Genomic DNA, 142,877 nt, shown 5'->3' with positions numbered 1-142,877 from the left:
AAAAATATGCACCTGGGTGGTTTATCAAAGCAGGGGAGCGGTGGGGGTTGGCAATAATGCTCTGTAGATGCTGCCTTCAATGATTTCCTATCTAAGGCTTGTCCCTTTGTCTTTTTGGAAGACTTCCAGACACTGCTCTCATTTTTCTGTAAAGCCTCCAGCTCATGTTTTATGCCCTCTTTTAATTCCTTCTCTGATGTGTCCGGCTGCTTCAAGTCTTAATTCCAACTGCAAAGTTCATGGGTCTTGTTGTAGACCTTGTCTGTGATTTCTTTAGGTCTTTTTGCAACTCAAATCAAACCATTTTAATATCTCCATCTTTTTTTAATTCTCAGTTCATTGACACCATCAGCTCACAATCCCTTTGCCAGGATTGCTTTTCTGCCTGATTCCAGGGTAGTTCCTCCTAACCTAGGCAGCACTGGGAGTTCTGCTTGCTTGTGTTAAGAAAAGTAGATGGCAGAATCAGGGATTTCACTGATGTGATCACACTCCATAAAGAGAAAACTTGTTCTACAAACACGTCTGGACTCAGAGTGGCAAGATATGATTTCTTAGCTATTTCTATCTCCCATTCCCAAGCAGCACTCCAGCCTCTCTCAGGATCACATTACAAATGCTTCCCTCTGGCTGTCTTTAGCTGAACGCTGCCCTTTTTGCCTACTTTTCTGGTGATCTGGCTTTATTTTTCATGTCATGGTTCTACCACGGGTAACACCCGGTCACTGGTTACCTGCTCTCAGTGAAACCTCTCTGCCCGCACAGCTTCCCTCCCTCCAGCCCTGCCTGCTGTCCACCATTTCATCAATGGATTGTTTTGTTTCACTTGTCATATACCTACAACAAGCTTCACCATTTCTTAGAAGTAATGTATAGATGATTCATGCTGATTTGTGTTATGAGTAAGCCTAGGAAGTGTCCCTGGGTGAGCAGTACCCTTGCCATCAAACAGCTGCTACCCAACACAGCTTCTTTCCTACCTCATCAAAAAGGGAGAACTGGAGGATACTCTTACTCAAAGGTAGCAGTGGTCTCATTGCCTTTTCTCAGCCATCCTGGAAGAGTTTCTACCCCCACTTCCTTTCTGAAGTTTTCAAGGGTCTGAAATGGAAATAATCTGTGGCCAGATGTAAACGAGATGAGGGATGGAGATACAGCAGAGAGGAGGTGTGAGGATGAATTCACGAATCATTGTTTGTGATGTCCATGCCAGCTTTCAAGGAAATCTTGTATCCCAGCCTTCGCAGACACAGGCTGTGTTTGAACTGTCGGGGTCCCGCCTGTCATGGGGCATGGCTGGTGGGGAATGCAATGGGAAAGACACTCACTTCTCAGGGGCAGACTGTCAGGCAACGGAATAACATGGGCACCTTCCATGACAAGCCACTTCTGTTGGGCCACCCTGTGCCCACCACCTTCAAGGGTCACCTAATGCTTCTCCTCATGACCTGCAGCAGAGTTTGGGCTTGCGTGGGTCTTGCAAGCCCCAAGCAATCTCTGCCCCCTTACCTTGGGCAGCAGCACCAGCTCCCAGCTCTTCCCCAAGGCTATGTGCATGCAATTCTGGAGTCTCAAATGAGACACTGTCCTCCCCATCCTCCTACTACCTCCCACCAAGGTGGGACCCCAAATCCATGTCCTACACTTGTGCCCCTCACTACTCCTAAAAGGTAGGAGCACATCTTCTCATCACCATCCTCACTTCTCACCTTCTGACTACTATACTTCTTGCTTAAGCTTCTGAACTCAACCTATCCTTCTCCACCTGATACTTAAATACCTGCAAAGGTCTAGGCAGCAGCACCAGCTCTGGACTCTGTCAAGGCACCAGCTTTCACTGGAGATAAAAGGCACTTGCCCCACAGCATCTGTAAGAGCCTGTATCAGAGCCAGCAGCATCCTTTGCCCCTAGCTTTAGATATGCTGCTCTGAAGCGCTTTGGGTCAGTTAGGGACCAGTTTGAGACACCCTGCTTCCCAGCAACCTATTTTTAAGTCTTTCGAAGATAAATATATTCCCAGATGTACATAGTTTTTACAATACCTGCATTTTTGCTTTACCCTATACCCTTTTCCTACTATCCCAAAAGATTGAAAGTTGACTGCTACTGTCCTGGGAAAACAGAAGCTGACTGCAGACCAGTTAGAACCCAGTTTTATTTTTCTTCCGAGCCATCCGCAAAAAAGCATTGAGTTTTGCATGGCTGCAAGAGTACCAGAAAAACAGTATCAGATGCATAAAGATCTCAAACACCCCTCTTGCACACACATAGGCACACACATACACACCCAGAGCAGAGACCGGGCGGAACAATAAAAAGCTCTGTAGAAATATTTGTTTTCAACTAGAAGCTATAGCTCAGCTCTGCACTGACTTACAGGAAGGTTGCCTGTGCTGCCTCTCTGCAGGGGCCTGTGAAACGTTGCCTGTAGCAGCCAAGCAGGCTGATAAAACCCTGGCAGCTCCTGCAGGGTTGGAAGGACACAGCACAGAGCTTCTCGCAGCCCGCCAGCACCACCGCTCCGTATTGACATTGGCAGGGCTGCATGGGTCCGTCAGAGGGAAACTGATGACATCATGCAGCCTTCATCCTTCCAGGGTGACCCACATCAAAGGCAATTTAATCACTGCCCAGAGGAATGGACATTCTGTAACACACAATGAATCACGTTCTGAAGTCCTTGGAGGTCAGACACAGCTCCTGGCAAACCCAGAGGAGGAAGGTGATGTGGGTGACAGCCCTTTACAGCAGATCCCAGAGAAACTGTAACTTTGGTGATGAACTAGCCCCCTCAAAGGTTTACCCCTTGCATAATGTAATGGCTGGCTAATGTGGGGTTATCAGTAGCTCTGATACACACATCATGGTTATCCAAAGTGTTAACACAGCTCAGGAAGGAAAATCTTATCGTAAATATTCTTGGTCAAAAATTATTAAGACAGTTAAATCAGTCAAAGATCCAGGTTGTCTGATTTAGCTGAGCACAGCTTGGTACCACAACAATGCTCTAGGCTGCCTTTCTAGTCTTATGAATCCAGGTCTTCTGAGCAAAATCATGATCCTTCAGACATGCTTTCACCAGCAGCCATTGTTCCCTTGCTCTCCTTGCTTCAGCAGTACTGTGCACTAGAAAGGGATGATGAAGGATTGCTAAGACAAGACCTTGAAGGCTGTATGCTACAGTCAGTGAATATCTACACTGTTTATCAGCATCTTGCAGCAAGCTCACTTAGCAAGGCCAGAAGATTTGGCCTAGTGGCTTTAAAACAGGTAAGGAAACCAAAAACTTTGGCCAGATATAGCCATAAAAGCTCACGACTTTTTCATGTTTTTGTTAATAAAGAACATGTGTTTGAAAAGGTTATCTAGTACTGATGAAGTTAAAGGTTGCCTAACCCCTGCTCTAGAAGAATTGTATAATGTTTAATTGTATCTCAAGGCTAACTTGAAGTTATACACAGCCATTTAAAGACTGTTCATTGTTGACCACTTTTACACATATCAATTTTTACTAAAATGTTTACACACACACACTGTCATGTATACCTATACTAATAATGTATTATTTATGATTGGATAACAAAAAAACTACAAATTAAAATGTTATGAGACTCCCTTGTCTGTCTGGATCTTTAAAGTATTAATTAAAACAACCTGCAAAATCTCCAAAATATGCAGGGAAATATAGTATCCCTAAAGTTGAGTCTTATTACTCACTCCTAAGCCTGTTCAGAAAACCAGGAGTCTAATTCATGCGAAACATGAAGGTCGTCAAATTTCAGTTCTCTGTAGAATGAAATCAAAATACAACCTTCTCCATGAAAGTTGCCATGAGAAAACAGACTCACAAGACATCTGGTGGCCCCACAGAGTGACCTGGACTCTCTAGTTTGGCTGAGGGACTTGAATCTGAGCCTCTGGTATCCCAAGCTCTCTCCAAGGAAAGGTGAAATTCCTTCTGGATGTGAGAAACTTACTCAGCAGCTTCATTTAGGTACTGCTGTGTTTTAGCAAAATGTTCCACAATGATATTTTTTGATGACTCTGTGATTGTGTGAAGCATTTCACATTAAAAGCCTTGTTCAGCTGGTTCAGCAAATGCTTTATTCTGGTTAGTTCTTTAGATGAACTCATTGGAGTCATGCCTTTTCTGTCCATGGGTACCTCTACCTCCACTGCAGTACATCTCTGGGAGGAAAGATCATAAACACAGGAGAGACACAATGAGAGTTTCTGAATGTCTGAAATAAACTGAATGTGTGTGGGAATCTCTTAGGATCTAGGTGGATCTGCCTGCCAGCGCATCTAACCCTCTCAAGTCCAGCCTCTGTAAGGCCAAGGACATGGTTCATGGCCATGTACTGCCACTGTGGGCCTCCAAGCCCCACCAGCTGAAGGCATTCTGGATTCTCAGCATCTGACAAAATGTAATCTTGCAGGTACTTCAATATATTGAACATAGTAAAGAGCAGGACATTTGTGAACAGCTGCTTGGGGGACACAGGTGAGTGGAGACTTTGGTTTTTGGGGTTTTTTCATGAGTATATTGCAGCTGCTGGCAGGTCTCTGTTCACAATTGACAAAAGAGCAGAGGAAAACAGAGATTGTTGCTTACAGAGGGGAGGAGGTGTGTGTCTGCATCTGTAAGTGGTTGGGAATCCAGAGATTATTCACCACAGCTGCAAGCTTCATCATGGGCAACTTCAGCAGGAAGAGTTATCCTACTTGCCAAAAAGATCATCTCAGAGTGTTTAGTTGTCCCTTGCTGTACTGAGCAAAGCAGAAATGTCATAATTTCTTTGATCAACGGTTCAAAGGAGTACTTGAAATGCTGAGGTTGTTCGCAAACTCATTTTCAGCTGAACCTAAAGAAGGTAAGGGCAGAGTTTGTTCAGAACTGATAGTTACCATGTAGTGATTCACTCTCCTAAAAAGCTTCCAGACAGAAAAGTGACGATTTTCTCTAAAAACCTGCCAAGTCACAGCTCCTCTAAGTCAAGTGAGAGAGCTGTCATCTGCATAAACCTCTTTGGAAGTCCTTCTGTGTGTGAAGAGGGTTTTTTTCTGGTGTGAATCTGACCAAATCAGAGCATTGCAACTGTTCAGCAGACTCACTCAAATTCCTCTGGCCATCTTGAAGGCAAAGCTGTTGGTTTGAGAGGAGCTAGGGACAGATTTCCCATTGACATCACTTTCCCGGCTGTGAGAGGAAACCACAATGTCTTTATTGTTCAGGTGTTTAATGCAGTCTGAGCAGTCAGTAATAAAAAATAATGACTCTGTGTATGTATTGCAGACCAAAATCCAGTGATATGCAATTCTGCGCAGTCCTCAGGCTCCCTCCATGTGCTGCTGTCAAAGTCATGCACCTCTGCTGTGTAATTCTAAAATATGCCTTTTTTCTATGAACTATAATTGCCTGTGTCTTTTCCTGAAGATGGTGAGAAGATTTCTCCTATTTACTGCAGGGTTCACCTCTCTAAGGACCTCCACAGAAAGTGAACATTACGAAACAAGAATCCAGGATTATGCTACCTCCAGGGACTCCAAATCACACCTACCTGCCACCTTCACTGAAATACCTTCTCAGAGCTCATGTCTTTTACTGCCACTGCTAGTGGGAATCCCTCCAGCCTTTCTTCTTTGCTGTGTGATTTAGCCAGCTTTTTTAGAAAGGCAGGTTTGCAAAAAGAGGTACTTCTGAGGGCATGCCCACACTCCTGGTTAGACCTAGACCCAGTCCTAAGGCTTGCAGACAGGACTATCCATATTGCGTGATTTGGTCTACTGTGGGACTGGCCCCACAGTGTATCTATCACTGACCCAGCTGGCCATGCGCTAGACAATGACCAGCACTGTGCCAGGAATCCCTCTGCAGTCCTGGAAAACCACCTCAGCTCCCTTTTGGAGATCCACTGAATACGATGTATGATCACTTTTTGACACAGTAAGTAGGATTTAATTACCTCAGCACTGGTGTTTAAGGCTATTTGAGATGCCCAGCCAGTCTCACCTGGCCCTGAGCAGCTGGAGAGCACAATCTCCCATAAACCCTCTCCCCATCAACCACCAGCAGATGTCTTGGTGTGTCAGGACTTCTCAAATGGCACTAGACACCTGCGGCTGAGAAACTGCACTGAGCTGGTTGGTGCCTTCACTAGGAGACTCCCAAGGCGGGGTTAGATCACACATCTAAATGCTTAAATAGAGACTTGTGGTTTAAGGCTGGGCTACTCACTTTCTAAAAGGGTTTGGAAGCGATTTTGTTGTCTGACTTAATTTGTAAATACAGAAAGTAGCGAGTGCATTGGCTTATGTATGTGAATGCATATTTTGTTCTCTGCATGTGTGTCTGTCAGTGAGTGTGTGTGTACTGGTCCCAGCACAGATGGCACTCAACAAGCATCAAAAGCAGGTGGAGATAGTGCAGGTCTGGTTTGGCTCAAGATCTAGATCTTAATTCCTTCGAAGTCAGGAGGTGTCGGGATCTGAGATTTTGCAGCAGACAGAGCCCTGCAAACCTCACCTTTACCTGCTCCCTTCTGCTGCCTCCCACCGTGGAGCAGCAGACAAAGGCAGGCAAAGACAACTTTGCCAACTGGGCACAACCATGCATGAGGGGAAAATTCCTCTCTGGTCCCTGCAGTGGACTTCGTATATATGCTGGTGCAAGAGGTCTACTTACCTCAATCTATGCTTACTCAGCTCCAAGTGTAATTAATTGACATAAAATTATCCAGCCATTTTTCAAATCCCGATCCATTGTTTGCGTCAGTGACCTCCTGTACTACCAAATTCCACAGGTTGACTACATACTGTGTGAAGTAATATTTTTATCCATTTACTAGCCATTAATTTCTGGCCTTTGGGAAATCTGAAATATGTACGATCATGTGAAGGATTTTGAGTCATTCATACTTGAGTGTTTTGTGAAACACATTTGCTCGTTTAACTAACTCCCAAGCTCATTTGGCCCTGACTTGAGCACCATGCAAGACAAATCAGCCCAGAAAGCAAGAGGAATAGCAAGAAGCAAGCTGCCAGCTGTTAGATGAGCAAATGGGGAGCTACAGAGATTCCCGGAGCCAAATTCTTATCTTATTTATGCTCGCATAAATCTAAAGTAACTGCATTGAATTATTCTGGATTTACCCTTCTGTAAAAGAGATCAGAACCTGACACTTGCTTTGGAAACTTTCTTCCTTCAATTTCCATTCTTCCTAGAAATAGAATGAGACACCATTGTGCCACAGCTTTTTCAAATATTTCTTTACAGAAAAGGATCAAATAACCAACAGTTCGCAGGGGAAAAAAAAAAAAATCTCTTGCAAAACTTTCAATAATCAAAATAAATCTCACAGTTTTACAAATCCAGAGGTTGCAATGCCAGGAGACCTAGCCAGAATTAAAGTTTTAAGTGTCCTTTGTTTCTTTGGCCCCTACAGCTATAAAGTCCAGTTGTGGGTCTCAGTTGATCCTAGCCGTGGAGCTGCATTTGATCAGTGGGAAACACAGAGAGCAGGAACCGAGATGTTGCAGATGAAAGGGAAAGAGTGGCAGGCAGGTTTGAATGTGCACTATAAATTCAAATGCTCACTTGTTTTTCACTTTTTCCCCTCTTCTCATTGTCCCTTACAATCATATCACAAGGCTGCTGAGAGAGAGAGAACTGAAACTCAAATGTTGCAACAGAAACACAGAGCAGGCTGTACAGCTGAGTTATGTAATTACATGTTGTTACAAACCAGACTGTCCTGAAAAGAGTATAACTGCTTCCCTCACTTCTAGTAAAGCCCCCAGCTCCATTTTTCTAACACATACTCTTTTATTGCCAAGGCATTTTACACAGGACATGCCTGACTTGCAAAAGTAGTCCTGAAAAGTTTCTTAAATGATTACCTTGCAAAACATTCTGGGACGTTTAATTGAAATGGCATCACCCTGTTTTAAAACATCGTAGTGTTAAATAAACTTGACCTGTAGCACCAAAGCACTCATTTTTCTCCAGCTGCGTCATACCCTTGAAATGCATATGTACGTATATAACACCCTGACTTCTCCAGCTGAAAGACAAACGCAAGGCCCCAGTTAAAAATATCGACGTCCCCACCTTTCCTCTTGCCACAGAGACTAATGGAGGAAGAGACTCTAAGAAAGAAGTGGCTTGATCTTAATTACCCATGGAAAATGAGACTGAATGAGAGGTATTTTAGGCATACACTCGTGCTGTGAGTCCAGTTCCCAGTTCTGCAGTTACAGAGCTCGCCTGGCTGTCAGCTCTGCACCGGGGAGAGGGAGGGCAGGAGTGGGGCAGAGGGGTCACGCTGAGAGCATCCCTGTGCGCCAGGGCCATGGGCAGCATGGGAGAAGTCTCCTGGCAAGACACCAGGCAAGCCAGAAGCACTCACCATCGGACAGCCAACATGCGCGTGGCCTCCACCTCGCCCGGCCCCTGACTGGGGCTGCAGAGGTCTTGAGATGCCTGCAAAGAGCCCTGTTGCAGCTATCAAAAAGCTTGGTAGGGCAGCGTCTCTTATCCCTTCCCCCTCTCCAGACGCTGCCAGCCATCCCTGCTTTGGGTGCACTTTTCTGAGGTCAGAATTAAAGAAGAGGAAGGTGCAGCTCAGCGCAGCTACCCAAATCACATAACTGTGCTGTGAGGACCAATAAAACTATTAGCTGCTGGCATCAAGCCAAGAATCCATTAATGACAGACTGGTATCTCTCCAGGAATGTAAAATGTTCTACTAAATAAACATTAAAAGCAGGAAGCATTCAACTTCTGTCACTAGGTAAAACTCCACTGTGATTCTATCCCAGGGAGGGATAGCCAGAGGTGAGCAAGAATATTTTGCTTCACTGATAAAAAAACTACTTAGTACCAGGAGGAGCTGGTGAGATGTGTTTTATAGTGCCTTACAAAGTGTGATGAATGAAGAGTGATGCTTTCATGGGATCAACACACTGATGATACGAAGAGAAAGGAAGGCAGTGGTCTGTGCAGGCAAAAGGCTCCATCATGCAGGATGATACTCAGAAATAAGCTCATTAAGTTTTCTACCTTTCTCTGGGTGTATAAGCAGAACCGAGAATGAATGAAAGTAGAAAGTTTGCTAAAAGCCTGTTAGGTTGGTTTTTCTTTTTTTCATCTGAGGATCACTGCAGTGTGCTTGCAATGTTACACGTGGGGATCACGATGAACAAAATATACAAGTTAACGTTCCCTTTCTCCAGCACATGAAATGTCCAATACCAGGTGGCCCATGGGATTTCACACAGAAACTGGAGCCTGTGGTGGCAATACCAAGTGCAGTCTTAGCACTGGCCAGGGGAGACCCAGTCCCAGGAGTCCCACCAGGTGCTTCATACCCTGCACAGCTCTGTCTCCAGAGAGCCCACAGAGCAGAGCTTCCCTTGCCCTGCAGCCTGGGAAACAAGCTGTCCGTTTGACAACTGGTATCGCAAATGCAGCCTCTTCTATCCAGGTCTGCCCAGAGAAGGGACCCCTTTGGTGATTTCAGAGCCCAAAACTCTTAGATTCTCAGCCCTGATCTGAAACTACTCCTGAATCCTTGACAAAGCTTCTCGGGTCTCTGGTTCCCATCCTCTGTAGAACAAACATCTTCGAAATCATCTTTTACACCAGTCAGGGTCTTGGTCTTCCCATGCAAACCTGAAATTAGAGACTGCACAGAAACTGGTCTGAGGTTGAAGCAGGTGGATGTGGTCTCACCAACAGGCTGTGTATTAAAGTCACCTGCTGCACACTGACATCCAGCCTCCAAAGCCAGTCTGAGGAGCATGCTTAAGACACAAGAATGCAGAAGGAGCCACTCTGCAAGGGGGGAATGCAGCCTGCCATCCCCAAAGGCAGTTTGCTACTGCAAGCGGTGAGGGTAGCAGCTGCTGTTTGAACAGAGGTCAAGGAGCAGTGGCTTGGGAGGCTATTTGTAAGGGGACAGCAGGGAAAGGACTCAGTGAGGGAGAAGCACAAAGACTAGATAGTCCTCTGGCTATTGAGGTGGGACCATCCAGAGCTACAAGATGCAGACCATTTTGGTGCATTTTGGTCTAGAGGCAGGGGTTAGTTAGCTGAATGCTGACATTCAGTGCTTGAAATTTTACTCCCCCATTTGCTCTCTGCTGGATTTTACACAGGATGCTCATCTGCATGAACATGTACCAGTTGGCTTGACTACAGCTACATGCAGGAAGAAAATGGTTTTGAGCCAGATCCTCAGCTGCAGTAAATCAAGCAGCTGTGGACTCAAGCCAACAGAGACCATGCGTGAGATCTCCCAGTTTCTCCTCTCAAACTGTTATATTAAACTAAACACAAGATTCAGAAGCTCCCTATCTTTGCCTTGCTTTTGCACTCTGACATTTTGTCTGACTTCACGTGCCAGGATGAATACAAGAAAGGTGATTACACGAGAGTTGCATCCAAATTGTCAATGACTCATCCGCTCAGAAAACTACCCCTGTAAAGGAAATACAGGGATTGTTTTCACCTCTCACTCTTTTAGGAAAGCAGCAGCATAATCCATGCGGTCTTGCATGGATATCATCTCTGGAAGATCTTTGTAATTCTATCCCCAGTGTGCAAGATCTAAGAGCCTGCCCTGTAGGTACGAGGGATCTGGGCAGCCCTGCCCAGGGGCCATTTCTCTTGAAGAGGTGCTGCTACCCCACAGGGCACTGCTCACATGGAATCACCTAATGCTGGGATGAGAAAGCCAAGACACAGCAGTCCCTCTCTTTCTGAAGCTTCTGCAGGACACCGCTGCTCTCCATGTCACCTCAAACCACCTGAAGGCTGCTGCCAGTGGTAGTCTTTGCAGAGCTTGGTGGACTCTGTGGGGTGTTGGTAGGAGGTGTGTTGTTGCTGCCCTTTCCACGTGCACACCGGAGTGGAAGGGGCTGCTATATAACCGATTCCAGCAACACAAAAGGATCCCCTGGCACCATGGGCACCTTCCACTGGTCAGCAAGCCAAATAACAAGGTGTTTTTCAATAAGCATCCACAAGTGCCAAGTAGCCTTTGCAGCATTGGAAGTCTCATACCTGGGAATCAGAAAGGAGCCATGAGTGCTTCAGCCCACAACCACAGCCACCCAGTGAGGGCACCCCCCTCACCTGCTGAGCCCAGAAGGTCACCCCACACTCCAGCCCTTTGGGACTGGTTAAACTGGCTTTTATGCCCTTTTGAGAGCTTCTCTGGTAGGATGCACGAAAAACACCACCTATAAGTGGCTCACAGACAGCATCAGACCCCTTGGCTCAGATTCCTTCTGGACTCCTCCTTCAGTGAGGAAAGTGTTGTAGATGAAAAAGAAAAAGATCTTGGTTTTCTCCCCCAACAGCTTACAAATGCTACAGAAGCATGTATTGGCCTGGACTTCCTAAATCCATAGAGATAATTCCTGCATACAGCCCATTTAACAAATAGATGAGCAATGGCTGTGGCATCTGAAGGTGATGGGTGGCTTGCTGCTCTGCAGCACTCAGGGGAAACTCTTTGGTTTTCACATTTGGGCCAAACTGTTACTTTTGTGTGACCTTTCAAAATCAGAGGAACTTTCTGTGAAATACACAGGCAGCCAAATATTTAGGTCTGCAGAGTTACTGTGGGCCATTATTTACTTATCACAAACACATAGCTCAGGAGAGACAGAGCTGTCCAAATTTTGGCTTGCATGTCAACTCTTCACCTTAATGTACTTTATCTATCATTAAAAAGCAATACTGTTTTTCTCCAAGAGCTTAGTCAGAGGCCATTTTTGGTAGGAATAGCTATCCAGCTCCATCATTCTAAGGTATTGAGCAGGGCTTTCCTACAGCATCTACATGCCCTAATTCCACATAGTTCTCTCCCTGTAAAAGCAGCAATTCTTTCTGTCACCACACCACTGAGCACTATTGCACCATAAGGGTTATTGAAATCAAAGCTTGTTTGCTCACTGGGTCAGTAACAGCACATTTTCTCCATGCACAACACTTACTTCCCCACCCAACACAGATGACATTAACCCCCCATAGAGGGCCATGGAAAGACTTGCCACCAATTGAGCCTAGCACAGGCCTTCAGACAAGACTTGTCTGCTGGCCCTCACCACAACCATGTGTTTCACCCCCCAGGAACCTCCTCCAGGTGAATGGTTTCATGCTTGGTCCTAAAAGGTTAAAATTGTTTAAGATGTCTTAACTTCCTTAACACCAAGGAACAAATCTAACGCCAGTTGTTGCTGGTTCATTTTTGGGATGCCTGATGTTCTGAGCATCAGAGCTTCTAAAAACCAATTACCTTTTAAAGTGTACTTCAAGCTGGGAACTCAGAAGCAGAAGACCCTAAAATTGCTTTTGTTCCTGGCCTCAGTTACTCAGGGTTGTGCATAGCTGCAAGCACTCAGAGTTAACCCTTTGCTGTGTAGTATACTTTGGACAGCTTCTAGAAGCCATTTTATTCACAGTGTCACTTCACTGCCATGTGAGTGTTAGATGCATTCACCACACTTTTGAACAAGGATTGCTCTTCCTCAGCAGTTGCTTTCCTCACTTTCAAGCAGATGCTGTTTGCAGAGCTCAGACCTGCTTCGTTGTTCTGGCACATGAGCCATCATCTTCACATGGAACATCTGCCATCTCAGAGAAGTGACATTCTCACTTCCTTCCAGCTTCTCCTCACTCTGAATGGGCAGCAGAGGTATCCGCTGTAAGGCCAGGAGAGGGACATGGCAATGAGCTCTTTGAACTCCCTCCACTGGAGCAAGAGACTCTCACAGTGACTAGACACAATGGAGAGCCGCAACCGCTCACCCCCAGCTACCCCTGGGCCCCCATGGAGACCCTGCAGGCATTGCCCAGTGGCGAGTCTGAGCCAAAACCTGGAGCAGAGTGTTCATTAATGACGAATGCTGTGCCTTTTCTGCTCACTCGGCATTCATGAACAGCTCCGTCCCTCACACACCTCTGAACACCATCACTGCTCTTGCGTTCTGATTTCAAATATCCAGAACTGGGGCTGTGCTGCTGAGCCACTGCTGCTCACATAAGTGACATTACATCTCTCCTCCCGGCACAAATAACAGCAAGTCCAAAGCTTGAGAATTCTGCAGTTTCCTTTCTACCTGCTCTTTTTCATATTTGTTTAAACTTTACATTTATATATATTTATATACATTTAAAAAATTTGTTATTTTTAATAAAATTAACGTTTTAAAATCCAATGGGTTTGCTGCCCATGGCACCTAAACTTTGCCATACTTGTGCACAAAGGGGACCAGAATGTAACTGTGCTGAATCTGTTCCAAATTGCAACATGTATTGACAGAAAACGTGTTGCAATTTCCACGCTCTCCATGCAGGACAATGTCTGTCTTTGTTTTGTTGTTTTCATGCCTTATTGCAATGTGAAAAACCTTTTAGAAATATTCAGTATAAATACAGCATTTGCCACATCGAGATACATCACAGGCTATCTGCAAGAGGGAAATACCGAGCTGCTCCAGAGGTCTCCGCCGCAGGATCCACCTATGCTTGCCCTCAGGTCACATACATATTTCTCTGCTTCCCACAGCCTTCTAGGAGGAATCTCTTTGAATCTGTGAAAACAAGGGATGGGTTGCACCATGTAAGCTGTGTCAGGTTAGGTCAAGAAGGAGCCATCAGCACACTTGGGAAAAGCCAGTGTGTGGCCGAGCATGGTGCCGGGTGGCTCAGCTGTGCCAGGAAGGTGGGTGCCCAGCATGGGAAGGCACCGTCCCTGCTCCCGTGGCCACCATCACTTCCTGGAGAGCCCCACAGTGCACCAGGGACCAGCTCATTTACCTGCACCTAGTTCCTGCGGTGCTGAGACCATGGGGTCTCAGAGCATCCCCGCTGCCCCAGCAGCTCCTGCTGCAGAGGGGAACAGCCACCAATTTTGCAAAGAATGAAAAACCCAACACCAGTCTGGGATGAGGAGGGTTGCCGTGTGCCGGAAAATGTCACTTTGTTTATAAAAAATAACTTCAAGTTTTTAGAGCTTTGTCTTTTCTTATTTTGCTTGGTGCTTGGTATTGAAAAAATGGAGAAGGCAGAGATGAAAAGCCACAGAAAGTGGTATTTTACCTCCATCCTTGGAAAAGCTTCTTTAATATCAACGACAATTTTTTTCACAGATATTTTTCCCAAATAAAAATCCCTTTTATTGTCCTTAGAAATCTGCCTTTTCCAATGGGAGGAAAGAGTTTTGCAGCATGAAAATTGTAGCCAGAAAAAATGAGAAAACAAAAAAAAGGCAATGGGGAAAACGTTTTTTTTGCACAGTAGAGACAGCCTCCACCTTCACTATCAGCATTTTGCCAGGTTAGTCATGGTTGGGGGGTGGATTGATCTAACAGAATTTCAAGGGTGCAGTTCTCCTGAAGAAAATGCAATTTTTTGTAGCTGTGACAGTGATGAGAGATGGGATCTGGGCATAGGAAGGGGTGACTAATGTAGACAAAGCCACAGCTGGGAGAGGGAGAGGAAGGAGGAACAAGCTGATCTCTAAGGGAGCTGAGGGACTGTGCTCTGAGAAACCACAACATCCAGACTGGTAAGTGGCTGCACAAGTTCTTGAAAGTAAAATTAAGTGCAAAAGAAACAGTCTGCAAAAGAAAAGAGGAAAAAGTGTGAGAGGGGAGTGTTGTTAGCCTGAGCAAAGGAGAAGGATGGTTATTTACTAGCTGTGCTTGGCTGGGATGGAGCAGGGCGATGTCAGAGCCTGGATGGGTGCAGGAGAGCAGAGACTGTGATCAGCAGGCAGGGAACGCAGCATTGAAAACGATGGATCACTCCAGGGCAATAGCCTATATTTGCTTCATTATTTAAAAGTAGGCTGAGGCAGGTAATTACTCATGAATCTGACCACAAGGTATTTAGCAGTTGAACCACAGAAGAAACTGCACGCACAGGCTACCTCTGCCTGGCAGGAGGCATAAGTTGATGATTAATACAGCTGAAGTCATTTACAGCTCACCTCTCCATGGGCCCATTTTCCGTAAGGAATAGGTCTGTCACATACAGCTCAGCTCCTGTCAGCTTAGGGATGCTGTGAAATGATGCCCACACCTTGCAAGGTCATACAGGAGCCAGGCGGAACAGCAGCCCCCCACCCAAAGACACCAATCACTCCCGTCCCACCACTCATTGTGTCCAAGCAAGGCTGAACAAGAGGGTGGGTGCTGCAGCCTTGGGGATCCCATGAGTCAGGGGCTGGTGCCTGGAAGAAGTGCTGCACCCTGAGGCAGTATGGGCTTCGTTTCCCCTGGGGATGGGAAAGGAGAAAGCATGGCCATGCCAGGCCAAAGTCACAACCCTGCAAAGTGATGCAGCCTGTTTGCATATACTGGCTTCTCAACATATACTTGGGGGTGCAGATCTCAGCAATAACTTCCTTTTCAGATGTACTTTGCCTGTTGTGACAACAGGAGGCTTAGTTTTGAACAACACTATGAAAACAGTGAGATAGATGGAAGTATTAGCTGATACTCAATACCAGGAATGACCTGTCTTTCGTGCCCTCTCACTGTTCTGGTAGAAGCCTACCAGAATGCAGGACACATGTTTTCCAACTCAATAGCAGGTATACAGCTGGAGAAATGTGTTTCCCTGAATTATGGCCATATGCTATATATCCCACTTCAACATATCATATCATGTTCCATCTGCACAGAATTTGACACTGCATAAAACAATCTGCTTTGAATTTGAATGCATATACTTCCTCGCACAAAACAAAACCCTCTCGCTAAGCTATGAGTCTAAATGCCCTGGAGTCTCTGGTGAAACTTGTGCCACAAGCAGAAAAGATCTGAACCAAAGTTATAGGAGGAGAAGACATCACTACTGGGCTGTGTCATCTGAAGTAAACTCCATCTTTGCACCAAGGAGCTTGTCCTTGATTGCTAAGAATGGGCAGAGCAGAACCCGGAGCAAGAAATATAAGCAGACATGCTAGGACCACCAAGCTGTACAAAGCATGATATGTATGAGTACATCATTTGGGCTTTCTCTAAGCTGCCATAGCCCTTACACATCTTTAATGGTGAAAACAGTGAAATAGCTAGACAGCAGATGTCTCAGCAATTTCTAATACTATAGCACTGAGAAGTATAGAAAAATACAGAAAATTTTCATGCATGTTGAAGACAGCTTCTCCTTGCACAGGACAATTGCTATGACAAGTCAATCAGGGAACACAGGGTGTTTCTTGTGGTTTTTCAAGAAAATGTGAATGCTTTCAAATTGTTTGCCACACTTCTAATGGCGCCAGGGTGATCCCATCTGCCTCACCCCCTCAGGCATTCACTCTCTTCTAAGGCCCATTCCTCCTTAGAAAGAAATGTGAAGTCAGAAATACTTGTGAATTCCTTAAATTGTGAACACTCTTTCTTCTTTATTTCCTCTTTCTCTCTCAAAAACTTTCTTTCAGACTTGCTATAGCTGCTTTTTGTTTGATGGCTCTGCTGCCTGTTTCATCAGTGATGAATTTGCTTGCACTGCTGCCCAGCAGACCAGCCTTTGGCAGAGGTACATCCCAGGTTAAACAGGTTTTTAGACTCTAGTCTAAAAGAACAAAAGGAAACAGCAACTGACCGATAGTGAAGGGTCAGTATAACCTCAACACTATTAATGAGAAGAATCTGCTCATAGGGTATTGACAAAAAGGGACAGGAGTACATTTTACAGAATTCCAGTTCTGGATGGTGATAGTAATTTATTTCACTCTAAATTAACAGAATAAAGCAACTAACATTTGGAAGCCTGTGTCATATTGGATGCTGATCTTCTCCACTAGTGAAAGACATATGTGAAGGGGCTGATTACCAGGTACGCTGTATTCAGTTCACTAAATACATGGGCCTGAAGACAAATCCCAGAAACACTTTCCCTCAGGTTTGCAAGGTTTCTGGTTCAAGAAGGAGCAGAGCTTTCTATTGCTTTCATCTAGTTGATCACAATAAGGACAAAACTCTCCAGAAATCCTCATCTGAATCAAAATGAAAAGTAAATGATAAACAGAACAGCAATGCCAGATTAAAACTCTTGAGGACACAAAACCCAGTCTTTGAAAAGTATTTGGGAATCAGCTGCAGGACACAGCAGTGCTGGCTGCAGAATATCTGCTGAGAAGTGGAGATAACTGGTTTTAGGCAGATTGAGGTTTGGGACTTTACTGGCCAACATCAGCATCTACAGGAGATCATGCCTGGTGAATTCACAGAAGCCCATCAAAACTGCACATTGTTGTCATGCCATGAGCCATTGTCTGGTTTATGATGTCAACAAGAGACTCTCATCCAGCACAGGACTGCACCGGAGTGGGAGCAAACAAAGGGTCTCTCTCATTCTGAAGCATTCAGCTGGCTGTATTAAACTGAATGCCTTACATAAAGTTATGGGAGACATTTATTCCACTCTGCTCAGACTAATGACATCCCAGCAGGACTACTGCTCAGTTTAGGTGCCACAAAAGGCATTGCAGTAAATCCGCCTTTTCTCATTTTAAGAGCAAAATTCAGGCTTGCATTTCTCAAGGAAGTTAATTGCAGATGAGTGCATAACAGTTTTCAGGAGTACCATGGCATTTTAGGAGTACCATGGCAATTCTCCTTGGTCTCAGGCAGTTTGTGATGAAAAGAACTCAGGCGCTGTGTGCACTTCATGCAGAGTCCCTGGGAGGTCCACTCCTTCCTCTTTTGATAGCAAAGAACCAAGTAAGGCTCATCCTGGTAGACATATTTGAAAATATTTCTCGGATCATGGAGAGAAAGAAAGCAGAGAAGGACTGGTCTGTGGACCATGAGCTGTCCAGTCTTACCTACATCTCTGTCACGCCCAGATATATTTACTTCCCAGGCCTTGTTAGTCAGTCTATGATCAGCAGACCACCAATGGTCCAGAAGACACCAGAAAATAATCTGCAAAAATATAACCCCTAAAACTGGATGCAGATCTTTGCCTGAGCCTTCATCAATCCAATGCACTATGGAGTATTTCTGTCATTTAATAACCCAGTTGTCACATTCTGGAATATCCTGGGCAACAGTATCATTTATTATGTCATATTCATAATTCATTCCAGTTTCTTTATTGCAGAACCATTAATCTAGCCAGATTTACATTTTATGCTTGAGGTTATCCTTCCTCAGGTGTAATATTTTGCACTTGTTGCTATTACATTTCACTGTACTTAAGTCAAGCTGCTCCTTTAATGTAGCAAGATCATTTGGAAACCCATTTTCTTAAGTGCTTGAGTTACATTTCACTCTTATCAAAGCAGAACATTCGACTAGTTGGATATGATTTGTTCTGGATAAATTCACACTGGATGTACTTGAATTTTCTGCAGTAGTTCTCAAAGTATTTGAGATATCTGAGACAGGTTGGCTGATCTGTAATTTTTGGTTACTCATTTCTTCTGTGTGTTCTTAAATACGCTTGTTAATATTTCATAAATCACTGTGGTTAGTTCTTTAATTATATCAGAGCAAATGTCCCCAGGACTTCCTGCTCTGAGTACATGCACCTTATTCAAATATTCCTTCTTTTCTGCGGCCTGCATTGCAGTTCCCTTGCTAGCTCTGTGTTCAGCCTCTCACATCAGGTGTCCTCTCCTTGCAAAGAAGCTGTTTTACACTTCAGCCTGCTCTGTTATTTGCCCTTTGTTTACCATCTCTATGAAGTGATAATCCTTTTCCTTATTCTTCCTTTACTTTTCTGGTCCATTTTGCATTCTTTATACTTCAGCCCTTCTCTTTTACTTTTTCTAGTACAGTGCCTTGGCTCAATTTTTGTATGATGGGTTTTAGATAAAAAATTTAACCAAGTGGCTCATGACTCAGACTTCCTGATTTCTTACAATGCTGTCCTCCTTGCCAGCAGGACAGCTTCCTACAGGACCTTTAAATAAGGACTTACTTCTTCCAAACTGCCTGTTTCCTTAAGCTCCTTTCGGCTCCTCCCTGCAGCACCTTCCCTATCAATTCCCCAACATGATGAAGTCTGCCTTACAAGAGGCATTTGGTCTTGCCCTCCTTCTCTCAAGCCTCCTTTTCAACAGATGCATGAGTTCAAATTGTCTTCTAGCAAGTTTCTCTTTATTAGTTATGTCTATCATAGCTTATCTAGCCATGTCTCTTGTAACTGCTTCCACTCTTCAAAACAAAAAGCTGTTCCAATAGATTCCAAAAACTTGAGGAACTGTCTGTGCTGTGCTGTTGGTTTGGGGGTTTTGTTGTTTTCTGTTTGTTTGTTTTTCTTACAGCAGATATCTGTTAGATAAAGTCCTCTTTTACCACTACCTCGTATCCTCAGGATACTCCCAGTAGTTGCTCAAAAAACATGACATTGGCCTCCTTCTCCTCATTAAGTAATCTTTAGTAGAGCTTTACAGTACCTCTCAATTTTATCTCAAACAGCTCTGTCTCTCCCCTTTCTGGCCTTCTACACATTCCCAATATACCACAAAATACTCTTCCTTTTTTTCCTGCCTGTCCTTCCTACACAAATTATTCTCTTTCTGCTAATATTGAAGTGCTGCAATTTATTCCACTGAGTCTCTGTGGTGCTGATTAAACTGTAGCTTTTGTTGTGTCCCAAGACTTCCAGTTCTTCCTGTTTATTCTCCATACTCTCAGCATTAGTGCAAAAGACATCTCAGATGTTTGGCAGTGTGCCCTTACGTTATCCCTTTTGTTCTTCTATGGCCCTCCTGCAATTTCCCACTTCCACTGTAGAAATGAGTTGTCAACCAGACCTTCAGTTTTCTTATTCACCTGAGGTCTTTCCTGCCCACCCAGTCAAAAACTGGTGTCCTAGGAGTCTTCTCACTCATTCTTCTCTAGTAATAAAATTCTCATGCTCTGAAAAACAATGTTTCTTCACTGATTAGACAATGCTCCATAGAAATTATCATAAAGGTCTTTTCCAACCTAAATGATTTGGTGATTCTATCAAGAGTCTCCTAAGGGTCTTCCTAAAAAATGGTGCAGTAACTTGTTACTAGGAAAGTGGTCCTGTGGGATGAAAGTCCCCGATCCAATTTCAGACTTCTCAGTTCCAGAGAGAGGGCTGACAGCATTCATGTTTAAACAAATGCTAGATTTGTCAAAATGCTAGCACATGGGCAAACACAGGGTCCAATACTCTGCATCAGGCTGATGTTGTGCAAAATTAGCTCCAGTTAAAACCTTGGGAGCACCTTTTCTAACTCCCAACAGTATGATACACTAAATAGGAATGTATATTAACTACAACAGTGGTACTTTTCAAGGCTGCGGTCATCAAGGAATAGGGAGATGATGAGCATAGCAGGGACAATATGTTGACTCTCCTCCCTCACAATTATGAACAGCTGGAACATCCTCAGTTTACAATAGGTCTGACACTGCAAAGAAACAAGAACAAATATTTGGAAACCTGATCATATAATATAGGTCAATGCTGACAAGAGGACCCCACTTGAGGGGAGGATACTCCTTTATAGCACATGGCTCCTATGTGAGAGAACAAATTTCATGCCATTGAAATCTTCTGTCCTGCTGCCCAGCCTCTGAATGATTGACAAGGGTGAAGTTCAGCCACTTGACTTCCTCAAAGCTTCAGATGTGCTTCTAAAGTGAAGATTAAGAGGTTATGAAGGAAGATGTTTCATATGATGTGATCAACTCTGTCCCTCAGCTGATATTTGAGGTTAAACATTGAGGTGTTAAAAATAAACATGATTAATTCATACATTTCAGTAAATAGACCAACCTCTCATCTGCACGGAGATAATGAAAAAGAAGAGTGGACCTACTCTTCACTGGGAGGGTGTCCAGCATTTTACCACAATATCCATTTTCAGAAATACACCCTTCCAAATCAATCAATGTAAAAGGGAGTCTGTGGTCCAAAAAGCAGCAGTATTTACAAAGCTAGGGCTTAAGCTCCATGCTACTTTTTTCATTCACATATTCAGAATTTAATTATTCCAATGTACATCTATACTTCAAAGAGGAGCCAGTGGTTTTCTTGCATTTGAGCAGCAGAGCCAGTGCGATGAACTGTGTAACGTCTGTTGATACATATCACACCATGAGCCAGACCGACTTCAGCTGTCTTCTGTCCGCTGGTGTCTATTCCCACTACTTCATAGATTCTGCTCCCTCTTCTGGCCAGCAGCATAACAAAAGAAATCATTTCCCCTTTTTAAATATGATTTTGAGCATGGGGAGTTGAGAAATGGAAAAGAAAATTCATATTACTTTGGCAGGACAGGGAGATCTGAGCTGTGCATCCACTGAATTTCCATATTTGGGTTTCTCTGTAACAAAGGCTTGCAGTATTTGTGGTAAAAGCTGAAAAAATAATTACTGGTATTTTTCATTCAGTTTACTGGTTAGCTCTTGGGGGCAGGGTGGGAGAAAGGAAAGAAGGGGCAAGGAAGGAAAGACCGTCCATCAGCTTTGCTGTATCTTTTCACTTCCCCTGCTCGGCATTGTACTGCTCCTTGTCGGTTTTGTACAAAAGAATATTGCAGACCTAAATAAGGAAATGAGCAGAGATCCCATCCTTAGGAAGAGCAGACTTGCCAAAATGGGCTCAGATAATGTTATATTAGCTGTAGCATCCAGAGCATGCACTCAGAAAGCCAGTGTTCCCTCTCTTTCACAAAGTAAAATCCAAAAGGTTTGCCTCCAAAGCAGATACTGCAGATCCTTACTATTTTTGCCTTTCTTCAGCTCCTCTCACTTCCCTTGGAAGCTAACAAGCACATATCAGACTTTTAGGACAAATGGCTTTCAAACCTTTTCTGGCCATTAAAGAGGTCACCAAAAAATCAGCTAATGTAGGAGAAGGTACAAACTGCTCTACACTGTACATCCAAGACAGCAATATCTTCTCTGTTGCCTCTTTGAGGACTTCCTTTGAGGAAAGATTTCTTAGGCCTCTCACAGTTGAACTTTGTCTGATGAAGCTCCCTAAAGCCACATCTGAGGCAGAGCAGAAAGGATGGCTCAGTGACAGACCAGCTTGCTACCAAGCATGCAATGTACATTCTTGCAATAGAAGGGATACTGGTTTTTACATGGAAAGGAAATTGCATTGAAAATCTCGGTGCATGTTTTTAGTGAAAGCATTGTCTGTACATATGATAATTCATTTGCTCACCAGGCAGCAAAATAAAGAGATGATTCACTCAGTGTTCACTTCCAGTGGATGGCATCTTATGGATCCTGATTACCATTTCTCAGAGAGCGTACTGCAGCCTGCTGGGCATCATCTGCTCGCTGCTTTCCTTCATAGAGAGGGAGCTTGATCCATAGCAGAAGACTGAACCAGTGTGGTCAGAGCAGCAACCAAAGTTCACACCAGTCCAAACAGTAAACCCAGCTTTAAAACTAAAGCTCTTTTTAAAGCTGCAGTTTCTGAATCTACTATTAGTCATGAACTTGAAACACTAGTAAGTATTAAAACGAAATATTCCTCTGGCACTTGTACCAACTCTAAAGCTGGAGTCTTCTAAAGGTCTCTCAGCTGCTGCTGTTCAAACACTTGGGCACGATTCTGCAATCCTTTGTTCAAGCACCAGTTCAAGGGGGTGAAAGTTGGCCAGGGAAAACTGTGTGATCAGATCTTGTGATAAGGTTAAAAATCCCACTTTCCATGAAAAGAACCTTGTTTTCAACACATTCCACAAGGTGAGCATCTCTTTCAGCCCTTCTGCATATAAGATGAGGAGCTTTTTTTTTCAAGAGCCCCCACACTGCCTGCACCACCTTCTCCACATGCACTGCTGTGAGGGAGGAGAGGGATCCTTCTCTTACTGAAACAGCTACTTATTGAATAGTTCTTCATTATCTAAGAGATAGCCAGGAAATATTTAATAAATATATTACCCATTGCATCAAAATAAATATCATTTATAAAACATTCATTGTCTTTTGCTCATCATCATCATACAGTGTATATAAATGTGCCCAGTACAGATGAAATTTACAAAGGTTTGACTGAATTTTTCCCCTTAATGCATTCTCCCACTTACAGTAATCATTGCATGAAATGCAGATAAACATAATGCAGCTTTGTGCCACCAGCATATACCAAAGACAAAACTAAAGATCTTGTGAAAGCACAAAAAGTCTTCAGATAGGAGGAATGGTTTCAGGTACGTCTCAAAGTGGCACTTGCTCCAACTCAACTCTGCAGCATTTTGGAACTGGAGCCAATGTTTACTTGAGAACTCAGCATTACTTAACCAAATAATAAAACATATAAAAGCAAGCTGACTTTTTGGAAAAAAAAAATGTTTAATAATACAGTAATAGTTGTAGTATCGTCCAGTAAAGGTGTATTGTAAAAATGTTCTGAATATTAATTTACCTCAGATAACTTTATAGTTGTAAATACTTGCATTATAGTGAGGTAGACAGTAAAAAAAAAAAGTTCTTTTCTCCATTATTAGCACAGAATTTAAATCTTGTAATAATATCTTAAGGAAATGATAATGTTAAGTAAGGATGAAATATTTGATTAATGCTTAATTCTGTACAACTCAAATATAAACTTTTAAAAATATTAGAAATTATAACATTTCGAGTGCATATAATGTTTTGTACATTAAAAAAAAAGAAATGCATGTTGTTCATCTCCATTTTGCACTTTTCAGTCTGTTTAAATAAACAAATATTTACAACTTTTATATGAACAACAGTGCATCCAAAGCAAAATGTGCATTTTAAATTATTGCTCCTGGTCGAGTCTTTTTATTAGCATTTTATATTATTATTCTCTTCTCTTTCTTTAATTTTTTTTTTTCCACCAGTTTGTAGCTCTGCAAAACCAGATAAGACAACTCTAGAAATCAGTGGGGAAAAGCCTGAAACTACGAACATAATAGTTACATTAAGAAAGGGCTAGGCATGCTTCGAAGTGCACTTTCCTCAGGTGAAGCCGCAGCTGAGATCAAAGGTGGGAAAGAAACAGGAATCTTACATAGAACACCTTTTCCAGCACAACATTCGTGTATAATACTGCTGCAGGTTGCAAGGGCTGCCGAGCTAGAGCTACCTAGAGACCTGGCAACGGCATCCTTGCGCTGTTCCTGAAATCCGAGGGAGTTTCCTTTCCAATTCACCCAGGTTGTGCTTTCTGTAACACTTCGCTCTTCACAGTTTTTCATTGCTGTCTTAAAATAAAACCTAACTGGTAACTACAATCTTGAGCAACTTTTTTTTTTTTTTTTTTTTAACTTTTCTCTTTCTTTTTTTTCCTTTGGGGGTGGGGGCCGGAGGCTATTTCTGGCTGGTAAGCTTGCAGGAATGTGAAAGAGAGAGGGCAGAAATGAAGCAGCCCTCTTCAGAGCAACTTCAGAGAAAGGGCTCGGTCTGCTCCCTCTCCCTCCCCCGACTCTTTTTGTACTTGTTAAATTGCCTTCACCTTTGGAGGGAAAAGGACAGATCGCCAGATAAACCCCGGGAGACGGAGGGAGGGAGGGAGGGGGGAAGCGGGGAAGGGACCCGGCGGGGCCTGGCCGCCTGCCCTGCCCGCTCTCGCTTCCCCACATGGCAGCCAAGGGCAGACGCTGCCCGACGCCCGCCGCCACCGCGGGAACCGGCGCCCACCCGTCCCCTGCGCGCCGGGCCCGCTCCCGGCGGGCGCGGGCCGTCCCCGCTCGCCACCGCCGGCGTTTCTCCGCCACACGCAGCCCCGAGGGGTGTCCCGCCCGCTACCTGCAGCCGCAGGACTCCACCACCATGTCCTCGTACTGCTTGTACACCACGTTGTTGCCCGCGTCGATGTAGAGGATGCTGATGGGAGTCAATTTAGTGGGGACGCAGCAGCTGGGCGGCGTGGAGCCGGGGTCCATGGAGTTCATGAGGGTCTGAATGATGGCGTGGTTCGTGGGCTCCAGGTGGGAGCGCAGAGGGAAGTCGCAGACCCCCTCGCAGTGGTGGGCCTCATACTCCAGCGGGGCGATAATCCAGTCGTCCCAGCCCAGCTCCTTGAAGTTGACGTGCAGCGGCTTTTTGCTGCAGCGCAGGCGGGACTTCTTGCCGTGCCGCTTCCCGTGCCGGCTGGCGAAGGCGGTGCGCCGCTGGCGCCGGGGCGGCGGGCGGCGGGCAGCGGGCGGCGGCGGCGCGCCCAGCTCGGCGCGCAGCTCCCCGAGCAGGCTCCGCCGCCGGGCGCGGGTGAAGACCACCAGCAACGCCCGCTCCTGCGGCGGCCGCGGCCGGCGCCCAAAGCCCAGGCCCCGCAGGTCCAGCCAGCGCGGTGACCCGCGGCCCGTCGAGGCCCGCAGCTCCAGGCACAGCCGCTTCGAGGGCCGTTGCTCCCGCAGGCCCTGCCGCACGTTGAAGACCTCCCAGCCGGCGGCCGGGGCCGCCCGTGGGTCCAGGGCGCGGGAGTCCAGCGGCCGCGGCGACAGGCAGGGGAAGAGCTGCATGTGCAAGGGGGCGGCGGGCGGCGGGCGGGCGCGGGAGGCCCGGCGGAAGAGCCGCAGCTCGGCCCCCACCAGCTCCTCCGTCTCCGAGAGGGTCGATACATCAAACACATACTGCTGCCGCCTCAAGGGAGCGGGCGAGAGATCGTCTGCGAGATAAAAAATAATTACAGTCAGTTGCGCTCAGGGGGGATCTGCCGAGAGGTCTCCGAGGGCAGCCCCCGCCCGCCAAACCCCCGGCCACCCGCCGGGGCAGCCCCGGTCCGGGACCAAGGGCTCAACCGGGAGCCGGGGCTGAGTCGAGCCCGGGTGAGGGAGAGGAGAATGAGAAAGAAGAAGGAGAAGGAGAAGCAGAAGGAGAAGGAGAAGGAGGAATCCAGAGAAAAGAAGAAAGAGAAGGAAGAATTCAGAGAAAAAGAAGAAAAAGAAAGGAAGAAGAAAGGGGAAGTATGAAGGAGAACAAGAACACTAAGAACAAGAAGAAAGAAAAAAGAGAAAGAAGGAAGGAGGAGAATGAGAAGAAGAGGAAGAAGATGGAAGAGAGAAGAGGTATGGAAAGACCCGCACCAGATATAAGACCGTTCTCCCACACCAGAGGCAGTCCCTGCTCCATGCATATCTTCTGCCCATCAGCCGCGCCACCAGTGTGGGACCGGCAATGTTTGTGTGCTCGTGTACATTACGCACACACACACAAATATATACACATATATATTCTCCTCCAAGAGAAAAACCTGGACTCCTTTTTTGACACATTGGTGTACGCAGTGCAGCGCAGAAAGCAAACCAGATTCCCCTGAGCTGCTTTCCAATAAAATGTTTACAACCCTGCAAATACAAAAATTCCCAAAGCCCCTGGGTTTCCCCAGAAGCTAGTAAAGCTTGTGTAGATCTCAATAGTAAAAGTGTCACTGGAGCCTCTGTTCAGCAGCCCATGGCCGCTTTTCCAAGCTCAGCCCGCTCCAGGAGTAGAAACGGAGACTAAATCCCCCTGTTATTTATTGATATCAAAGGTCATTGCGATTCTTAATCAGTGTATTGCACAACCTCGGCTCTACCTGACATGTCTGGGGGAACCTCCTGCGGGGCAGGAGGGACAGAGGGATGATTTACGCAAACCAAGACCTTCAGACGCTCCACGGCAATGTAAAAATCAGTGCGGATTAATGTGCAGTTCATCAGAGCAGATTAGCATGCTCGAAAGCCGCGCTGCCTCGCTGCGCGTTCCCCCAGACGCCAAGGGGGAGATGGAGCATGGAGTTCAGCAGGGCCAGAGGGAATTGCTCTGCAAAAGACCTGCCCCGCAGCCAGGCCACCGGACCCACGGAGGAGCCCGTCCGCCGGCCGAGCTCATCCCCCCTGCCCGCGCCGCTTCCCCGGACCCCGCCACACCGGGCACCCCAGGCTGCAGAGCTGGGTGCCCGACGGGCCCCGCACCCCTGCCCTGCCCGCGGGGCGAGGAGGCCGGAGCACGGCCCCCGCCTCTCCCAGGCAGGTCGGTTCGGGAGAGGGAGCTCACGGGTAGAAGTACCCCCCTCCTCTGCCCGGGCCTGAAAATGGGTCAGACCCTCCAGGCATCCCTGGGAATGTGGACCCGGGACTGCCGCCTCCCGGCCCCCGCCTCCCGCCTCGGGCTCGGCGGTTTCCTTCCCTGACGAGAAGCACAGAGCCGGGAGCGAGAGTCAGTACCCCGGTCACTCATCCTTCTCGGTGGGGGCGGGGGAAGTCTGTAAAAAACATACACACAGCCCGAAAAATGTCGTCACAGCCCCAGGTGAAGACAGCAGCTGCTCTATCGAGGTGCTGGAAGAAAAGTGAAATCCAGCGGGAGCTGCCCAAACGCGCTGGACCGTCTCGGCAGCGCTGCACAGACGGAGCAGTTTGGCCTATGGTCGCTTGTGGATTTGGGGGTGTTTTCCCTCTTGCACATGCTTGAGCCGGTGGGCCCGGGAGCTGGGTTGTGGAAGGAGGGTCCGGGAGCTCAGGAGAGCTCTGGAGCCATTGCCTCCTTCTTCGGGGGGGCTTCATACAGAAGGGATGTGCATCCCTCTGGCAAAACCACTTGTTCCTTCTTCTCTTCTCCTTTGGCTTTCCCTGAGCCCAGCGTTTGCCAGACGCCCGGGCACCCAACACGGCGGAGACCTTCCTCCAATGGCTCCAGCGACCGTCGAAGAAAGCAAATCAGCGCCTCCTCTGCCCCTACCTCCTGCTTTGGGGTGTTGGCAGATCCCGGCCTGGGCACAGCTCCACTTTTAAGCCATCTCTTTTCTGGAGGGAAGCGGGGGGTGTCAGGCTTGGCTTCAGAGAGATGCTCGCCCTCTTTTGCTCTCCCTGACGCTATGGGATGGAGGTGGGGAGCGCTGCCTCCAGCTCACTGTCCCTCCGGGGCAAAACCCACGCCCCTTCTCCTTCCCGTCCTATTCCTGGCCGGTACCCCCGGCCCTGGGGACCTCGCATCTCTGCCGGGGTGCAGGAGCCGGGTCACTGTCCGGCAGCCCAAGCTTTCGGGGAAAGAGAGGACAGCCCTTTCCCGGGGAATGGGGGACACAGAGGTGGCAGCGAATTCCCCCCCAGGGAACCCCACACACAGGCGGGCGGCTGTGAGGCAGTCCCTTCGGGGGTGGCATCCCGGCGTGCGAGCTAGAAGGGAGAGAAGAGGGCAGACGCTGAAAACCCGGGGGTCCCCGCTGCTGAAGGGGTTTATAAAGGGTCTGCAGACCCCTGTCATGCGGCGGGAGAGGAGGCGGGGATGGGGGGGCTGTAAGAACCAGCTCCGGTCCTGCGGGTGCCAAGGGCTTTCTCACGGGGGTGCACCCCCCAGCAGCATCCTCCGAAGCTCCAGCTTGGCGAAGGTTGAAAGCGCCTTACGACGACTCCGGCTGGCTCAGTGGCATGGCACGCTGGGGACACAGCCGAATAGCAGAGAAATGTGGCCCCGGGCAAGCGGGTCCCAATGCCGGGTTCAGGCAGCATGACTCTGCGCTGGAAAACTCCCAGTGCAGCTGCCGGCTCCCGCTCCTCTCTCCGAAAAAGGGGCAGGGCTGCTGGTTGTTTCAAATAAGCAGCTTTGAATCCGATCAGATAAAAGCTATTTATTCGCTCTCGTAACTTAATAATTCCAGATGAATACATAATCCTAAACCAGTACTGGCTCGCTCCCAGCGCAGTCGCGAGGGTGGGAAAAGCAGCGGAGGGCGGGGAGGGAAAGCGGTACCTCCGGAGCTCCGCAAGCCGGGGAGATCCCGGTCTGGTTTGGGGACCCTTTGTTCCAGCCAAACTGCCGCCCTCCCGGTGCACAAAGAACGGCAGCGGCGGCAGCGTGGGGACACCCGAGCTGCCCCCTGCTCTCCGGGAGAGGAGCACACGCGCATCGGGGCTTGTCCTCTTCAGTTTTCCTTCAGATCCAAAGAGCGGCTGGGGTGAAACCCAGGGCTTCTCACAGCCAGCTCGAGATCTGCCTTTCCTCGGGCCGGTTGAGGCTGTCATTACGGTTATTCCCACTACCGAAATACTCGGAGAGAGAAGCAAAGTCATGTCACATCCAGCCCGGCTGGGGAAAGCCACATTGCGGGAAATGCACCGGAAAGGTGTGTTTATATTTGTAACGTTAATTTAGATGAATGTTAGTTACGCGGTAAGTATTAGTTTTACTTCGACTCTCCGTTGTTTATTTTTTTCGGGAGAAGATAAGAGTTGGACGGAGCGGGAGAAGAAGGGAGTAGATCTACCTGGCGTTTAAGCGTGTGTCAGCGGTGGAGGACGAGGGAAGCCCTGCTCCGCTTTGCACTTCCAAAAGCGCCCGGGCAGCCGGCGAGCCCTACGCAACCCGGGCCGAGCCGGGCCAAGCCGAGCAGAGGCCCCCCCTTCTCCCTCCTCTCGCCTTCTCCCCCCGCTTCCCTCCGCTGTGCGGTGGCGGCGTGTTTATCATCTCCACGGCAAATGAATGGCTTGGCTGGTACGTTTCTCTGTGCGAAGCCTCTCCCGCTGTCGGGGCTCGGTTTCTCGCCGGCAGCTGGGGCTTTGAGGCTAGCCGGGGGTTAACGAAGGCTACACGAAGTTTCCCTTTTCATGGCAGATCAGGTACTGGGCTCCCTGCCAATTCATCAGGGCTCAGATCTTAACTTTACATCACTGCAAATTATACCCAAACCACATTCAAGAAGAATTTTCCCATTCCCAAATTCTCTTTCAAGCCATATTTAAACTCGCAAACCAAAAGCATATTTGCAGTTTAAAGACCCTTCGCAGGCGCTCGCTGAACAATAATCTGGAAATTAAAACACATATCCCCGCTAATTGCGAGCGGCTGCCCACACGTTGTCTGCGGAGGCGCAAGGCTGACAGGTATTTCTTTCGGAGCATTACCCGAGCTTTGGAAGCAAGGGGCTGACTCTCCATGTGTGGTACTTCTCCGGGTTTCAGTACCGCATCTCACAGCGCCTGCCTCGCCGCGGTTTTTTATTACACGGAGTGATTAGATTTGAATGTTTTGTTCGCCTCGCTATAGAGTAACCGGGAAAGACCACACCTTCCTCGGACGCCTTCCCAGTCCTGCCAAAACCCCAGCGGGCTGATGGAGGGCTGCTTCCATCATTATTTTCTTTTGCTTTAAATTCTTTTCCCGCCGGAGCGGGGAGGCACCTGGCTGCGATACACCTTTGATCACTGCTTCCCCCTCCCTGCGCGTAAGGCTGCCTGCCCTCGTCCCGCTCCCGGCTCGCCGCCTCTGACGGCCGCTTCTTCCCACCGCCTCCCCGGTTCTCACAAGCGACGCTCGGCCCTCGGGCGCAGAGGAACCGCGGCAACACCCGCGGGGCATCCCGCGAGGCTCCGGGCCCCTCGTCTATCCTCATCGCCCAGGGAGATGCGCCGAGGCGGAGAGGGGCTTCCCCAGAGAGGTTCTACCTGCTGTAACAGACATTAACAGAGCCCTCTTCTCTTTCTCCGTTTGCGGCGGCTTCGCTACCCGAAATATTTCTATCGAGGAGAAATCATTCCTCCAAAATTATTCGCGTTGAGAAAATCGGACTGAATATTCCCAGCGCTCGGAGCTAAGAAATGGAGTGAGGGGACGCTTTGGAGGATATTTCTGAGCGAGGTATGTGGAATACAGCAACACAACATGCAGCTCTAGCCACACTAGCAAGGACTGAAACGCCTCCTTTCACTCATAAACCAGACTTTGTGCACGGAAGGACGCTCGACCTCGCTTCCAGCCTGACCCGAAATCGCAAGGAAAGCAGCGTTTCTGTGATAATCTGCTTTTCTTTTTTCTATAGGACTACGAAGCGAGGAGGGGATCAAGGAGGGCGAGTGAATGTCCAACACCGGGCTGGCCCCGGGCGGCCGCTCGGCTCCCGGTCGGGGCCAGCCCAGGCTGCGGCACGGCATCGCCCCGCGGGCGGCTGAAACTAAACAGCTCCGAAGCGGAAAGCTTGGCCCTACCGTCCTCAAAACCAACCAACCAAAAAACAATATTTAATAATAGTAATAGTAATAGCAATAATAAAAATAAGCGTGATCTTTCCGCAAGCCAGGCAGAGGGGCTTCTGGATTTAAAAACTAAAATTAAAAAATCAGGATCGGGTCCCAAAAGAGCCACCGCAATGGCTTGAGGAGTTTTAATGACTCTTCCCGTTAGCAGAGCGGCTCCGCGGCCGCGCACCGCCCCGCCGAGCTCCGCGGGCTGCGTCCCCCAGCGCTCTGCCTGTCCCTGACCGCCCTCCCCGCTGCGCAACCCCCGCGCAAAAGATCCCAAACAAAATAATAACCACACCCCACCCCCTCCGAAAACCCCACTATTGAACGGGAAGAGACGAGGGGCCGCGGATCCCTTTCCTCCCGCTCCGCTCCCTCCCGCAGCTCCCGCAGCTCGGGGGATGAAACCCCAATGCCCCTCAAGATCCCCCCGGCTCAGCAGCGCGGAGCCGCAGCCCGCTCCCGGCGCCGCCTAGCCCCGCGCTGCCGGCTCCGCGGGCGCGGAAACTCCGCCGGGCCGGGCCGGGCCGGGCCGAGCCGCTCGGTCCTTCCCCAGGAGCCGGGCGGGGATGAGAAGCGGCTGCTCGCAGCCGCGCTCCGGCCGTCTGGTCTGCATTAGTGTTTTTATAAGGGGCTCAAACAAATCGAATACAAGGTCACCAAATAATTAACAGTTGTGAATTCCCTCCTTCCCAATTAAAATACTTCCCTGCTTATATTTCATTTTCCTTCTGCCAACGACAACACTGCCTGGGCAAATGCACTGCGCAGATTACACTACACTGCAGCTTTCGGTCCACCCAGAAACCCGCTGTTTTGCATAAACATGTTGCACTAGATGAACTTCAAGTGGGATTTACGCTCTTTTCTTCTCCCACATGCACAGCCGGGCCGTTTCCAGCTTCTGCACACGGGATCCCCTCCTTTCGTCCTGCCCCCCCTCTTCACCCCATCGCGACCCTAATGGCAAGAGCGAAATAACAACGGCCGGACCCCTGCCCGTCTAAACCAGCTGCCTCTCGACTGGAACACGAAACGGCACAAAGAAAAAGGGAACGGAAAAAGGAGACAGTCTAGACCCAATTCGATTTCCCCGTCCCTTAGGCGCGGAGCTCAACTCTCTGCATACGGGAGCCCGACGCGGTACCGCGGCTGCGGGCAGCTCCGCAGATGCGGAGGGCAAAGGCCCTTGAGGCATCCTCTTCCCACGGGAGATCCTTTTGAAAATCGCGCTCCCTCGCATCCCGGTTATTTCTTTTTTTGTTTTCGGTTTGTCCGGTTTCTTGCTAGCTGTGGATTTGCTTGTTTATAGCTCCCTTCTCCCTCTCGCTCTCTATTTTCTCCCCCCTGCCTGGTGGAGTCCTTGCAGCTCCTAATTGTCCTGCCTTACTGTGGAGCTCCAATGCTGGGGGTCCTGAGGCCAGCGAGAGCACCATCTGCGTTTTAATGAGTTACTTCATGTGCCAACAGTAATTTTCCTACATTCAGCTAGGTCCTGTCTGATCTTGCGACCGTAACAAGGGGGAGCGAGTGGGGGGCGGGAGGGGGTGTCGAAGGCGGAATCGCAAATCCTTTCCTCCCTTTCTGCATCCTTTTTCTACCGATGGGGGGGGGGGGGAATAATATATATATATAACGCAGCAGTGAGGCTTTCCTCCTTCTCGAGCTGCCCTGAAAGAGATCATACTAGCTCCAAGCGGGAAGGAAAGCAAGGAGCGGCGGGGAAGGCCGGTGCTGGTGCCGGTGCCCGCACCCTCCGCCTCCGAGGGCGCTGGGCCGGGCTGCCCCGGGGCCGCTGCGGGCAGAATCCGGCGGCCGCGCTACGTCTCCCGCGGGATGCTCCCACGGACACGCAGGCGCAGCAGCCCACGCCGTGCTGGAAGGGTATTTCTCCTCAAGCAGGACTAAAGGCTGCTTCGTGCTCCTCTCGGGGCTGCTGTCCCCCCGAAATCCTGCGCTGAAGTATGCCGTGCGGGCAGGGCAGGAGGGACGTCCACCACTGCCTCCCCCGGTCCTGCCGCTTAGGTAAAGAGCAGCCCATCTAATTGGGTTAATTTGGGCGGCTATATTGTCTGCAAATGAATTGACAGAAACTCCCCCTCCCCTTCCCCGCTTTCCCTGAGCAAAGACTGTTCATCATCAGCACAACTCCAGCTCGCCAATTAACTGGGCTAGGAGCCCACGGGGAGGTGGGCAGTAAAATAGCTACCACTTCAGAGGAACGGAAGCTCTCTTGAAGTTTTTTGGTGATGTGCCATTGGCTGGTCCGCTTCATTATGGGAGACTAGACAATATTTGATATGTTATGACATGAACACTCAATTAGATCACTGAGTTGAAATACTCCAATCAGTGGCTTGATGCTAAGCAACCCTCAGAAGGTCCAGCAGAAGGTCACAGCCTGTGACACATCAAATCAAAATCAATGGGGGAAAGTGAGGCTTTTCCTTAATCAAACCAGGACTTCTGTTAGCAAATCACTTCCCCCGGAGTAGAATCTCCCATGCAGCGAGATGAGCTAAATTTGTTAAATTAACTGTCTTTCTTCTCGTTATCAAGAATAAGATGATCTTGAGCGCGGCTCTAGTTCCCCGCGGCTCGCAGAATTAGCACCCCGTTTCCTTTCCGGGGGGAACGCGGGCCAGCTCCTTCTGACGGCTGAACTTTGGGAACCCTATTGCTAGAAAGCGAGACCTCTTCCCCCCACCCCTTCGTTTAACAGAGACGAAGAAAAACAACCTCCACACGGCGAAGGCGGAAAGCGAACCCCCGTGCCCCCTCTCCCCTCGGACGATCGCTGGGCGCTCCCGACCGCGGGCACCCACTGTGGGGGCTTCCATGCATCCCCCCGAGCCCCGAGGACCGCGACGTGCACCGGGGCGGGAGGGGAGAGCCCTGCCGCGCTCCCTCCGCTGCGAGGAACCCCGTCGAGCCGGGGATGGCCATGGGGCTCTGGGTCCGGGGAGGGGGAGGAGAAGCTCCGGTTGGGGGGGAAAACGGAGGCGGGTGGCTGGGGTTCGGTTAGGGGAGCGAGCGGCTCCTGGAGTTCCGGGGAGCCGTGCGGTTTTCCCGGAGCTGCATTTGCCATAAAACGGCTGGAAGCCGGAAGGTCGGCGTGACCCCCACTCCGGGTCCCGGGGGGAAGCCGCTGCCAGCCGCCGGCAGGTACACGGGCAGGGTCCCGCGTGGGGGGTTGGGGAGGTGGGCGGAGGGGAGGGTCTTCAGATATGGAAGAGTGGGAGAAGGAAAGAATGCACAGCATACATTGAGAACCTGTTAATTAGTCTGTCCTTAGTGGCTCACAAACCAGGGTAATGAGTAAGAAATAAAAAGGAGAAAAAAGGGGAAAGGGAAATGTTCCTCTGGATCGCCGAGAAACCTCCACCCGCTGCCCCGGTACAAGCGATAAAACAACGAGAGAAAAACAAAGAAGGACCCCGGCCGGGGATGCAGGTCGCGGCAGCCCCGCGGCACCGATGCTGCCCGGGTAGAGCGGGGGCAAGGCCAGGGGCCCGACCGGCCCCGGGCTCCGTCGCCCCCCCCTTCCTCTGCCCCCCTCCGCGGGCCCGGGGGAGCAGCCCCCTGCCAGTCCCGGCCGGGAAGGGTGAGGACCAGCCCCGCTGAGGACCCGGCTCAACGGACGCAGGATGCAGCCCCGAAGCAGTCGGCGGGTGCGGGCCGCCCAGCGGAGCCCGAGTCCGGGATTTACCTGGGCTCTGGGCTGCCTCCCCGCCAGCGGAGCCGGCTGCGTCCCAGCCCCAGCGCTTCCAAACGGGGCTGGTGCTCTTCCAGGTAAACCGATAAAGCGACCCTAGGAGAGAGCAGCTTGAGGCAGCAAATGTTTGCCCTCGGTCAGTTTGAACTTTCTATTTGCCTTACAGCTGCAGCGATAAGAGTGATCCTTTCTCCGACAGACGGAAAGAAACCAGAAGAGCGATTTTTTTTTTTCTTTTCTCCCCCGAGGTTGCATTTACACCCAAAACGCGCCTGCAAAGCTGGGGAGTGTTTCCCACCATCCCGTGACAACTCGGGGAAGAACACGCGTGTTTCTCGCACGCAGCAATTACGGCCTCCGCGGTGCGGGTGTAGCGCCGCGGGGCAGTTCGCGGTGCTACACCCGCACCGCGGGTTCGCTCTCAGTAAAAACAACGCGATGCTGTAATTTACCGAAAGATCCACTTTTCTGCGATACCGAGGGGGTAGGAAACACCAGTGACCAGTGCAGCGCGCTCCCCACCTCCCCAGCACCAGGCTCCGCGGGACGGCAGCCTCTCACCGCGGAACGCTGCGGGAAGGGGCGCCCGTAGCCCGTTGAGGGGCGTGAGGGAGGGTGGGGGGCAGAACTTACCTAGTCCCCTGTCTACAAAACTAGTGATGGTGTTGGCGGATTTGGACGACTGAAAAAAGCTGGCGTTGATGCCCAATTTCTCTGCGATGGAGTAAGTCCTGAACAGAGACAGCATGTACTCGTGGGGTTCCGCCCGTGGGAGCGCCCGGCCCACGGCGTGTCCCCCTTGCCGCGGGCGGTTCTCCCGTGGGGACCGCGGCACCCTGCGGCCCCGTCCGCCTTTGGAGAAGGCGGCGAGCTCCGAGGCGGCGGGGAGGGAAGCCGGGAGGCAGCAAGGTAAATCCCAGAGGAGGCTGGCTAGCAAGGCAGCGGAGAGCAAGGCCCGGCGTGCATTCATAGCGAGAGGCGGCGGCTGTGGGGAGGAAGAGGAGGGCGGCCCGACGTGCGGCTCCGGCGGCCCACGGAGCGGCGCGGGGACTGCGCGGCGGCGCGGCGCGGAGCGGGGACTGCACCCGGGCGGGCTCGGCCCGGAGCAGCCCGCCCCGCCCCATGGGTACCGCCCCGCCGCGGACCGCCCCGTGGGGGCACCCAGCCCGCCCCGCGGGGCGGGACACCCCGCCGACGGGTGCTCGAGGGTCTCCTTGCTCCCTCTTCGCTGCGGACTCCGCGCTGGAAGTGGACATGAAAGCCGGGGGGAGATGCTGCCCCTCTTGCTGCAACCCTTCGGGTACCACTCCTCGTCAACTGACCGATGCTTTGGCGTGTTCGGGTGTCCCTTGGGTGCTGCAGTGTCGGGTGAGGGCAGACTCATGCAATGCTAATGGTCTTACTTGAGACCCTCCATGTTCCCTCGGCTATGTGCGCAAGAGCTTGACAGAAAGCAGGAGTCTTGCAAGAAGGAGAATCTGGTGGAAAGTATGGGTCTCACCTTGGAATGCTCCAGGGCCCAGCTAGTGGGCAGCCTTGGGGCATAGCCAGAAACCGTTCACATTCTCTCAAAATCTGCACAGCCACCAAGAGGGGACCAGCCTGAGAGAAGCATATTCCAGGCTGGGGCCTAGGAAAATGCAGTGCAGGGCAGGCAGTGCTGGCAAGATAAGCAGGATGGGGCAGGAAGGAAAGGCTCCTCAGAGTGGGGACAATATCTTTCTTGCACTGGTCATGCAAAAGGCAGCAATGGAGCAGAAGCAGGAGGATTCACCTTTTCATTTGGCTTTTCAGAGGTGCATCCTCTCATATAAGACTGGTGTCATATCTCCAAATGGTTTCATTCAACCACCTATCTGGGGTTCACAGCCATGGGCAAAACATGGTAACAGGCATGCGCTACCCTACCTGTCCTGTTCCCTCCTTGCTTCTTCCTGACCTCCTCATCCTCCTCCACTTCCTTACTTGCTTTCTTCTGCTCTGTGCTGAGTTTCCCTCCTCTCCTGATCTCCTATTCTCCACTTCTTCCTACCTCTCCACTGGTGGATTTTCCTCTCATTCCACCAAGAGATGCTGCAGCCTGAAGATTGTGCATGTTTAGCAGTGAAAGCTCGGTCTATAGCAAATAACGGGCATCTGGCTTCCAGTCCATGTTGAATCTGACATCTCCTCTATCAACAGCTGTTCTTCGTGTCATGGCCATGCAGTCATACGCTGAATTATTTTGTCTTTTTCTTCCTCCTTCTAATTTTCCACCAAGAGAGGACGACTTATACCTGGGCTTTTGACACCACTCCCGGTGCAACACACACATTGGTGGGATATGGCAGACACAGCTAGGGCATATGGAGCCAGCATCTATCCTGGTAGGTCCCAGTTTGCTTATTGGGAGCTCAGTCCCACCCTACTCCCCACCTCTTGGGGAAAGATGTTAGGGGAGATGAGGACCACGAGGATCACATTCAAAGTAAGTGAGGGACTCAGGTTCCAAGTGACCCAGGCTGCATTGCCACTAGGGAAGGAGGTAACTTTAAGGCAGGGGCTCATGCACTGCACCACAACACTCCACACATGGCTCTGGCGCGGTTTTGGCCCACACCAGCTAACATTTTGCCAGCCAGTGCCCAGGCCTGTTACAAGTTATGGCTTGTGCCAGGGGCCATCCCCAGACAGCCATTTGGATATGACCATATGGATGTGGGACACGTGGTATAGCTTGGATTAGAGAACAGGCCCACCATTGCCTTAGCTTCTTTTTGGTAGCATAGATGCGTTGTGAGGTCCTGGCAGATGAACGGGGCTTACAAAAGAGTATCAGTGACAGTGCAGAAATGAGGCAAGTGTTCTGCAAAACCAATTCCCACATTGTTCCATAATGGTTTTCCACCCCCTTTTATTTATTGTCCCCTGGTTTCACAGATGCCCTCCTGAGCATTCCCCTCCCTTTTCATCAGCTGCTTTTTGCTCTGGGACCTTTCCCCCTCCTCCTGTCCCTTTGGTTTCACTTTTCTGATGCTTCACTTTTGTTACTTCTGCTCCCCTTTACCACTCCCATCCTTTCTGCTCTGTACTTAGCATTTTGGCTATTTTTTCTTGCCATGACCCAGTTCCTTCCAGAGCCTTATCATCACTTTTTTTGTTTCCTTCTGCCCCTTTTGTGCCCTCTTCACTTATTCCACGCTCCTGCTTGCTATCTCCAATCAGCTGCCCAGCTCCAGTTTCTTCTCCGCCAACTTCTGCCCAACCCTAGTCCCCCAGGCTTTCTTTTCTCTCCTGCTGCATTTCATTGTCCTATTTTCCTTTTCTAATATTGTTTTCACTTCCCACATCCCCTCCTTGCGATCACCAGTGCTGCTGTTGCACGGCTGCCCTTTCCCACTCCCACCCCGCTGATTTCCAGGGTCCCCTCATCGCTCCCGGAGTGTCTGTTCCCTTCCTGTCTTTGTCTCTCAGTCTGTCTCTCCTCTTCCCTCTTTGTTCTCAGCTTTTTCTGCCCTTGGCCTCCTCCTCTCCCAAGAGAAAGTGGTTTCATACTAATGCAAAGCTGCAAGGGTCGAGTGGTCTCGAGAGCAACTTCCATCAGCCCTATTTCATTTCTACCTGCTGCTTTTGCACATTTTAACTCATTCTCTAAAATTGACTCGGACGGCTTCTTTCCACTCTCGCTTGTCTATCAGGAGCCTGACCCAAAGCCCTCTGCAGCCAACAGGGCTTTCCCCTGTCTCCAGCGACCTTTCAGGCAGCACAGAGGCTCGGGAGGCACAATACCTAGTTGTTATCACCCCTAAACAGTGATGCACACCAGATGATAGCCTACACAGGTAGTAGCAACAGCCATAAAATAGACAGTGCTGCTTTTCTGCCTGTTCCTCACAGAACAGAAGCGAAGAGCAGAAGAGCCAATGGGGCCTCATTAGGCCCCATTGCTTCCCTTGCCATTTCAGAAGACAATGCCATTGTTCAACACAGCTAATTGCCAGGACAGTCACTTAAGAGAATGACAAAGCATAGGGAACTGAGAAGATGCAGCAATCATTGTGCCTTATGCAGCTACACAGCTACATCACTGCGAGAGACTTGAATACATCAAACCGTCTTCAGAAGTTTTGGTTTGGATGGGCACTGGCAAAACTGCATGGAATCACACCTGGGAACCACAGGCAGGAGCGGGCACTTTGCTGGGCGGCAGGACAATGAATCAGCGCCTGTGAAACATTTGGGATCCTGGCTTCAGAGCTCAGCAAAGAGCGTAATAACAGCAACAACAATAAGTAGAGTAAAATAATAGAAGCCACGAAAAAAAGAATAGCATTTTTTAAAATTATTTCCTTTCCGGTTTTCTTAACAATAAAAGTTGGCCAGATTTCCATTCAGAATTGCATTATAAATATTTTGTAACAATTTTTTTTTTTTTTTATTTCAAATGTGTTTCTCTAAACTAAAGCAATTTGGAGACTGGAAAACTGCAGTTTTAAAGCCAGTTTAATTCATTTTCTAGCACTAGCACACACAGTTTTCACATCCTACAAATATTTTCCTTTCTGTGAATTTTCTATTCTGGGCAAAAGAAAAATCATCAGAGGCAAATTTGAAAGCCAGGAGACAGGCAAAATCAAACGTATTTCCCCTCCTCTCCCTCTAGAAGTTTAATGGAAATTTCTCTTGTTATAACCATAAAATGAACAGCAATGTTGAGGGCTAGTGTCAAAGGTTAAAATTCATCCCTGCACAAATGGTCAAGACAAGGCCTAAGCATCACTTGTTTCACTTCTGGTTTGTGGCCTTATAGAAGACTTATGGTTGTGCATAAGTGGTATTAGTAAAGAGCTGACCGGTTTTTAGACAGTTCTTCTTAATATCTTTAATATTTTTACAGCTAAATTGTGGCTTATTTTAACATGAATGATTGATTGCAGGGGTTTTATTTCTATGAAACAAAATCATTCTTTATTGAGTAGAAAATGTACCCACTCAAAGTATGGGCTTCTTCCCCCTTTACCACAAAAAGCTCCAAAAAGGCTGTGGTCACACCACGTAATTAGGGAGTAGGAAATCCTACTGGCAGAGCAGTTAGCACAACATTTTCTGACATGCCTGTGCAATCCATATGTGCTGGTTTTCAGCAAAACACCAGCCTCCACAAGCCTTGGGTTTGAAAATGTGTCTTGTCTCTCAAAGGCCCCAAATCTGAGGCATTAAACTCCGATCACTTTTAGCTTCAATGATTTTTAGCACCTCTGCTTCCTTGCTGCAGTACTCCTGAAAAGGTTGGGGTTTGGTGATCCGTACTAGCAGGAATATTTGTTTTCAGAAGATAGTTTTTGACACAGAAGCTGATTCCCATTCCCCAGATGTACTTCCCTCATGGATAACATTCTAACTCCTCTCCCTGCCTCCTTCCTGGTTGGGATACTCTGCTCTCAGCTGAGAGCATCCTCAGGGACAGAGCACCAAGATCCCTTCTCTGCTGTCTGCATCCTGGACCATTGCATTGGCCAAATACAGATTTTTTTTGTGTTTAATACAGCAAACCACCATTTTTTTTCTCAACATATGTATTTCATCCTGCCCGCTCTCCAAACTGTTAACATAAACCTCAAAAGCCTAAGAAGACAAAGAATTTTAACTGTCAAAGCTATGGTATGTGAACTAACAGGAGGTGAAGGAGAATACCCAAATAAATAGGCTTGTTTGAGGAGAGTCTGAACCAGCTCCCACGTTGTGATCCTCCAACGAATGTTCTGTTTTGCTTTCCAAGCATCCTGCAAGGGATCTGCGCCTCTCCCAGCTCCCCATGGCCCGCAGGGCTCTTCCAGGCGAATCCCCCTTGCTCCAACTCAGTGGATGCTTGTGCAGCCCCACAGCATGGGGATGGGCTTTCCCATTTCTCGTCCTTTCACTCCTGCTTTTGGCAGTTGGTCTTTTCACAAGAAAAGTCAGAAGAAGTAGCAGGGCTAACCCTACGTACCACTGTTGTTTTTTACAGTGTTTTATTTTGCCATGAACCAGTGGCAATGTTGCTTCTCTGCAAACTCTCTGCATTTTTGTCACTGTCTTAGATTAGAACCATATTGTGTCTCACTCACAGTTAAAAACTTAATATATGGGCACGAAGAGTGAAGCCTCTCCTGCATTTTTGGTGCGTCAAAACACATTCCCCGACATTGGGGAAAAAAACTGTGGTATGTAGAGCAGGAGAAAGCGAAGGGGTTTGCACGAGCAGTTCTGCTTTCATTCACTCTGGAGTAGAAAATTAAAATGATGTAGGAAATTGTCCTTCCTGTTTAGGATAGATTTGGTTTTGAAAAATTACTGTGAACTTTGTAAACATTAAAATAGAAGCAATAAAGATGTGAAATTTCACACAGGGGATCTACAATGTTTGCATAATTATAAGCATATGGTTACTTTACATGAGGTCTCTGTTATACTTTTATTTACTAGCGCTTGGGGAAAACAGAGGTTCTCAAATTCAGTGTTTACTTACATGTATAGGGAATGTCACAGTCCCCATTAACCTGTCATAATCTGTATTTCTGTCTCAGAGCTCCAGCTATATAAACTGATCCCCCAGTTATACCATCATTTCTAATTCGTTCAGCTACACTGCTAACTCAGACAATTTCTGTCGTTCCTGAATAATGTATATCCTGCTGCTAGCAGCAGGATGGGAACAGCTTACCATCTCGGTGCCTGCTCATTTCAGCTTTTGGGGGCTGAAAGTGAAAGGCTGTTACTTTGATGCAGTTTTCTCTCTTCTGAGGAGTTTGGTGGCACTTGAATTTATTGTTTTCTTTTAAGTCTGACTTTTAGTCTGTGAACTCAGCCCCGGAGGATACCAGTATTTCTTCTTCCTCTGTGCAGAGTATCCACAATTCCTAATTTTGTAGGGCACAAAAGGACCTCAACCCCAACTCTCTCCGTTTGTGGGCTGAATAATACTGTTTGTTGCCTTTAATACTTAGTGGCCATATGTCTAGGGCTGCTCTTTGCTTCAGTGCAGTGAGTGCAGGAGCTCATATATGCATAGTAACTTCTGATCTTAGGAAATAATTTCCAGACATTTGTTGCACTTTTACACTATACAGAAGCACACTTACAGTTTTCATAAACTAAATTTAACTCTAGGTTTTCAGGTTTTTTTAGCGGGAGTGAGTACCTCAGCTCAGGCTTTCAGTTTTGGCTTTGCTCAGGCTGGGGCTATGAACAATGCTCACTGTCATGAATGATCACGAACACAAGTTCTGCCTGGAGACGGACAGGGACATACAGCAAATTCCTGTTTAAAAAAGATTAATTTGTACAAAGTGCTGCATCATCACAGTTTGGCCTAACACCATGAAGGAATTTATTTGCATCCTTTTATTTTACAATTCCTTTCTCGCTCCTCTCACTTCCCTTGCTTCCCTTTTGTCACTCCAGCACTGCATGGGCACTTCGAGCACAGCAGCTGGGTTTCCTCACAGGCCTTGAGATTACTTTAAGGCATCTCAGTTACTGTCCAGTTACCATTGTCAAGATGCAGGTGAGCAGCTTACCTGACACCCCAAAGATGTGGGTACCAATCTCATCCATATTCACACTACCCCAGGAGTGTCACTCTTTCTCTCCTTGATGCTGTTTCTACCTCATTCCTTGTTTCAACTGCAAACTCCTCAGGACAGGGGCTGCTTCCCACCATAACACTGATAGTTAGGTTTTTTCTTAGTAGGGAAGATTTATTTTTTCCTTGGTTTAATCCAGTCCAAAGCAACCTGCCAGTGCCACCCCTGCTGAGACCATGGGTGTCGTTGACTGCCTTCCTAGGCAAGGACCTGCAGCCATTTCCACTAAAGAAACCCCTTTAGGAGTCTTGTTGCATGCAGACCCAAACCAGGGGGTACAGAGTAGCCTCTGGCAAAGGAAACCAACTCCTGAGAAGGCCAAAATTCATGTTGACCCTTGTCAATGCTGTAGAGTCGGAAGGAGCCATGCTGCAATAGTGCTCAGGCTGGGGACATTCCCTGGTTTATGGAGGTTATGCCTGAAGACAGTGGCAGAGAAAGGGGACGCACGGACTGAACTGTGTGACAGCTGTCATGTTAGTTGCACTTTTCCCCCCGTTCTTTTTTGTTGTTGTTGCTGGATTTATTAAGAAGGGAGTGAAACGTGTAGCGAGGAAGAAGAAGCAATCAAGGAAGGAGGGGAAAATGCAGGCTGGCAGTGGTTTTATATCAGAAGGTTAGTTGTTGGCTGGATCTTCCCTACTAAACAGAGTGGCACCCTCAGTGTGAATTCAGCTCCATCTCAGAAAACATCCCCACAACTGCTATTGATCCCTTCCCTTTGCATTCTATTTTTGCATTTTAAAATCTCTGCAATGTGAAAAAGCCAGTTTCCTACCCCTGGTACAATGTGAGAGACAAGCACAGTGAAGGGAAGCAGCTCACTTTCCCTGAGGAAACTGTTAAAGTGTTTCTCCCAGGGGCCAGTGCTGCGGCACACAGACCCATGCCGCGGAGAGCTTCCCTGGCACACAGATGTGCAATGCTCGACCCGAGCCAGTCGTGGTGTCCACATCCTTTCTTAGACCCAAATTAACTCCGTTATTTTGCTGAGTAAAAGATGATTAAAGAAGCAGTCTGATGTTATCATTAGAGGCTTCCTAGTAAACTGTGACTATAAATACTGGCACAGGGAGGATAAAACTTCCTCAAACTAAGCATGTTAGCAGCTAACGTTTCCTTAAACATTGTCCACAAAATGCATTGGCTGACCAAAATGTTTATCAGTGCTACCTCTTAGGAAACCAAACCGGTTTATTTTCAGTTCCTCTGACTGCTTTATATTTAGTTCAGTAATGTGGTTACCTTTTACATAAAACTTCATCATAAAATAGATTCCCCAGACGATTTTCAACACCACAAAGGCAAGAGAGTAATATAGAGGAATGCCGAGGCTGAAATAGAAGAATTCATCAGTCAGAGCACAGGAAAAACCTCTCACCCATAGTATATTTTGGTTCTTTTGCAGCTTAACCATAATTCTGGATTCCTTTATTTGGAACACTTGTTCTGGGATTAATTAAATCAGCTGGTCTGATCCTTGAGCTACTGATGTGTATACTTATTCTTTCTCAATGTAGGGTGGGCTTTTCCCATACACAGGAGCACTGGTAGCAAGCCAGAGCAATGCCAGTGTGCGTAGCAAGCAAAGAGCTCTACAGCAGAAGTGGATGTCAGAGTCACTCCTCTCCCTCAATGCCAACACTGCCCTGGCACAGGGAATCACACCCCTGTCCCTCCTACCACCACATGTGCAGGGCAGCTGGCATGGGCAAACGCCAGCAAGGCAGGAGTGATCCGGGATTGATGGCAGACTAAATGTGTTAGTGCATTTAGAAGCAGAAAATGTGGGCATTGCTTTTGTCCTGGCTATTTTATCTATGCCAATCGAGCAACAAAAAAGTCCTTTAGGAAAGCCAAGCTGAAACTGTGCAAACAGTGTAGATAGCAACCCCCATGCTTGCTGCGGATGAAACGGAGAATGAATGTGCAATACTTTGGGAGGTGCTGGGTTGCCTCTGAATTTCCAAAGTCCAGAGAGATTTATTCACTCTGGGCCTGAGCCCAAAGCCGTCCGCAGGCAAGAGGAGTCTTGGCTGGGGCAGAGGGCTGAACTTTTTTGTGGTAAGGCTGGACTGTGGTGATCAGAAAAGAGCTGCTTCTGCTCAGCCCGCATCTCCTTCACACGGGGAAACACACGAATGGTGTTCTTACTGATGTTAATGGGAATTATGGTTGCAGATCCACTTCCTTATGTGCCAAGTTATCCCCCAGGTGACAGCCCGGGTGTGTGTATACAAATTAGTTCTTAAAGCTGCACACATTTCTTCTCTTTATAAAAGAAGACCAGGCACTCTGTAAGTGCTTAGAACAGGCTGTCTGAAAGGTGTTTTATTAACTAAAGTTGGGGAAGAAAATGAAACTGAAAAGAATACAACTGCATATTAAACTACATGAAGTGCTCGTGACAACTGGAGATCTCAGTATCATAAAATTTTAACAGCTGAATGTAATCAATGGGGATTTTCCATTTTTCCTTTTTGTTAAGAAAGAAAGAGAGAGAAGGTGCTGGTGGTGGTGGGGAGAAGCTTCATTTTACTCGAGCAAGCTCTTTATCCAGCTCAGTTTTCTTTGCTTAGTATCAGAAGTTGTCTTTACTTCTCTATAAATCTCAGCACTGCCTGTGCTCTGCTGACACCGTCCCTTTCTCAGGGCAGGGATTCCACAGCAGGAGGTGTTCAATATCCCCAACAGCAGCATGACAAGGAATGGAAACAGGAGAAATGCACGTTACAGGGAGACTTCCCCAGTGTGTATACAGTTTTCAGTACTTACCAAATAATTAATTGATATCAAATGTTGGCTCAAAATTCACCAAGACTCATTTGTGCCTGAAATCCCACAGTAGCTCTTCAGCAAAAGGACCAAGTTCCCTGGTAAGTAAATAGAAACACTTTATTGTTTGGCTGGGCATCTTCTATTTCATCACATCTAATCACAGCCTGGGCTTTCCCTTATATACATTTCTTTTGCTCTATTCTTTGTAATGTCAATGCTTGCTAAAGAAATATTTTATAGACTGAACTTTATCAGAGCTATAAAAAAGGAGAGCATTGGCCAAAAATAATATAATGGGCTTTTTTAAAAAAATAAAAATTAATGCATATGTTTAGAAAACAAGTCCAGAATTGTATATGACTTACTGGAATCACATTCCTTGATAGTTCCATCGAGGACCGCCTTACTCATTCAAGGAGTAATAGGATATTACTCAGCATAAGCAAGTTTGATGGCTCTCAGTCTGACTTGTGTGGCTTTGCTCAGGCAGCCTTACAGACAAGTATGTTTCCTCAGTTTGTTGTTATTTCTGTGCCTGTTAAAATGCAAACCAACTCCAAACTTTTGACTTCACCTTTCAGCGGTTACACGTGAATGTTTGTTTACTAAATAACTTTGTTTTTCATTTACTAGTGCCTCATGAAGCCTACAACAGCATCCACGCCTTTAAAGAAAACATGCTGCTCTCTCTGCATTTTCAGCCCGTCCAAACCCCACTTGTCTCTGAAGTCACAGGTTTTCCAGAGCAGAGGTTGGGTTCTGGATAAACTCCTAAGCAGTTCTGAGAACTGTGGATGGGCTTTGCCTCTCCCAAGGGACTCAGTGCTGTGTGCTCATACCGGGGCTCAGAGCAAGGCAGGACGGAGCGCTGAAGCTGCAAAAAGCAGATGTCAGCCCGTGGAATTTTCACCTTCAATCTTCCAGTTCCTTCAGCAGGTCATCCTGAATCTTGTTTTCCATGTTTCTCCCACAAAAGCAATTTGGAAACACCTGCAGGAGGGCCAAAACAAACAGCAGATGCTGATTGGAAAATGTCATGGGCTGCCCTTTGCCCAGGTGCCTGGAAAGGGAGCAGGAGACCTGGCAGTGCCCAAAGCAGTGAGCTGTGGAAAAAAACGTTGGTGGGCACCAAAATGCTGGCTGGCCTCAGCCAAAGTGCTGGCTGCAGCAAGCTAGGACAGGGATCTGATCTCTGAATTTGGGGGAATGTGTCTGGATTGTGATGGACTTCTGAACTGTGTGCTGGCTTCAATACCAAATGACTCTGGCTTCAAGTGAGATGTTACTAAATGACATCGTGAAGCTGCTGCAAGTGTCTTGGGCAGAGATGGAGCTCAGAGCCAACAGCACACGAGGATCACGAGGAAGAGCCAGGAAACGTGCTGCCTGTAGAAGACCAGTTCATAGCAGGAAAACCACAGTCGTTGAACTATGTGATGTATTTTAGAGGCTAGTATGAGGCACTGGGCAGTGAGGAGGCTTTTGTTTCTCTTCACAGAGAAATTGGTACCCCAGAGGGTCCTGGGGAAAATCACTGTGTTCCTCCATGCATCTCTCAAAATGGACTCACAGAACCCAAGTGATAAACCCAGGCAGCCTGTCAATGCACCCTCCTGGGGGATGTGTTCTGTTGAAAATAAGGATCATTCACTGTGAGAGTGGTGAGTTACTGGCACAGGTTGCCCAGAGAAGCTGTGGCTGCCCCATCCCTGGCAGTGTTCAAGGCCAGGTTGGACAGGGCTTTGAGGACCCTGATCTAGTGGAAGGTGTCCCTGCCCGTGGCTGGGGATTGGAACTAGATGAGCTTTAAGGTCCCTTCCAACTCAAACCAGTCTGGGATTCCTTTCCTTTCCTTCCCTTTCCTTTCCTTCCCTTTACTTTCCTTCCATTTACTTTCCTTTCCTTTCCCTTTCTTTTCCCTTTCCTTTCGCTTTCTTCTTCCCTTTCCTTTCCCTTTCTTTTCCTTCTTTCTCTTCCCTTCCCTGCCGCCGGACCCCCGCCCCCTAGCTCCAGCCCCGCTCCCGAGCTGCCGGGCCGTGGCCTGGGCGATGGCGCCACCTGGCGACCAGAGAGCGCCGCGCCGCCGCCCTGCCGCGGGGCCGAACCGGGCCCTGGGTGCGCGGGGGGACCCGGGGCAGCCCCCGCTGCCGCCCCGCCGGTGCCGTGAGCCCGCTCATCCAGATCCACCCCCCTCGGCACGGGCGGGGACACCTCCCACTAGACAAGGTTGCTCAAGGCACCGTCCAACCAGGCCTTGAACACTGACAGATGGGGCAGCCACAGCTTCTCTGGGCAACCTGTGGCAGCGCCTCAGCACCCTCGCAGGGAAGAATTTCTCCCTAAATTCTAATCTCAGTCTCCCTTCTTTCAGTTTAAAATCACTCCACCTTACCCTACCACTACATGCCCTTGTAAAAAGTCTTGTTTGTATTTCCTGGGATGGGGCTGTATATGGGGCTGTACCACTGAAGCACCCCAGCTTCATGGAAATCTCTTACCTCCTTTCTGTGTTCATTTGCTCTGTGTACTCAGAGAAGCAGCTCACAGACTGTTTTGCCCATGTGGTGCTTGCCTTGCATGCTACAAGGATCAAGCAAGGATGACGGCAGAGATATGAAGCAGTTACAGAGAGCTTCCAAGGTGAGGAAACAAGAAGGTAAAAGTTGAAATGGCAGGCATCCAACCTGGAAATCACACAAGCCATTCACAGTGCAGGTAAATGCAGGGAGCTTTTCTCACAGTAATGAAGATGAGAGATGCAGGGTTATGAAAAATTAAGTTATTTTCCTGCATTTGGCGTAAGTCCTGAAATACTAAAGAGTTTGGGAAACAGCAGCTCAGTATGTGCTGGTCAACAAGCATCATCAGCCTGATGGGTGAAACAGCTACTCAAGGGATTCCTGTGGCCTTTGCTGCAGGTGCTCTTGCAGAGAACACAGACTTTCTGAGGATTCATGAATTTTTGTCAAAGGGCAGTTTATAAACCCTGCAAGAACTCTGCTAGAGATTACAGGCTCAAAAAGGCACACTGCAAGATGATAAAGCCAGTGTGAGATTCAGGAGCAGCTCTGTAACACGTACAGACCTGAAACCCATCAGCACATGGTCTCATGAAGCTGTGCTAGAGCCAAAACCCTGCCTTGTGTGTAACTCACCAGTGTCAGAAACACCACTTGTGCTTCCAGATTACTCTTCGTTGAGGGTGTAAAATGCTAAACTCTAAATAGTGGCAGAATCACTTATACTCAGTTTTGTCACCCCTGCAATGACTTCCAACAAACCACCAAGAGGCTTGGCATGTCAAACAGGCAAGCTGATGTCCAATAGAACCTGTCTGTCCACAGGAACCATGAGATACACAGGCTCAGCATCCTAATGGTCTTCAGGGTGACGCGTATGGCTCTGCACCTCTGCTCATGGGGCCAGGACTCAGGTGCAGGAGAGGTGACCCTGTGGCACCCAAGCCCTGCAGGTTCCTGCTTTCCATTCCATGGAAACATTTCTTCTTGATGTAGAATGGCCTTTTAATGATTTTTTTTTTCTAATATTCACATGCATTTTGTCCTTTCAACTCACTGATCAATGTAGCAGCCTGCTCTCTATTTTGATAATGTGTTTGCACATGAACTTAATCTTCCTATCAGATGTTGAGAGCTGCAGAGGCACTTGGGAAGCTCTCGGCTCACATGTGCTGCACCTTCTCCTTGAGGAATTCCCAGGCTTTCAGCTCCAGCCTGTGATCTCTGTAAACCCTTGTCTGTGATGTCTGAATATTTGCAATACCTCTCATTGTTCAAGTTATAGCACCGCCCAAGTGCGAGGGTCGGCTTGCCTTTCACCAGCAGAGATGTGCAGGGCTTCCTCCAGCAAACCTTCCTCACCTCCCCAAGCTCTCCTGCACACACCCGCATGCTGTCAGGCAAGGGTGGGGGCAGGAAATCATGGTCCCCTCAGCAGTCAATGGAAATCTTTCCATCAGCCTTTGCTGAGTTCACGCCATGTCTTCCATGCAGACGTCTCACCCTGCTGCCCCCTGCAATGCTTGGGCAGTGTCCCAGCTTGGCCCCTGACCAGGACTTTGGCTTCTCCTTGTTGTAAGCTGCATCACTGTGTGGTGGATGCAGCCGTGGCCAGGAGGCAAGAGCCAAACTTACTTGGCGCTGGTGTCCTACTATGTCAGTCACCAGCCACCTCTGTTAGAACCAAAGAGCTGTGGACCTTGAAGGAGTTTGTGAGGGGGAGCAGAAAGGCATCGCTCTTAAACATACTCATGAGAAAGATCAAGTCTTCAAGTTGTGTATGGACCACTTGGTGCTTTGTAAGCTTTGGCACAAGAAAGGGGAGAGCCTGGGAGTTCCACTGAAAGAAAAAAGCCCATGGTACATAAATAAGATTTAAGACTAATGGAGCTGTAAGAGCAATAATTGTAGAACTACATGCTGGTAAATTTTTATCACACAATAATACATATGGCACCAGCAGAAAGAGTCTCTGATTTCTTTGCTTAAGCATATAAAGTACCACACATTTATAAAAGCAACCATTCCTGTTCTGTTATGCTGTTTGGAATATGTTTGAAAAGCACATTAAAGTGTGGGGAAGTGTCCAAAAAAGTTGGATCAGTCTGGTTTATGACTGACAGGAAAGGCCAAGCAATTATCTGAACTCCTGATGGGACAATTTTGTTCAGATGTATTTTGGAGTCAGGAGGCAAGGATTTCATCAGAGAGAGTTCTTCAGCTTATGAAACATACAATGTGTCCAAAACAAGGTCTGAAGTTGATTAGACATAAGTATTCAAAAGGAAATGATTTACATGTCAGCCCTGGATGTATTGTCCTCTCAGTAAGATGTGACCCAGCAAGGCTGAGATAACTTACTTATGAAATAGGACTTGTGGACCCAGCTAGGCAATTCTTTTTTTTTTTTCATTATAGTGCTTTGCAGAGAATTAGTATATAAATCTTCATGAACCAGGTGAAAATACAGGAACAGTTCCTCAGCTGGTGTAAATCAGCATAACTCCACCAACTGTGCTGGTTTACATTAGCACAAAACCAGGGCCACGGTTTCTAAATCGGCTGAAAGGCTTTGCTGTGTTTGGATGTTATTTGTCAGGTGCTTTGAAGGAGGCATTTTGAAGCATTTTTACTCCATTTCTAAGTAACTACCATGAACAAATGACAGGTTCATGGACTTTTGGGAAGCTCCTGTAAAATGATGCCAGTGTGATTGCGCTCAGCATTCGGGTTGCCGCCCAGCTGTGCCACACGTGTGCAGCTTTGTCACAGGCTGGGTCTGCTCAGGGACAGATGCCAAAGGCAAAAGAGGTGGCTCACTTGCCACATGGGGCTTTGCCATGGTGAACACATAGGGGCACCTGCACTTTGCACTAGTAGGCAGCAAGAGGATGAGGTTTTTGTCTGGTGCAGCACTTCTCTCTTTATCACCTGAAGCCATACAGTCTGAGTGCCGTCATAGGGAAAGATCACATAGAAGATATTAAAAAAAAAAAATTTCCTGCATTTTCTTCTTGTCTTTTTCCTATTACTTTTGTTTTGTTTTGGTTTATTTTATTTTGTTTTGTTGTATTTGGTCGAGGTTTTTTTTGTATTTCAGTAGACAAAGCAGCCTATTTGCAAGTGTTTTATCCTTGGCATGTTTGAATGTTGTTTTTTATTTCTATCCCTTTTCCATTTTTGTCTTCAAATTCTGGCATGCACGTAGTTTGCTGCAAAAGACAGAGAATAGATATTTTAAAACTCAAACGGATTCACTTTTACAAGCTTTCTTCTTCCAGGCGAGATCCCTTTCTCACACCTTCTTAGAGGGCTTTGCAAAGGTCCCTCATGTTTTTAGCAAGACAGGCTTGATGTCTCTGGAAGATTTATTATGAGTCACAACTTAATCAAGGAACCAGGAAGGATTCATTTTTCATGCAACTTGTACAGCATCATCACCTGAGAGACTCAGCACTAGTAAATCTTGCTGGCATACATTGAAGGGTGATCCCAAATTTTCAGAGACTCTCCAAATGCAAACTGAAGGGATACACTGCTTTATGTCTCCTTCCAAGCCAAAAAGAAATATGTTTGGGAAATAAGCCCTTCAGATGGTAATTTAATTTGCGGCAGATGTGCCCAACAGCTATGACATCATGCTAAAGCAGGTCTTTTCTCCTCCTCCACCCCTCCACCCCCAGCTTTACAGGAAAGATATGGAACGTAAAGGGATTTATCAGGTGTCTTATCATAAATGTGCTTTATATCCTGAAGTGCCTCTGTGAGCTGGTTCTCATAGGTAAAACCAGCTGTTAGCTTTGAGTCAGGACAAATAAACAGAAAAAAAACCCCAAAAAGATTGTGCACAGGAAAGAAAGAATTTCCACTAGCGATCATGAATGTTGTGGGAAAAAAAGAATAAAATAAAATATACGTATCCTTTGTGTTTAAGCATGTGATTTCTTTCACTGTCAGAACTGTAGGTGAATTTGCTTTCATTTGAAACTGAATTCAGCTCTGGATTTAGCAGGAAGCAGTGCTGCTCACAGGGAACCTGCAGAGACCATCTTCAACTGGTAAATCAGGCTCCATCTGTTTCATCATTGGCAGCTCTGCCCGGGCAGCCAACACAAATGTGAAGTAATGCTGCCTGTCGTGGTGGTTTTGGCTCTCTGAACACCTGTCCTGAAAACCTCTACCTACCACCAAATTAACATCAATTAACAGTTACCATCATGCCTGAGGGGCGCATGGATGAAAGAAGTTAGGTGCCACGGTCCTGGGAAGTGCCCAAAGAATGTAGGTAACTCCCAGGGGAAGAAAACCCTGGAGACTAAATCGCAGCCTAGGATCTAGGTGGATTTTTGAGTCTCAAGTCCCAATTTAGTTGAGTTTCAGGTGGCCTAGATCTTGCCCCTGTTTCACACCAGAAGGATTGTATTAGAAGGAAGACACATGGTGCTTTGAGACGTAGCAGGCATAAAGGGATTTTGTAGCATGTACATCCTTCTGACAAAAATACAGAGATCTCATGGCATAGGGCAGCTTGTAAGGAGGAACATGTAAGATGCCCCATCGCTTTAACCAGTGCTTGTGCCCCACCACACTGAATGTGTTCCCATCACATGGTGGAAAATCCCTGTGCTTTCACCATCCAAACCTCACATGTTTTATTGGGTAAGGGGGAAAAGCGCCTACCCCAAGGAGAAGGGCTGCTGGGACAAGGAGTATTTCTCATCACTATGTGATGCTTCCTGGGAGAACAGAATGGCCATACTGGTGTTAAGAGGGGCAGGGGAAGTTCTTCATGTCCATAAATAATAAATACCTGTTTAAATGAACAAAGAGGAAGGAAAAATGCTAAACGAAATAAATAAATATAAAAAGCAAACTGCAGCACTTGGTCTTTTTACTCTTTAGATATCTGCAGCCAGCAATGCTCATGATGAGTGCCAGGAATACGAAAAGGTTGACAAAGGGTGAGCACCAGCAGCCTCAATCTTTTCACACTTGTTGCTGCTGAATCATACATAACTCCACATAACTCCATATAGTCCCATCTGGGGCTGTGTGAGTCATTGCCAAGATAGTGACACCTTTGGGCCAGCATAAACTTTCAGAACATGGAGAGCTGCAATGACCATTCTGAGGGAACTGGGGGGGCAGAATTTATCTAAACATGACAGAAATATGTGTATCTGGAAAAAAAAAAATTAAAAAAAAAAAAGAAAGCTATCAGGGTAAAATTAATTCTTAGTGCAGGCATTTAGATCTTGGCTTTGTGAAAACTGTTTCAAGCCGATGCCTTTCCTTTGGTGGGTCAGCAGGCCAAATCCAATGATAAATACAAAACTCTGAGATCATTATCCCCTTCTTGGATTTTAACTGATGAAAAGCTTCATTCTGTTTGGCTGGGCTGTGGTCCAAAGCCCAGTGACCACCCTGCTGCAGCAAACCCCTGAATTCTTGAAAAACTAAAACATCACTTATGCTTTTCCTGATCAGAAACAGATAAAAGTCCGCTGTGTCTCTATCTTTAATTGCTCATGCCCTTACAATTGTCTTTCTCTAGGCTTGATAAAATGTTCTTGCAGTTGAAGGGTGAAGCAGCTGTGGCAGTTGGTGCCAGCAGAGATTTCACTACTTGAAAGCAGGGAAGACTGGCTGCTGGCCAGGCAGTGTGTGGGCAAAGCTGCCCAAAGCCCCACAGCGGGCTGGGGTTGTGCTGCTGGATGAGCAGGAGCTGGGACACCCACCTCTGCTTTTTGAACCCAAAATCAGGGTTGAGAACATCATCTTCACTGGTGTTAGCAACATTGGCTGGATCCTGGTTAAAGTTGTGTTTTGCTTCTGCAGGTTTTATTCTGGGGTATGAGTTCAGTACATTTTCTGAACTGTCTTAAACACTGATTTCCAGTGGTCCTGTATGTTTAAGCTGCAACATTTTAACGTTAAACCCCACCTTACTTCTGACTTTAAGTGAGGGTGAGCATTTCAGGACAAAAAGTAACCCTAACCCCTTAAACCTATCCACCTTCACTGCAGTAGGTGAAACTTGCTATCCACAAGAATTCCCAAGCATATTATGGCAAATTTCCCCAGCCTTTCTGCAGCTGTGCTGGCAGGGGGCCAGCAGGCTAAAGGCAGTATCAAATTGAATGTAAAGGTGCAATATACATAGCCCAGAGCTACCAGCACAAAAGGCTCTGCCACAGATCCTGTGACTGCAGAGGCTGCTGCGGCACCCAGTGCACACCCAGCCCTGGGCAACTAAAACGTGTATTAAAAATTATTTGCCTCTTCCCTTATGATGAATAACAAGATCCTGTCACTCCTCGAGCATCTCCTTCAAGCTTGTGCCTGAGGAGCACAGCCAGCCTTCTCCCATGCTTTCCCAGGAGAATGGCTCTCCTTCCTCTAGGGGATACTCCACTGAAGGTGGCTTCCCTAAGCCTTCCTTCCCTGTGGCAATCAAGTTCTTGGTCTGGGTAAAACAACGCCTTGCCATTTCCTGAACTCACTGTGAGGGCTGCATGGAAATGTTAATCCTGTCTTGAATCGATGAGGATTACTTTTACCTTGAAATGACAACAGTGTGACATCCCTCAGCTTTTCCAGGGCAGTGGGTGTTGCTGCTCTCACTGCTAGCTACCAGAGGTTTGGGTTTTGGTTTGGAGGGGGCTATGGATGAACCCAGGTGCAGATGCAGGATGAGGGAAGGAGCCTTGGGACAGACTGCTGCCTGTGCAGGATGCTGCCTTGCTCTCCTCCTCCACTCTTAGCTGTTTCCTTGGGTGCTTGGTAGTAGCATTACAGGCTCATGAACATTACAGATGCCAGCATTTATAAGCAGTAAGAAACACTGAATTTAACAATGGGTGTTTTTACAGTTTTAAAATAGCAATTGCCAAAAGCTTTCCTGACCCCAACTGATGCTTTGCAACTGGTTGGGCAGGGGTCCTCCTCACAGCCTAGCATGGCATCACCAAGGCAAATCTCATTCGAAAGAACAAAGATGTTTCCTCTCTTTTGGTGACAGGCAGGGAGCAGCAACATGTACCTTGACTACAGTGGGACATTTAAATGCATCCCCCATGATGTTCTCGTATGGTCAGCTAAGGAAATACAGGCCAGATGAAATCGTTAGTGAGTGGGTGCACAAGTGATTGAAAAACGTGTTGAACCTATCATGGTTTGACATCAAACTGAAAATTCATTTCTAATGGGGTCACCCAGGGTCTGTCTGGGGCCTGTTTCTGTTTGATATTTTCATTAGTAACTCGGATAATGGAATAACGTATGCTTATAAAATCAGCCCATCATACTAAGCCAGGAGGATTGCAAGCACATCGGGGCCCAGGATTAAAATTCAAAATAGCTATGAAAAATCAGAGAGGTTTTCCAGAATCAACAAGTGGAACCAAAGTGAGACATGAGAAAAGTGCAAGGAAGTCAAAAGGACTGGTATTGAAACAGGGGGTGACTGACCAGACGGCAGAAGGGACCTGGGAGCAAGCGCAGACTGACAACAGTGACACCCATGAGTGCATGCCCGGGGACAGGAAAGCCAAGGGCTGGGAACTTCTCAGCTTGAGTGCTGTGTCCAGCATTGGGCATTGTCTTGAAGGCAAGCATATTGCTTTGTACATCAAGCCAATTGTACACCAGTAACTCAATGTCTTGCTATTTCTTTACCATTTTTCGGTGTGATACCAGGAACACCCTGAGACACCGACAACAGTGTTAAGAGGTTTGTAAAACCTGACCTGTGAGGAGAGGTCAAAAGAGCTTGGAGTTGTTTAGTCTAGTGAAGAGAAGATGGATGGGTCTAGAGAGAGCAGCCTTCAAAGATTACTGTAAAGAGGATGAAAATTTATTGCCTTGATGTCCACTGAGAGTGGGACAAGGAATAATAGGTTTAACTGGTAGGAAAGGAGGTTTAGGTTAGATATTAGGACAAACTTCCAAATTATAATCAAGAATAAGCTCAAGAGCAAGCTACTTTTGTGGGCTGGGGGAGTGCAGCCATTAGAGTGTTTTAAGAACAGATTAGATGAACATCTGTCAGAGTCACTTTATTACAGCTTGTCTCACCTCAGCACCACAGAATAAGCCACATGGCCTACCTTGCAGGGATGCTTTATCTTTCCCTCCAGTAATTTGCTGGATTTTTTGCAGGAGCTGAGGGAGTTGTGTCGGTAGCTCTTGGTCTGCTGCTTCGGAAGCAGAGCAGCTCTGGCAGGAGGAAAACCCAAACATCTACCTGGGACGTGAGTAACATGAGCATGTGGTGGCTGGTACATACACAGGCATTAGCCAGAGTTGCATGTCTTTGCTTATAGAGCAAGACATTGCAGAGCTCCACTTAAATTCAAGCTGTCCTTGAGCTTCCTCGCTCAGTTGGATCCTTCCTTTACACATGTCCTAAAGCACCTGAAGGCAACAACGAAGTTCTTCTGTGAAGCCTCATTCCTATGTGTTCAAGCGGGTTTGGTACTCAGAGGTGGCTCTCACAAGAACCATCGAACACCACAGCACTGAGGTTATAAACTGAGTCTCCATGACACAGTTCCTAACTAAAGAACTAAAACATAAAACATCAAAGCTGCAAATGGCAAAGGCAAGTGTACTGCTTTGTACGTTAAACCAATTGTAGATCAGTAACTCATTGTCTTCCTGTTTCCCTACCTTTTTTCAATGTCATACAGCCTGTGATAAAACACGCTTTAAAAAGCAGATGGTTAAACAAGATGTGCAATCTGCTTACTATCATATCTTCTGCCCCAGGCTGTGAATCAGTGCCTCTTCACTGCGACAGCACAAGATTATTTGAGTATATAGGTTTGTGTTCTAGGAAACAGTAAGAATTGTCTACTCAATGATAAATAATTGCTTTTTCTTTAGAAGCACTTGTTCTCACCTCCTCGTACTGAATATTTTTAGTACTAGCAAAGTATCTTCTTTTCAGCTCCTTTGAGACATCTGCTCTCCATATGGTGCACTTGCCTCTGCTTCCACAGCCTTTTCTGGGAAGGAGACTCTGATATGACAAATTGGAATTATTTCCAGGTCTTCAAACACTTCACTAGTTCCTGACTCATGTAATTGAGCCTAAAAAATTCTGCACAATTGTACATGTTTTAATCCCTCTTGCCTACCTAATTTTTGTCATATTGCTTCTGCTGTCAGCAAGCTGCCCTTAAGACATCAACATGAGGTTGTCAGCAGCAGAAAGCCACTTAGGGGCCAGCACTGGTGCTGAGCCCACCTAGGGGACATCAACCCACTGAGCCATCCTGCTCCTCTGCTCCTCAAAGGAAACCCACTGGAAGCAGCATAGTCACCTCATCTGAGCTGTGACAGTGGGGATTCTGGCACAGGAGCACATCCTTTATGAGCATCCATGTCAGCTCCTTAGCTCTGCGACTCATGCAAGAAAAATGGGGCTATCCTATTGCTATGGACCATGCTGTTTGCTTTCTTTGATTCCTAAACCTCATTATGTAGTCACACAGAAAGGGAACAGCATTTTTTCTTCCTTTGGTTTGGCAGCAAATGCCAGAGGATGGATCAAGAGCTAAAAAAATAATCATTCACGCTTGTGTGTTGTGCGTATATCTATAGTTACCCTCTTATTCCCCATTGTAGCCTGTGATGTGTGTGTACTCTCTGACCTTGCACTATAAACCACATGGACTATTCAAATATATTTCCTCAAGCCTTACTATAGGAACTGTCAGTCTGAATTTTTCTAGAAACTGTTGCAGTACAAACAGACACAAAGCTCTGTCAAGTAATTCATCCCTCAACAACATGATATTGCAAGTAACAGCAAAGGAAAAAAGCTCAGCTGACATTTTAAGGCAAAGACCTTCTTAGAGAATTAGTGGACTTCACTGAATATTGGTGCCTCTGACTTGTACTGTTTCCATATTTTAATAACACTCTAAGCACCTATTCTCCTTCTGCACTTACAGAGATTGGGGAAGTGTCACACCAGCCAATCTGAAGAAAGCTGTGTGCATGGGGAAGAGCAGAACCAGCACCCTGCTGAGCTGCAGAGAAGTGGGGAGCACTCCATATCAGTGGACTCCCATTATGCTGATCCACCAGCATGCTGCTCATCTTAGGTTATACTGAATGAGCTGTGATTTCATCTCAGAAATCTAATGATTTAACTATCCACATAGTATTTTTCCCCAAGATCTATAGCTAAAACTCCAAGGATATAATACGTGGCCCTGAGAAATGCCTCTATCCATACTATCTTTTCTATGGTAAATATTAAATCCTTCTTAATTACAAATAAAAGAAGTCAACTGTTTTGGCAGCGGAGTGCCCCATACAAAGTACGAGAGAAAAGAAAAGTACTCCAGATCCTACTGAAAATACTATGGACAAAATAAAACAGAGTAACCCTGTTGAAAAATAAAACCTGAAGAAAAACTACCAATGAATTTCTTAGAATTTTTGGTTAGTGAGAAACTAACCTACCTGTCTTTTTTGTCTTTTAAGTAAGATATATGGAACAAAGATTTTGTTTCTTGCAAATTAAAATAATATGTGGTCTTACTTTCTCTTTTGAGGTAGCTCGGAAATCTGTGTTTTATGAAGATGCAAATAAACTTTGCATATGAAGCAGCAGATAGGGCACATTCAGCAAGCATATTACCACTTAGCTTCTGCATATAAGACTGTTTCTGCAGCTAAACCATATGAAATGTTTTAGTAATTCATTGCATCATTAAGGACCTAAAGGGGAAAGACGTGTCAAACTGAGTACACTGCTTTATCTCAACTCTTCCTACATCCAAGGTTACAGCAGGACAGTTCAGCGACATGTTCCCAAACACTGAGCCACTGCCAACATTTTCTTAATGGGATTAAATTGTGCCTTGTTACTGTACAAAGACACATTTTAAGTATGCTTGGCCATTTATTCCATGTATGATTCTCTTTGGCTGAATTATTATCCTAGATTTGTGAATAGTAAAGTCTTTATTTCATTACTTGCTGTAATTCTTTTAAAATTTATCCTATTATTGATAGAGATATTAATAGAATAGAGAAGCAAGATGGATCATTTCTGTTAGTATCTTTATCAATAATTAAATAATTATTAGAAGTACAGCATCTTGATGTACGTACAACTAAAAAATAATAACATTAACTTGACATACAACTGTCCAGAGGGACTATGCTGAGATGACGCCCTGCCTTGCAGAACCAGAAGGAGGGATTTACAGATGGCAGCAATACTAACCACAGCTTAAACAAGGCACACGCTGATCAAGCACAGGGCTCAGAGGCTGGGATGGGGAGGGCACTTCTGCCAAACTGCCTTCTGTCTTTCTGCTGCAAGCAAAAGAGCAGCAGGGATTGTCACTTCAAACAAAGTCACCCCTGGGCTGTGACACAGGCAGCAGCCACAGTCACAGCAGATTAAATATGCTGAAAATATTTCTGGTTGCTGCAAATTCTAAATTAAGTTGTAACTACAAGGCAGTTGTCCCTCCTCTGAAGCTGACCAGAGAAACGTCTACACACTCAGGTCTACCAGGCTCCTTTCCTGTCAGCTCACCCCTCTCGCATGGAAACAGCAGTTCAGGCACCCAGCCTAGCGCAGCACAGGCTGATTTCACAGCAAGCCCAGCACCAGAGTCCTGCACTTGTCCAAGCACAGCAGAAACACATCCTCTGCTACTAAGACTGTTTTCAAGGTCTCATATGGAACAGTTTGCTGACTTGAGCCCCCATAACAAGAGTTTGCAGACGGAGGAGACTGTTCCCTGCTCCACCACTTCACTGCAATAGCTTTGCAATGGTACCTTGTCCTCAGGTCAGGACCAGCACCTGGCACGGGCAGAAACATCCAGCTTGACACAGGAGAGAGTGAGTCCCTGCTGCAGAGCAGTGAGACTTCAGTCAGGTTGAGCAAACCATGCAAGCGTTGCCTGCCGCAGAGGAGGGGAGAAAACAGAAAACTGTAATTAGATGTATTGTATGTAGATGTAATCTCCAGGCAGGTGACATCCATGCAGGACCCCAACCAGCAGGGCTGGAGACCTCTGTGTGCCCACAGCAGGTGGCTTGCTAGATAGCAGCAGCATGCTAAAGCCTTACAATCGCTGCAATCTGTATTAATGTGGACACAAGCTCTTAATGTAGAGTTAACCATCGTAAAATGTGTTCTACAGGAATTTTTGAGAACTCAACACTTGCTATGAACATAGCATGGCTGGGACCCTAAACCACTTGGTTCCTGCAATTGTTCAGCAGTTGAAGTCTTTCACTTACTTAAACATTGATTTATTAAAGACTTGATTCTGATCTTATTTCACAACCATGTAATTTTACTGCTATGACGTTATCCCAAATGACTTTCAAATACAATGCATAAATGTGGAAAAATTAGGATTGCCAAAAGGTGCATGGGCAGAACATTCATATATTTGATTTTGATGCTGAAGACCATAAGCCTGGTCTCCCCTTATGAAGACTGGTAGAAATCAGAATGAGTATCTTCATGGAATCATAGAATGGGTAGAGCTGGAAGGGACCTTAAAGATAATCTAGCTCCAACTCTCCTGCCATGGGCAGGGACACCCTCCACTAGATCAGGTTGCTCAAAGCCCCGTCCAACATGGCCTTAAGCACTTCCAGTTTATTGCATTAATGTTGGTAAATATTAAGACAATGACATTTCACAGATCAATGTTTTCTGTCTTTCATTTTCATTTTCTTCTAAAAACCTTGCCATTTGTGTGTATAATCACCAAGGGTGAGCACTGGTGACTAACTGCTTCATAATGAAGCAGAGTTGCTCAGCTCCTTCCCACAAAGGATCTGAGACAACACTACCAAGGTCTGCACCTCTAACAAGATCTGCACCACTTCCAGTGCAAAACCCACCATTGGTAGAATTAAAGTAAATTTATAGCAAAAATTAAAACATTTATATTTTAACATCTCCAGACTTTATTAGGTGTTCTTTATACAGTCATCTGGTATGTTTAAAGAGTGAGCAATCATATAAAAGGAAATATGGTCATAACTGATTGAAGTAGTAAAACCCTGAAACTAAATAACATCTCATAACTCATTACACAGCATATATTAGATTTCATTACATCAGTATATGACTTAGTAGTAAATTCTCCTGTTGGTCATAAACCTCTAAAGTGTTGTCATCCTGAAAAATGAAATTAAAAAAGAGAAGAAGACAATGCCAGGAGGCTCCAGTCGTGCTCATACTGTTACAGCACAGCCCCACCTTGTGTCAGGGTGTGCTGGCCTTTGTGGGCGACGCTGCAGATGGGCAACGTGCTTCTCTCCACTGCTGCCATCATGTCCTGATGAAATCACCCCTCGACACAGGGGACTGGCATTGCCAGGGGCTCATTTTTGTGCAGCCGACCTGCTGCTGAGCTCATTATCTCTGTGTGCTGATGAAGCCACACCTGTATCCAGCACTGGGCAGCTCCTGCGAGGGTGATGGCCAAGCATACCCTCCCAGTGTGCACCCTGCTCCACACTGGAGGTCAGCAACCCCACTGGGCTGGTGCTAGTAAAGCAGCGATGGGCCAGCAACAGAAGCCAGAACCCTGGGCCTGCAGCTGTGTTCCCTCTGCTCCTGCAGCACCTCGGAGCATTAGCTGGTAGGGCTGTCACTTGGAGGGGTCACTGCCTTGCCCTCTGCCAGAGGCTGTGTCACTGCCAGCGGCATGGCACTGCTTCCAGTTTCCACCTGCGATCATTCACAGCCTGGCATGCTGCTGTGAGCTGATGAAGGCGATCTGGTAGCTCTGCTGGGTGCTGCGGGAAGCTGGATGGACACCACTACTTGCCACTTCAGGAGGGGGCAGACACCCAAGAGTCAGGGCATGGCATGGCTGGAGTCTGGTGGGACTGTAGGTGTTGGAAGGGACCTCGGAGAGGCAGCTCACCAACGCTGGTGATCTGAGCATGCCCCACGAGGCCAGTGCCCTGCTCATGGGTGCAAGGGATAGCACCCACCCTTGGGGAGGAGAAGAGCTGGGGTTCATTCCTGACACAAGCTCACCATGCCCACAGCTTCTCTATGCTATGAGCTGCACAAAACCACACCTTTTTGCTGGGGACAGACTCTGGTGAGTGTTTGAGCCACCTAGCTACAGCACCAGGGACCTGCTCCTCACCTTCTTGCAGCTCCCACAGTCTTGAACTCTTGCTGGGCTGCAGCACAGCACTGACACCTCATCTGAGGCTTCATCCTCCAGCTGCACAGCCCAGGTCCAAGCAGGGGACCAGCCCTGGGGCCAGCTAGGTTGTTTCCCCCTCAGGGCCAGCAGAGCTGCAGCTTTTCCCCAGGTCCTCCTCCCTGTTTGAGTGCCAGGGCTGGCACCTCCTGCCTCAAGACCTGCTAGTGAGATGGGAGCAGATCCCTCACCTCAAGCTGGAAGAGGCTGCCAACATGATTTCTGAGCTGCTCCTTACTGGGGGAACTTGTCCCCTCCATGCAGATGCCTGAGCTCAGGCATAAGGTAGGGTCTGAGTCATGTCCACCACACCAGCCTGGCAAAGCCAGGCATAAGCAGAGGCTGCTGTGGCTCTGTGTGTCAGCTATGAACAGTGAATCTTCTCTTCATTCCTCAAAAAGCTTTCTTTTGTTAATATTTTTTCCTTTGAGAATTAACCTCTCCTCCTTCATTTGACAGTTTATAATTACCCAGAGCAACTGATCGGCAACTGTGCCATTTGCAACATCTGGGAGATCTTAAAGCAGATCCCAGTCCAAGCTCACTGATGTAATTGTTTTGCTGGGTGAAGGATGATAACTCTCCCCACGTGTGTTTATACTCCTTCAAAATAATCCAATGGGTTTTTTTGAAGCTCACTTATGTCAACACGTGCTTTATTGTGTCTTATGTGTTCTTTAAGTGTTGGCTAGAGAAGTCCCCTTTCAAAGCATACCTCCTCATGTTCTTTTTGAAGTAGGTTGTTGAATCATCATGAAGTATCAAGGCTTTAATGGCAGTTTTGGAGGTGTCCAGCCACTCCACTGGGTTTGACATACACATGAGAAGCTAAGTACAAAAATTCATTAAAGGGATCCCCCAAAGCTCCAGGCGTGGAGGTGTCTACATCCCTCCTCTCCATGAGAAACAGCAAGAGCCTGTGACCAGGTAAGAACAAGCCTGCACAAAGCCCAGCACTTTTTGCTCCAAGTTCTGCACCAAGAACCAGCTCTGGGGAATATCTACACACCTACAAGTTGTCCAGTGGAAGATGCACTCCCAGCAGAAGATGCCCTCAAGACATGGGCTACAGATGGGGTGGATAATGGTGCTCTTTGGTGTAAGCCAGATGAGCCTGGGCTATCATATGCAAACATTAAACTGCAGAACTAAACATCTAATCTGTCATAATTACATCATTAGTCTTATAATGGGAATAGCAGCCTCTCCATAAGACACTTCTGAAGGGAAATATGCATTCTAACTTTTCCCCTGGAATGTCTTTTATTCTGTTTGGGTTAGGTTTGGGGTTTTTTTTGGTTGGTTGGGGTTTTTTGTTGTGTTTTTTAAATAAAGCACCTCTGGTTACTCCCAGTGCAGCCCTAGGTCCTGACTTTGCCCTGCTACAGCCTAAGCACTCCTAGGCAGGGATGCCTGTCTCCATAAAGCTCTGAAATGCTGATCTCACCCCTCCTATGGTACCTCAGCTTTTGCAAAGCACAGAGCAGAGCCGAGCCAAAACTTCACCTGGCAGCAGAATACATTTTGCTTTTTCTCAGAGCCACCTCCATGCTGCTCTGACAGCCTCATGAGCTTCAGCAAGGCAGGCCGGGTGCCGAGCATTGCTGGAGGCATGCTTATACACCCATGGAAAAACTAAAGGAGTTTTCTTCCATCTTCTTCAGGGTGAGAGACTGTAGCTGAGGAACATGTAGGATTTGGAGAATTTTTAGTTAATTGAAGTAAACCAAACATATCTAGCTGCTTTTATGACTATTTCATAATAGTATCTTTTTAAGATAATACTCCACCAGGGAACACAACTTGCAGACAAAAAAGGCCTCTGAAGTGCCTTGAAGAGATCTGAGCTTTGGACTCTGAACTCAGCTGCTTATAAACAATCATTTCAATCTGCTAGGCCGCAGCGGGAGTATGAGGCTTCATAAAAGGGCTTAGGTGTTGTAATACCGAGCGCAGCAGTGCTTAACTCCATGTCTCGCTATCCAGCCTTCCCATGCAATCCAGAAGATTTAGACACAAAGAACCAGATCCGCACAGGCCAGTGGGGAACCGCTTTAGGAACTGCTGAGGAGAGCACAGCCCAGCTGTGCTGAGGTACCTCTTTCTGATCAAGTTTCAAGCCCCAGATCCCTTCCCAGAGCAGGAACTGAAGCAGCACACTCTCATAAAACAGCAACAGCAATTCCAGCACTTGTTCGGGGTTTGGAGGAGAAAGATCCAGTGCTCCTCTTTAGCTGCAGAGATGTGAGCACCCCAAACCCAGACCTGCCCTGTAGTTGTAGCTTAGGTTACACTTACGATTCAGTTCAGTGGATGATATCTAAAAATTCTTTAGGGAAAACTTAATCTTCAGTGACTGCCATGAACTTGGGGTTCCCAAAGTTAGGACACATGGGTGTCACCCTCTGCAGTGGCCTGCAAAGCATCTTGGCCTCTGCCAAACCACCATATAGCTGTCTTTCCACACCATCCTACTCGGTGGTCCCACTTCCCCAAAATGTGTTTAACCACATGTTTTTCTCCGCACCACCCCCCCCACCCCGTAGCCATCTTTGGTCCGCATATAAATGCCCCAACCTCACCTCATCCTCACCATGCAGCCCCAAAGCAGGCAAACAGGATTGAGGTTAACTTATTTTCCCTCCACTTCTTCCAAATCCCTGCACATGGTTTCCTAACTTTGGGTCTACCCAAATCCCTCACCCACTCTGTGTTCCTCGCTCCAGCCCTTGGCTTATTTCCTTGGTCCAAGTGCCAGGGCTTGTTCAGGACTCGGGTACTGCAGGAGAGAGCTGAGCAGGGAAGAAATCACGAGTGAAGACAGTTAGCTGGTGAGCAGTAATTTCCCAAGCAGGCAAGCGCCTCTCGGCAGGGGGAGTCAGGCATTGCCCTTATTTTGAAGCAGCCTAGAAAACAGCTCTAACCAACTTACTCAAGTCACAGTCTCTCCATTAATTACACCTTTCAAAAGCAGAACAGCATCAGCCAAAGGGACTAAGAGCCCCACTTGCACTCCAGGAAAGATGATAATTGGAACTAAAGCATTCACAGAGCAGGGAACTGTGAATCCACACCTTTCTGGAAAAAAAAAAAAAAAAAATAAAGGAAGAATTGAGCACACCGCTTGTTGGCATAAGCTGGCATTAAGTTACCAGCGAGCAGAAGGCATTGAGGGCTCCTTCTCCAGAGATGCCATAAGAACACCCACCATGCAAGGGAAGCAGAAGTGCACGTCATTTCTGGCATCCTGGGGCATCAGGCCAGCCTGTCATCTAGTCCCAGCACCACCAGCATTCAGGTCCTGGGCGAGCCAGGAGCTATTTGACACTGAAGGATTTACAAAACTGCCTGGAAGGAAGCTTGCAGCTCTGCATGGCCTGCAGAGGAGTTTGAGGAAACTGAGTTTGGGGATCAAGCCCAGTTCTTCAAGGATACTTGGATGTTAACCCAAACTGTTTACAATGGAGAGAGTTGCCTACAGATTCTTCAGGATCTTAGCTTGTGCTGAAAGAGGCTAAGAGGAGTGCAATCACTCGAGGCATTCAGGTCAGCTGCATACCAGGCAGGACACTCAGTTCCAGCCCCAGCCTCACCCGGGACCAGCAGCGGCCCAGGTTGCCTCTGCCTGTTCCGCACTGCAAGGGAACTTCACTTGGCCCTACCCCAGCCAAAGTTTCAGTCATCAAAACTGACCGCAAGGGCGCAGCAGCACTGTGGGGAAATCCTGAAGATAATCTTTGACCTTTGCTATCTAGAGAGAAAAAGCTTCAAGTAGGAATGTGTTTATCATATTAATGCTAAAAGAGTTCCACTATAATGACAAGCATGATGTTTCATCAAAATTCTTATGAGATTTGCATTTGCTGTAGCTCTCCTTCAGATGGAAGTTGGATGTAAAACAAGCATATGTTTCTTGTTAGAGTGCTGCAAAAAACCCATTGTTTCTGGGTTGACCGAATCAAAATTTAAAGAAATCAGTCTGCCATAACAAACACGATCTTCAGCAATCAAAATGTATTCTTATATTTCACTATGTATTTATTAAAAGAACTTCAAGTGAAGTGCAGGTTTGCTTAAGTGATGAAAATGGATTCAAACTAAAACTGTCATCAAACTGCAGGATTAGCAATATCAACTCAGACTCTCTCTTAATTTGACATACATAATTTAGATGTGCCAAAGATGTTGTGAACCTGAACCACAAAGAGACCTCAGTAATTTATGGAATCTGCATAGAATTTATACCAAAAAAACTACATTAATAAAGGTTTCAAAGTCAAGTTACAAACTGCAAGACGCACCATTGCCTTGCACATCATATTATATGACCTTAAATTGCAGGTTCACATTTTTCCCTGTAGGAATCTCTCTCTCATTCAGGAATTCTTTTCAATCCTCTTCAGTGCACAGCTCAACCTTGCTTTCTGCACTCCGTACAGGCCACAGATGTGTCAGCTTCTTCGTAAGTACTTACTGTCAGAGGAATAAAGATTGCAAGGTCTTTCTCAGATCTGTGAGAAGTCCTGTGAGATTTGCTCCTGGTACCACCACCTGTAGTATTCAGTGTGTGTATAGATGAATACTGACACTTTCACCTAATATTTTCAGAACAGATCTACAGATCTACTGAACTTAGACATAGATGTGATTACTCTGCACTTCTGCAGATGTAGCCCCAGGCACCATATTTTAAGCATTTAGCAAAATACTTTGCAAGTTTCTGCAAACTCACAAAGTCTTGCTCAGTGTTAGAAAAGAACCTGATGACAGCAGCAGAAAGAAAACCCAGTTCTCCAAACCAGAATGCTCGTTCCTTCATCATCAAACTATGTTTTCACCTCTGGCAATTTGACCCCTTTCACTGTTAACAAGCTTTTCCTTAAAACAAGTTGATTTCATAGATCACAAGCTCATGGCTGCACAGTCCTGGATAATTCACAGGGGAGCACGCAGCCTGCACAAGGAATATGGTAGGATCCCACAGAGCGCTGCACAAGTGGGATGGAAGCATTAGAAGAAATTGAAGATCTGAAAATCCTTAACTTTTGCAAGGCCATTCCTTCCCATCCCAAATATTTTTACAAATAAAGGCAAGGATTCAAAAATGGGAATGACACTATCTCTCCAACTTGTCACCAAAAGGATTCAGATCTTCCATACAAGAAAACTCCTGTTTCTTTCAGATGGATTAATGCTAGTAGCAAAGTGTGCACAGAGGGAACACCGGAGGGTGAAATATGAAATGTCTTCCAAGTTACTCATCTATCAGCTGGTAGCACAAGTATCCAGATCTCATATCATATTAGGTAAGAGTTTACAGCCTCTAACACAAAGCTGCTACAGCTCCTGGTTCCCAGGCAACAGATAGCCCTCTCTTACGCTCAGCCCCTTCCTCCGTGTTTCTCACTATTTTTAGATTCTCAAAGAATATGCACCCATCTCTGCCAAGAAAACCCAACAAATACATTTTCCTGACTAATATCATTCTAAGATACAACTAAACAGTACTCACTGAAATTTTTCAAATACCTCAATTGGAGACTACTGCACATTACAGGAACTTAAAAATTATCAATCCAAGTCAGGAGCATCTGAAAACACATGTAAATGAAAGCTGTCAAACCACCTCAGCCTCAGTGAGCAGGCAAGCTCTTAACATGGCTTCCTTTTCCTTCCTTCCACTGAACTGCTATAAAGATCACTTGAAAAGACTATTATTAACTACTTCTACTTGCCTTTGACTCTAAAAATGTTAAATTTGAGTACAAAGAGGTCAGTGATTTCAGGTACATTAGGCCAATTGGAGCATGGCTGCTTTGCACTCTCCTCAAAGGTCAGCCTACTTGTAAGTGCTGTTGCCAACAAAACCCTTTTCTCTAAACCAAGTAATTTCTTAGATACTTTTGAACCACATTAATCTTAATCCAAAATTATGGTCAAGTAAGCAGACGCTGTATTTCTATAAAGTCCCAGCTTTTGTAGAACTTTGACCAGCTATGCCTTTCAAGTGCTATTTCCATTAGACAGGTAGGTCTTCTAATATTATTCTAACAGATGAAATAGTTCTAATTCCACTAGAAAAATTAAGTATTCTAATAATTCTATAAGTAGAAGTGTGAAAATTAAGGCCTTTTTTGCCTCTCAGAAGAAAATTAGAAAGTTCTCAAAAAAAATCCCAAATTACGTATGCTTCCATAATAAGATTTTACTACAAGAGATGAAAGAAACATCACATTATTAATACAATCTTCCCACAGACTTTCAAGGAATATCGGTGATGCAGATATTTCAGCAGCACTGTGTTTTACTGCTTCAGGCCGTGAAGTTCTGTAATAAATATTTCATCCAGGGATCACTGAATCCATCCTACAGCTGGGAGCAACTGAAGCAAGCAGATGAAGGTTAGTTAAAGTAATGAACAAAGCTAAAAGACTGTTTCCATTCTAACTTCTAATCCAGTACTGTATTATCTGGGCATACCAATTCAAAACTGCAGATAGGGTTTACTCCATATTTATGCAATTTTGCTTATTCTAAATTGCTCTGCTTTCGGTCAGTGGGTTCTCGCATTTGACAGACAAGCATGCATAACAAAGGAAAACATAAACCTTGGGACTATCACACAAGACTATGTGTTTCATACAGAGGGCTATATGATAGGCTTTGAATTTCACACATAATACTAAAATCTGTTTCAAATTAACACTATTAAACTATGGAAGACTAAACTCGAGGTCTTCAGCAAGCAAGGGCCAGTATTTTCTGGATACAACTGAAATCCTTCTGTTATTTAAGCAGAGCCCAAATTCCATGTATATCTCAAATATCATTAAGCCTGACCACTTAAAATACTTGATACCAATCACTGTATACAACAGCATGACTTAAGCAACGAAGAAAATATATGGGAAGTTAATTATGCTGTTGAAAGTACATCAGCATACTTTTACCTTGTAAGAGGATAAAAAAAATCTCAAGAAACTGAAGTGAGATGGTCATTATGGTTTACAGGAAAAGAGTCTTTTAAGAATTAATAATGTATATGGTACAAAAAGCTAGTGAAACACTTCCTGATTTTGTGATTAAGGAATCACCTATATTTTCCATTACTGTGCATCTACGCACATACATATTACAGAATATGGCATTCTGCTGTCTCATGATGCCACTGTAACATCCAGCCAGTATCGTCGTCTCCAGGGAGAAGCGATGACAGAAATAAGCAACCCCTTTTTAATTTAACTGGGCAACTAGCGCCAACAGCTTTGTGTGTTTCTTGCCTAACCCTACAACCGCAGAGAACAGCTGTACTATGGAAAGAGTAAGAATCAAAAAGCTGGAATGAAGACTGCATACCACTAAGCTAATATGTAATGTATATGCTCATAGGAAAGATCTCAACATTAGCTTGTTAACATTTGCAAAGAACTCTTCCAAGTAGGTTTTATACTTTGACATGTTTATTTTACTTGGATGAATAGATTCAATGAACAAGCTGAAATAGTATTCCTCGGCCTCACATTTGCCTCCCTGTAGACTTCTATAACCAAATGTTCAAAAATATCAGAAATATGTGGATATTCGCATGAAGTAGTTCAATAGTTATTTCTTGTTCCATTCTTCTCTTTCAAGTCTTTCACGGATTACTTCTTTTAGGTATGGTTCAAGATAATGCTGATCCTGAAAAAGAAGAGAATATATTAAAACTTAACAGGAGGTCCACAAACATCTCAAGCTATTCCTACAGACTACTTGTCTCTCATTGTCCTCTGACTTGACTAAAATCTAACCTAAAAATTAAAATCAAACATTACTTACTCTGATAAGGTATAAGTTGTATCTCCCAAGTCTGCAGTGACAAATTCTTTACCACAGCAACCACTAATTCCTAATGCCTCGCCAACATGAACAAGCTAAGTGATGCTTCCAACTATATCTTTAGAAATAATGTTCTTTTGGCAGATAACAAAATGTACAATATCCACTTTAATTAGTTCTAAGTCCAATTGTAATATTCTGAAGGAACTAATTTTGAACTTAACTTCAAACAACACTGTGAACTTGGATTCGATGGAACATTTTCACAGTGTTTACCACTCACAAAGAAACTGCTGCTTAAGGAACGACACAGCCAGTTATTCATTGCAGCAGTTACCTAAATACCACCAATAAGACCACAAGAAACAGCCCCTGGTTATATAGAGAAACATAATACCCTTAGGCTATCCCATAGTCAAAAGTTTAGTGACAAGATTCCTCTCTTACAGCAGAGATGGACAGTAATACAAAGTCTGTGAATCAATCACTACAAATAAAAATTTAGTTACATCTGAAAAGGAAAGTGTAGTTTGTTTTTCGAATTACAAGATGACACTTATTTTAATGCAAGACTTCCCTTTATATTATCATTCCTTGGCATCTTTATTAATAAAAGTTTTGGCTCATGATTTTCTATAAAATTAAGAAATTAATCAGAAAAGCAAGAGACCTTTTATAAGACTTTCCAAGCTAGTTACAGTGTATTTCTTTATCTGATAGCTTAGAAGAAATGTCTTGTCTGAATAGAAACAATGTCCTATGGCTCTGAGCTACAGTTTCGGCTTTTGTCATCTTGAGAAAAACTTTGTAAAGTTCTGTACACATACCTCTTCATACTTCACCCACTGGTCTTTTGGAAGGATCTGATGTTTCAGGCTTAGATCGAGCGCTCGCTTTATGCGAAACATTCTTTCATTGTAAAGATGTTCTGGGAGTCTCCTCACTGCTTCTTTTACATCATCATCTTCATACCATGTATCATCTCGCATTAATCCTGTACCAAGAAGATTTTACGATATCACTGAATAAATATTCTTAAATAGGATATACGATTGACACAAGTGTTTCCGCGTAATGCGGGCAAAATGCTTCCAATGCAAAAACCCCAAACCAATCCAGAAGAGAACCACCCATAACTCACAGAGAGAACAAACTCTAAACACTGGCTTTCACATACTCTATTTATTTGCTCTTACTCCTTTTCTGAAGGAGGAATAGGGAAAATGGGTATTTAATTCAATATGTTTCATAAGAGTATATGTGCAGAACAATAACTATTCTGGATCTGAAGGGTGAACTTATGCTCATCTAATTTTACCTCTGTATTTAAGGTGACTGTCTGGGAAAAGGGTTTAAGAGCTCTGAATCTATTACAGTCAGTCAGCCACAGATGTGACTAGAGAATAATTCTTCAGCACTGAAGTAAACTTCACTATGCAAAATGATTATAGACCTCCATTGACTATATTAAGCTATGGAAACCTGAAGCTAGATGTTTGTGCATGAGCTAGTTCCCTCCCACACTGCCCCAAATCAGAAGGTAAATCAGGGAGAAGCACCTAGTTCTCTCAAAGCCAAGAACACCTCCACATTGCCTGTGGAATAAAGGATTCCTTAACTTCAACAAACCCTGCTTTAAGTTTCAGTATTAACAACACACAACAAAACGTTACTTCTGTAACATCCCAAGACCGATGCAGATTAGAGGAATATACCCACTGACCTGTGGTTAACAGCTTTGATCTCGTGTGACCGAGTTGGCAGTAGTCTCCCGATAAAACAGAAATTTCTTTTAAGCTATGTATTCTTGAATTCAGTTTTGTAATTTATTTCAAAGGCACAGGGAGCATGGCTGCCAGTTTAATCACTACATTAAACGTGGTGGTCCTCCTCAGTTTCTAGTCACATTCCCAAAAAAGCGGCAAAAAGTATTAACACCTTAAAGAACTCTGGGCTTTGAGCAACCTGGTCTAGTGGAAGGTGACCCTGCCCACAGCAGGCGGCTTGGAACTAAATGATCTTTAAGGTCCCTTCAAACCCAAAACATTCTATGCTTCTATGAAGAATTTCAGCAGACAGATATAAAAAGAGGGGGTAAGCACTGCATCTCCACAGGAAAGACCCACACTTATTCCTCCACAATTGTCCTGCTTTTTTTTTTTTTTTTGCCTTCTTTCTTTTTTTTTCCCCTCTAACTTCCTCAGGGCAGGTATGTTAAATTCCTTTAAAATATTTGCTCATATTGTGGTCAGTAGTAAATTAAGGCTTCTGGATATTCAGACCCTCTTGTCATCCAAGAACAGTTGTACCACGTAAATAGTTGAAACAAACTTGGTAACTCTGAACAAACTGAAGACAGTATCACCAAGGTAACCTCCTCTACTTAAGGATGCACTATTTTTACACCTACTTCATGACTGTGCAGGCCAGAGAGACACCGAGTGAATTTATGGTGATGCAAAGGGCAGAACTAACTAAATCCTTTTTTGCACTTTGGATACATATGCTAAGTATTGCACACAGCCTGACTGCTATCAGCGGGAACCTGTCCAGCTTCAAGGGCAGCCTTTGGGTTAGAAGATACTGGCCAGTGAAAGTGACTTGGTGGGAAGAGATAAATAATAAAGCTTCCAGGACCACTTTGTGAAAGTTTTTTCAACTGCTCCAGCTTAACTTTAGCTGTTACAAGTTATTTCACTGAAAACAAGGGCAAACACAGAAATAACACAAAAGTCAATGATTCATTACCAGGCACAATCATGATGACTAAAGCTATTGCTAACTTCTTTCCCACAAAATTAGCAGCTAATTTTGACCAAAAAGACTTATGCCAAGCTGCATGCACACAGACCAGTTATGAACCATAACTTGTTTGAAGACTGTCAGACTTGCAGAGTTCTTGAAGCTCTATAAAACACTTACCTAGTTTGTTGAATCCAGCTGCATTGTAATACCACTTCCGAAACTTGTCCATGAGGCGACCGCTTCCTGCGACTGAAGGGGACCATCATCAGTTGCAGAGCAAGATAAAATTCAACATTTACACACTACTACAAGTGCACACAAACAGTTGCTGGCCTCCTTCCCATGCACTAATGCAACACTGCATCAAGTCTGAATTTGAACATATATGACTTCGCCTCTCTGCTTTTCAGCATCCCTTAACTGACACTGAACAGGTAGAATGAGTGCTTGTTATATACAATAATTTGACCTCTGTTTCACTAAATTTGAATATTAGACTGCTTTAAAACTTGGAACAAAGCTAATGGTTCATTGTCCAACACAGCATCAACACTTTCAGACTGCATAACTTTCACTTGAGCTAAAAACATGATGTTCTACATAGAGCAGAACCATCATGCTTTTCAAACAACTTACTGAAGTTCCACAGCTCTCACTATGGATCAATAAGGTTTCAAGGACAGCACATCATTATGCTGTTAACCTTCTGCTCTCCTCTCCAGTTACTTAAATACTATTCCAGAGCTTCCTTTTCCAAAAAGCTGACAAAGTCAATTAGAAAGTCAACACTGAAACCTCAAAAATTGCTTTAAAAATAAAAAAATAAAGCACACCACATGCAGAATATTCACCGTTCCTTAACGACGATTTTGGACAGCAAAGGTGTTTTTACCTGTGATCAAATACAATGTAGTACCAAATACCATCTAAGTAACTCAACAAGGGGTCTAGAAACTCTGAAACCATACAACATGGGCCATGCAGCCAGGGCAAGCTGTCCTTCAGGTCATCTTACTGTGACACCCCCTAAAACCAGTGCTACGTGTAATGCCAGTACACCATCCGCACGCCCCCTCATCAGGCCTTATTCCTTCGTTTTTTAGGGCTTGAGAAGACATAACATTAGCCTATCTAAGCCTGGTGCCAGTATCCGCGTAGGACAGCGCTCCCGACGCTCCTCCCCGAGCACCTTCTGCCCTCCTGCTCTCAGAAAAGCTTGGTTTCAGAGCCAGGCTCCTCCGCTGGGGCCCAGACCGAGGGGCCGCCGCTCGGGAGGGACGGCGAGGAAACCCGCCCGCCAGAGCCCTGGCGGCGGTACCTCAGCTGCGGCGCTGTCCCCGTCAAGGGCACACGGCGCACACCGTCAACCGGCTCCCCACCTCCCTGTCACGGCCTGCCTCGCCTCCCGGAGCGGGACGGGACAGAGCGAGCCCACCACCGCGAGCGCGACGGTCACAGCCCCGCACGACCACCCCCGAGCACCCTCCGCCGCCTCACCAGTCGCCCTCGCCGCCATCTTGACCTCGGCGCAGCGCGCTGCCTTCTGGGTAACCCGCCGCGTTCCCGGGGGCGCGCCGTGCCCGCCAATGCCGCCCCGGCGCTGGCGCATGCGCCCCGGCGGGGCGGAGGCATCGGGCGGCCCGGTACTGGCGGCGGAAGCGTGGCTCCAGCTCCGTGCCCTTGGCTTTACGCGGGCGGACCGAACATCCCCAGGGACAGGGGGTGCCTCATCAGCCTCTGTCGTGGCGGCCCCTCCGGGCTGGGGCCTCTCGCTAGGCCGTCTGCCGCCGCGGGGCACCGGGCTGCTCTGAGGTACCACCCGCTGGCGCAAAGAGTGACAGAGAGGAGGCGCAGGCGGGCACGGTGAAGCCCGTGACTCCTGCGATGGCTTTAAATAACGGTTACGGTGTTGGAGGATCGGTAATTAAGATTAGTCAGCGCTTGTTCAGAACAAGTAACATAGAGCGCGGTCTCCTCACGGTATGTGCGCACCGCAGTGCCTCTGCAAACGGGCAGCGACGCAAAAATCAACGTGTTTTGGCACTAGGCCGAGCGTCGCCTTTGCTAGATGTGCTCCGGGTCTCACCTGAGTAGCGACTGCTGTTCTCCCTGGAGAGCTGATGTGAACAAGCAGTGGCTTTGGTGTAAGGTAACCCAGCTGTCAATCAGGGCAGCAGAACTGGGTGCTGTGAAGACTCTTTAGACCAACTGTGAAGGTGAATATCAACTAAAAATCAGTTTAAAGCACAGTAAGCAAAGAACCAAGCCAATCACGGAGATGCAGAAACCTCTCTCTGCTCAGGTATCGCAGCTGCCAGGTAAGCGGCTGTTTCCTGAGGCACCGATCGCTGCCTCTCCCCAGCAATTCCTTCATAAGCAGACCACTGCACTTCTAAAGAAATCAGTATGTGGAATTACGCTAGAACTATCGCTACAGTAGGTATTTCAGTGAGGAGAGCACGCAGCTGAACGCGATACACAAGCAAACAGCACAGCTCAGGCTGCGTGTCAGCAGAGCGCAAGCAGCCTTTGCTGTGTTATACTCAGCAAGCCTCAATTAACATGCTCAATCAAAAGCTGCTAGCCCTTATCAAGAACAGCAGAGTGCAGTAAGTTTTAGGGCAAACATTTATTCTAAAACCTGTTTTTTTTTTTAATCTTAAAGCCAAAAAGTATTTGGCATGATCCTCAAAAAGTTCTGTGCTCTTTCCCCTTTCCTTTTAGCACTCCCCTAAGATATTTTGCTTCATTTCTTCATGGTATTTCTGGGAAGCTATTTTGGCATAGGCTTATGCATTTAACATTTAAAAAAACCTGTTTTAGCTCTGGCAGCAATTATTTTTACATTTAAAAATACTAAATGAATTAAAAGCCCAAAGTTTGAGACATTCAAAATATATGTATTATATAATATAATCTTGTATTATAACAGTTTACCATGTGGTAATACAGATCATAATAAGGACAGCAGAGTAAACGTGCAAAAGCAAATTATTTGGCATTATGGATCCACTTTTAATTAATACTTTTAATACAGTCAAAATCTAAATAAGCATATTGAGTTAGATATAAAGTGTTCAGCCATCACATTTCAGCCACCATTTTAAATGAAATTTGTTATGCATCTTTACCAAGAACCATCTACTTAGTAGAGGATTTTAAGTGATCAGGCCAATGGAGTGGGAAACAAGAACAGAAGACAAAAGAGGACATCTCAGATACTACTACAGACAATAAATGTGGCTTTTTAAGTGATGGCCCAGTAAATCATTTTGCACTCTGCTTGTTCTGACAACAGTCCTTTACTTGGGTATTGTAATTCAAATTCCAATTCTTTTATTTTGGATAAAAGATGCAAGTCATAATCCAGATATCGTTACTGTACTCACTCTTTAAATGTCTCTTTAACCTTACTTTATTTCCCACCTCTTAGGGTAATTTAACCTTTTGAAGTTTATTCTGCTATCTGCATACAAATTGCTATTTTAAGCTCCAACACTGAGCTTTTAAAACGTTGAAGCTTTTTCATTAAATAAGTTTAAATCCAAAAGAAAACATCTGGATTTCAGTTTCCTGAACTGTTTTAACTGAAAGAATGGAAATTTCTAAACAAGAAACTATCAGACATTTTGCATTTGGGCTTACTCCATTTCTTCACTTTACCACAACAAACTGTGAAGCATCTGATCATTCCATATTAATGTGATTTGTTTACTGGTAGGATTAAATACTTTTAATGCTCCTGTGATTATTCATGTTAGCATTTACTTCAGTTGTTAACATTGAGCAGGATAATTATGCCAACTAAGTATATACTACAGCTTCTTTTCATATGGTTACTTGTTTACTAAAGTCATGCAAATCTCACTAGGATGGGAAAAAACTGCTCCCCCCAAACAAGAAGAGACAAGTGACTTAAAATAAGCTCCTTTTAGATTTCAGGGATATTTATAGCTTTATTTTCTTTCTGTAATTTGCCTAGATTCAGTTTGCCGATTTTCTTTGCTATTTCAAATGAAGTTTCACTGCACAGCTTTTAGGATATTAACTTCAGCAGCCAGCTTCACATAGAAACACCTTTGTAACCTGTTGAAAATGCTTTTTTATATGAGGGGCTTCACACAATGTAACAGTGTACTTCTTTCTGCCGTGCAAGGAAAAGAACAACACTGTTAGCTCTTAAGATAATAGCCGGTAAACACTTCTCTACTGCATTAGCTTGTTATTGTAACTTTTTTTGGGGGGGTGAGGGGGGTGGTGTGAAGGGGAGAAGACAAAGAGCGAGACGGGGAATAAGCCACTAAGTCACTAGCCAGTTTTTCCATTTCCCAGACCTCTGTTAGTGTGCTGCATCATTCACTCTGAAGTTAGACATTAATTACAAGGACTGCATCAGTAGCAATGGACATATTCACTCAATCCTTCTGAAATACATTCTGAAAACTATTACTGTGAGCCTTTAAATCCTACAAATGTTTCAGAAGCAACAACTCCATAAACAAGTAATTAAGAAGGGAATAGTTTTATAAAACATGTTTATTTCATAACTTTATTCCTTTTTACATGTGCTACTAATTAAAGTGTTTTTAAGAATTTTTCAAAGTCCTGTATAGAAGCTTTGGCAATCTCTGTACAAAATACCTCATCAGGCAAGGATACCAGCTGGTCCAGAGAGATGTAGCTGGGTTGTGCTGGGTCATACTGGGCTCTTCCCAAGAACGTAAGAAACATGTGTCTCTCTTTGATTCGAAATAGCCTTGAGTTGAAAACCTAAGAAACAAAGAAAGGGAAGAATCTTTTAGGTTGTCTAAATTTCAGACTCTGGTATTTCAGAATCTAAAATAAGACCATTATTTTTAACAAACTGAAGATCTAGGAAGACAAATAATTTGCATCTTTTCTTCTCATTTATGTCAAACACCAGGTATGTTACATTTACATATAAATTATTTAAATTCTAAATAAATGCTTCAATACAATATACTGACGTACACACACCACAAGGGAAATCAGGGAGTGATACAACTCTCAAGCCAGTTAGGTTTTTTGTTTATATAGATTAGCTATATTATTTTTGTGTAATCACAACCAGGCAAATGGAGAGGAGACATTCAAAAACAGGGAGCAGGAATACATAAGTATTTTCCCTATGCTACCAGAAGCATTTATTTATACAGCCAGATTCAGGTAAGCATTATTATAAGGAAGAAATGAGCAGGCGACCACAAAAGAGTGGACCTGCACAGTGGCAACGGAAAAGGAGTATCTGTGTCACCTGTCATAATGCAGCCAAAAGGCACAGCAGTACCTACCTTTGAAGATACTTGTGACAAAAAGAATTCTAGACAGTCAAAGGCAAGAGCAATGGTAAGAGAAACATGAAATAAATCAGTGGAACATCTAAAAGGAGAGAGAAGTAGGGAAGACGAGATGCACAGTTAAGAAGTCTTAAAAGCAGAGATCTAACTGCATTTCTGAGCAGTACAACTGGAGACGCTGCTTTAGAGAAGGTAGTGGTGAAAACGCAAACCCTACAGCAATGAAAGTAAGCAGAGTTTTTACTAAAAAGGAGACACTGCTGAAGGAAGGATGCATGAGGATGCAAACTAGTTTGAACTAGGACAGAAAGCAAAACTGTCCTCTGCCTTCATTGAATTTTAAAAGGGAGTCAGAAGAAAAAGGAAAAAAGATCCTTCACCACCATTTTATAGAGCTGGCTGACAGGAAGGATGGTTACAACAGCTGCTGAAACATCAGAGAGGATGTGACAAAAAAATCCTGTATGCCTCTATTTTCAGCATTACTGTTACTCAGGATAGAAGCAATAACAGATGGAGACAAGTATGTGAATTTGTGAATGCACAAGTTAATGGCCAGACCATATATAGAGTTGCACTAGCTATATCCTGAAACTCAGTTTTTGAGGATGGAAGGGAAAAACAGGGAAGAGAAAGGGTGACTGCGCCAAGAACAAGGAATAGAGGATACTCTCCCCTTGCTCTTCCAAACAATAGGAAAAAAATTAGGTGAACCACCACAAAGCCAACAATAAGATAACTGAGAAGGAAGTTAGCAAGACTTGGGGTCATTTACACATCAAGGAGGGCAAAAGTGACACTAGTTATAACAAGGATCCTTGTTAAGCAAAGATACATTTAAATAGCAAGTAATAAAAATCCTGGAGAGTAGTTTCATTTCCCCATATAATTTTGGCTTTTTAGCCAGCTAGATTAGACAGTGAGATTCCCTACTAGGCTTGCTTTAGGAAGAAAATTACTGCAGTTCGGAAGATGTAATTTGTACTTTCTTTTTTTTTCCTAGCAAGAAGCCAGTGTGACTGCATGTCAGCATTGGATGAAATGACTAATGCTTTCAACTTTTAATTTGTGAGGAAATAACAGTAAAGAGGAGATAGAAAAAAAACCAAAATAGTCATCAAGAAACTGATCTATTTTCAGTCCTGGGATTTTTTTTAGCTACTGACACAGCACTAGGAACATCAGTGAGATTCCGATTGCCTAACAGGCAGCACGTCTCTTACTTTTAAACTATATTTTCAGAACCTAGAATCGTAAAATTTATTTTTTTTAACTAGACAAATCTGAAATAAATGTTATATATGTATGGTATGCATGATCTGTCTTCCCTTGTGTCTCTTAGCTAGGTGGGATTTCAGGACAAGGAATCCTTAAACAGGTAGTAAATTCTCTTGAATGAATTCAGAAAGGATAAGCATGACTAAAGTTTTCTGCTGAAAACTTAAAAATTCACAAGACTGAGGGTGGTAGTGGCAGGTGATGGAGTCACATGTGCCAGGGGAAGAAGGGCAGCACTTCTACACTTGAATCCTCAATGGTTGCTGAATTTCTAATGAAAGTTATCCCAATTAGAGTAAAAGCCTATTCAAGTGGAATTCATGTGTCCTACAGACAGTGAGGCTCTACCTTCAGCACCAAACTAGTGAAGCAACTGTGCAAAGAACACCTACAATTTATTCCCAGATAAACAGCTCACCTGAGGAAAGCGAGTAAGCATGTGGTGGGGAATGCCCATTATGTTGTGTAAGTAGTCAAATGTCTGTTTGAGTTTTTTTCTACTTGCAGTTAAAATCTTGGGGGTTTTAAACACAATCTCTTGAATTTCATTCCGTTGAAAACCAAGTTCAACCTGACAAACCTGAAAAAGAGCACAATTTTATCTTCTAAAGTCAGCTACAGCAAACTTAGCTTAATTTAATGTGACACTGAAATAAACTGAGGCAAAATTCTTCTACCCTTTGTCACATAGCAACAAGATGCAACCCACAATAATATCTGCCACTCGTTCTTCTCAAGTCAGTGCAAATTATTTATTGTTCTGGATTAAAGTGTAATTTGTTTATAAAGTATCCCTGGAGTGAAGATTACTTCTGTGAATGTTATGTATTTTTCAGCTTGTCTGAGATATGAACAAAAAAGCTGTGTCTCAGTATGCACAGCAGTTACAAGCATAAGAATTCTCCCCTAAGCATCTTTTATCAGATTTAATACGAAGCTGTCAAAAGAGACTGACTTTCTAGTTGTGGAGCTGTTGAGCTTTGTAAAACACAGCAATCAAATAGCTAGTGACTACTTTTGTTAATGTGTTAGTTCTTTCACTAATGTATCTAAATTATATTTTTATATTAGAGAGCATAATTTCAGTCCTGTCATCTTCAGCTGAAGTCTGTTGAACCTGAAGGAGATGTGCAGAATATAGTGTATTCAATTTATTTTACAGTTGGTGAATGTCTAAAGTAAGATTTCTTTTTCAGAGGAAAAGACTTGGCTTGCCTTGACTTCAATTATGGTTTCCCAAACAAAAAACAAAACACATTTTTTCAATAAATAATGAGCACTCCTCCCAAAGTGCAGAATGGCAAGCAGTTCATTGAGTTGTTGAGAAAGGAATTCAGCATACAAGGGTGTCTGGTAACTGAGCCATTTCTTCTGTCCTCCAGTGACATTTACAAGCAGCTTGTTTTCAGTCATGAAGTGGGTGTGCTTGCCAGTCAGCACAACCAGACTTTTAAATCCAACTCAGGTACTTCAGTTGGCAAAAAGGTGCTGCTGCTTTTTGATTTTCCAGTTTGATGTGCCAAGACTGCAGCTCTTTGCCAAAACTGCCTGGCAAATACAAAGGGATGAGCTTAGGATCTGGGTTTTGAAGCTACCTTAGGACTTCCAGATCCTTACAGGAAATTGTTTCTAGAGGCAACTATAACCAGGTCTTTCAACTCCTCGTTCTTCCTTATCTGCTTTATAAATATTTGCATATCACATGAAATATTAATCAGCTAAGACAGCATTCAAGGATGAAAAGATGTGTTTGCACTTTAGTGATGTCTTCCACAGATCTGAGTTGGCAGGGGTAATTTACTGCATTAACACACACGAGTAAGACCTAACGTTAAATAGCTGGCCCCGCTGTACAGGTAACTGTGGCAAGAATCTTAAGTTTTTCTTTTCTACTCTGGGAAATGGAACAGCTCTCTCGACATGAACAGTGAGCTCAAGTGTAAGCTGCTTTGACTGCACTCAGTTTGACAGCAAACATTTAATATTCAGTAATGCTCTAATCACATATGCTAATACTTTTACTGTGTGAGCCCCAGCAATATTCGACATACTCTGTATGATTCCTACAACAGGCAATGATAATGCAAACTTTCCAGTTTTACACTACCAGTGAATCTAATTGTACTTGATGAAGCCTTCAGAGGAGGGAATAAGACATCATTCAGCTCATTTAGTCCATGACTGCTATCTTCTGACAACCATGCCAGCTGCAGCAGTTGTTTCTAAGTAACAGCTCACTTAGAGCTGTTACAGAACAAGGGATACCACCAGATCACTTCTGAACTGCTGGTCTGTTGTTTCACTTTGAGTACTGCCTGCCCCCCACCAGTGTAGGACATACAGGTCTGGACACAGATTCTGAATCTGAGACATCCAACTTCCTGAAAGGCTGGAGCTGCTAAACATTAGTAGATTTGAATAGTGAGGGTCTAAAAATCCTTCCTCCCTCTCTAGCATATGTTAAAAACAAGGATGCTACACTATACACTTTTTAGTAGATAGACAAGATAGTTGCATAGAACTGAGGATCTTAAAACCACATTCATTATAATATACTGAATCCCTAGCCTGTGGAAACAATGTTCATTAAAAAGAAAGCACTATTAATTGGAAAAGTCTGCTACTTTCCAGTCTCCTCCCTTACCACACAAACACGTTTCAGATTGCAAGTTTCCCAGTGCTTAATAGTTTCAGAGCAGTGAGTCTGTCCGAAAATTATACATTTTAATCCATAGTTATGCATTACAGGATAATGGGATTTCTGAAATTGTTACACTACATCATGCTGTTTGGCCTTGATGGCTTTACAGCACAATAATTAAACCAATACATAGTTGCATTTCAAAAGCTAAAGGAGTCCCTATGGGTTTGAAGTTATTTACCCAACAGTTGTTAATAATGACCATCTGCTATCAGACAATAGGTGTCAAATGCACATTTTGGCAGACTAGCTACCTGCCAAGAGGAAAATAATCAACTGCACATTTCTTGCTTCTAAATCTTCATGGACAACCCAAGTTAGCGAAAAACCATAGTAATTAAGGGGAGAGGAAAAAAAAAAGAGTGTTTTTCCCACTCATTGTAAAGAAAGGGGTAACAATTTGTGTCATCAGATAGCAATTTTGGCAGGAAGGGACTCTAACCTACATCAGAGTAGAGAACAGAACGAGATTCTGCTCCATGTATGCTATAAGCTCGCAAGCTATAGAGGAAAATATATTGTTTAACAAAACACTCAGTTATTTTATATCCCCACTAAAATGATTTCATTTAATTCTTTCTGCGCAGGGTTCTCCTCCAGGAATTTTATCTTCTGACAACTCTTAAACTATGTTGATACACAATACACTTCTATTAACAAGCTCACCTGAAGATTTTCTTTTGCAGGCTCTAATTTGCCAGTCAGAAGCCTTGGAAGACGGATTACCAAATCCTTTGTCTACAGTCAGGGAAAACACACAAAAGAAGGATTATTACTGAAAGCTTGCTTGTGAATCTGTCTGTGAACGGAAGATAGAGATCTCATACAAATCTCCCTCCTGCTCCCCCCAGCAGAAAAGGATTCACTTTCACTTACATTTCATTTTATTTCTACCCCAAAGATGAGTTTGCATTAAGCAGCAGTACATTAAGATGCAAAAATATGTTTGTTTGGAAAACAAAAACTAACGTAACTGTTGTAAAAGAGACAAGAAAAGGGAGTAAAAGCATAACCCAAAAGCAGAAAGTATGCTCACTGCCCAGTCTCTCTCAGTGCTCAAGTTGTTCTTCCCACCTTTTTTTTTTTTTAAAGTAAACAAAACACTACCTGATAGAGGCTATAAAAGGATTTTTCAGCTGCAGTGGAATTTGTCTATCTCAGGATCTGGTTTAACCACAGTGTTATGGCAACATAAGAAATTACTTCACAAGCCCTAAGCTGTGTGATTATTTGTAATCCGCCCCAAGTACAAGGCAGTGACTAAACCCTTTCCCAGAGAGATCTCTTACCTCAAGCATGGAAAGGCTAGCAACAGGCACCATGACAGCTATGTGACCATTCAGCTAATAGAAGCCAATAGAAGAACACCAGATTCCACTTGGAACTTGACATTCACTGCAAACCCCAGCAAGTGCAGGAAACAACTAACAGTGCCCACTTATTCCCAGAATTCCACGTACTGCCTCCTCTGAAGATCCCAAAGCATGGTGCTAAACACCTGCTAAGCATGCAAGGTGGTAAGCACTGACAAGTGAACCCAGGGGCTGCTCTTGGTGAGCTGAGCATGTGATTTGGCATTTAGTTTGAGATGATATTTGCAGATTAGACTATTAATGACCAATGAGTTAAGTATGATATAGTATCTTGAAGAGATGAAGAAAGCCAGTTAATTTTCTAGAAGTTAAAAAAGCTGCTTGCTGTTTCAGCAATGGATTTGGTCCTCTGACCCGCCTCAGATAATAAAACTGGACACACACATGCTTGTTTGACAATAACCTGCAGCAGATCATCTTCAAGAACTGTACTTCAGGACCTTTGAATGTTAGATGTCCATATTGCTTCTATCGACAGTTAAAATCGTGTTATCCTCTTGTAACCCTCCATATTACCATCAGTAATGTCACTGATGTTTGTGGATAGCCTCCAAACACTTGAAGTATTCATGTTCCAAGGCCTTACAGCTGTCACTAACAAAATACCTGAAGACTTCAGTGTACAGTCTTTACCTTTTTTACACTGAGACCAAGTTCATTTTTGAAGAAACCCAGTCTGTTATCCAGTCTTTCCACTGAAAACAACAGCAGATATGGAGCTCTTGAGACCATCTGAGCAATTTCTGCCTTACCAAATTTTTTTGATTTTAGGTAAGCCACTCTAGAAAGAGAACAAAAACAAAATAAAATCCAGTGATGAAAATTTTATTGCCTCCATTTATTCAGTACTTGCTTAAATTCCTCAGTGATATCTTATAAACGGACAGATGTTCTAGCATTAACATGCAACCCTGCCAAAAATAATTAGGGGGAAATCTGCAGTTATCGTAAAAGCAAAATACCATCCCTTCCAATTAATTAGAAGTAAAATAAACCTCAGAGCAGAATGTCAATACTGAAGACAGATTTTAATTCCTTCCAGCTGTACTTAAGCAGATAACTATGTTAACCTATGTTTAACTACCAGCCTGTCTCCTAGATTGGAAACACATTAATAGATCATCATAGGGTATGGACAAGAAGATATATACAACCTTTTGCTATTTTAATGAATTCCATTTCTACTTCTGAAAGAACAGAGTACTGTACCTCATATACATCCCTCTTTTGCCAATAGCACTAGAAGTTACTTTTGTTACAATAGGTCCCTACTTTCAGTCACTGGTCCAAGGATTTAGTTACAAAACATCTGGTTGTCAGAAAGGAAAAGGAGCTGACTAAAGGTTTTGTGTTTAACAGAGCTTTCCTTCTTTCTTTCCAAGTCAAAACTTCCAAACTTTGTTGAATTCAGTGAAAATGAAATCCTATTTCAAGTACTACTTGCAGCAGATTATTACCACAGCTTCCAGAAAAAGGAAAGGGGTCAGAAATACAGCACACAAAATAAAAAGACTTACTGACCCGTGCGCCGCCTTCTACAAAAAACAAAAGCCAACCAAACTACAATTTGAAGAAGTTTTCTTTCTTTCTAGTTTCATCTATGCTATAGATGAGCATATACAGAAGTATGTGCTGCCAGATGAACTTAGAGCATACAAGAACCAATTTTATCTGGCAGTAATTAAAATACTAAATAGGTTGCAGAATATTCTGCAGAAGCAGATATTTGGCAAAAAATGGGCTGCGTGTTAAATCATGTCTTGTGGAGAGAAAGAAAATAAAAATACCTTCCAGTCACGACAACCTCCCTCTCTTTTCACAAACCCTCAAAAATGAGGTAATCACAGCCAAAAACCTCTAGATGCAAGATCTAAGAACACGCTCTAGAGGACCAATTCCTAACTGAGCAGGCGCCCCAACACAGAAGGTAGCAGCATAGGCTCCAGACAGTGCTGGTGAACTGACTGCAGAAGCCTCAGAGACAAAGCAAGGGTAGGAGGGGGAGAAAATGCAGAACACAACAATAAACAATTGGCCCTTCAAAAATTATCCCCTTATGTTTTGAATGCTGCAGCTTGGCTACGCTATACTTCTTCCATTAATTTTTTCTAGGGCACAAGTGCCAAGCATCCTAGAAACGCAGCTAAGTGAGCAGATTAAAAATAAAACCTTTTGGTTGTCCTGACTCCCCTTCGCTTGTTTTTTCTTAACAAGTTATGAAGATTCACACCTGAAGCATTTATTTGCATCCTGGAGAAGCAAGAAGCTTAAAAGAAGGATGGCAAGACTGTAATAACCTGAATAATCGGTTAGAGAATAACTCTATAAACTAATATGGTAAAGAAGCACAGTCATCCAGCCTGACCAAAGTTTGAGATAAATTTGTGAGCGTTGGCACCAAGGTTAGCCCTTGTTCTGCTGCAGGGGTCAGCAGTTCTATGTAGCATGTTAACAGTTTCAAGTCGTCATTAACAATACCATAAAACAAAGCATCTGGTGCAGCTGCAGTACAGACACTGATTTGCAACTGTCAGAATTGTTATGAATTATGGAATGTTTTGACTTTTACAGTGTTTATCTGAAGTCAAATGCCAAATCTATTGAAATTTGTGTTTTGTTTCCTGGCAACGTGGAATCCATAGCAATAAAACATTCCAGAGTGATGTAACCAATACCATGTCCATCTGCACCGAAGTGTTTATGCAAAGGTGATACTCAGCTTTCAAAAGACAGCTATCTGAGACACATTCAATCCACAGCCTGCCACACACCCTCCACAGCACACTTACTTTAAAGCTTGTAGGAAAGCATTCACCAGTGCCAAAGATAAACTTACTGCAGAACCAGGCTGCAGAAAATGAAGAAATTGGATTGTCCTGTTCAGCCTCTACTTCACTAACCAGGCAATGCCATAGGACAGTCATCGAAAAGCAGCTGACTTCTGACTTCACAGAAGAGTTAGAATATTTATCATGCCAAAAATACTCTCTTCAGAAGAGTATTAGCAACTCTGACATTTAGACTCAAAACTATTCCTGGGAAAATAACACAGATTCTTTCAGGATATTTTTCTGAAAGGAAGATGGAAGAACAGAGGAGAAAGAAAAAAAAGTTGGGTCTGTTAGACAGGAGTCTACTGACGTGCCTGTTTCCAAAAAAGCCATATTTTCAGATTTCTGTCTTGGACAGCTACTACGTGCAAAAGCCAAGCAGAAAAACGTTCTTTTCTGGAATTTTTAAATACTAAGATGTTTTGAGTTCATTACAAAGTGTGTACATACATATACACACAAGAGTTGTTCTGTAAAAGAACTGTTGAATCAATGCAAGCCAGTCTGGAGTAATTTTAAGAATAAAAGTCCATTTTATGGCCTGAGAAACAGTGTAGGGCCATACAAGTGTGAACAAACACACAAATTAGTTCATTGTAGTCTAGTGCTCAGTTTGAGCTCAACAATGAAGAAAAAATGTCACCAAAACCACCTGCTGCTATTAGATTTAAACACAGAAGAGATCTGGTCTGCTTCTTTTACTACAGAACTTGGAAGGTATGGGTAGACATGTTATCTAGAAGAGCAGTCTCAAAGCATGACTGAAGAGGTTAATACTGTTCCACAACTTCAGGTAAAGCCTCAGGGACTAACGTTTTGGAATCTAAGCTGACACAGGTAAAGCAAGTGGCTCAGGATGGCAAGCTGCTTCCTCTGTGGCAGAGAAACAGGGACGAGCAGTAAAATTTGTTAATGGGCCATTTTCAGGTGGATCGGGGTGTTGACTCAACTTAGAATATCATCACATGTTAATGTTGACCAATGAGAAGGCACAGGAACACGGAGCCAGCGATCAAGGGAGAAAGGAAGCAGCAGCAACACAAGTTCAGGCAAGGTTAAGCCAACTGGGAAACTAGATCTTCAAGCCAAAGGGCTTAACACCTTGCTGCTATTTGAAAGGCTTACCTCGTTTCCAAAGCTTCCAGATCTTCAGCAAGGATGTATGGATTTTTGGTCAGGAATGTTCCCAGTTGATTGTCTTCTACACCCACATCCTTAAGAAACAGAAGTATTTTTTTTATATCTTTTTCAAAGTCCAAGGTCAGTAAGAGCTGACCTGCTTTTTGACGTTTCTCCACTTGTGATAAGTCAACTCCTGCACAAACAAAATTAGAAATTATTTTAATTGCACACAGACCCTACTTCCTATAAATGTTTCACAAAGGCACATTGGAATTCATAGGACTACTCCTTTTATGCACTGATTTAGTATACTGAAATTGCTTAGCACAGCAAGGTCACAGCACTTTGTATCCTGTGGAAAGATTCCAGATAAAACAAGCAGTCATTTTAGACACTTTTGCTGAGTTTATTTTTTGAAAGAAGACATTTGCAGTGGATTCTGCAGTGGATTCTGCATACAAGGAATCAAGAACACTAGCTTATGCCTTACATAGAGACCTGCTCCAGTTGCATAGAAGTGTATGCGCAACGAATTCCCAACTCCTTTATACAAGGGAAGGGGACAATTTTGCAGTGAAATGCCTTTGGATACTGGCTCATGTGTAGAAATTTGTTACTACATGGGCCCAGATCTCCCCCTCAAATATCTATTTCTCCAACCTCCTTCTAGTTCTCCTTGCACTTTTGGGGAACAAGGAAGTGGCCAGCAACCTTGAACTCAGCTATCCCTGCACAGTGCAAGTGCTTTTGATGAGAAGTAAGGTTCTCTTCCTTCCTTCTTGCCTCCCCAGTTTACTGTGCCCCACTTGTAAGGTTCTGCACAGAAATCGCTCTTCCTTCCTTCCATGGATGGAAACCTGCAATTTCTTTTGCAGCAAATTAAAACATCCTTAATGAACCCAAAAGAAGGACCAATCAAATTAAACAAAGTACTCCCCACCTCCGGAAGCTGTGGAAGATGCTTCCTTTTAACATCCACAGCACTAAGGGACTAAAAATAGCCAGCTTTGTCTTCAAGTAATATGACACTGCTAGGGAGTCATGCAGTCCCCTCTCTTTTCTTTCATTTACCCTGGAAACATTCTGCTGCTTTTAGCCATTGGTCTCTGCTCCTATTTTCAAGTTTACAAGGCAACCAGTAAGATCAGAACACAAATTACAGAATCTTCAAAGCTCCAGATGTAGACAAATCACACAAACAAAATCACACATACCTAGGTGCACAAGTTTTGCCAGGGTTTCTGAGTGATCAACATAATCTCGGAATGTGGAAGACTGAAGGGGAAGAAGCGGTTCTGCAATGATCTGCACAGCTTCTTCCTCAGAAATCTCCTCCAAAGCAGATGAAGGTGGGACATCATCCCAGTCTAAGAAACAAATATAGAAGACTCAAATGCATTTTGTGAAAGACAAAGCTGCTCCTACTGGATGCTATACAGATCTCTTGATCTATTTCAAAATGCAAGAACACTGTGCATGAGATGAACAGCCAATCTATTATTATTTAAAAACATAAGAAAACAGACTCTACTCCCAAAACCTCAGACAGTTTTTGTCTCTGTTCCATGTCCTTGTCAGTGCCCATCAACTCTTGCTCATTTGGCCAAATCTGAGTGTGGCACCCAGCGAGCCTGCCTTCAGTCTGCAGCCTTGATAACTGCAGACGACAAATCACATCACCTTCTTGAAAAAGAATCTCTTTTGTGTCTTCACAAATGCATTCTTGCTCGATCATATCCAGATCAAACACTACTGCAAAGATTATTTCTCATAATCTGACAAGCCCACTACTTTTCTGCCTCTTCCGAATCTGATGCCTGAACTCCAGTTGTTCTTTCAAGGTATTTCACAGCCAACTCCAACCAAGCTATCCTGTCTTATCCATTACAGAATGGCTGCTGACTGCACCACCTCTAATAGCTAAAGAAATAAAGCTCTATTTCCTATTCCTCAAGGTTTTCCAAGTGAACATCATTATGCTTCTTTCCCCTTCAGTGTTCCAAGTTACAGAGCTCTTTAAAAAAAAAAAAAAAAAAAGAATTCCTCTAAACTGATGTATTTTTCCATTGACAGGAGCTCACAGCAGCTGGATCAAGATTACTGCTTGCAGGCTAGCTGCTAGCATCCACCTCAACTATCAAACCGATTACTGACCAACAGCCCTATTATAAACTCTTTAGGATAGGGATTTTCGGTGCCCTGTACCTTTGTACAGTGACTCCCTAGAGACTAGGGTAACACTCTTCCATGTCAAGAAAACAAAGCCACACCAGAACTACCAGGACAGATTCCAAAGTAAGAAAGACAATCCTAATGTTCCAGGAAGAGTTGCATAGACTGGCTCAACTGCTGTTGAAGGTCTTGCCACTTATCCTTCTCAAAGCCTCGGGAACAAAAGCACAGTAAAACATTTTTAGCAAGGTTTACACCTTAAATGATAATAAGAACTTGCTAGGAATCTATATGGATATCAAATATTTTCTTTGAACTTATTGAGGACTGAACCAATATACACCAAGATCTGTTCCAGAAGCATAGATCCCCTTTTTTTGCCGCTTTAAGTTCTTTAGACCTCCTATGAGGAAACGTACCTCAAGTTACCAACAAGAACAGAAAAGTTAGCAATTATGTTTATTCCATTATATACACTGCCAACTGGGCAAAATGCTCTGCACACACATACACAACAGCAAGCCTGCTGGCAGATAAAAATCTGGCACGTAGATAAACTGCACCACAGGTGCAGACACATATGAGCTGGCTGACCTGTTAGTTCTGGTGCAGCACTGTTTCCAGAACCAGCTGCATAAACACACAGATCTCAGTTGCAGCTCTGAGCCACCCCAAAAATAAGCTCTGTAGGATCCAAATTGGCAGGGCTCAGAGCCGAATCTGAACATACAAGACTGATTAGTAATCCAGAGCAAGCTTCCTCAGCGTACTAGAATTATTTTCAGAGGGTGGTATTTTTTGTATCCTCACTTAGATATAAAAATAGAGAAGAGTGAGGCAATTTCCTCGAGGCAACAGCACCAAGGCGACCTTGCATCTAACTCCTGTCCTCAGGAGACGGTTGGACGAGCATTTCTCATCAGGGCAGTGCTTAAGCAGGCTTCACACTCTGCTGCCTCCTGTTGTTCATCCCTGATACAAACGGTTGTGTTGTGCGAGCTGCTTCAGGGGTGGCCAATGCCACCCTTGCTCAAAAAACACACCAAAACCAAACAAACCCTTTTATTTTCTACCAGCACATCTATGAGAGAAAGGCAAATGCTCAGCTGCTGCAAGTAGAGTTACGAAACAGCATCAAAGAGCAGCTCCAGACTGACATTTCTACCTAAAACATTATCATCCTTATCTTGGCTTCTTTGTGTGCTAGGGTGACCACAGGAATTCTGCATTAACTGTGGGGCTAAAACCAAGTGAAAGCCAGGAACTTCAGATAAATATTTTAGATAAACAGGCCAAAAAAGGACAACCAGGACTAATACTGAAAGCAGGATTTGTAGATTCAGGCGAAATGCTATCCCTAAGGCCTCTTACCTTCATACAGTATTTTTGCATTCAGATCAGGTAATGGTTTTGCTTTTGCTTGTTCCTGTTCTACTGGTGAAGGCAAGTTACTTTCGGGAGAAGAAAAGAATTCATCCTTGGCACTGTCAGGCGGAGAACAGCTTAGCACAGATACATGTCTGTACGCCTGCAACCTCCACAGAAGAACGTTCTTTTTGGAGGGCAGCAGAGCCAGAGGGGCAAACTCACGACATGCATGAGCAGTAATGCTGCAGCTCCTCAGCCTCCGAGGAAATTCAGCAGCACGGGACGTTTTGAGAAGGCAACACCAGCGGGAGACCTGCCGAGCCCCCAGAGCCATCTTCCACCTCAGCACAGCATCCTGCTGGGAGAGAAACAGCTGAGGCATAACGCAGGCGCTGCCCCGCCTCGCCCGCAGGGCTGGGAACGTAAGCGTTAATTCCCTGAGCATTAAAACCAGAAATTACTCGCTACAAAGCGCTAAGTACCGCTTTGAGGCTTTAAACGTGGGACAAACGGAGGAGACATAACTAAGGGGAAGAACTGACTGTGTATGCCAACGCCGAATTCTTGTGAATGACAGCAGCTCCCTTGGGAACACGGGGGGAACCCTGCCAGGACCTAAATCCCCGCAAGGGACGGGGCCCTCCGTGCAGAGGCACCACATCACCTCCCCACAGGGCGAGGGGAGGGCGAGGGAAAGGCGGGTGGAAGCCGGGCCGCGCTCGCCGCCCCTTGCAGGCCTCCGCAGGCCGGCAGCATTTGCTCGCAGCCAGCGTGAGCCCGTGCCGCTCCGCACGCACCGAGCCCAGCCCGGGGGACGAAGGGACAAGGGGAGGAAAGGTGAGCACAACCCCGGCCGCGCCACCCGCCCGCCGGGACCCGCCAGCGCCTCACCTGCCCCTCACACCGCTCCCTGCGCGGCCCAGCCCACGTGTGTGGCGCCCGCCCCCCCCAACTCGGGTGAGACCATTCGGGAGCAGGGCGGGAGGGGGGAGGCGGGCAGAAAAGCGTCCTTCCCATCGCTTGCTCAAAGGGCGGTGTGGCTCCGCCTCTTCTCCTCCCCCCCCAGCCGTTCCTTTCGTCTCTCCTTCCCTCCTTCGCCGCGTGGGCGCGGGGCGCCGCGGCAGCTCCGCCCCTCAGCGCGGCGGGCGCGGCGGTTCTCCTCTCGGCGGCGTCGCCTCAGCGGGCGGCGGTGCGGGCGGCCGGGCTGGTTCGGGCCGCGCCGCGCCGCCACGGGAGAGCCAGCGCCGCGCTGAGTCGAGGGGACGGGGGCGAGATGGCGTCGTGCGTGGGGAGCCGGACCCTGAGCAAGGACGACGTGAACTACCGCCTGCACTTCCGCATGATCAACGAGCAGCAGGTGGAGGACATCACGCTGGAGTTCTTCTACCGGCCGCACACCATCACTCTCCTCAGCTTCACCATCCTCAGCCTCATGGCCTTCGCCTTCACCAGGTGCGCGGCCCACGGCGCCGCCGCGGGGATTCCCCGCCCCGCCCCTCGGTGCCGGCGGCGCTGCGGCCGCGCGTACCGGGGTCAAAAGGGGTTCCTGGGGGGGCGGCCGGTCGCCGGGGCGAGGGCGGGCGATGGTTCCTGCTTGGGGAGGGATAACGGAGAGCTGGTGTCGGGCCGTGACTCGCTGCGGGCTCTGCAGGCAGAGGTGCTGTGTCGGTGGGTGGCTGGGGAGCACCGTGCTCGGGAGGGAGGCCCTCCGTTCAGAGAGCCGTTATCCTCCTCTACTGCGTTTCCTGCGAGCTTGTTGGTCATTTTGAGGATCTCTGTTAAAAGTCTTTACCAAAACGTGCGCTTCAAGTACTTGCCCAAAATGGCTTTTATTAGATTATCAAGAAGCCCAGCAATGACATCACTCAAGTAGATAATTTTCCAAGTGTTGAGTGGATGGGAGCGATTGTTCCGTATCATTTTTATACAGCACACTCTGTCTGTGGCCAGTCACACGTTGACTTATGCCCTGCTACTGATATGGCACTGATACGGGTAGCCACATCCTTTCCCCTCTGCAGAACAGCTCTGTGGACTTTGCCACTGCAGTCATTCATGGAAATAAAGCTAAGAATGGGCACAGTTATTTCAAGGAGCATTATGTGTGAATGCAGGATGTAGCAGTGTGGTCTGAAGGGTGTCCTGCAGTATTTTTCTAAGTTGTGCATACTTTTTATTGCCTCCTAATGAATGGGGCTGCGGAGATGATAACTTAATCCCCCTTTAGGCTAAATCATGCAGTCTATGGTCAAACAGTGATTCCTGAGAGGTTTCAGCTAAATTGAGCATTATGTTTAGGGCCCATTTACTTTTATGGCATTGTATGTGCACAATCAGATTTCAATAGCCTTGTTGCTTAAACTCTGCATTTGACATAAGAATATCATCATTTGTCTCTAGGCCTGAGTTCAGTGCGTGATCTTCCATCTTACTGTAAGAATCTAAATAAATAGTTTTTATCAGCTATGAAAATAATGCTCAAGCCTGGATGGAACTGAAAAAGGAGCATAAGGAAGCGTAAAATAGAGTAGCTGCAAATGGTCTGAGGTGTGCTTTGTCTAGTTTCAACTTGTGCATGGCCCCAAGGAAGATACTCTTGGTGAACACATTGCTTGTTCGACTTAGATACTGTTACCTTAGCAAAGGTAGAATGTCCCAGGGCATCTCTTCTTAACTCTTAAATCAGAAACATGTTTTTGTGTTTTGGTACAATGTTTAAGTAGAGACCTTCGCTACAAGTGCTCCTGTTGGCCAGTCTCCCCTCGCCCAACCACTTTTCTCACTATAGGGCTAGTTTAGGTCAGGCTTGTGAATTAGTAACAGATTCTCATCCAGAAATCATTCTGAAGGATTAATGAAATTGATCGCTCACCTTTGGGGAAGGAAAGGAGTTTTGCCATTAATTCATTCAAGCAGAGGCTGAGCCAAGCAGCATTTTCAGAACCGTGGAGTCTTCCAGGTCCAAAGAATGCTGCATCACTTTTGGGGATGTTTTTGTTTGTGTTTTCCCAAGAGGATTGCTAGCTTTTCTTTCTGTTTGTATTGCTAGCTTTCTTACTCTGACTTCTTCAGTTTCATTTTCTTCTCTATCTGTCCCTGGTCTGCCTCACTTGCTCTGTTTAAATAACTGTTGACTTCTCTCTAGCTCTTCTCTGTTTCTCCTCAGGTTGTGGAAGCTACTCTGATTTTTTTATTTCCTCTTCTGCTGTTTTCAGCTGTCGCAGGAGTTTCCTAAATCTCCTGGGAGATACCAGAGTGCTGTCTCCATTGCCTTATTTGGGACGCTTCCCAAACCATATGTACTCTTTGAGAAACTGCAGGAGAGGAGATAGTTCCCCACATGCTTACAGTGTGTGCTTCCAGATCTGGCCTTTCTATTCCCATCACCTGTTGCACTGAGTCTCCAGTGACATGTGTTTATATTTCCACCTCCTGGGCATAAGGCATTGTAGGCTTCCCAGTAAGGTGTGACAAATGATTATTTGCTTCCCCAATGCTGTCAATTGTTCCACAGCTCTCCTGATCAACTTATTAAGCAGGGGATTTTCTATGTTGTTTCATACTGATGTTGTTAAGTAAAAATTTTTTATTTTATTTTTTTTTCAGGAACTTCAGCATAGACAGAGGAAATTCTGCTTCCCTTAGAGTCTTTCTTGTCTTTTCTATAATTGTTTTATGTCAGAAATATGTGGGGGTTCAGGAAAATCTTAGAAAATGTTTTTCCCTTGGACGTACCAAGCAATAACGTAGGGTCTCCCTTGGGATCACTGGCAGCAGCTGATGCTGACTGAGCTGATAGATAAGGGTGAAGCTGATGTCAGACAGCAGCAGTCTTTAGGTAGCTGCTGTCTAATAATCCAGAAAAAGAAATATGTGTTTAACTTTTCCACGTTGAAGTGGGGAGTAGAGGCTATTCTGTTTTTTAAAGCACATCCTTCTAGTGCTTCTGACTATGATTGCAGCTGCCTTGGTTATTTCCTGCTGAATGACCCAGACACAGGCTCCTCTGCTTCCAGGCTGTGCCTTGGAGTTGAGGCATGGAATGGCTCTAGCTTTCCCTGTCTTCTCTCTCCCTAGAGAGAGGGATGTGGCCTTCTCTGAGCCTAGAGGCAACCAGCAGGGAGGGCAGGTGGATGCTGGAGAGGATATTTTGTGGAGCACAACAACAGCACTGAGAAAGGCGACGGATTGGTAGCTTCTGGTGTGAAATTGCAGGGGTTTATGGAAGCAGGAGTCAATAGTTCTTCCAGGCAAACACTATAATTCTTACCCTAACTAGTGCACAGTAATGAGTCTCACCTAATTTTACCTGCTTCTGGCAGGAAGATTGGACGTCTATCCCTTTTGAAAGGTGTCTGCAAGCCAAAATGGAATGTCTCTACCACTCACTTGGAATGAAACGCTGTTTAACACTGCATATATCATCTTTGTTGATTGTGGGGGGAAGTGGTGCCAACATGACTAGGACAGCTTTCCTGAAGCTCAGTAGTACTCAGAACCCTGATATGTTAAAGGCGAGGACCCTTCAGCCCACTTGGTGTGACAACTAAGTGATGTGATCACGGTGTCTGTCACTTCTTTCTTGGTCATGCTGAATTGTACAGTAATGTGGCTCTAGTAATCTATTCTCTCTTAAAAAAGAAAAAGAAATTCCTCCACTTGGTGGCACCCACGACAGCATGTGCCTGTGTGTTAGTTGGGTATGTTAAAACAGGAATGTGGTTTTGCTGTCCAAGCCATTGTAGCCTGAGGTTCTGGCTAGGAAGCACACTGGATGGTGTGACGCTGTTGAGATTGCCAAGGGAGCCAGAATTAAGCTCTGGAACTTGGGGTTCATATCTGGTATAATTAATGTCAGCCTGTGCAGCATGGTTGCTGGAAAATGACTGGTAAATCTGGACTGAGCTGGTTTAAAAAGAAAATGCTGTGTGGAGTCCCTAAGGCCTGTAGAGAAGCCATTCATGTTTATTGTACTTTTCCCTGCCATACAGTTAAACTAACACAGTGCTTAAATGCCTCGCAATGATGAAAGTCTGCTGTGGAGCTGTTAAGGTTCAATTTTGAGGAAAAGGGAAATAATTTGGCAAAGTGAGAAATATTTTGTAAGTGTAGCAAATATCAAATGTTGAGCACATTTATGCTGTCACAGATTTTTTTACTGAACCATCCAGAAATGCCTCTTCCTCTGCCAGGAAGAACTTTATCCTGCTGAATTTTGCTGGGAATTCTTTGGTATCATGGGTTGGGAATAAATAAAGGAATATATTTAAATAGATAAACTGATCCTAAGTACCTGAAAATTACCCAAATTTAAAACTTTAATTTCAGTTCTAGTTGGTGATGCATTATGAAATATTAGCAGTGCACATTTGGACAGTCTGAAGTTTGTTTCTATTGGTATTGCCAAAATATCCTAGAAGCTGACTGTTTGTTATAAATGTGGGTGTGCTTGTTTTTGTACTGCCGTACACTATATTCTACCTGCCTGAGAAGAAAGAAGAGCTCAGTCGAGTTTGCCTTGGCATTCCAAACTGAATTGTTAGGTCTCTCTTCTGGCCATAATATGACAGTAGCACAAATAATACCTGGTATTTTATTCAGAGCTTTGGCTTAATTGATCTAAAAGCAAGATGATATTTGTCTTTGGTTCTTTTAAGTTGTGCTGTGTCTCTGTTATACATGAATTCTAAGATGTGTAATTATTATTTCCAAAGGCTGATTGTAATTATTGTTTCCACCCTGTCTGCACTCACCTCCGGCATTTGGCATTGGGAAGAGGCTGAGGGAAGTGAAGGGCGTTGTGAGCAGCACCAGAATAGCAGAGGGAATCCTAGGAGTTGCATCCAGGCTTCCAGTGGTTTTGGTCTAGGTCTCTGTTTGCTGTGTAAATGTACTTTTGATGATGTTTCTGTGAACATTTCAATGGAAAGAAGCAGGAAGATTTTTTTCACCTTGTGTTAAGTTTAGTCATTGCTTCTGCATTGACTTCTAACAATGCTTGTGGCTGGCATGTGTTGATTATATGTTTAACTCTCTTGTGAGAAAGGGATACCCAGAAGTGCAGAGTGAAAATCATTCAGTGCAGTTACTATCTTGACTTTTGTTATATAATCAGCATGCTTATTTGTTATACTGAATTTCCATATAGTCTTTATTTAAATAATAAAGCCTTTCAACTTCATCCTTATAATGTACTTTAACACTTTGATGTTGTCTGTCTCTTCAGGGATGATTCTGTCCCAGAGGATAATATTTGGAGGGGTATCCTCTCTGTGATTTTCTTCTTTTTAATCATCAGTGTTCTAGCTTTTCCTAATGGTGAGTAAGGTTTATACTGTTTATATTTCACCTTTTTGTAGCATGTGAATTTCTCTTTATTGCCATTAAATTTATTTTGATTTTTATTAAAGTACGATTTTTTTAATGTATTTTTTCTTTTTTGAATTCCTTTATGTTAAGGAACAGTCTAAAAATGGGTTGCAGTCATACTGAGTGGAGATAACTGGAAAATGAAGTTTTATTTATAGCTTGTCTGTATCTAACAAGGAAGTGAGGTTCTCAAAATCAGTGTCTCTGTTTGCAGGTACACAGTTGCAGCTCAGATTGCTAAGTAATGATGCTGCAGATCCTTAAATAATGTTTAAAAAGAGTCTGCCTTAGTGTGTTTTAACAGAAGTGTCATTCTACAAATTCTCAGAGATATAACACCTTACATAAATTGCTTTACCAGAGGGTAGTGATAGTTAGAAATGGTCTTAGTTGCATTACAGTGTAAAACCATGGTTGGTCAGTAGAATGTTAACTTGGGCAAAAGTTTTGGTAATTGTGTGAGGAGCAGGAAGTGCAAAAAGGTAAAAAAGCCTTTGCGTGACACTTAATTCTGTGGAGGAAATGCTCTTACTGCTTGGTTTTGGTTGGGGTTTTTGTGGTTTTGGTGGTTTGTTTTTTTTTTTTTAAATTATTATTTATTTTTAGTTTTTACTTATTGCTGTCAGCAAGAGCATAATTCTTGGGTCAAGTCTAAACTGTCTCATGACTGGCAGTGCTCAGAAAAAAACAATGGTTGTGTTCAGGGCTGCTTTGAACTTCAGAGATGGGATGTGTTTTTCTCATATTTTCAAAATCATTAATCCATACTTTTCACAAAGTGATTCCTGGAAAACTGAATGCCACAAAAATATGAGCTTTATGCATACAGCGTAAAGAGCAGTCTGCAGTGTGTACTGGAAATATTTGTTCAGCTTCTTCTTGCTACCTAAGCGTATGATTCATGTCTATGGGTTTTCCAGTTTCATCAGACTTACCTTCTGTGCTCTTCACGTTAACTGAGAGGTTTTTAATCTCATAAAGTCAGTTTAGTCACTGGTTCTAAAGTAAATTATATTGACACTGGTAAAAAGCATAGGTATCTTCTTGTCAGCTATATATACTCAGTTTGGAAGTTTTAGGAGGCCTATTTCGTAACATTTCATGGTTGTCTGAAGGTTAAGCACCATGGTTCTTTGCTAACGCACAGAAATTTGTAATTGATGACTTTACTGGGAGCAAGCCATGCACAAGGTGTGGTCTAGAAACCAGATCAAGAGGTCCTCAGGTGACATCTGGGATATTGTGTCTTCTGGGCAAACAGAACACTGCTGTTTTGGAAATAACTATAAAAATAATGGAAAATTTTGTCTATACCCTACTAATTGGCAGTCTCATTTTCCTCTTTGGAATCTGCTATTAACTTTTTTTTTTTTAACATAGAGCCCCAATTTTTGGCTGTATTACATAGTTTGGTGGAGAACTGATCTGTGCTCATGCCAAATCCTCGTGAGATACACTCAAAAATAGATTGACTGTCTTCTAATAAGCTTTTTGTTTACTGTCCACAGGACCCTTTACGCGTCCCCACCCTGCAATATGGAGAATGGTTTTTGGTAAGTTCAGGTTGTGTTTCTGACTTCATCAGTGCTTCTGCAGCACCATTTGCTTTAACTTTCAGATGAATGGAATTGCCATGAAACATAATTGTGCATCAAACTTGTGTGAATGTCACTTTCCTCCCATTTCTGAGCAATTGCTTTTAATCTCTTCTTAGTTATGTTTGGGAATGTCATTGTAGTTGTTCTGTGTTAGGACGGTGTAAATTAAATCACCAGAAAGGGATCATTCCTTCTGATACTCTGTTTTAATCCTGATTTGTGTTTGTGCTTCTTAATCTCCTTTCCTCACACCCTTCCTACTGCCATCTTTTCCCACCCCAAAAAGGTTCAGGTTTTTTAATAGCTACCGCATATGCTATTTGACTTCTAATTAAATCCAGTTTAATAAGGTGCTGCTTTTCATTGTTGGCAAAATAAGCTATTACTTTATATGTTAATTAAATTGTATCACTGTATAGCTTAACATACATTTATTAATATTCTTAAATGTATATATTTGTATTCTTAAAATTTCAGCAAAAATACTTGTAAATATTAGTTGCATTCATAGTTTGGAAAATAATTCTATTAACTACAGAACTGACAGAGAGGAATCTTGCGCTTTAAACATCTGAATTACATGGGAATATATAAGGAATTTTATTTTGAAATCATTCAGGGTTCAGTGAGCATGTCCTAGACTTTAAGCACATTTGCAGAGAACTAGGCACACTGGATTTAAAAGCTGATCCTTCTTTTTAAGGGGACCAAATGTTTCTCTCTCCTGCACCTTATATAGCTAAAAATAAGTAGCCTCCCAAAGTAGCTGATTACTCATCTGTTGACATTGAGAGGATACTGCTGATTAGACTCATTAAAGAATCCTGCTCCTTGTGAAGTTTGGGGAGACAGAAGTCCTACTGCTCATTTCAGGTTTCAGCAAATTGAAAGTAAAAGGTCATTCTCGATGTTGATACTGTCAAAGCTTGACCCCCTGTCCTTTCAGGAAAAGGCTGCATGCAAAGTCAAGAGCAATGTTTTTCCCTGTGTAATTCCGCTTCTTCTGGCATGGCTTATTTAGCCGTGCTTGAGGTCTTGGACCTATTCATGTAGATGAAAGGCAGGAGTAGTGTCTCCTCAATGTTTCAGGATGCTCTCTTGCCTGCAGGCTGTACTGTTTGTAGCAGTGTGGCATCTGTTTACCTGATGTGTGTTTAGGATGTATTGCAGAGGACAATATTTCGGTTCATGTGTGTGCACTTGAACAGAATTTGTTCTCTAGCATACACTGGGGATTAATAACATGTAAATTCTGGTTATAGTTAAAAATATGTTTTTAGAATTGCTGTAGTTTATTTTGGGTAGCAGATACTGAGTTTATTCACATTAATCTTTCTACTTTCCATGACATTGCTGCAGGATACAAGTAAGTTTGAGTGCTAGACTGCGGAAATGGTGTTAGTGTCTATACGACTCTTTCAAATGTGGTCTTAGATATCTGTGAACTTGTGAATAATGTAAAGAAATGCTCCCAACAGCAGCTTCATCTGCCCACAGATCCACACCTAGGAGTCTTAACTTCTCAGAAGTTTTGGAGTTTTTTTTAAAAATTCATATGGAGACATCGGGGGAGAGAGGTAGTAGTCCCAAATGCAGTAGTGCTTCATAATTTATAATGGTGTGAAAACAAATAATAATCTTTGCCTTTAAAAGCTTCAAGCAGCAAATTTTCTAGCTCACAAAAGTAAATCAAACATGCATTAGTTTGTATTTATAACTACTTTTTATTGCCAGCATAGTGCAGAATTGCCAGATGGGATTATTACATTGATCTTTGTGTTGAACTCTGCATATAGGCTTAGGGACCTGCGTTAGTGACACCAAGAATGCTTAAAGGGACAGAGCTAATCCAGTCCTGAGGTCCTAATGTATCTCTTAATAAAGAGTTTCCCGATCACAGCCTTGTAGTGCTTGTGTTTGAACTGATTAGACTGTGTTTTGATTGGGTTCATGCAGTCAAGCATGTATTATATTACTTGAAAGAGGAGGTGATATGAAGAGCTGAGTGTTCAGAGATTACCATCTGACTTGTGTTTCTTAAGCTTTTTTGCATCTAGCTTCCATATGTAGAAAACTCATCTGTGCAAACTGGGCATGTATAGAGCAATAGTTTGATAGCAGCTTTTCGACTCTGTCCCCTGAGAGTTCTGGGAGTGAACATGATTTTAAAGCTGAGTCTTTTTTGCAGGTCTCAGCGTGCTCTATTTTCTGTTCCTGGTGTTCGTGCTCTTCCTTAACTTTGAGCAGGTAAAAGCAGTGATGTACTGGCTGGATCCTAATCTTCGATATGCCACAAGGGAAGCAGATATTATGGTATGTACCCATGGCACCTTATTGGACATTTTGGCTATTTTAGGCATGTTTTGTATGAGTGGGAAGGTAGAAATCTGAATTTGTTGGCATAAGCAGTGCAAGTTTGTTCTTATGCTTGACAGAGTCAATGAGCCTATTTATTTACGTTGAAATCAATTGGTGTGAAAAATGGTCTTCTCTGTATTTTTTTTTCTAATACAGGTGAGTGTGCAGTTGGGAGTGTGAGATATGTTTGAACTGGGGTGGCTTTGGATTCCTTTAAATAATAAATATAAGCCCTGGATACTGAAAATAGACTTAGCAAGGTAGTATCTAAATAAGGCCTGTATGGTGTGTGTGTCCCAGATCAGTCAGGTTTTTTCCATGCCTCAATGCTGCACTCAAAGAACTTTGATCTTGCCTTATTGCTCTGAGCTTAGTATATGTTTGGCACGCTACTGAGTATGTAGAAATCCAGGTACAGCACCTGCAGGGCTCTCCTGCCTGCAGTCACCAGCTGAGCACTGGTGCTGTTACCATTGGGAAACTACTTCCATAGACCATGATCTGGAGTGGCATGGAAAGCCAGGCTTGTTCTTCTGCCTGCTGAGCAGCTTGTAAGGAGTTTTTAATACAGAGAACATTGTTTTTCAGGTGAGGACACTGGCGCAGGGAGTTGAGGTAGTAAAAGGAGGCCTGGGAGAAGCATGTGAGGTATTTGGGGATGTCAGGCAGAAGAGGGTGTGAGCAGTTGAGCACCAAGTAGAAGAGGATTACTGCATGGAGAGATGAGAGTGCTGTTATCAGACTCATGCCTCAAGAGTAAGGAAATACACTGATTGTCTTTGGCAAATAGCAATTTTCTGCATATGCAAACTACTGCACAGCACCTAATCAGCAGTGGCTGCAAACTCCTGCTCTGTAGCAGGAATGGAAATCTTTACAATGCAGTAAGCTTCTATTAGTTGATTGATAGTGAGGGCTGATCACAGGCTCCTTGCCTGGAAAATGTTGGATGCTTCAGGTGTTGCACCTCAGCAGTACATTTTGTACAACTCCAGCATCCAGAATAGGGCTGTGAATTTCTGTCCTGCGGGAGATGTGTGGTGATGGTGAGGTGTGGGCAGCCTGCTGTTAGGGTTGTGGGAGGACACATTGCGAAATGGAGCATGAGCGTGGTGCTTGGTGATGTTGCTGGGCAACAAAAGGGAGCTGTGATGAAGAGTCTTGGTAAGTCAGATTCACCTGGCTCTCCTGTCATTTAAGTTAGAAATAAATAGATTCAAGTCAGGGACGACTAATATTACTACTGGCACAGAACCACAGTACTGTTGCAGTCAGTGGAAACTTACTCTGTACTGCTTTGCAATCCTGATACTGTCACTTAAAGTTGGAGCAAATTTTTAAAGTGCAACTATAATGAAGACTGCAGCATGGTCTTTTGCACAGGGCTGGCAAAGTTGCTTGACTATAGAAGAAAGGTCAACACTTCGATGTATGACTGGCAGTACAGTTGCTGGAAAGATGAGATAGAGGGGGGGAAAAAGCCCCAGTAAAAACAAAAGTGAAAAAGTAAGAGTCCTGAAGAAAAGCTTACTTTTGTAGTAACCTTGCTGTGTTCACTTGGCATATAGTTTCAGACATCATGGCGTAGGCAGGAGCCTGTGCCTTCTTTTGTAAATTCTGTGCTGCTCATGCTGGCAAATGAGCCAGTTGCAGATCTTTTGGGGAACATGCACTAAAGCTGCAGCTTTGCTGTCCTCAGGACAGGTGGTGCACCTTTCTCTGAACGACCAGCAGCACTGGCATGTGCGAGAAGCAATACCACGCTTTCAATTCAGGGAGCACCAGCACAGTGGGACTAAAGTAGTATTTGTGTGAAATTGTGCATTTTTCTCTTAGGGTGACCAGGATTTAAATCTTGCTCTGCCGTCCCCTTTTCAACTTGATCGTGGTTCATTTGTGAAGGAGTAGCAGTAGTTCTGGCCTGAAAGAAAATCCTTAAATTTAACAGCACTAAGTAAGCAGTGCTGTGCTGTTACCTGCAGGTGGCAATGTACATTTTAGAAGGGGTGGAGAGCAGAGGGTTTTTCTTTTAAAGGTTTGTTTCCAGTTGGGAAACAGTTCAGTTTGTGCCCAGTGACAAGACAGAGGCTCACAGATGCAGCCTCCTGATGGCATAGAGATTTTTTTTGTTGTTAGGCAGTTCTATTTCTAGCACTTGCTGTACAACATGACAAGAGAAAACATTTCCTTTGTTATGGATGGCTAAAGTATTAATATTCTCAAGGAATCTGCCACTCATCTGTGACAAAACAGTTGCAAGTTCCCTTAAATTTTAATTAATTAATTAATTCAGCCCTGTGGCTGGACTTTCTCTCAGAATGTGTTCTGGGAAATTGCTTTCATGAGGAAAATAGAACACAAAAGATACTCAAGTGAACAGTGAGATGAGTAACATAACATTACAAACTGGTGAGTATTAGCCACTTGTAAGCCACATCTGAACACTAGACAGCACGAAAATGGGGGAAGGTGGTTATTTCAAATTGAGATCACAAAGAAAAGCAAATAACTATTTTCTGGAGTATTGTTTGCTGGTTTTATTATTGTTGATTTTATTGCTCCTGCTGTTCCTTTGTCACATTAGAAATACATGTTCCTTCAGGCACCAAGGTCTGTCTGTCTTTAAATTAGAGCTGTAACTGTGATGATACTGAGTCCTTAATACTGAAAGTTTTCCTTTCTCTCTGAGGAGATTTTAAACTCTCTCCTCCAGAAAATGTAGAAGGTCAAGAAAGCAGAATAATGCTTATTTTAATATGCTTATCATTTCAGGCTTGTTGCACTGGATGGAAAGAATTTTCTTCATTCTAGTGCTTATGAATCTGCCTGCTGATTGAGAAGATTTTTTAATTATTTTTATTTTTTTTTTTTACCATTAACAGGAGTATGCTGTGAACTGTCATGTTATCACCTGGGAGAGAATCCTCAGCCACTTTGATATATTTGCTTTTGGGCATTTCTGGGGCTGGGCTATGAAGGCTTTGCTGATCCGCAGCTATGGGCTGTGCTGGACTATTAGCATCACCTGGGAGCTCACTGAGGTAGGCCACACATTTATCTTAATTATAAGTAAATGTGTGAGACTTGAATTGTTCTTGGGGAAGTGTCAATGTTACTGGAAGGACAGTTCATTAGTTCTCAGTCACAGATTTACATTTTAAGCCTTATAAACCAGATGCTGAGCAATTGATGCAGTTGCACTAGTGGACAACAGCAAACTGGGGTTTAGGTGATTTACTCCTACTTGAATAGGAGGAAAGTCTAGGGCAGCCTATTGGTGTCACCCACAATTTATTTTTCTGTTGTTATGGGAGTCAACACCCATGCTACTTCAGATGTTGACTAATATTCCCTGATTCAGAGCAGTTGTTCTCCTTTTTCACCTTGCAGTATTTGTGATCTATTGTCATGATCGCCTTACCCCAAATACAACAGTATTAGGCGCTGTGTATAGTCATGCATACTATACAGTGAAATGGAGTTGAGAGATCATCAAGGAAGGTGTGAGGACCCATGAGCAGAAGCCTATGTGGAATGACAAGACGTCATTCAGTGTGTTTTTTTTCTGTTGTGAGACCTGAGCGTATAGCCCTTCTTTTGTTAAATTGTACCCCACAAGCCTAGCTAAGTCGTGTTCATTCATGTAAAAATGTAAGTTTTTTGCTAGACCTGGATCTAAGCTAGTTCACACGTGGTGTAGTCCTTTGTACCATGGTTTGGAGAACCACTATCTAGCTTTACCATGGTTCTCCTGAGCAGCTGTGTAAGTAATTTGACTGTTGACACTTTCAAATCCTATTTTGGATTTAAAAAAAAAAAAAAAAAAAAAAAAGATACTTGACTTGATCCAGTCAATTGACTGTTGCTTGGACTGGTGGTTCTTATTGTTAGACCTGTTTTGAGATTTCAAGCTGATTAATTGCTACTCATTCATTTCATTTCATGTAACCTAGAGCTTGATTAGTAGAATATGTCCTGTAAAACCCAAGGATGCATTTCTATAAAAACGAGTTGAATTTCATTATATTCTTTGATTGAGCATTTCAGAGGAAAAAAATTAAAAATCAAATTTAGACTATGTTTTTGGGACAGGATGGTCTAACCTGTCACACTTAAGTGTAGGTGTAAACACCTGAATTTGATCTTTAAAATCATAGTTTTCTATAGAGCCTGCTGTCTTGAGAATGCTTGGCTCATCTGACAAGGCATTTATAAGTCAGAAGCATAGATAAGGATTTAGTTGTATAAAATTTAACTTCTGAGTTTGAAAATGCTGGTGCCATGAGTTCCTTTTCAAAACGCTTTTTTATTCTGTGGCATTGAAGGTTATGCTGTTTTCTAAGCTATTTTGAAACTGCTTAAGATTGGAATTTCACAAGTTCCCATCCACAAAAACCAGCGTTGCTGGTTATTGTACTCATTTTTTCCCTCTGGAAAAGAACAAATTTGGATTTGTTTCACATGCGTTCTTATCGTTCAGTTGATCATCACACAACCAATCATCTTCAATTTGACACCACATGGGGTGTCTAGTATTCCCTGTTGTTGAAAGGCAGATTATTGGAACCGACAGTGTGTTGGGTAAGGTTCAACATATAGAAAGGTTATCGCCACTCAGATGGATTTTTCATGAATTAGTTAATTCAGGAGAGTCATTGGAAACCTACAGAAGTTATCAGGGCAGTTACACAGGGATTTAGCTATGCATCTTCTGTTAGCATTAATGGATTTCAGCTGGCTCCCTGTTCTGAAATGGGACACTTGGCTCATGCTCCATGCGATCAGATTAAAGTTGGAATACAGGCAGACCTTGGTGTCTCATTCTGGGAAAACAGCACCTTAGAGATGGTCTGGCTAACACCTCTGTGCTGGTTTTTGCTGCCTTGTTATCTATAATTTCTGATGGATTTGGCTGGATTATTGCAGATTGAGATTCATAGCCTAGTGCCCCTTTCAGATTATATTAATTTAAAACATGAAAGAGAAACTGTAGCAAGATAATGAGCAACACTGTATAGCTTGGGTCATGAAGAGAAAGTCAAATTTTCTTTTCTACAGGTTGAAATTTCCATAGCTTTGCCAAAGAAAACAAAGTTGCTTTGGTACACTTCTGCAAGAGTTCTCACAGGAACTGTCACTCTCTGTATCAGTAACTGTAATTTATTATAAATGATCCAGTATTCATTGCTGTTTACAGAAAACCTTGCTCCTTTTCCCAGATCTGTCTTTTTTTTTTTTTATTTTTATACATCTATTAACAAAAGATACTTTATTACAAAATCATACCAATAATGTTCCACAGACACAGTGTGTGTACATTAATTGACAGAAATTGTACTGTTTCTGTCGAAGTAAGAATATTCATTAGTTTGCTCTGTGTTTTGTTAAGCATCTCCTTGAGGATTCCAAGGGGACTGCTTAACACATGGCTGTCTTGATTTCCAGTCCACAGCTAACTTTTTCAGTCCATTTTTTTGGTTGTTGTGATTTTTCCCTGTGGAATAGAGAATAGTATTTTCTCTTCAAGGAGAATGAGGGGTGCCAAATCCATTTCTAGCTCTCAGTAGATTATGTTTACATCTTGCCTTAACTCTGGCCGGTTGTTCTTCATGCTATAAAAGTGTAAAGTCATCAAATGTATCTATAAATACATTTAATTGCCTTACTAATCCCTCATAGTGGTATTCAGTTGAGTATTCAGAAAGAAACAGATTTCTTCAGAGGTAAATGATTTGTGCACTTCCCAGGGGAAATCTTTAAGAAACCGAATGTGTTTTGATATTTCCAGTTGGCGTCAGCTTTTCAATGTTGATTTGTTTCTGGCTTATTTTCCAGTATCTTCATTATATAAGTACCTTCATCATTAGTGCTTAGCAGAGACCAAACAGGAAGGGAAAGTGAAATATCCCCTTAAACTTGAGCCGTTCTGGATCAAGTATAGCAGCAAAGCTTGTAGTGTCTGAAATATTGGTGACATCTTAATCTTTTTACAGTCACTAAATTTCCTAAAAATAGTAAATGAAAAACTTTTGAAATAAAACAAGTCTTAAGCCCTGAATTCCAGTATGCTCAATCATGACGGTTGTTACAAATGCATTCATTCTACTTATTGCATCTTATTGCTAGTTTAGAAAACATGCTGCTTAGAACTGTTTAGCAAGAGTAAGCCAAAGATTCTCTTCAATTTAGCACAAAACACCTTCTTTCCCCAGGAAATGCAGTAGTTTTGCTTGTTTTATGCGTTTCTATGAATGTTCTGTGTATCATCTTCGAGAGGCCAAGTGCTGCCTGAGTAGAAGTACACATAGCCCTAACAGGGAACAGTGAGAAGGAAACCTCTCTCTTTTCTGGTTCAATCCAAAGCCTTCTGAAGTTAATGGAAGGATGCCCATCAAATTTCAGTGGTTGTAGCTCATGTCCTTGAAGTATGACATGTACTGAAAAGCTGATTTTTGAATGTGTACTTAAAAAGTGAATTTGTATGAATTCTGTACTGTTCCTTACCCAGAATCTTTTTGCTGTATTCTGTAGCTCTTCTTCATGCACCTTCTGCCTAATTTTGCTGAATGCTGGTGGGATCAAGTCATTTTGGACATCCTGCTTTGTAACGGGGGTGGCATCTGGTTGGGCATGGTAGTTTGTCGTTTCTTGGAGATGAGGACCTATCACTGGGCAAGCTTCAAGTAGGTCTAAATTAAAGCTTGATAAACATTGTTTGATGTTATAATATTAATTTCCTTGGGAAATAGACCACCTTCTTTGTATATCTAAAATGCCTGTGGTATAGAGCTGGCATACTATCCACGTGTGCTGGCAATGCTGTAAATTTATTTTAAATTTAAGAAATCCATCTCATAGTAATGCTACTGTGCAGCATATATTGTAAATATGATTACATATATATAATTTTCCATTTCAATCTAAGTTACAAGCATTAATGCCAAATGAAAATATGAAGTAATAGCTATTTGCATTTTCAGCTCATTTTGTACAAGTAAAACTTTGAAGAAGGCAGTGAGCAAAACAAACTGTAATTGTTTTCTCATTATACAATGTTTTTAAACTAGATTTGGGCTCACCTTGATGAGGCATTAGTGTGGCAATCTGTCAGCACTAGTTATAATTGCAGAAGAATAATCAGTCTGATTGTACGTTTGCTGTGAATTGTCTTATTCCATTGCTGACCCTCTAAAGAGTAATTGCAAAATAAAATAGCATTTGTTGTGTAAAAGGGCAACAGCTTGTGGCCTTGTAAGTGTAGTTCCTAGCTATCCAGTTATTGTTTCATCCATAGTTTTTTGCCCCTCTCCTGCCTTATTCCCTGCCAGATGGTGGCAAGGATGGTTATCTGCATGTTGCCAATGGTGTGGATGAAATAGATCAAGTACAAAGCCAAAGGATATTGCTTTGAGAGATGGAAAAGGAGCTCAAATCTTGACTTCCAAATTTGTACCTGACATGAACTTCTGTACTGCTTGCTTTTCTTACTCACAAATTTAATTGCTCTGAGAACCATCCAGTCTTTTGTCTCAATTCAGTTTTCCTGAATTTCCATCAGAGTTGTTGATCCCTCGGTTTTTAGAGAGTTCACTGAAAGGTTAAAACAACAGAATATCTACAGCAGGACTATTCTTTACTGTCTTTGTGAAATAATTTTTCCTATCATTCTTTTAAATGCATGTGTATTTTTTGACCTTTAATATGAAGAGGAGCTGCATAGAATGAGAAGCTTTTGCTTGTGCCCCTTTGTTTTCTTTTTCTTTTTTTTCACTGAATAAACACAGATCTTTAAGCTGAGAAAGTTCCCCCTTATTTAAGATCCTACTAGCCTAGAGGAACACAAGTATCAGAAATACCAAATCTGAGTATCTTTTTTTTTTGTCCGGAAGGGACAGGGAAATAACAGGATGAAAACTGACGTCTAGCCCTGCTAGTCTTCCTTCAGAAAAAGAATCTTGATTTTTTCTTAGATTCCCTGTCCTATGTATGCTATTGCTCATCTGAATGTTATCAAGAACAAGAACCAGTAACACTTCTGCCAGATGAACCTCCATTCACATCCCTTCTCAAAAGCGAATTTAAAAGCCGCCTAGCTTTTAACAGTGCTATCACATCTCTTGAGAAGATTAGCATGCATCGAATGTCAGAACATTGGGGTTGTGTGTGCTGGAAGTGCACTATTTTCAAACTTGTGGAGCCAGCCCCTTTTACAATTAATGAGTAATGAATCTGACAGATTCTTGAAGGATTGATGTCAGTGAGCTCTAGAACAAGGAGTCTTTGGGATATGAGCAATGGCAGCATAGACTAGAAAGAAATACCCTTTAATTTTTCCAAGGAAGTCGCAGAATCACAATCCTTGTTTCTTCCCTTCATGGGGAGAACAATAGGTATGTTTTGTAGTTAGTTACTGACTGAGGATAGAAGAGGGTGGAATGTACCCTGACTGAAATGCCTAATCAGTTATATTTCCTGACTGAAATGCCTAATCAGTTATATTTCTTAATTCACCCTTGCCCGGTACACAGTTGTGTCTGTGAAGTTCTCTGCTGTCCAGCAAAACAGTGTGATTGTTCTGAAACATCAGTAACATGGTTATTGCTTTTTTTTTTTTTTTTTCCTTGCATATTCCTTGTATTTACTCCAGCCATTCTCTTTTTCTAGGGACATTCACACGACCACAGGGAAAATCAAAAGAGCTGTATTACAGTTCACCCCAGCCAGCTGGACCTATGTCCGCTGGTTTGATCCTAAGTCTTCGTTTCAAAGAGTGGCTGGAATCTACCTTTTCATGATCATTTGGCAGGTAAGAAATTCTGTGAAATCAAAGCTGCTATCAGGTCCATTACATATTGGCTGTGTTTGTCTAGAAGATACTCTAATGCAATGTATGTCTGTCATTGAAATACACAGATAAATGAGCTGATAATACAGAATTGGTCAGGGCATTGTTCACAGGAGTTACATGATAGTTCAGAGTGCAATTACAGAATCTGTTGAGGAAAAAAACCCCAAATGTTACAGATTGCTGTACTGGTCATCAGATTGCTCTTTGCAATTGATACAGTTTTAAGAACTGCTAGACAGTGGGGCTTTAAGTTGGGCTAATTTTTTGTTTGGTTTGGTTTTGTTGTGTGTGGGTTTTCTTGTTTTGTTGTGTTTGTGGTTTGGGTTTTTTTTTGGTTGGTTGTTGTTTTTCTTTCCTATTGACTGTTGGATGGATCACTGATACTTAGAATTCTGGCCTTGATCTAGTAAGACTCTATAATGTGTCCCAACTGTTCTGATCATGCAAGTGCTAGCAGATTTCACTAAAATGTCTTTTTAGTTTGCTGAATTTAGTTTTCAAAAGGAGAATTGGAAGTGTTTGATACACTTTTTTTTATCTTCTTTCATTTAATGATCTCTTCTCCTCTACCAAATTTGCCTCAGTCATTTACGCTGACTTAGGACATGAAAGTTACCAGAAGACCTCTGCAGTGTGTAGTGGTGTCTGGTCCCTTAATGAGTTTCTGGAAAGAGAGTGAATACTTTCACAGAGGTGTCTAGGGGAGGATTCATTGTTTTACTGGTGTATTCCTTGCTTGTCCTAGAGCAGGAATCCTTGATCTAACCAGCAGGGCTGTAGTAGAGCATAAATAGTTTTCCTTCTGTGTTTTAGTTTCCATATTAATATCTGCACGTAAGTTGAATGCTATTGGCTAACTTTTTTTTTCCCCTAGCTGACCGAGTTAAACACATTCTTTTTGAAACACATCTTTGTGTTCCAAGCAAGCCACCCTTTAAGCTGGGGGAGAATTCTCTTCATAGGAATCATTACAGCACCCACTGTAAGGTAATTTTGTTACCATGTTGTTTCTTCTTCAATTTAACGTAGCCTGACATCTAGGCACCCAAGAACTGCATATTGTTTGTGGATAAGTACAGCACATTTCAAGAAATCTATGCTTTTGCCATCACGAAAAGCAAATCAATCATTGCTTTTCAATAAAGGGTATTTTCTGACAAGTAAATTAATAATATAAAATGTGTATAAATGTGTGTTTCCATAGGGATGCAGACCCACCCTGTTCCATCTTCTGTTTGTATAGCATCTCCCTGTTTTGTGAGTTAGCTGCATATGTTATCCTTGAGGTCTGCATATGAAAGTATGCAAGCTGGTGAATCAGGTGCTCACAAAAATATAGATGAGGAAAAATAAGAGCTGTTAGTTCTTCTGAATTCCTTATTCTGTTTGTCTACTGGAAATATTGGCATGTTATATGAAAAGATAGAGCATTACCATATTCCGAGTAACAGAACAGTATATATGTGGTGTTAACAGTTGTGTAGAAACATTAACCTGCTTTTAGTCATGCACATTATTTCACATTGTTAGCGGAGTTGTCTTTTTTTTTTTTTTTTTTTTTTTTTTTTTTTCCCTGTGACATAGCTGGAGGTAGATAGAATGCACACAGTGCTGAAGTCAGAGGCAGGGAATTTACCATTCGTGAGTAAAGTGATGTTACCTTGGACAGTTAAACGGCAACCATGCATTGGTTTATTCCTAAAATACAGCTGTTAGTGTTTTAAGTTATGTGCAGTGATTTCACACTGTTAATTAAATCATCTTAAACATCCTTAAAGCGTCTATATAGGTGAGCTTTTAAGTATTTAATGGCATTTGCCAACCTGCTGAAGTCTTTATTCTTAAACAATCTCTTTATTGTTGGATTAATAACACTTGTCTTTCCTATCTGTCATTGGAAATCAGAGACTGAGAAGAACAACTTTGGTTCTGCTTCTTTGGAATTCCCCCCTCTAAGATCCTAACATTCAGGAGCATAAAGAACAGAGCAGAATGGTCTGCAGACTGTTTTCAAAATAGTGAGAAATTGTACTCTGTTCTTGAGAGGAAAACATGCCAGTGGTTAGAGCACTCACCCAGGATATGGAATAGCTATATTCAATTTCTTTCAAGATTCAAACTCACAACTGTCAAGAAAATGCAATTGTTAATAAGTTAAAGACTGTGGAAAAAGTGGGGGATTCTCTAATTCTTCCAAAGGTGGTGTACTTTGCCCAAAATAATTGGAGATTCAGTGGAGAGGCAGCTTTGTTAGCCTACTAGTTTGGGTACTTTCCCAGTCCTTGCTCTCAAGATTGTTTTCTGTGTTGTTTCAAGCTATTTGATCTATGCAATAATAGGTCCTATTAGAATTGAAGCCATCTGGTAGACATCCAGCAGGAGTGCATGTGGTTTTAACCATCAGCACTTCATTTTCAGTATAGATACATTTGTAACATAAACTTGTTTTCCAAAGGCAAATTCTCTGGGGACTTTCAACTTCACTGAAGAACTTTCTTGTTTCCCTTCTCAGGCAATACTACGCGTACCTCACAGATACACAGTGCAAGAGGGTGGGAACTCAGTGCTGGGTGTTCGGGTAAGTGTTCTGGCTGCATTCTTAAAGCACTTGGACAAGTGTTAAGTGTGAGTCCAGCACAGGAACAGGCTTTGCATGAAGCCAGTCCTTGTCTTGTGTTGTTTTTAGTATAAAGAACAGTATGGAGAGATTTTCTTTATTTTTTTTTTTTCTTTTTGCAAGTTCAGAGGAAAGGAAATTTCTGGATTTGGAGGTATAACATGGGAAATAATGGAATGAGTAAGGAGAAGAACAGAAGGAAGAACTAGAAACTGCTGGATAAAGCTAGGCTCTTTCAAAGTAGCATTGGCTTTGCTGCCCATATTCTCAGTCAGGTGAGAAGGATAAAGCTTTTGCCTCTACCACTTGCCTGTCACCGGAGCAGTGTTTATCTGGCTATCAAGGTGGGCATTGCCACTGTTAGTAGAATCACGACAGGAGGCAGTGAAACAAACCATAGTTATCATCTATTTCTATTCTATTCTCAAAGAGAGAAAGCAGTAATACTATGAACAACGGTTACCTACAATGTCTTTCAATATATCTCTTGGAGGACACCTTTAAATGAAGAGTTTGTAGGATTGCTTCTGGTGAGAACTTCCTTCTCCAGATGGCTTGACTAAAACGTACTGTTCTGGAAACCTGAAGCATATGCTATTGTAGCATTGTAAAAGCTTCTTTAAATAAAGCAGTGTAGTAGTGTCCCTTTTGATTTAGGGCTTGGAAGCTTACAAAAAGAAAAACATGCAAGATCCTAAATCATGTCTTAAAGAAAAAAAAAATGTATTTTAAGAAACTATTCAAGAAGCTAATTTCTGATGACTGATTCTAAATAAAAACAGCCATTTCATTCTCTTTGTCAAGATTAGTGTACGTCTAATTTCCAGAATTGTCTGAACCATTTTTATATCTAATAGAAGAATCTATTACTGTTTTAAATTGGAATAGCATTTCAATGAGCCATAAAATACTTAGATTTAGTTTAGAGACAGTGCTCTGGACAAACTTTTCTTACCTTTACTTTTAGTCTTTGGGATGTTACAGAGTTTTTAGGAATAGTGCTGGGCTGGGAGGCTTGTTTCCAGGTGCATTACACCATGATAAAGTATGTCCCTTTCTCAACATTGAATTGAGATGAGAGCAGAGCATACTGCAGTGTAATTGAAGGGATTTCTACTCTCGCTGTAGTGTACCCTGGAGAATGTGACACATGTCTTCTTGGGTTTGGCTGGACTTAAATATTCAACCTCTTCCACTGATTTACCACATTCCTGGGTGGATCTATTACTGTATTAAACTCAGGACTGTAACAAAAGGTGATAACTCTGTTCTGTCTAGTTTTACTGGTTCTGAGTAGGAGTTGATAGTAGTTTCTGTAAGCCTAAAACTCCTTACTTAAGGAGGATCCCGCTCCTCAAAACACGCATTATGATTCCTAAAGAGAGTCTGTAACATACGCACTCCTTAAAAAGGACTTTTTAAGTGACCATGGCAGAGTAACCTGTCTTTCTGGGTTTGGTATGGATTGTGCTTTTAGTACTGAAGGTAACTAATTAATTGCACAGTTAATATTACTACTTAATTTACAATTAGAATCAAATAACCTTGCTGTGTTTGTGCAAAAACATCTTAGTAGTTGCAGACCAATTGTATTAATATTTTGGAGATACATGTTTGAATAGACATGTTACTGAAATCTGTATTTAAACGATTTAGGAATTGAGATGTTTATATGAAAAAGGAAATTTTCTCAACTATAGATGGTAATTTTAGAGTTTTATAGAAGACACATTGTAAACAATTTTATAATTCTGGGGGAAGAATTTTCAAGTTCTGCATTAAGAAAAAAGATGGATTTCTGTTTCATCCAAGGGAAAGAGTGTAAACATACTCTTTTGGAAACCAAAGGGAAATATGATGCTGAATGTTAGCCTTCTGGCTCTAAAAAATTAAGTATTACGGAAACCCTTATCCTTGGTTCAAAGCTCTCACTGAACACATTAATGTCACATATGTCAATAAATAGATGCTCAAATATTTCTTTATAATATCATAACAAGAACTTCAATAGAATATTCATCTACAGTCCCATCTAATTGTGGGAAATGTGCATGGAGTAAGTATTATCCTTAATTCTGCTTATTTCTGTAATCTGCTAGAAAAAACAGAGTAACACCAGGAGTTCCTGTTGTTTGTTGGAAAAGCAGCAATTTTCCAGCAATTTAACTACCCAGAATATAATTTCTGAAGCAATTAAAAGCAAGTATATAGAATATTCATAGTTGTGGTTGGTGATTAAGACACTTCTAAAGGCACAAACTGAATTTGTAACAGCCTAACCATGGGAATAATTAAAATTAGTGTCTTGCATTAGTATGAAACTGTTCTCTGTGACTCGACATGTACTGTAGCATCACTCTCAATAGATGGACAGTATGTGATACAAGGCATGAACAAGGCCAGTGCAACAGCTCTGCTGGAAACTGCACCATTTTCATTAAGGTAAAGCCTTTCAAAAAGGAATATCTGTTAGGATGCTATAAGGCCATTTTGACTGAATAAACACTTAGTGTCTTTAATTCTATAGAGTATGCACCCTTCAGTAGGACACTAACACCTTCCATTGTTAGCATTCTTCTGTCTTTTGATTTACCACTTCTTTAACTGTAATAGCTGTCCTGTTGTACCATATGCTTAACCCAAGTATTCTTGACAAGAACAATGGAAAGCATGTATAAATGCAGCACAAACAGCTGTATCATTTTTTGAGTCCTTGTTGAAAGTAGCCTATTGTTTTGTTTACACCTTCCAGTATATCATACCATCATATGTTTGCTTCCTGGTTGGTGGTCTTTCTGTTACCACTGCTGAAGTTCAGTTTATTTTCTAATCTGCAGCTGAATTGGTAAGAATAATATAAAACCAAGAAAGAAAAATAGTTGATGACCCAACAGAGCACCACTGCTCTCAAGTTTTTACTAATAAGCACCTCATTTATTTGCAGTATTGGTCAATAAGGCATTACTTCCATGATTCTAAATTTTAGGCCCACTCATTGTGCTGCATGTCACATTAGATGGTACAGAGAAAGCCGTAAGTTATTATTTTCATCAGGACCATCTCTGCAAAACCAGTGGTTAAGTCATGTACACATCTTTCCTCCCTCTTTCATGGGGGGGGGTGGGGAGCTGAGTCCTGCCCACCAAGCAGTAGAGCCATTTTTGGCAGCTCCCTGGTTGTGGAGAGTGCTGGTAGAGAATGTGTTCTGTTGTGTCATGTTTGGGAGATGGGAACACTTGACCTGATGTTAAGTATGCCTCTACATGTTTGAGGAGGAGTTTTCATACATATGTTCATACGTGCAATCATAAAGACACTATTGAAAAAGTATTAAACTTTTATAAGATTAATAGTTCATTATTTGCTTCAGCTTGAGAAGAGTCAATTCTCTACACTTTTGCTGCACCAGTCATGTTTCTACGCTTGTATTTGTTAAGAATACATAATTTTGTGTCCAGGACCTATATTCCCATGGCAGGTGATGGATTCATAACCCATTGTACCACACCAAGTGGTGGATAAGCCTCCATAGCTTTGAGCCTGAAAAGATGTAAACATCTGGTAACGGGGAGAGAGCTGGAAATACTTGTTTTGATTCTTACAATGCCAGAGAGGAAAGTAAATACTGCAATATTTCCTCTCACATTTTTCCCGAAAACCTCTGATACTGTAATGTGGATCTTAAGTTAACACATAAACCAGAGCAAATGTGTGGATTCTCAGAGAATTTGAAATGCTGTTTCATGTTAATTTGCTCACTAAAATCCGTCTGAAGTAAGCAAAGTAGCCTATTCAGAATTGTAGTAAATTTACATCCAGTAGTGAAATACCCAAAGCACAGTTCTAGTTCACCCAACAGGGAATCTGTTGATTGTTCAGCAGAGAAGAGAAATTTATGTCTGCTGAGGGCTGAAGCACAGTGGTAGGTATAAATAGAAATTCTCTGCTGTTGGCACACACTCCTGTCTGTTCCCTGGACAAACAGAGGCTCATGGAATTGTGAACTGCCGGTTGATCACGTTTCATATGCTGTTTATGCTGGTGAAAATTATAGAAAGAAAAATAAATTTCCCAGAGAATTTCAGTTAACGGTGGTGTTGGGGATGTGTGTGCTTGCTGGAAAGTAGTGCTTGTTTAGAGCTGACAGCCTGGGGTGTCTGGGTTGTGAACATGTGAGTTAAATCCTCAGTGTTTGTAACCACTTTACCCCCTCCTCTGTCTTTCATTTACCCACAGGGTTATTGCTTTCCTTGAAGCTATTGTGTGCATAAAGTTTGGACAAGATCTTTTTTCCAAAACACAAATACTGTATGTTGTGTTTTGGCTTCTCTGTGTGGTAAGTGAGATTTCTCATGTGAAACATAAAGCATGGTAAAAGCATTGAAAGCATCTAAAGAGTTTCCTCTCTAGAACATTGGCAGCAGGGGATCATTGTGAGGGGAACGCTGATAAAGAGCTCTGTGCATGTATTAGGAAAAGCAAATGCTAGATAGCTTATAACGCACTTTGAAGGGACTAGAATAACTTTTCTTCTTATTTCTTGACATAGCAGAATATAGTCACTTTAACAGTGTTTAACAATTAAACACTAGTTTTAAGGTGCTTTATGAGATAAAATGTAAGTTTGACTGAAGCTAACTTTGGTGGTACTTGCTATAGTGTCCACTGGAAAGGAACAGGAGTTAATGAATAGCATTAATAAGTGATGCATGTTGTTTCACACTGAAGTCTTACAATGACATAAAGAACCTTGTTTTATTAGGCAAATCATTCCCACTCAGCCTGCGACTTTCTGTACTTTAGTGTGATTACTGCAAATGCAGCATGAAATGCCCATTTTATAACAGTAAATGGATGTCTATCTTGCCAGACTTGTAACTCCAATGCCAAACACATTTTTAATCGTTAGTGAAAAATAAGGCATTTATAATAGGCTGACAGATAAATACTCCCTTCTAGTTGGGAACACAGTTTAAACAGGTGATAGCGAGTCAGAATGTATTGTTCTCTTATTTAGCATGATGGTTTTATTTCTGAAACTTTAGAGGAGAAAAGTATTGAATTGCTTCCCAGATCAGAGCACCACAAAACCAAACATGTAACCCAGCCTGAAGGAGAATTAGTTTTTCTCACATATTGGTTGTCCCTGATAATATAGGTAGAAGTGCCTTTGTTTGATGACTGTACAGGGTGAGGACAAAAACCATAAAAACAGGGTGTCCTGCATGTGTGTGGGTGATCTGTATGTATTCTTATGCTCCTGTTGAGAATTGATCTGCATACCCCATGGTGGCAGAATGTATGTGTACCTTGAAGTTAAAATGTGAGTCTTACTCGTGCTGACAAAAGATGCAGAGAGAAAGAGCGTGAAAGTCTCTGAATGTAGACCCAGGGACTCTGAGACCTTGAACCAGCAATAAGTTTGGAAAAAAGTTTTACAGATTATTTTTTCTTCTCCTCCCTTGTTTAGGCCTTTACAACTTTCCTGTGCTTATATGGTATGGTTTGGTACGCAGAATACTATGGCCTCCGAGAAAAGGTACTTTATTAAGAAGCCTGGTTTTGTTTTATACCAGAGTTAATACTGTTAAGCTCCTAGATATTAGAATTCTTTACCAGAGCTAGTATAAATGGGGGTGAGGGTGGGATGGCTTAGAGTCTAGCTGAAGTCATTGGAAACAACTCTGAATTCAGAGGGCCTTGGCCAAATCCCAAATTACACTGTGGTTTCTAAAGAATGCTGTCCTCTTAGTTACTGAAAATGAGGCTGTAATTTTAGCAAAGCATTCAGGGATGAATGGTTAGCTAATGTTCCCATTGTACAGGTGAAATGCTAGGGGAATATTAAGAATACTTGGTTACATAAGACATCACATGGCAGGTGGTGAGTTTTTATTGTATCATCTGTGTTGTACCTTTTAACTAGAAAGCAAAAAGTCCTAAGTAGTGGCTGAATGTTTTATGAGGACTTCTGTCACCGTTTATAGTTTACAAGCCTAATTGCAAACAGAAGTGCTGATCACAGGAACCAATGACATGTGTCCTTGTTTTTTCAGACCTTATCAGAAAGTGAAGACAGCCCATACAGTCCAGATGCTTCCTGGCTTCATTCTAAATTCAGTAAAGGTATTGGCACTTTTGCACCTATATTCTCAAAGTGGTAGTAATAAGACTCAACACTAGGAAATGAGGCTTGAGAAACTTACCTTGCAGACAACTGGACTTGTTTAAACATCCCTGCAGGAACTATACACATCTACCATCTGCAGACCTATTCTGCTTTACAGCTTATTCTCTTCAAACTCTTAGAAACGTATTTATTAATGAAGCAGATGAATTTTTCTGCTGTTTTTTCCAGTCCGTTCTTGTTAGGGCATTATGCATTTCGTAACTGTTGTGGACAGGTTTTCTCTCTGAACATTGAATGTTTGATTTGAAACATATGAATGTGAATTGTGCTTTTATTCCTGCTTGTTAAGAAACAGTCAAGATTGTGCCTTGGAGTGTTCTTACTCACACTTGCCTAGTCAATGTAGTGCTGATCGTCACAAACAGCAAAGGCAGCCTCCTTCTCTGACTTAACTGACCTCTAGTGTAGGAAAAATAAGTTACCTGCCTCCTCCGTTAACTCTATAGTGTGGTCTTACTTATTGAACAATTATCAAGATTCTGACCTGGAAGTTATCTCACTCAGACTTTATGCTCCATGTGTTTGTATCGTTAAAAACAATTTCTTACTTATCATAGGCTTGAAAAGCACCTAGAGCAGAGCTGCTTTTTATTTCATACATATTTTTTTCTGGATGCTGATACGTATTCTTGGCTTAGTAAATCTGTGGATTTTTATATTTTGGAGAAAAATTGCTTGAGTTTAATTTTTTCCCACTTATGTATGCCGGAGAACTTGGGCCAAGTAAATCTTTCTATGATTTTCTGTTACTTCATTAATTACAAACTTCAGCCTCTTTCATCTTTTGTTCCTGAATTCTTGTTTCAGTCCCCATTGTCTCCCTCTGCTTTCTCAGAGTCAAACATCAGAGCTGAGCATGTTCAGCCTGGAGAAGAGAAGGCTCAGGGGAGAACTTATAACAGTCTTCCAATACCTCAAGGGAGCCTACAAGAAATTTGGAGTGAGGTTTTAAAGGGAATGTAATGACAAGGCAAGGGGGAATAGTTTTAAACTGAAAGAGGGTAGATTTAGATTAGCCATTAGGAAGAAGTTCTTAACTATGAGGGTGGTGAGACAGATTGCCCAGAGAAGTTATGACTGCCTCACCCCTGGAAGTGTTTAAGACCAGGCTGGATGGGGCTTTAAGCAACTTGGTCTAGTGGAAGGGGTCCTTGTCCATGGCAGAGGGGTTGGAACCAGATGATCTTGGAGGTCCCTTCCAACTAAAACCATTCTATAATTCTAAGGTCTGTCATATGAAAGACTGAAAACAAGAAATGTAATCTTACAAGGATCTGTGACCTCGCTTCCACAGTTCTTAATTTCTGATAGTAGTACCTGCCAGTAATAAAAATGTGGAGGCTTAATTATTGATGCCATTTAAAATGGAGGATTTTTCAACACTATATTCTGCTATAACAAACTTCCAATTTTATTTTTATTTTGAGGGAAGATTTTTACCGAAGTCTTAAGAATTGCTTTTTATAAAAATAGGCCACTAGGTGGAGTGCCAGCATCAACCAGTTTGCATTAGCTTGAAATCCATACTTGTAAACACTGTAGCCTTAGAAAACTCTACTGTCTTTTGGACAACAGCTCCACAATGTAAAATATGTAGTAAAAAAAAAAAATAAATGTTTGTTTTTCAGCAGGTGCTGACAATAGTCCACCAAAACATTCAGTCAATAGTGAAAGCCATTCATCTAGAAGGAGGAATCGGCACTCCAAATCAAAAGTAACGAATGGAATTGGCAAAAAGTAAGAATGGTTTCTGAAGATATCCTACAGTGTGACCAGAAGTGACAAAGAAAATCAGACATGGCTCTGAATTTCCAAACCGAAGATTGATTTTTAAATTTAAAGATTAAAGAAAGGAAGTGTTGGAAGAAAAGGATGATCAAGATGGAACCACCAGTGTAGTGCTGATCATTGCCTGCTGACACTTGCCATTCACTGATTTAAATCTAGGTTCTTCAGCATGTGGCATCAAAAGCTAATGAAGAGTATGCTGGAAAGAAAAGTAATTTTCTCATAGCAGGTACACCCTGTTTTGTGTTCAGGTGTTGCAAGTGCATTTTTAATATCTTAGTTGAGGACTTAAACACAAAGGCTAGTAAACTGATAGTCAGTTGGATTTGATTTTTTTCTTTAGTTTTTCTATGTTTTTGTTATTTTCTAGAAGAGTATGCAATCCTTTGACTAAAAGCAACTCTGCCCTTCTTTCTCAGTCTCACAACTAAACTTTTCTATACAACAGTTAGTAAATATTTAAAATATCCATAATTCTCTCTGTCTGCTTGCTTTTATGCAAAGGCTCTTTAGACCTGGTGACGAGATTTTACCAGTGAAGGAATGGGTCCAGGTTTCTTGTAGAGGATGTGAAATCTTCAAACACAGTTCTTTTGTTCTGCGTTGTCCTTCTGCTTCATTGTTACACATTTGATTTCTTTTAAGTTTTTAAAATACTTGTATAAAAACCTGTTGCAGAATAGAGAGCTGTGCCTCCTGCCCTCAGAGACAGATATCATGTCATTTAGTTGTTTCTTCCTCCTTTACTGCACTGGGTTTTGCATCCTCAAGTGCAAATACATCATTTTTTCAGCTGTGTCACATTAGGCACAATATTCATTCCCATTCCCCTCAGTTTGCTTTTGCCTTAACTGGAACCAGAAATCCCAGTGTCTTTAGACTGATATCAGAAACTGCTTTGAAGGCTCTGATGCCCTACTGAGCCTGGTGATAAGGCAGTTTTTTTGATGAAGCTGAGTTGCTTGCTTCTTCTGTAAGCATCATTATTTGTGAAGGCTTGCTGTAGTCTTTGTTGTCTGAGAGGCAGCATGATATTACTGTGATATACCCCATTGCTTTGGTATTTCTTATCATGCAGTCAGATACCCAAGAGCAAAGTCAGTCTTTCTTGCAGGGTTTTTTGTGTGTGGTTTTTTTTTTGGAGGGGGTGGTTGGGTTTTTTTCTTATTTTTTTTTTCATATATTAATTATGACATGTAGCAAAGTGGATGATTCTCCAGCAAGGAGCGTAGTGATAAGTCAAGAGGTTAACAATCAAGAGCAATCAGTTCCTGTATTAAGTTGTCAAAATGTTTTTGTGCCAATTAGATTTTGGGATCATGGGGTTCAGAAAGGTAGATAGCTTAAGCAAAGATAAGTAATACCCATTAGTCACTTAGTCTTCGTAAGAAAATGGGATTGCCTTTTTCTTTCAGTAATATTATTGTGATTTGCCACAGGCTAAGTACTTAAAAAAACTGCAGCAGAGACTTTATGCAAGTGTATGATACTGTAAATAGAAAAAAGCATCCTGTGTAATCCATTAATTCCTATGTGCCACAGATTATCAGTGTTTTCAATGCACTTAAGCGTTGCTGCTGAACTCCTCAGAGGCCCTTCATTTCTCACCCTCCTTTCCAATCAGGCATAAAGTGTACAACTTAGGAAGTAACATAGAGGAAGCTGCTATATCATCGTTGCTACAGTGACATTAAACATTTGGTACATGGGCAAATATGTTAGGAAGACTTTCAGGCTTTCCTACAGCTACTTGGTTTTCATTCATACTGTAGCAATTCCATGTATTGCCTCCTTATTCGTAGTGTACTGCATATTGATGAATGTATTTGTAGATTCCTTTGCATACTGAGACTTGTTACTTTTTTAATTTTCTTGGTTAATAACTCAGTCTATGTAAGACTGAAAAATGACATTGTAAATTTTCTATTGATTCAATACCAAAGCAAGAGATTGGAAGTCTAATGGTTTAGGTATCTTAAATACAGTGGTTTTCAAAGGTGAGAGCCTGTTTTTGTACTTGCAATGTTATACACACCAACTATGTATACAAAGCTTACATGTGTAAGCAGATGCTGAAGTACAATATCTACTTGCCTGAGGGGACAAGCACACATTTTGTAAATGCAAACCTGGTGCTCACACTGTTGAACTGCACCCTAAAATTATTGGAAAGGCAAATGTGAGGTGTCGTCTTGTTGGAAGCTGACTTCTGTATACTATTACAACAGCTTGGCCTTGAAGAAATGTTGTTTGACAACATCTTTAAAAATATTTCCCATGAAATCTTTTTACTTTAATTTTTTGTGTTTGGTTGAGGGTTTTTGGCTGGGTTTTGGTTTTTTTTTTTGTTGTTGGTTTTTGTTGTTGTTTGTATCAGTTTGGGGTTTTTTTACTACTTTAAAAGAGAGATGGCCAGGGAGAGGGGAAACTTAAGTAAACTATTCAAGTGCTGCTTGAAAAATGGCCCTTTGTGTCCTCTGTCAGCAGTTCTGGCTGGAATTCCCATGTGTTCTCACAAGTCCTCCACTGACTGACAACTGTGTTTTCAGCCCCATCATTTTGGATGTGAGCTTTGCACTGCCAGGCATTGGAAAGGTGCTTTTGATCACTGCTGTTAAATTAGTGATCTCCATTTTATCATGTATTGCGCTATTGCTGAACTCTGTATGTGTGTAACACCTACAATGACAAATCACTTAGCAACAAGCATCCATGTATGAGTTCTGCTGCGTGAACAGTGTTTTGTAACAGTCACGGATGCACTGTCCTGTTTTTAACTACTTGTTCTGTCACAGCCTCGCATTCCTACTTTCCTGCTTCTGATGTTCTTTCCTTTCTCTGTCCTCTAGTGATCTCCCTGGCTGTTATGGAGAGATCTGAATTGGCTCTCCAGAGGCTGGCCACCAGTGATGTCAGTCATTGAAGGGGAGGCTACTTCAGGGCAGTGTGGTGTAAGCAGAGGGTAGTGACAGGAACTTTAAATAGTGGATTAAATAAAAATGGAAAGTTTAAAAATGCAGGTATACAGTGAACCAGAGCTAGCCTTGAGTACTGGATTCTAGTATTAAAGTTGCTGCATAGATCATACACCCCATCTAATTAATATTTGGAGCGTGATTTCAACCAGTGCTTTTGTTACTCTTCTGTGAAGATCATAATTTGATGTTCCAGCTGTTAAAACTTTAATATTTTTTACTTTGTTTTCACAAGAGGACACAGATATTACCATGTATTTAATAGTTTTTGAATAGACTTGCTCTGTATTGATTGCAAAGTGTTGTATTTTGCAATAACTCAGTAAACCAATCCATGTCACCAGTGTGTGTGTTTATCTGTACCTGCAAGGCATAGGAAATGATTACATACTGCCTTTAGAAGCTATTACATTTTATTCTATGTAATTGCATGCTGACAATTCAGCAGTTCCTGAGCAGCCTACAGCGCACGCTAAGGTTTTGCTGTAATGTATTATTTTGGAGCAGCAGATCTGATAATATGAACAGTTACATTATGCCTTCTGAAGTTTCTCTAGTATACAGGGTAAATCTTGTCTTCATTATTCTTTCTTGGTTTTACTATTGGATGGGAGAGCTGAGTTGCAAGATGGTCTCATGACAGACTTTCTTGTAGAAGAAATGAGACTTCCTCTAGAAGAACTGCAAGACTGGCTAGTGGCAAGTAAACTTCTGCCAGTATAAAGGTGTCATTGAGTATCAGAAACACTTTGCATTGGCTTCCACTGCTGCCACAGTTTCCACAACAGCAGTTTCCAGTTGTTTTATATCCAAAACCTATTGCGAGCTGTTGATTGCTCCTCTGCTGTTGGCACTAGCCACATGTCTACTGTGTAAGAAGCACGGCTTCCCCTTTCTTCCTCAGTTCCTTCTCTCTACAGGCCTTGAATACTGGGACTTTCTGCTTTGCTGAGGGGGGCTTTTCTTTGTTATCTTTTTGAATACTGATTTACATCACGGTACCAATCAGGCCAATAACCTGCCTGTACATGAGAGTTGTATGCATAAACCACCAGGTTGGCTCTAGAACACCAGTCAGGTCTGACAGAAGTACTTGGAGTTTTTTCAGTTTTCTGGAGGATTCCAGATGTGCTGTTGCCTTTGGCACTGTACAGTTTGCTATACATCTCCAGAACACCATGAAGAGCAGATCCTGCACGAGTCTTCCATAGTGTGTTTTTTCACTCTGTTCACTCTGGACAGCTGCTCAGCAAAATTTATCAAGTTCCCTCATATTTAAAAGATTAGTCCAAGTCACGGTTATCTCAAAGGGCTTTGAAAATGTTGAGGATTAATTTTTATTTCCAGCTCCTTCCTATGTCTTTAATTTGGACTGTATCTTCCTGTGTTTCCATCATCTCTTGGTTAAAGACTGGAATTGGTCTCTCATGCTTGGACTTCACTTCTCTCACAAAGGAGCAGTCCTGCCCTCAACAGTCTAAATTATATTATGGTAAGACCAAATGAGTTTTTACTTCAATTCAGAAAAAAAGAAAGTGTGGGAAAGAATGTGAATTGTAAACGTTGAATTCCTATAATCAGCAACTATGTGAGTGCCAGACTACACTAAGCATACACATGGGTTTAATTTTCATAGTTTTCATGGATCTCAGTTTGCAGATGATCATGAAATAACTGGATGGCTTATTTAATGTTTTTTAGAGTAGGGGAATTTACAGCAGTAGCATTCCTATGGCCATGATCCAAAGTATGTTCTACAACGGATGTGCCCTCCAGTTCAGTGTTTCGGTGGTTCTTGCTTAAAAAATGCATAAATTACTTGTGTGTATGCATATATACATAAAAATCTACCAGATGAGCTTTCTCATCAAAATGCTTAGAGCTTGGTTGAGTGACGTCTCTGTGACGATGTCTGCTGTGGAAGCATCCAAGTCTGTATGTACCCCTATAATGTCCAGGACAATTCAGCACTAATCTCAGCTGCAGCCCCTAGGTGATGCTCTAACACAAACACACAGGGAACATGACCTGGATTTGAAAATGTTGCTTCTAATTTTGGGCTACTGGTTTTAGCCACTCTGGCTCAGTTTTTAAAGACTTCATAACTCCTGTTGACTTTAATTACATGTGCTGCGCACACAGGCCTGCAAAGTGCCCGTCTTGTCAAACTTGCTGCAGAACAACCAAAGCAAAATAAAATCAAATGAGTAGCTTTGAGGCGGCTTTTAATTAAAATGTTAAATGATAGCTCTAGTCTTTCGAGAACAAGAGTGGGAGACTTCTATTTTGGTTTCTACCAAAGACATAGACTACCAATTTATTGTATAAGTACCTTCTCCATTTGAAAGGAGCACTGCTCTCTCCAGAGGATCTTCGAGCTGAAGCTCTGGGCAGGGTTCTTCTGGTTTTCTTTCTGTTCCCACTGCCCTTTGTGTAGGGCACAGGGGTGGGATGGGGTGCCAGTTGTTTGGAAAGGTTGTTTGCTTTTTGCTCCCAGGAACTCAGTGGGACCAGGCCACAGTCTCCAGTGCTGCCCACTCGCCTGAGTTTCTGGCTGTAGCGATGAAGCTGTGATGTTATCTGCTTGCTCAGATGAGCCTGTCCCACACCCCTGCCATCCTGCTTGGGAAAAGGAAGCCACTGTGAGCAGGTTATTATTGTTTTATGTATTTATGTGAGTTTGGGATGGCTCAGCATGTTTGAGCAAGCATTCAGAGCTTCATAGCATCTGCAAAGAATTCATATTTTTCCATTAAGAGCCACTGAGCATTTAGTCTAAAGATATGGAAAATCCTGTTCATTACAAACCTCAACAGGGCACCAGACTTGTACCAATTACTATGAATTCTTCCTGATAACACTTAGGTATTTTTATTGGCATAGGAAAAAAACTCATTTAACTTGTATATGGACAGCTGAAGAAGAAATCACAGCCCTCATTTCTTGCAGGAGAAAGCACCACTTCCTTGCTCTTCTCAATTAGGTTCTGTGCAGGGTGGCCTCTAGTAGAAACCTCTTAGTTTTGTTGTAGTCTGACTTTGGTACTTAATGGAAAGGAAAAAGAATGCAGTCAAAAATATCACTAAAGGATGCACATTTCCATGAATCAAATAAATAATGGTAGAAAACCGAGACCTTTTATTAAATTACCTGAGACATTTAGTTGTTTTTTTACCCCCAACGTATGTGCTGTGAGAGCTGTAGGTGATGCAGAATGATGCTTACAACCTTTTATATATTCAGATTTCTTCCCATTTGCTGACTTTGCCATATTTGGATCCCAAGTCTGGATCTGTGCATTCTGTTTACCCACATTTGAAATGCATTTGGAATAGCAGGACAGAGGTTAGGGTGGAGAAACCAGAGAGTGCTGAATTGCAATTTCCTGGTGACATGTTCTCTAAACATCCCAAAATATCTTTCTGGGTTAAGAGTTCCACTTGTTGACTTCAGGTTCTGCAGTACACACCATTCATTCAGTCCTAGTGCTTCTCCTACAGGGCTGGTAATGTGATTACCAGTAACGATCTTTCACGCTGTATAGTTTTCTTCTTGCACCACTTCCATGTTGAAGGAATTTCTTTGAAACAATGCATAGGACATTGCAAACATGATGGGGGGTGGCCAGTAAATTCATGTTAAAGATTACAAATGAGGACAAAGGGTGACTTGTTTACATTTCCTCAGGAAGCTGAAGACAAAGAGAAGAGTAAGATCCCAGACCTTTGTTTCCCATGCTGTAACCAGAAAATTATCATGGGACTTGCTAAAAAAGGGCTTCTGTAGGAAATCCAAGAATGTTATCTGCATCTCTTAATCCCTAAAAATGAAAACACACTGTGTTACACAATGAGGGAACAGGAGTGAGGTGATACCTCCCCTCCATTCATATATTCTGGTGTTCATTCTGTTTTACTAGCTTACCTCAATTTACTTACCTTTTCCAATGAGCTTTCTTGACCAATACCTTGGCTGTTGATTTAAAATTAAGGTTTGCTAAAGCAGGTCAACACATGCAGGGCAAAGTAGATCTTTGCATCTCCAAGTTATGCTGGGGCACTGTGGTTCTGAACCAATCTAGTGGCACTCCCCTTTTCTTTTAGCGCTTGTAGTCCAGTACATTTGTTTTCCCAAGGGATGAAACAGACAGGCCTTTTTGCCTTCTTCAAGTTCACCAAGACCAGGTGAACCAGGGCTGCAGTAGGGACAGCAGCCGGAGGCCGGGAGTGGGGATCTCCACCTGTCTTTGAATCAGAACTGATTTCAAAGGGAAATTTCAATCCTTTGGAAGACTGTTCTCCCACATACATGAAAAAATAGCAGCTGGAACTATTCTGAAATAAATATTATAGCAAACAGTGTTTTGATCTCATGGGCTCCTTGCTGCTTTTTTGGGCACATGCAGGTGTCATACCCACCCTCCCTGCAGAGCCACACTCTTTATAGAGATGCTCCACATCTGTCTTGGTGTGTGATATTATTTCAGACATTTTCCTTCCCTTGGGTGTGTCCGTTTCTCATGAGCCTGAATCAGTTCTGTCTCTCAGTTTACTACAAGATTGTCCTTATTGTGGGCCTCCACAATGATCCTCACTTGCTTCTTGCTTATCTGACCCTTAGCAAGTTTACAGAGGACCTTTCTGAAAAAAGCTGCTGTTGTTGCCTGGTAGCACAGTCCTCCTGCATCCATCTCTTAACAGCCAATCTTTCAGATTTTGTTCTCATTAGCTTGGTTATGGAGATGGCTGTGAATACTCCTCATGTGGCACTGGCTGCTAAAACTGGCTTGGGCCATGACTCCATGCTAAATAACCATGGTATTTCCAAGCGACTGCTGACTCAGAAATACACTGCTGTAAATCACTTGGAGCACAAAGCATTGAGACATCATTTCCCTCTCTGAAGACCTTGATGTCTGCAGACAAACCTGGGATAAGGTAGGAGACTGGACACAGCATCAGTCTGAACTTTTGTGGGGTTTTTTGATCGGCAAGTCCACATTGTTGCAGAGAAACCGTTTGCTGTGGGATTGTGTGCCCAGGATTGTGTTGCCTTCTGGAACCTGCATGAGGAAACTGTAACTTGTAGAAGTGGGTGATTTGGCACAATCCTGCCACTAATACTAGGACCTCAAGGCCCTCATGGTTTTGGTTTTGCATTTGTCAGAATTGCTGGGTATTCTCCTTTGCACCATTCTGTTTTCCCTGTTTTGTTACAGGAAGAGTAAAGGAGATGATGACCCAAGTGACTTTGTACCAGGCTAAAAAGTTTCAATTTCTGCTGTTTAAATACTGTTCTTGGACCTGTCCAGGCTCTGGTATTTTCTTCTATCAGCCATGCTCTTCTGCCTTGACATGTCAGAGATCTTTCAACAGGGACTAATTACTTCTTGAGCTTGATAGGAGGATGCCAACTGTTTTAAAGTGAGAAGAAAAAGGAAACAAAATACAGCTTTTGCTTCTGAGCTGGTTTCCTGGCTCATCTCTAGCCTTCCAGCTAATGTGATCCCACAAGATGTCAGCCATTACCAGGTGACAGAGGTGTCCTGGTGACAGTCTGGTTCAACCTCGGTTCTGCTCCACCCACAATTACGTTTTACTCCTCTCCCTCAGCATCCACATCACTCTCCCTCATGCAGTGGCCAGCCTGTCACCTTCCAGCAACAGGTCAGGATGCCTGGATTCATCTCCACTTGAGACAGCTAATAGAAAAACCCAAATCAGGTGCAGAGTCTCCGCAGGCTTCCTCCCCAGTCAATAGGGGAGTAGGCACCTTCAAAGAGCAAGGGAGGTTGTAGATCACCTCTGGGCAGGTTGTTTAATCACCCTCTGCAGTTCCAGGTGACCTCTGAAGGAGCCTCCACTGCTGGCAGCAGGCACCAGCCCCTCAATTGCAGCACCTCCTGAAAGCACCTAAATTACAAGGGATGAGTCCAACCTCTTGTCCCATGTTGCTCCACTGATTTGAGCCATCTATCTCTTTTCCCTGTTGGTCCTCACAGTGCAATGCTGTTTTCCAAATGCAGAAATACTGTACTCCAGCAATGGATCATTTCCATCTGATGGAATGGGAATTACTTGTAATCCCTCTTCCCAATGGTGCGCATTTAGGATGCTGCTGATACTCAGCCTGTTACAGCATCAAAAAGGAAATGAAGGGATCCGTGCTGGAATGAACATGTCATTCACCTGCTTTCTTACGGGACCTACTAAATTTGAGGCTGTTTTCCTACAAGTATGATTGATAAGCAATATTAGCATGGGGAAAGATGAGAGACAAAACCTTGCTTTCTTCTCTCAGCTCTCCCAAGCTGTATTTCATCTTGCCCAGCTTCTTTCTTTAGGAGCTAGCTGCAGCTGTTAGAAGAGGGTTAAACAATCTCACTAGGAAGCAGAGAACTTTATCATAGCTAAGGAGGATTAGCACACGCATAATCCCCTCACAAAGCCACTTGCCTTCCAACTGCAGTGTGTAAAAATAAAAAAAGGATTGGATCAATGTTATTTTTCTCATATCTAAATGGAGAACAATAGAGCACATTAAGTAATTAAAATGTTCACCTGTAAGGTGCTTAAAAGCAAGGCTGCTGGCAGATATATAATTAGCTCCAGTTAGCTGCTTGCTTGTTTACTGCAGTTAATTTACCTAGTGTGAGGTCTTTGGGCTGAGAGCTTTATTTAGAAAACATTTTGTTGTTGCATAATGTAATGCTGGGGATAGTCAGGGGCCAAAGGTAGAAAAATAGAGAAAAGATAATTTACTTAGCACACATATGTGTTAATGTAGGCCATTTCAGGTCCTCTTTTTTATGCCATCTGCAGATGCTGGCAATTTATCTTTGTCAGAATTATAGTTCTTAATAGGCTGGGTAGAATCACTCTGAACGTTCCTATTTTTCTTGTGTTGCTTTTCTTCCACAGAGGACACAGTCTGCTCCTCTTGTCTCTGCCTGTAACATACAAAGAAGTAGGTTTTCAACTTTCTTTAATGGAAGGATGACTTAGAAAGACACAGAGGTGTGCATGCCCAGACCATGTGGGCATTTTGAAATGCAGGAACATAGCAGGGCTACTGCCTGCACCACCAGATAAAACCCAACCTTAAATTATAAGGGTTCACTGAGTGTTTGTGTTTGGTCCTGTCTTGTTTGTGCACATGCATGGTGATGCATGTGAAGGAGTGAAGAGCAGGATTTTTGCCTGGTTTCACATGCCACCTCTGGCCTGAAAGCCAGAGGATGCGGGTTGACAAACCATGACAGGACAGACAAACAGAGACCCAAGCAGATGGAAGGGGAGAGGAGAGAACAGCAGATACAGGCCGCAGTTAATAGCTCCCTCACTGTGAGCTGTAGGCATGGCTGCCATGGGTCAGGACCTTTCATTTCACTTGGCTTTTATAAAGTGTCTTAAAAAAACCTGACAGCACTGGGAAAACAAACCTCAGGAATGATTTGCAACTATTTATTGTTCGGATGTTACATGTGAATGGGTGACTGTGCAGAAGAGCCCACAAACGGTTAACGTTTGTGATCTGGATGAGGCATAAGGGAGGCTGAAAGATAACGACTGACACCGTGGAGGAGGGGGAAATATTATTATACTGATGGTGTGTGAGCACTGTAGAGGAAGTGAGGCTTTAAAGTGTGAAACCTCCAGCACTTGAAATGATAAGCAGTGCCTACAGAAATCAGCTTGTGGGATCTGTTCCTCTTGCTAAGCTGCCTTTGAAGACTGGGGAGTTGTTTTGCTTTCAGCTCCCCTGGGGAAGTTTTCCCACCTTTCTAGTCTTGCCTGCTGATTGGAGCTACACCCCCAGCTCTGTAGGCATCTGTATTCCCGTGGCAGGCTATGATAAAGCCCAGTGGTTTATTGCACAGTATAAATGATTGTTCTTCCCTGTAGGTCTCGAGTTCAACAGCCACAGGAGACTGAGCCTGTCAGCAAATGAGCCCTTTGTGGCTTCTTCTTTCTTACTGAAGTGTTGGTTTCATGGCTCCTGACAAGTGCATCTCAATATAAAAATCATGTGTACAAGCTGAATTTTTTTTGCCCTTTTCTCCCATGGAAAACATTTTCTTGCCTTCCTGTATTTGCTCTCTTCCTTGGGGATTGAGGATTATCAGCTGCCTGTCAGCTCCCTTGCTCAGGGTTCCATCTTCCCGCTAGGAACTGCACATGTTTTAAGCAACCAGCTGATGTCCAAGTGGCCTTGGACAGACTAAAGATCAGGCGAAGCTGCTCCATCACAGCCTGCTTCAGCCTTTCCAGCTGTTACGAAGCTGGAGTGAGATGTGAGCAGATGCTGGGGGAGTTTTACCAAAGGTGGATCCATCTGTCCTTTAAGTGAATGTAAGGCCAAGTTACTCAGGTTACCTATTTACACCCACAATTTACTAGGTTTGGTTCAACCAATGAACTAAAAAATTGACTATCCTGGAGACGATCTGGGTACCCAACTCTTAAATCCCAGTTTCTCACTGGGGAGGGTTGCCTAATGCAAAGCTGGCACCTGGCCCCTCAGTATCTCCAGCAACATCAAACCTACCAGCTCAACGGGGATGGCTACATCAGCTCCCCAGCCTACTACCACATAGATGCATTTTTCCTTGTAGAGCAGCACCTGCCTTCCTAAGGTGGCCTGGCAGGAGCCAGCAATGCCAGGAAAGCATGGGTCCTGCTCTTCCTGTGCTGCCGTGGAGCTTGCACACCACCTGCACTGTGGGATGTTGCAGCCCAGCTGCTGCTCCTGATCTCAGCTGGCAGCCAGGCACATGTACAGAGCCTTGAAACTCAACTCAGGCAACATGCACAGGGTTGGGAAGAGGACAAATCCCAGACATGTGGCATTCCCCTCTTTTCTATCTGCTAATATTTCTTCTGGCAGCCTGTGTTTGACCGCCAGCAAGTCCACATCAGCTAATCTGCTCTCACTGTGTGCCACGAGTATCTCCAGCTGGTCCTCGCCAAATGGTGAAGTTAGTTGTGGAGCTTGGACATCATCAGAGAGAACTCTGAGCTCCCCTGGGTTTCCCCATGGAGGCAGTGAGCAGCACACTCAGCTGCTGTGGCAGGCAGACAGGCCCTTCCCAGCCTGGCACACACAGAACCATGTCAGTAGTGGAAAATCCTACCAGGGAGCCCCAAACCAGACTTGAGTTATTCTCCAAACTTGCCAGAGGCTGCGGGAAAGAAACAGGGTCTTGCACCCACCAAGCACAGAGCCAGCTACCTCCAGGGGTGGGTAGTGGTGCTGTGAGTGCTGGGCAAGCACAGCTAAGAGCAGCCAAAGCTGTTCTATCAGTAGCGCCTATGTGAACAGTCGGGACAAAGCAGGAATTTGAAGCCACATCTCCAGATGAGAAAATACAGACCTTGAGAGACTGACTCGGAAATGGGACAAAAGGTAGCAATTGTGTTTGTTTATCATTGTAAAGATCTGACTCACCCTCTGACCTCACCCTTCCCATTTCAGATGGGTCACCCTGACCTGAATTTCAGACAATATTTTTCCATTTCATGACCCCATGATGAAGCCTGGATAAGTAAGAACACAGAAGGCTCTCCTGGTAATTTGCAAATGCAGATGGGCTTGGATTCAGGTCCAGAGAACAATGTTGTGTTAAAAGTCCTGAACTGTATTTCTTTCCCCTGGTCCTGGAGTATGGTGTTTTCTTTACAAACCTCTCCATTACAGAGGTGGCCAGTGGCAGGCTGCAGTGGTGTGACCAAAAGGGCCAGTGCAGGAGTGCGTGGGGCTACAGCTGGATAAATCTGACCTGGGGTTTCCCATTTAAGCTAAATCTCTTCCTCTCCAGCAGGGATAAAGGTTAACTCAGCTGTGCAAACTAATTTATATTCAGCCACACGTGGCTGTAAACTGTACTTTTTGTTCCTGACAAATATGAATATGGTATTTGCTCTGAAAATTCACCATTTCTCATGCACAACCTTTCCCCTTGCCATTTGTCTGTGAGATGTTGAATTTTGTTTGGCAGGTGGACAGTGCAGGAGGGTGGCCAGGCTGTGTGGGAAAGAGCGAGTGCCCGGGACATGGGGTATCCTCTTTTTCCTCTGAAATCTTATGCAAGTTTTACTCATTTAATATGGTGAAATGTAAATGGAAGAAAAAAAAAAAGAATAAAAATATATATATTTTTATTCTTTTTTTTATATATATATATTTTATACATATACATATATTCTTCCAAACTGTTGAGCACAAAGGAAAGACATCCTCCAATGAGAGGGTGGACAGCACAGTGGAGGATACAGCCAGTGACAGAAAACTTGTTTCAAGTCATTTTCCAGCTTGGATATTGGATTTAAATAAGGGAGCTGTCAGGACTCAGGGCTGTTATTCAAAACTATTTTTTCAGCTGCCCTCCCTGTATCCTTGTGTCTTTGCTCTGGATGTAGCAGCCTGGCATACAGCCTTTCCTAATGAACTGGAAAGAAGAACCTACCTTTACTCTACTGAAGTTTGTCACCAAAAAGCATCCATCATGACCAGCGTGTCACAGGACTCATTGCACAATTCCTGGTAGCATTAAGGGAGGTGTACCAGACCCATCTCTCAGTTACCCAGCCAGCTTTGCCACGGATGACAGAGCTAGGTGAAATGGGTCTATCTCAGTCTGGAAGTCACTCAATGAAGGATTTTTCAAGGACTTGAAAATTTAATTTTTAAAAGCTTCCCACTCTCAACATTGGCGGCTCTGACACCCTCTTTTTCTGGAATTACCATCTTCACACCTCAAAAATTCTGAAATGGCTACATAATGTCTGTCAGACAAACCATGCTAAGGAAATTCTGCTTGAGCTTGGGAAATTATGGAAAAATGCTCCACATGAATATTTTATGTTGCAATGTCAGAAAATGCATATATGTGTGTGTGTGTTTATGGACATTTGCAAATCATTTCCCTTGGTCTTTGAGCTGGCAAAATAATGAAGAAAAATTATTAGATAATATTCTGCTGTTGGCCACAGAGCTGTTTTGAGGTTATTATCCAGTCTGTTGCCCTCGGCACAGAAGAGCTGACTTTACATTCTGCCTGTTCCCAAACCCGTCATGTTAAACACAGGACTAAACCACAGGCGCAGAACTGAGGAGCATGGGGGAAATGGAAAAGCTATTCAAGAAGCTGGCAGTTGTCAACGGGATCTTGAAAAATGATTTCCTTGGATTCAACAGAATTTCTTCTTCCCCCACTCTAGACAGGACTCTGCTAGGAGACAGCTTGGTCTTCTGTGGTTGAACCAGTTGTTGAAATCCCAGCCAGCTCCTGAACAAGAGAAAAAATAATCAGAAGCCGCCTTCAGCAAGCTCTGCTTTCCCAAGCATTGCCATGTGCTGCCCATCACCAAATCAACAGGCAACTTATTCCTGCTTGGGCCACGAGCACTGCCTCTGCCTCCTGGCCCCATGCTATGCCCTGATTCCAAGGCCCTCAGACTCATTCAGCAGCCCACCCATACCTCTGAACATTATTGTCCCTTAGCATGGAGACCTCACCACACCGGTAGAATCACACCTACTAGTTTGATGAGCCTTATTTGAGCTGGGATGGTCAAGGGATTTTGGGGGGTTTGTATCAGCGTTGTATCACACTTCAGCCTGTCAACCCTTGAGGTTCTGTTGCAGCAGAGCATCTTTAGGATGCGTCTCAGCGCTAAGGCACCATTTGCAAAAGCACTACAGACATGAGGGGCTCAGCTGGAAAGATGGAGGTGAAGTCTTATCTGAGGATGCCTCTCCAGCAGTACCCTTGTTCAACCAGGGAAGCTCTCCTGATACTGGTACAGCTCTATTAGGAAAGCTTGGTGGTCTACCTAAGCTAGTAACATGAATGTGAGCCAAGTCATCTACATGAGTGAAAAGTTTCTGATGTTTCTTGGTTTGCCCATGAGATTTCTGCCACCACAACACCATCAATCTAGGACCAGGGCTATTTGCAGACCTGTCCAACAGTACATCTTTGACCAAGAGACCAAGGGACCAGGAGGCAGAGCCACCTGCTCCAGGCTTTGATTTGATGATAGGCAATATATTGCCTGAGTGAGGAGGAGCAGTGCTCAGGAAAGCAGAGCTTACTGAAGGCAGTTTCTGATTAGTTTTTAGCTCATTCAACATTTTAGCTGAGATTTCAACAGTAGGTTACAAAGCTATCCGGAAGACCTCAATTCTGCCATCCCTATGTCCTCACATCTAATCAAATGGAGGACATTTCAAGGCAGTGGCACGATAATGTGTGTCCCCTCTCTGTGCCATGGCTCGCAAGACTGATCTGGATTAAAAGTGACCAGTGTTTCCCTGGTTGTCTGTGTGGGTCCCTGCCATGGCACAACAGGGCACCATGAAGCCACCTCAGCTCTCCCAGCTGCACAAAGAGACAAGCTGAATCTTGCCCTGCCATATGTCTCTGCTGGTAATCCCATGGAAATGGCAGAGATGCCGAGGCTGAACACATGGTTTCAGCATTTTAAACATAAGCCCAGCTAAGGTTTATGCTGAAGTCCTGGCCCTGACATAACACCTGACATGAGGACGCTTGTGGCTGGCACACTTGGGGTCCTCCTGCCGCAGAGGTGGTCTCAGCTGCAGCCCTCCAGCAGTTCTTCTCACTCACATGTGCTGCAAACTCTTCTCCAATGATTAGATAAGAGGAATTGCCCATTTACTTTCATTTCAGTTGTGCGTGACTGGATCAAAGGACGTATGCTCTCTTTGCTTCAATTATACATTTTGGTCTAATGTAGTCCAGATGGCTATTTCATCTCAGCCTTTATATTTATTCTTGGCTTTTCTATTTAACTTCCCAAAACAAATACTCACTCATAGGTGTATATTAATTCAGGGACAAGCACTACCTCAATCAATATGTTGAGGTTAAGTTTCTATACCACAATAGGTCCTATCTACATAATTTCTATTTTTATTACCCCACAGCTAGCCTCAAATACATGAGCAATTTCTTTAAAGAGTTTACTTTGGCTTTTTCCTAATTTAAACAAATTACATCTTCCCCGATTATTAGATTTACAATATGCAGATATTCTTTCATTGACCTTTCAGTTAAACCCTTCTGCAAACTTCAGCTGAATATTAGTAAATTTACAAAAATATCAAGGAGCCCAAATGTTTGCCAACGTGATATTGCACCACCTCTGACCACGGCTTGCGTGTCCATCAGAGGATAAAATCTGTTGTTGAATTCAAGTGCAATCCCACAACCAATGTGTGAACACAAAGAGTGGAAAAGCTTGAGAGACCAACCAGACAAAACACCCAGACTTTTCAGTTTACAGCTACGTTGCCTTTTAGGCTGGCGCTGAAGATTGGGTGCTGTAAATTGACTCAGATGCTGCTGGTGGAGAGTCAAAGGCAGCACCCAGCAGGACACGTCTGAAGAGGAGCAGTGCCTGGCTTGGGGCTCAGCAGCAAGACAAGCACGTGTGGTGGAGGGGACATGGGAAGTCACTGTTTAATCTGTCTGGCATTTGATTTGGGCTTTTGGCCCTTGTTTGGATAACAGGATTGCAATTCCTCTTGGTACACTTACAATGAGAACATCTGAAACTCGGCTGCAGCCAGGCAACAGACTTTCATTTCGGGTAATCTGATTTTAGCTTCAGTGATTAGCTGCTCCGTTGTCAATGGCCAAATCTAATTGTCATTGTAGTTTCTCTTCTGGAGCCAATACGTGCTAATGTCTTAGAAGCTGGGTTTTGCTTCACGCCTTCTTTCTCAAGTAATGTCTCCCAAGGCATTTGCAAACAGAGAGGAGGTGATTTCGGACCTATATGTGAAGAAGCTGGTAAAAATCACTGGTCAGTTTTTCTGTTGCATAAAATGGACATAGTGAGCCATCTTTTAACATTCTGGTCATCAATATTGGCCTGAAAATCTTATGTGTATATAAATAAATGTATGCATTTATCACTCCTAATATAAACATACTTTTCATGACATGTATTAGATGAAGTTTTCCAGAACCAGATTCTCTGCAGCATTTTACACCCATATTTTTATGTGTGAGTGACTGCTCTGGAAATCAGTGTGAAACTGGTACTGGATGGATTTCCAACTTTAATTGGAGATTATTTCTTCTTTGTAAAATAGTTTCCTCCAGAGTTTGTTTGATTAAAAAAAAAAAAAAAAGGATGGGGAAATAATTTACGGCAGCTTTTCCCTCCCCTGCCAACTCTGTTAAATCAAAAAGCCAGTTAGAACTGTACAGTTAACTTAAGTACAAATCTGTAGCCTGGGAGGAAAAGGAGACAGCAACAGTATCAGGACAAGTTTCTTCTAATGCCATTTTCCGTTTGGTTGGACTTCTGCACTAAATGAAGCTTTAGGTTTAGCTTCGTAGCCCTGCTCCCAGGCCCACTGGCTGCGCCTGGGAGAAACTATTCCAGTCCCTTCCTTGGCTAAAAGCAGAAATTAAATGCCATCATGGCTTGGAAGGGCAGATGAAAGACAGCCTGTTCTGTTGTGTGTGGTGGGATAGCATTGCTAACACCACATGTGTACAAAACAGCATCTGTATAGCGAGGCTCAACAGGCTTTGGACTCTCCACACATGGAGCTCCCTTTGGGGAAGCCTTAAAAGCCAGTTGAAAGTCACGCCCAGTTCATGCTTCAAAGAAACCCCCCAAAAAACGCACGTGAGAAAACAAGCTCTTTCCAATGAAATGACCTCACACTAACTGGAAAAGCGGGAACAGTACACAGTCACCCTCAATACAGCTACCTACGAGTTTGCCCACACAAATTAAAGTCCATTCATCTGTCAATATTTCTCCAATTTCTAGGCCACCAGCATGCTTGCTTATCCCCAGCTCCAAGCTGTGCCAGCCACAGCAGGCAAGCACACACTGCCTGCAGTGCTGGGACGGATGGAGGCAGGACCTCTGGGCTGGGCGCCGTCCCTACCAGTCCACTGAAGTTTCTAGGTAGCTAAACTGTTCCTACCCCACTGCTAACGAACCTGAAAGAGGCCTCTGATTGGTTTATAATGGTGTGGATAAGGCTGGAGCTGGCCTCAGGTCCTTGGACCTCAGCAATATTTTCTGCATCAGCTGGGGACTGCTCCATTCACTCTCATCAGTTCCCTGTCAGCACTGGCTGCCATGGGCAAGGGACTACCAGTCTTAGTGGCAGCATGTGCAGAGATGGTGCGGGAACAAGAGGGAAAAGAAGAGAGGATATGGGATTTTGAGGGCTTATGAGATAGTCTTTCCAAAGAAAGGACAGGGAGATTGTTTCACTCCAAACCCCCCACTGGCAAAGGACTCAGCAAAGAGCCTTGGCTAGAAATGCAAACTGTAGCTTGGCTTCAGTGTCACTGTGCATACCCTGGGCAGTACAAATACTTTCAGTTGCTGTGGCTACAAGAAGAACTGTTAATTAGTCAATTTTCTGGGTAAACAATAAATACACATGTTACAATAAAATCCAGCCACAAATTTGCTGGTTAGAATTTCTGTCCCTTAAATAACATCTTTGTGAGCATGATTTCCAGATCCCTTCCCAGACTTACCCACACCAAACCACCCAGTATTTTGGAGGGCGTAGGCTCGTGCACGGCCAGCAGTGCAGGAAGACGGCCCAGCATTTTGAGTTGCTCTCACCAGTCCCTGCATTAACAGCTGAAATCTTCAGCAAGAACTTGGATTACAACTGTTTGATGCATGTAACACACACCCACCTGTAATGATCACACAGAAATTAAATAACCATTAATGGTGTTGAAAAAAGGAACCAGGTTTCTTACTGTTTGCTGTTATGCATCTTATCCTGGATTGACTTTATTGCTGTGATTTTCTTCTCTTTATTTTAACTTGGCCCCACAGGCCATCTCTAGTCAGATTGTTGACAATTGATTTAATCAATGTTATAAAGACGAACTCTGAGGGACTCTGATGGCAAAGCATAAGCTGTTTGGAACTGGCAACCAGTCATAACATACTGCACTTATTTTTCCTTTTCTATTTATTTTTGTAGCATTAAGTGACGATGTTCTTCATAAGTGGATAGGTTTTGGACAGCAACAGGATGCTACACAGTTTTGAGAGTTTGTTTCTCTTTTTAATAAATGTCACTGTAGTGCCATATGAGAATTTAACTCATGGTTGGAAATCAAGAAGCCATCAGTCCTACACCCAGCTTGGTTGGACAGGCTGAGTCAATTCCTCTTTTGGGTACCTCTATGTGGAGTAAGACAGTGTGAGCACAGCACTAAGGAGCTGGAGGCAAAGCAGGTCGTCAGGAGCCATGTGTGGGGTGCTGGGGAATGGACTCTGTGCTGGGCTAGCTTGCACCCAGGGCAGGTTTGACTCCTTCTGGCAAGGTGTTGGCTTTGCGGAGAGCAGCATGTGCAGGTGACATTGAGTCAGTGGTGTTACCAGCTCTTCTGGTGTCTGGGAAGTGTTAATTCTAGCAACTGAAAGTGGCTTTGTGTTAAGGGGAAGTACACAGAGAGCTTTGAGTAAAAGGCACATGACTACAAAGGAGGGTGATTACTTCCGAACTGTGAAATAAATGAAAGTGGCTCGTGTATTGTCTTTCTGTGGTGGTACTTACAGACAGCAGTTGTAGAACAGCACTTGAGTTTCCTCTCTGGAAATACGCTGTAGACCACAGGAAATTGCTAAGTCTAAATAAACAGGCTTATTAACTAAATAGGAAAGCTACCAAGTCTGGACCTCTTATGATCACATTTTCCATTGCATTCTGGTAACTGTTTGAAACTTGGGCAAAAATCCTGAAACTCCAAATAGCTGGAGCCACGTGGACTGTCCCTGAATTGAGCACAGTTGCATGAGGACATAAAGAGGGACCGAAGCATTGACTCATGAAGCCTTACTAATAGATATCTCGCCTAACCTTCACAGCGTGGGATCTCAGATGGCTCTGACTACCCGAAATTTTGGATTGCAACTTTCCTATTTCCTTGCCATTTTCTCACTTCCCTTACCTTGTTATGGAGGCTAATTTCACACTGCAGAGATAATTGCTGCTGGCAAGTCGGAATGTGGTACTTTTCATGTGCCAGAAATCGGTGCAGCTAAGCATGCCTGCTTCTGAGATGCCACCAAAATGACTTGACTCACTTTGGAAACGCTGCAGGTAGTGGCAAAATTGTATTAACTAAATACTGCCATGAGGGGAAAAATGAATACCAGGGAGGTAGGCACAAGAGGCTGGTAATATAAACTGCTGCCCACGAGACATATTGGAAAAATATCATGCTGAAAAAATGTTGTTTTAAAGCCATTTGATTCATTGGTTTCTTCCTTGGAAATGTAAAAGAAGTGGAGAAAAATACCCTAGAAATAGAATAGAACTAGGAAATATGTTCAAGATTAAGAGGGAACCTTTGCTGCCAGAGTGGGCAATGATTGATTAAACACCATCTTTAAAGGTTAGTATCTGAAAACAGAACTGGCCAGTGTTTCTGTAGCTCTGCACAACACTCCAGGAGTTGTCTGTTTGATCCTCTGGGAGCACAGCTAGTACTGTACGGATGGAAAAACACAGAGCCTATAGCTTCCTAGGAATTTGGGGCTCCCAGGTTACAGAGAGGTGGTCCAACTACTCGCTAAAGTTTTTTACTAAATGGATCAAGCTCCATCTTCATAGAATCATAGAATCACAGAATCATAGAACAGTTAGGGTTGGGAAGGATCTTCAGATCATCTAGTTTCAAGCCCCTGCCATGGGCAGGGACAGAAACTCATCAGCTTTTTTTGTCCCCACTGCCCTGATTAGGAAGCTGATCCAATGCCTCTATGTCCTTGGATGGCTAGAAAAGGATTTAGAGACAGCAGTTGCCCAGGCCTTGCTTTGGTAGGCTGGAGGAGCCAGCCCCATGTGGTCCTGTCTAGTAAGAGGAGACTGGGGCAGCCAGAAAGCCAGAGGGGTGAAAACACTCTTCAGGAAGCTCTTGAAGTGTCGTTTCCCTTCATTACCCAGGTCAAGGAGCTGCCCAGCTTGCTGCATCTCCCCTGACCATGCTCCTAGGTTTCACCCCTCTGAAATCTACAGTGGGGAGAGGAGGGGTGCTCGCTGCCAGTTCCTGTCTGGCTGCAGGTCAGGATGCACCTGGCACATGCACTGAGACACCAGAACTGGAGTCCTCCTGGTTTGGACAAGTTAGACATGGCATCCTGCTCCTCCCTTGCACTTTTTCCAGTCTTAGTTCATCCTTTCCGACTGCCGGTAGCCAAAATTGAGCACATACCTCTGGGTTACCTCTTATCAGCGGCTTGAAAAACAGTATTGAAAATTCCCATTTCCATTGGAAATGTCTCACTACGTACTGCACTGTCACATTGCATCGGTGATTTATAGCCTGACAATAACTGTGGCACCTACATCTCTCCCTTCCTCTATTCCTTTTAATTCCTTGTTTATTGTAGGAATCCTCATTTGTTATCACTGAAATCCTGAATTCCTACTTTTCATTCCACTTCTTTAGGTCCTATCTGTTACCTGTGCCTTCAAGAGTCACCTCATTCTCCTCATCCAATATCTCATTCCAATATGGCAATATTCTGGAGCTCTGTGTCACAACCAGACTTTTTTAAGCCACTTCTGTGTTTTCTGTTCTCAGTCTAATCTCTTAGTTCACCATTCAGACTTTCCCATCACTTATTTCTTTTTCTTTCTTGTTGAGACTTCTCATTAAGATCCCTTCTTCCCCATTTCAACACATAACTCCCCTTGTGTCCTCCCATCTGTTGGTTCACTGAAGTCCAGACAGATGAGATCTGTGATCCGTAAAATTTCCATCATCCATGCGATCAGCTCCTTATTAAAGAAAAATCTCTACATCTACCATTTTAGCCTATTTTCCAGTTACCTCCATGCTTATAAATACTTTTCCCCACAAAATGTATTTTAAATAGTGCAGAGCCTTCCAGAACTGGATTTTATGGGGTTTAGGGAAATAGTCGGGATTATCTAGATTGTTTTCCTCTCTGCTCCCTTTTTAAACATAGGGCTTTCATTCTTTTAATTCTTAAGATGTCCAGTGCTGTTCCTGATGTGAGTGATTTACTACAGCTCATCACTATCAAATCTTCTTTTGCAGAGCAGGTCTTTGAGGAAAATTTGAGCAGACTTTGCTCCCAATGCTGCTTCTCCCCTGATGCAACATGGTATTTGATGATAATGCGGGTGTCTAAGTGATGCAAAAAGTGGGTTGACTGAGGATCTTGGAAGGGATGTCTAGACCCTACCGGGAAAAGACAAGGCACAGAGTGGGTGGGAAAAGGCATGCCTCTGTCAGGATGGAAGGGCTCCAGCCAAGAGGCTGCCCCAGGTCACCTTCAAGCATCCACCACTTCGCTCATCATCCTGTGCTGGAAACTGATGTGCCTGGCTCTGTGCCATCCCGTGCACACATGGCTGAGGAGAGCAGAGCTGAGCCCTGTGTTGCCAAACAAGAGCAAGTCTCTGGCTCTGCCAGGGAGGAAATGAGTTCAGACCTTAAAGAAAACAGTGGCAGGTCACTCTCCCTTCGTGGAGACAAACTTTGATGTGCAGCTATCTCTCTGTCCAATTAAGAAGCAAGGCTAATGAGGGCTGTCCTGATGGAAGGCTGCTGGCTATCACCTGAGCTGCGGCACAGCCCA

General features: G+C 43.9%; 4 protein-coding genes across 11 annotated transcripts; 1 reads left to right on the top strand and 3 right to left on the bottom strand.

Annotated features, from left to right (window-relative positions):
* Positions 1-22,922: 22,922 nt before the first annotated feature.
* GDF6 (growth differentiation factor 6) lies at positions 22,923-35,615 on the bottom strand. The gene is made up of 2 exons (XM_030489891.1): positions 35,279-35,615; positions 22,923-25,601 (listed from the first exon to the last, which is right to left on the bottom strand). The coding sequence occupies exons 1-2, from the start codon at positions 35,613-35,615 to the stop codon at positions 24,739-24,741; spliced, it is 1,200 nt and encodes a 399-aa protein (XP_030345751.1). The 3' UTR covers positions 22,923-24,738.
* Positions 35,616-67,955: 32,340 nt separating this feature from the next.
* Positions 67,956-73,985, bottom strand: LOC115605274 (cytochrome b-c1 complex subunit 7). Of its 3 annotated transcripts, none has more exons than XM_030479504.1 (4): positions 73,826-73,985; positions 72,506-72,577; positions 70,411-70,577; positions 67,956-69,445 (listed from the first exon to the last, which is right to left on the bottom strand). In XM_030479504.1, the coding sequence occupies exons 1-4, from the start codon at positions 73,935-73,937 to the stop codon at positions 69,368-69,370; spliced, it is 429 nt and encodes a 142-aa protein (XP_030335364.1). In that variant the 5' UTR covers positions 73,938-73,985; the 3' UTR covers positions 67,956-69,367. The 3 variants fall into 3 exon arrangements, with proteins under 3 accessions (XP_030335364.1, XP_030335381.1, XP_030335373.1); XM_030479521.1 differs by lacking the exon at positions 73,826-73,985 and adding an exon at positions 73,708-73,729; XM_030479513.1 differs by lacking the exon at positions 73,826-73,985 and adding an exon at positions 73,032-73,092.
* Positions 73,986-75,725: 1,740 nt separating this feature from the next.
* MTERF3 (mitochondrial transcription termination factor 3) lies at positions 75,726-91,545 on the bottom strand. Of its 4 annotated transcripts, none has more exons than XM_030479474.1 (8): positions 91,383-91,545; positions 90,495-90,849; positions 88,166-88,318; positions 86,955-87,144; positions 83,632-83,779; positions 82,292-82,363; positions 79,343-79,504; positions 75,726-77,098 (listed from the first exon to the last, which is right to left on the bottom strand). In XM_030479474.1, exons 1-8 carry the CDS (start codon positions 91,506-91,508, stop codon positions 76,904-76,906), a joined length of 1,401 nt encoding a protein of 466 aa, XP_030335334.1. In that variant the 5' UTR covers positions 91,509-91,545; the 3' UTR covers positions 75,726-76,903. The 4 variants fall into 4 exon arrangements, with proteins under 4 accessions (XP_030335334.1, XP_030335343.1, XP_030335352.1 ...); XM_030479483.1 differs by having other exon boundaries at positions 90,495-90,846; XM_030479492.1 differs by lacking the exon at positions 79,343-79,504.
* Positions 91,546-91,592: 47 nt separating this feature from the next.
* On the top strand, positions 91,593-131,237 carry PTDSS1 (phosphatidylserine synthase 1). 3 transcript variants are annotated; one of them, XM_030479462.1, is made up of 13 exons: positions 91,593-91,943; positions 96,718-96,809; positions 98,369-98,413; positions 100,647-100,771; positions 103,699-103,857; positions 107,348-107,499; positions 109,481-109,622; positions 110,539-110,651; positions 112,177-112,242; positions 116,518-116,617; positions 117,752-117,820; positions 118,338-118,407; positions 131,139-131,237. In XM_030479462.1, exons 1-13 carry the CDS (start codon positions 91,765-91,767, stop codon positions 131,234-131,236), a joined length of 1,410 nt encoding a protein of 469 aa, XP_030335322.1. In that variant the 5' UTR covers positions 91,593-91,764; the 3' UTR covers position 131,237. The 3 variants fall into 3 exon arrangements, with proteins under 3 accessions (XP_030335322.1, XP_030335302.1, XP_030335313.1); XM_030479442.1 differs by lacking the exon at positions 131,139-131,237 and adding an exon at positions 120,100-123,575; XM_030479453.1 differs by lacking the exon at positions 131,139-131,237 and adding an exon at positions 120,103-123,061.
* The last annotated feature ends 11,640 nt before the right edge of the window (positions 131,238-142,877 follow it).

The sequence above is a fragment of the Strigops habroptila genome, chromosome 1 (genome assembly GCF_004027225.2).
Source record: "Strigops habroptila isolate Jane chromosome 1, bStrHab1.2.pri, whole genome shotgun sequence".
NCBI lineage: Eukaryota > Metazoa > Chordata > Aves > Psittaciformes > Psittacidae > Strigops > Strigops habroptila.
The sequence above is the reverse complement of the archived record's forward strand: the minus strand, read 5'-3'. Positions and strand labels throughout refer to the sequence as shown.

What these genes read in the sequence shown, in the direction of transcription:
- PTDSS1 (XM_030479442.1), top strand. Translation starts at nt 91,765, where the DNA reads ATGGCGTCGTGCGTGGGGAGCCGGACCCTGAGCAAGGACGACGTGAAC. An exon ending in ATGGCCTTCGCCTTCACCAG is followed by an intron (nt 91,944 to 96,717) that starts GTGCGCGGCCCA and finishes CTGTCTCTTCAG; the next exon opens with GGATGATTCTGTCCCAGAGG. An exon ending in TCATTCTAAATTCAGTAAAG is followed by an intron (nt 118,408 to 120,099) that starts GTATTGGCACTT and finishes TTTGTTTTTCAG; the next exon opens with CAGGTGCTGACAATAGTCCA.
- MTERF3 (XM_030479474.1), bottom strand. Translation starts at nt 91,508, where the DNA reads ATGGGAAGGACGCTTTTCTGCCCGCCTCCCCCCTCCCGCCCTGCTCCC. An exon ending in GGCAAAACTTGTGCACCTAG is followed by an intron (nt 87,145 to 88,165) that starts GTATGTGTGATT and finishes TTGTTTGTGCAG; the next exon opens with GAGTTGACTTATCACAAGTG. An exon ending in CTGCAAAAGAAAATCTTCAG is followed by an intron (nt 79,505 to 82,291) that starts GTGAGCTTGTTA and finishes GCTCTTTTTCAG; the next exon opens with GTTTGTCAGGTTGAACTTGG.
- GDF6 (XM_030489891.1), bottom strand. Translation starts at nt 35,615, where the DNA reads ATGAATGCACGCCGGGCCTTGCTCTCCGCTGCCTTGCTAGCCAGCCTC. An exon ending in TTTTGTAGACAGGGGACTAG is followed by an intron (nt 25,602 to 35,278) that starts GTAAGTTCTGCC and finishes TTTATCTCGCAG; the next exon opens with ACGATCTCTCGCCCGCTCCC.
- LOC115605274 (XM_030479504.1), bottom strand. Translation starts at nt 73,937, where the DNA reads ATGCGCCAGCGCCGGGGCGGCATTGGCGGGCACGGCGCGCCCCCGGGA. An exon ending in AGCTGGATTCAACAAACTAG is followed by an intron (nt 70,578 to 72,505) that starts GTAAGTGTTTTA and finishes TTCTTGGTACAG; the next exon opens with GATTAATGCGAGATGATACA. An exon ending in AGTGGGTGAAGTATGAAGAG is followed by an intron (nt 69,446 to 70,410) that starts GTATGTGTACAG and finishes CTTCTTTTTCAG; the next exon opens with GATCAGCATTATCTTGAACC.